This window comes from Drosophila santomea, chromosome 2R (assembly GCF_016746245.2).
Source record: "Drosophila santomea strain STO CAGO 1482 chromosome 2R, Prin_Dsan_1.1, whole genome shotgun sequence".
Lineage (NCBI taxonomy): Eukaryota > Metazoa > Arthropoda > Insecta > Diptera > Drosophilidae > Drosophila > Drosophila santomea.
Window position 1 is genome coordinate 11,779,795 of NC_053017.2, and position 103,802 is coordinate 11,883,596.

At 45.4% G+C, this 103,802-nt stretch overlaps 20 protein-coding genes across 39 annotated transcripts in view; 9 read left to right on the plus strand and 11 right to left on the minus strand.

The window, feature by feature from the left end:
* Positions 1-6,381: 6,381 nt before the first annotated feature.
* On the minus strand, positions 6,382-7,470 carry LOC120445066 (NADH dehydrogenase [ubiquinone] 1 alpha subcomplex subunit 11). The gene is made up of 4 exons (XM_039625192.1): positions 7,325-7,470; positions 6,878-7,140; positions 6,726-6,820; positions 6,382-6,665 (listed from the first exon to the last, which is right to left on the minus strand). The coding sequence occupies exons 2-4, from the start codon at positions 7,132-7,134 to the stop codon at positions 6,505-6,507; spliced, it is 513 nt and encodes a 170-aa protein (XP_039481126.1). The 5' UTR covers positions 7,135-7,140; positions 7,325-7,470; the 3' UTR covers positions 6,382-6,504.
* Positions 7,471-7,586: 116 nt separating this feature from the next.
* LOC120445041 (resistance to inhibitors of cholinesterase protein 3) lies at positions 7,587-15,114 on the minus strand. 18 transcript variants are annotated; one of them, XM_039625135.1, is made up of 12 exons: positions 14,962-15,113; positions 13,137-13,571; positions 12,870-12,989; positions 12,245-12,399; positions 11,434-11,574; positions 11,253-11,379; positions 11,041-11,061; positions 10,437-10,672; positions 8,999-9,151; positions 8,820-8,925; positions 8,389-8,538; positions 7,587-8,325 (listed from the first exon to the last, which is right to left on the minus strand). In XM_039625135.1, the coding sequence occupies exons 2-12, from the start codon at positions 13,330-13,332 to the stop codon at positions 8,288-8,290; spliced, it is 1,443 nt and encodes a 480-aa protein (XP_039481069.1). In that variant the 5' UTR covers positions 13,333-13,571; positions 14,962-15,113; the 3' UTR covers positions 7,587-8,287. The 18 variants fall into 18 exon arrangements, 16 of the variants coding, with proteins under 16 accessions (XP_039481069.1, XP_039481065.1, XP_039481066.1 ...); XM_039625131.1 differs by having other exon boundaries at positions 8,820-8,912; positions 14,962-15,112; XM_039625132.1 differs by lacking the exon at positions 14,962-15,113 and adding an exon at positions 13,985-14,111 and having other exon boundaries at positions 8,820-8,912.
* Positions 15,115-15,481: 367 nt separating this feature from the next.
* On the plus strand, positions 15,482-17,318 carry LOC120445049 (E3 ubiquitin-protein ligase RMND5A). The gene has a single exon (XM_039625165.2). The coding sequence runs from the start codon at positions 15,704-15,706 to the stop codon at positions 17,000-17,002; it is 1,299 nt and encodes a 432-aa protein (XP_039481099.1). The 5' UTR covers positions 15,482-15,703; the 3' UTR covers positions 17,003-17,318.
* Position 17,319: 1 nt separating this feature from the next.
* Positions 17,320-20,963, minus strand: LOC120445021 (U2 snRNP-associated SURP motif-containing protein). Its single transcript, XM_039625092.2, has 12 exons — positions 20,808-20,963; positions 20,632-20,748; positions 20,289-20,575; positions 19,813-20,231; positions 19,565-19,749; positions 19,454-19,497; positions 19,059-19,391; positions 18,758-19,000; positions 18,513-18,696; positions 18,201-18,453; positions 17,779-18,140; positions 17,320-17,721 (listed from the first exon to the last, which is right to left on the minus strand). Exons 1-12 carry the CDS (start codon positions 20,862-20,864, stop codon positions 17,323-17,325), a joined length of 2,883 nt encoding a protein of 960 aa, XP_039481026.1. The 5' UTR covers positions 20,865-20,963; the 3' UTR covers positions 17,320-17,322.
* Positions 20,964-20,984: 21 nt separating this feature from the next.
* On the plus strand, positions 20,985-23,140 carry LOC120445032 (transcription factor grauzone). The gene is made up of 5 exons (XM_039625117.1): positions 20,985-21,192; positions 21,270-22,036; positions 22,099-22,308; positions 22,371-22,746; positions 22,802-23,140. Exons 1-5 carry the CDS (start codon positions 21,070-21,072, stop codon positions 23,036-23,038), a joined length of 1,713 nt encoding a protein of 570 aa, XP_039481051.1. The 5' UTR covers positions 20,985-21,069; the 3' UTR covers positions 23,039-23,140.
* Positions 23,141-23,338: 198 nt separating this feature from the next.
* LOC120445040 (CDK5RAP3-like protein) lies at positions 23,339-25,254 on the plus strand. Its single transcript, XM_039625129.2, has 4 exons — positions 23,339-23,427; positions 23,499-23,673; positions 23,729-24,571; positions 24,625-25,254. Exons 1-4 carry the CDS (start codon positions 23,422-23,424, stop codon positions 25,128-25,130), a joined length of 1,530 nt encoding a protein of 509 aa, XP_039481063.1. The 5' UTR covers positions 23,339-23,421; the 3' UTR covers positions 25,131-25,254.
* On the minus strand, positions 25,254-36,705 carry LOC120445011. Of its 2 annotated transcripts, none has more exons than XM_039625076.2 (7): positions 36,000-36,705; positions 30,438-31,846; positions 29,518-30,364; positions 29,319-29,451; positions 28,750-29,204; positions 28,581-28,689; positions 25,254-28,516 (listed from the first exon to the last, which is right to left on the minus strand). In XM_039625076.2, the coding sequence occupies exons 1-7, from the start codon at positions 36,036-36,038 to the stop codon at positions 26,625-26,627; spliced, it is 4,884 nt and encodes a 1,627-aa protein (XP_039481010.1). In that variant the 5' UTR covers positions 36,039-36,705; the 3' UTR covers positions 25,254-26,624. The 2 variants fall into 2 exon arrangements, with proteins under 2 accessions (XP_039481010.1, XP_039481009.1); XM_039625075.2 differs by having other exon boundaries at positions 25,254-28,519.
* Positions 36,706-36,808: 103 nt separating this feature from the next.
* On the minus strand, positions 36,809-38,106 carry LOC120445060 (proteasome subunit alpha type-4). Its single transcript, XM_039625185.2, has 3 exons — positions 37,953-38,106; positions 37,638-37,843; positions 36,809-37,484 (listed from the first exon to the last, which is right to left on the minus strand). The coding sequence occupies exons 1-3, from the start codon at positions 37,953-37,955 to the stop codon at positions 36,899-36,901; spliced, it is 795 nt and encodes a 264-aa protein (XP_039481119.1). The 5' UTR covers positions 37,956-38,106; the 3' UTR covers positions 36,809-36,898.
* Positions 38,107-38,485: 379 nt separating this feature from the next.
* On the plus strand, positions 38,486-40,645 carry LOC120445033 (augmin complex subunit dgt3). Its single transcript, XM_039625119.1, has 6 exons — positions 38,486-38,565; positions 38,617-38,945; positions 39,027-39,389; positions 39,444-40,109; positions 40,168-40,345; positions 40,416-40,645. The coding sequence occupies exons 1-6, from the start codon at positions 38,548-38,550 to the stop codon at positions 40,557-40,559; spliced, it is 1,698 nt and encodes a 565-aa protein (XP_039481053.1). The 5' UTR covers positions 38,486-38,547; the 3' UTR covers positions 40,560-40,645.
* A 962-nt stretch (positions 40,646-41,607) lies between these two features.
* LOC120446797 (atrial natriuretic peptide receptor 1) lies at positions 41,608-46,228 on the plus strand. The gene is made up of 10 exons (XM_039627953.1): positions 41,608-42,083; positions 42,152-42,317; positions 42,623-42,700; positions 42,844-43,120; positions 43,178-43,733; positions 43,797-43,912; positions 43,972-44,050; positions 44,107-44,750; positions 44,810-45,134; positions 45,196-46,228. Exons 1-10 carry the CDS (start codon positions 41,608-41,610, stop codon positions 46,028-46,030), a joined length of 3,552 nt encoding a protein of 1,183 aa, XP_039483887.1. The 3' UTR covers positions 46,031-46,228.
* Positions 46,229-46,428: 200 nt separating this feature from the next.
* On the plus strand, positions 46,429-48,708 carry LOC120446084 (fukutin-related protein). The gene is made up of 3 exons (XM_039626872.1): positions 46,429-47,434; positions 47,499-47,615; positions 47,673-48,708. The coding sequence occupies exons 1-3, from the start codon at positions 46,697-46,699 to the stop codon at positions 48,534-48,536; spliced, it is 1,719 nt and encodes a 572-aa protein (XP_039482806.1). The 5' UTR covers positions 46,429-46,696; the 3' UTR covers positions 48,537-48,708.
* A 142-nt stretch (positions 48,709-48,850) lies between these two features.
* On the minus strand, positions 48,851-53,579 carry LOC120446083 (dynein intermediate chain 2, ciliary). Of its 2 annotated transcripts, none has more exons than XM_039626869.1 (8): positions 53,394-53,579; positions 51,223-51,656; positions 50,925-51,159; positions 50,437-50,863; positions 50,293-50,370; positions 49,839-50,230; positions 49,366-49,787; positions 48,851-49,302 (listed from the first exon to the last, which is right to left on the minus strand). In XM_039626869.1, exons 1-8 carry the CDS (start codon positions 53,439-53,441, stop codon positions 49,116-49,118), a joined length of 2,223 nt encoding a protein of 740 aa, XP_039482803.1. In that variant the 5' UTR covers positions 53,442-53,579; the 3' UTR covers positions 48,851-49,115. The 2 variants fall into 2 exon arrangements, with proteins under 2 accessions (XP_039482803.1, XP_039482805.1); XM_039626871.2 differs by having other exon boundaries at positions 51,223-51,653; positions 53,394-53,578.
* Positions 53,580-54,125: 546 nt separating this feature from the next.
* Positions 54,126-55,207, plus strand: LOC120446649. Its single transcript, XM_039627720.2, has 2 exons — positions 54,126-54,711; positions 54,785-55,207. Exons 1-2 carry the CDS (start codon positions 54,673-54,675, stop codon positions 55,181-55,183), a joined length of 438 nt encoding a protein of 145 aa, XP_039483654.1. The 5' UTR covers positions 54,126-54,672; the 3' UTR covers positions 55,184-55,207.
* Positions 55,208-55,284: 77 nt separating this feature from the next.
* On the minus strand, positions 55,285-55,870 carry LOC120446650 (U6 snRNA-associated Sm-like protein LSm6). Its single transcript, XM_039627721.2, has 2 exons — positions 55,708-55,870; positions 55,285-55,633 (listed from the first exon to the last, which is right to left on the minus strand). The coding sequence occupies exons 1-2, from the start codon at positions 55,796-55,798 to the stop codon at positions 55,485-55,487; spliced, it is 240 nt and encodes a 79-aa protein (XP_039483655.1). The 5' UTR covers positions 55,799-55,870; the 3' UTR covers positions 55,285-55,484.
* Positions 55,871-56,009: 139 nt separating this feature from the next.
* LOC120445985 lies at positions 56,010-57,436 on the minus strand. The gene is made up of 3 exons (XM_039626718.1): positions 57,307-57,436; positions 56,276-56,361; positions 56,010-56,219 (listed from the first exon to the last, which is right to left on the minus strand). The coding sequence occupies exons 1-3, from the start codon at positions 57,334-57,336 to the stop codon at positions 56,102-56,104; spliced, it is 234 nt and encodes a 77-aa protein (XP_039482652.1). The 5' UTR covers positions 57,337-57,436; the 3' UTR covers positions 56,010-56,101.
* A 1,551-nt stretch (positions 57,437-58,987) lies between these two features.
* Positions 58,988-59,853, plus strand: LOC120445811. Its single transcript, XM_039626425.1, has 3 exons — positions 58,988-59,143; positions 59,444-59,620; positions 59,677-59,853. Exons 1-3 carry the CDS (start codon positions 59,027-59,029, stop codon positions 59,824-59,826), a joined length of 444 nt encoding a protein of 147 aa, XP_039482359.1. The 5' UTR covers positions 58,988-59,026; the 3' UTR covers positions 59,827-59,853.
* Positions 59,854-72,455: 12,602 nt separating this feature from the next.
* On the plus strand, positions 72,456-78,764 carry LOC120446739 (aristaless-related homeobox protein). Its single transcript, XM_039627863.1, has 5 exons — positions 72,456-72,907; positions 74,552-74,879; positions 75,027-75,156; positions 77,658-77,745; positions 77,990-78,764. Exons 1-5 carry the CDS (start codon positions 72,751-72,753, stop codon positions 78,535-78,537), a joined length of 1,251 nt encoding a protein of 416 aa, XP_039483797.1. The 5' UTR covers positions 72,456-72,750; the 3' UTR covers positions 78,538-78,764.
* A 3,904-nt stretch (positions 78,765-82,668) lies between these two features.
* LOC120445508 lies at positions 82,669-83,650 on the minus strand. The gene is made up of 2 exons (XM_039625966.2): positions 83,471-83,650; positions 82,669-83,183 (listed from the first exon to the last, which is right to left on the minus strand). The coding sequence occupies exons 1-2, from the start codon at positions 83,532-83,534 to the stop codon at positions 83,056-83,058; spliced, it is 192 nt and encodes a 63-aa protein (XP_039481900.1). The 5' UTR covers positions 83,535-83,650; the 3' UTR covers positions 82,669-83,055.
* A 3,912-nt stretch (positions 83,651-87,562) lies between these two features.
* Positions 87,563-89,716, minus strand: LOC120444605 (actin-57B). Its single transcript, XM_039624380.2, has 2 exons — positions 89,563-89,716; positions 87,563-88,878 (listed from the first exon to the last, which is right to left on the minus strand). Exons 1-2 carry the CDS (start codon positions 89,600-89,602, stop codon positions 87,788-87,790), a joined length of 1,131 nt encoding a protein of 376 aa, XP_039480314.1. The 5' UTR covers positions 89,603-89,716; the 3' UTR covers positions 87,563-87,787.
* Positions 89,717-96,895: 7,179 nt separating this feature from the next.
* LOC120446790 (retinal homeobox protein Rx) overlaps positions 96,896-103,802 on the minus strand; it is a 22,716-nt gene continuing 15,809 nt past the window's right edge. Inside the window, exons 6-7 of the mRNA XM_039627946.1 lie at positions 98,153-98,318; positions 96,896-97,852 (exon numbers count right to left, since the gene is read on the minus strand). Coding sequence (XP_039483880.1) covers positions 97,116-97,852; positions 98,153-98,318 — 903 coding nt within the window. The 3' untranslated portion in view covers positions 96,896-97,115. The remainder of the gene's footprint in view (positions 97,853-98,152; positions 98,319-103,802) is intronic.

The window sequence follows — 103,802 nt, forward strand, 5'->3', positions numbered from 1 at the left end:
TGGAAACTGCAACACATTTGGTGTACTATACATTAGTGGAAAAGGTTTTGATTTGTTTCCAATCCTAATCACACTCACCGACGTGACGCAGGGTGATGATTTATGGAGATCCATTGATAGGGGGCTGTACTGCACCGCACTGTGTGGATAATTCTGACCCAAATGGATGAAATGAAGACTCCCTCCTTGCGATTCATAGTACTCCCACCTCGAAGCACACATTTTATGTGAGTTGTGCGTGATCTTGGCAATTATTACTTCTCCAACTTTCAGATGCGGATCGTGTCGTCAGCGACAAATCTCCTCGGTTAGCCGTAAAATCGAGAGGCATGTGGAAAAGTGATAATCGACAAGGTGGGGAATGAGCGCTGACACTCAGATGATTCTGTTTATTAATTCTAATGGCCCGGACCCAACTCTCAACAATGGAAATTCCGCTGGAAATAGAAAATAAATAGTGTGTGTGCGTACACAGTCAAAATATGACTTTAAATTGAACGACACGCACTTAAGTAACCTTAATCTAGGTAATTACTTTTGGAGTTCACAAGCACTCAGTACTTCACCAATAGATAGCCCATAGATACTCAGATATAAAGGCAATTGGGAATGGAACCGCAATTTTGGGGTTGCCAGTGGAACGGAAACTTTCGTATCTAAGCGAATCGAAACGATGGCAAGCCAATAGTTATCAACGAGTCGCAAACGATGAAAAGTACAAAAGTCGCAATTAAATCTTGCGGGAGCAGTGGGAGCAAAGGGCGGACAAGAGCCGAAACAGTCGAAAAAAAAAACACATTCAATAGACAGATAGCTATAGTATTGTGGCATAGACAAGCCGAAAGAAAAACACAATGTCAATTGTCTTGGGTGGGCGTTTCTTCAAGAGCGAAAGAACTGGGTAGCAAGTAGCTACAGAAAAGAAACCCCGAAACGGAAGACAAATCAATCGAATGGCGCTGATGAAATCGCCCAGATACGAGATACAAGATACTCGTTCCATAGAGCAGGGAAAATTGCTTTCACATGGAATGCAAGAAAACTCCGCACTTGGCTATGAATTAACTTCCTGAATGTTGGGGTAACTGACAATTTGGCAGGCCATAAAGTATTTCCTATCAACTACAAGTATCCAATGGTTATCACGGAAACCAAATTGGCAACTATTCGAGTTCCATCAGATATGCTTTTAGTTGTGTTCTTTTCTTTTTTATTTCTACACTTTCTTTAACATTTTTTCAAGTGCCTTTTTTATTTTTAATCCATTTCATAGCTCTATCGCTACGTAGCTCATTAATCAATTTCATGAGCAACATATTTGATTTTCCTCTAATCAACATGAGAGCACAAATCGGGGTCATTTCTTTCTGAGTCGGCATGGCGCAATTGAAAATGCCATATTTCCACGGTTGGATCAGCGAGTGAATTGAAAAACTGTGATTTGCTCTGCATAATTGAATCAATTGAGTGAGTAGGGGCCCGAACAGAAGCCGCTTCGAAAAGAACATTTTCATAATTAGAGCAACCGAAAGAGATTCGGGGAAAAATTAATGGAATTATTAATAATGCGCCGCACAGATTTCCCAGTGGCCCAGCACAAAGCGCCATATGAAAAATCTCGGGAGGCACAACTGAAGTCGAACAATTGAAAACTCCCGAAATTGTTCCGCCCTCTTTTTCTTCTTTTGCGCCGGCGCGGCCAATGCACTTTTGGTAAATTTATATATATGAATACACTCGAGGAAAAATTAATGTTAATAGCACTTTTAAAAGCAAATGTTTAAGCATGATAAACGAAAGTAAATTGTACTGCAAATATTAAAAGTTAACTTATCTTTATTCTAACTAAAGGTAGCAGACCGTTGTACATGGGAGGAGTCCGGAGTTCCGGCTGCAAAGATGCCTTTTCAAAAACTCATTAGTGACTCAAAATGATATTTTTTAATACCGAGCTTATATGGCCTTGCGCCCAGATGTTTCCAAGTGCGTAATGGATCCAATTTGGAAGCTGCCATCAACAGCACTTAAGCCCCCAAACTCGAGCTCGAAAATCAAATTTAAATGCCGCTCAGACTCAAATTTATTCGGTGTGCTCAACTTTTATGGTTTATCAATTGAGAGAGTTTCTGCAGCGAGGCAGTGGGGAAATTATCGACTGGTAGTGATTGGAAATATGGGAAGCAAAGTTCAAATGCGTCACGATCGCAGTACTGCGGTCGGATGGCCCCGCCCGCCCAGAAGATTTATTATGCTGGAGAGCCAAACGGAAGCCTCTTCAGAAGGCGGAGAAGACGGAGAAGAGGGAGCCGCAGCACTGGGAGAATCCGGGCAGAAGAATGGCAGTTGAAGAATGCCACTTGAAGAGCCAGCGACGCCGTCGAGCACTTCAAGTCCAAGTCCAAGTTCTTCGTTCTTCTCGTATGATGCATGTGAGAGAATGAATAAAGCAATGCGATCGAGGTGGAGCTGAAAGCTACAGTGGGTCCTCAATATGTCGAACAGACGAGGAACAGAACATTTCTGAAATAGCATGTAACAAGATATTTCTATATTATTTGATGGAGTGAAGGAAAACACTATACAGTATGTATTTTATTGGAGATCGTATTATCTACTTATCTATATTTTATCTAGTTTCAACTTTGCATTATGAAAACACGGATCTCGAGGCTTCACTGCCAACTTTGTTATGCCAAAGACACCCAACAAACTGAGTGAAGAGAATCCACAGGAAAGAGGAGCTTCGCTCCAGTTGAACAAAAGGAGCAGTAACCCTTCTACAGCCAGCCCACTTGGAATGGAAAATAATTGCGATTCCAGCTGGAAAGCGAAGGCATTGGAGTCGCACTGCCCCAGGCGCATGTGCCTCACTTCATTTGCAGCAAATGTTGCATGTCCCTGCCCCTGCCAGCAAATGCTTACTATATACCAAAGTATCTGAAGGATCGCGAGGGGTTGCAGTTGCAGGGAAATGTCGCTTGTGACGAATTTCTATTTGATTTATGCACTCCCTTCTCAGCATATTTGCATGCTTTTCGTTCACGCCCTTCGACATTCGATGTAGTTTTATTACCAAATCCAATGAGATTCACCACAAAGTAAATACTTCTGACGGAAATCTGTTTCCCATCAGCAATGATCATGGAATGGGATTCGAAATTTATTCAATTCTGGCCAAGCAGTTCTTTAATGCTACATAGACTCGATTCTTGGGATATAATATTTTCAGCTTATAATACATATTTTCATATTTAAACAGAGTAAAAACTATTTAAACATAAAAACTCTTATTTAACATGGCAATAGATCTTGGTGCTCGAAAGCTGAAGCGAGGAAGATCTTCTTCCCAGAGCAGCCATTTGATTGATTAGGAACCCATTCCCTCAGTCTCCGATTACTGGAACATGCGATTGGTGGAGTGTTAAATTGACGTAGGATCAGCACCGAAAAACCATTTTTTTGAGTATTTCCATTTAGATTGTCTGAATTGATGAACTCGGAAGGGAAACAAAAATCCAATCAATCTTTCGCTTCGCGGCAACCCAACGCGTGCCTCTGTCATTTTGGGGCTTCCCATTCCCGTTCGCTCTTCCTATGACCACTTATATGTACATATATTTACATAACATATAGTATGTATGTATACCTCCCACCCAACTGCGTCTGCGCAACGCATTCAATCACTTCATTTGTTTCCATCCGCAGTCTTCTTCGGATGCGGCTCCATCTCTGGGTCTTCTCGGTCTCCTGGGTCTTCTGGGCGGCACGTTCGCCGCGGCAGTAAAATGTTTTATTTACCCTGCACTTATGACCCCGTTGCGGATCGGGTTAAGTGAATCTGATACCCATATACCCATATACATATACGTATATAAGTATGTACATGCCCATCGCCGGCTGTTGCATTTGCATCTTATGAGACGGTTGTCTGTTTTCTAGGGGCCACGAGGAGATGGGGATGGTGGTGGAGGTGTCATTGCAACCAAACACAGACAAATGCTGTGGCAGCCACTCCAGCTCGCCATGTTTTGCGTTCAATGATGAATTGTGTCCCTGATTCCGTAAACAACCATGATCGTCGGATGATACTGTGGCGTCAATTGTGTTGCTAGCGGCCAAAAAAAGCGCTGATAAAAGAAAGTTTTTAAGATACTATTAAGAGTTCTCAATCTACATTAATATCAAAATTTGACAATTAAAATAATTAAAAGCATACCATGTTGCAAACCTTCTTTACTGATCAATCTCAAGCGAATGCACCAAGTCTTGTGTGTTTGACACCAATTGACGTCGTACTATACACTCATACGTACATATGTGCTTATGATTCAAAGATACCGAGATACAAAAGCATTCACAAATGTATCTTTTGTGTGTCGCGCCGATCTTTAATTGCTGAATTGTGAGGGGCTCCGGCACTGGATAACCTTCGATGCAGTTGCAGTTGCTGAAGCTGATGCTGATGCTGTTGCAGATGCAGCACTTAGCTGCGGCGATGTGATGGTGATTAATTTGACGTGGTGTCGCCCGATCTGCGCTGAGCGGACTTTATGAAAAGGATTACACGCCGCACAGTTCCATGAAAACGCATCTCCATCGGAGCGAGTTGAGCACTCGCCCTGCGCCGCGAAAAGATTAATTACGAGCGTCTTGCCACGACGGCAGCTCCTTCTCCTTGCCACCACAACCACCACCAACTCCATTTCAGCTCCGTGACCACTTCATGTTCATGCCAGCCACAGTTGCGGGCAAAATGCTAGGAGTGATGCCAGATAAACCAAACGAATAATAAAACGAGGTGCATTTAAGGGTTAATTCCTTTATAAGTCTACTCTGAGTTTACTATGTGTATCTTATAAGATCTATAAGCAACTGCAATACTAATGATGTACCACACATTGTACGTTTCAATGGCATTCTGTGCGTGGACAACTCCTCGACTCAATATTTTGACATTTCGAATATCTGTCTCATTCACCGCCTAGTTTTATTAATTTGAAAGCATTTCAAGTACTTTGAGTGCCTTTTCTTCTCCTCTCATTGCCAGGGGGTTGAATTAATCCCGTCCAGAAATTAGCATACTCCTAAGTGTTAGATCCTGCCGGCACGCGAGGATATGGGTGTTTTGGGAACGATAACAGGCGGCACTAATTGGAATTGAATAAGGGCTACCGATTCGTTGTGCCTCCTGGGCAAATCATTTCCCCTGGTTATTTATGGCGAGGGCAGGAAATGAAAGTAAAAACAATTATTTTATTTTTAATTAACTGTAGGCTTCCCCAAGGAAGAAGAGATCGCGCATATAGCAAACTCCATCGCATCCCCCAAGGCGAATTACCAATGATGATGTCATTCCCGCAGCATTCATCTCCCATAAATCACGCGGCGATCGCGAAAATACCCCAGTATACGTATGCTCCAGCATCCCTGCCAGATTCGCCCGCTTGCAGCCAAGTAATGTGGAGTGGTGGAGTCGAACGGAGTGGAGCCAGCTGCCACAGATTAGTCAGAGTCAGCCAGAGATTCGGATACACTGGCGCACTCGCTGCTAAGCTGCTCGACTGGTTTTCAGATCATTGGATAGGTAGGGTGGGCATACATAGGTACCAGAGATCAAGGTGACTGGCTAAATTAATGGCGAATATGTTGGAGGATTGCAACTCCCTCTGTTCGCCATTTAATTCGGAGCGTCAATAGAATGATAACATTACCTTCGCTTCTATAAGCCCGGACTTAACGGTCTCCAGCTTGAGGGTCACTCCACCAACTTTCATTCCCCATGGCAATAAATCTGGCCAAAAGTAATCAGAAAGAGAAACAGCAAGAACAAACCATCAGAAAACCAAAAGAAAACATTCTGAGGTTGGCAAAGGTTAAGGTAGATATTGGTTGCGATGTTTCCCGAGAATTCCTGTGGGCTGGTCAGATTCGATCGATGGATTCCAATTCGAGGGCCCAATAAAAGAGCCTAAGAGCCAACATTAGTATGCGTACAATGGCATCTTTTACCAATGGCCAAGATATGGCCATACATACATATGTATGCTTGCGGCATGACTCACCTCGGCCAAGTGAAAAGAGCCAAACATGAGTAAATGCACATTCATGGATTTTAAATGGGCCGATGAAAATAAAGAAATAAACTGTTGGCAGCACATAAGACTCCGAGCTGCGAGCGTGACTTGTTTCCCCCATGTTTTGGTTAGTTGCTTTTGCGCTGGCCCCTTTGGCTTCCCCGACTTCTGGCTTGTCATTCATTCACGCCAACTGTTGATAAGTCTCTGTGACACATTCAACTCGTTTGCATATCGAAGCGGCTAACGAAGCCCAGCCTGTGGCACCATTAGATAGAGTTAATGGACAGCCGTGGATTGGCGACAGTTGGGGTGGCATTATCACTTCTGACTTGGCTTTTATTCGGTTGCAAGGCAAGCGGTAATTGCCAAATCGTTCTCTCATCGAATCACCATTAAACTAAACATAGGAAACTAGACTTTACGCCATCTACTCCTGTGGCTTTTCCGTGGTCCAGTTCTTGGGACGGTCGGCCATGATGGTCCAGTTGTTTTCGGCAATATTCAGACCACCGTATTGCTTTAGCGGCGTGTCGGGGAAGAACTCCCAGCCCTGTTCAATGGACAGCTTCTTGATGACTCCGGCGATGCCTGGAAAGAGGAATGGCTTAGCTGTAGAGTTTCAGATGAATGGGAGGCGGGTAAACTAACCCAGGAAGAGGCCGGCGCACAGACCAGCTACATGGTTGTGTTTCCAAGCTCCAAAGACGCCACCAGCCGCGAAACCACCGATCAAGTAGTTGATTCTGCAAATCGAATATGATTAGACCCAATAACCATCAACAGGTGGGCTTCTTACTCACTTATCGTCCTTGCCGCGGGCATTTGTGGCCGCCAGGGTGGTCAGGGTAAATGCCGTGGCCATGCCCATCAGTGGACCCGTATTGTAGGCGAAACGGCCCAGAGTGGGCAGGTATCCTTGCGGCTTGGAGAGCGTCAGGACGTCGAACATGGACCAGGCCAAGCCGGCGGATACCGCGTACTTGTTGGTGGCCACTATCTTGCCAAAGGCATCCTCGCCATCGGGATGGTCGTAGTATTTCGAACGGAGCAGCGACATGGTTTGCTATGGAAGGTATGGAGGTCCAAAAACATTAGCCACAATCAAACGTATGGAACATGGAACACCCATGGTCTCTGCAGCCACAGGAACATTTGGAATTGTTTCTTGAATTTTTCGTTATCCCTTAAGGGCATGGCTAGTAGTATGATGTGTATAATTACTGGGGAATATACAAAAAATTGCTAACCTGCCGAAATTTACGTAATTATTGTGGCGGAGATTGACAAAAAACAGCTGTTGGCCAATGTGTACACACAACCAGAAGCAAATGCACACTTGGTGCTGTTATGCGCGTTCTGTTAATCTTAATGTTACGGCACTGTTAATTTGAAAAGTTTTGAATATTTTGAAAAACAAATAAAACGCAGATAAGTTGGAAAATAAATTATACATTATATAGAATTTTGATACCTATAAATTACGTTAAAATTCAAAACACATGTGGGATGTCAAGTTCGGTTTTCAATTTATTCATTATACTAGGTTCACAAACGCTGTGGCACTAACTTTATTTGTTTAAACATACAATCGATTGGATTTGTTTTTAGGTAATTTCATTGCCAAGTAGCTACGGATTTTGATGCGAAGAGGGCCGATTAATAGACGATGCGGCTTGAAATACATATGCGCTTATCTTAATGGTAGACTAGTTTTGCATTGATTTCCAACTAAGAGTATTCACAAAAAATCATGCAGTTCACAAAGACGCGGTTTTCTAAACGAGCTAAAGAGTTTTCGAGACATGCAAGTGGGATTACGTTTGACCGAAATTGAGCAAAGTTTTCAAGAGCAGGTAGTGTTTTAGGGGGAGACATAACGTTGGCGTTTTTTAAATCAAAACGAAGATATCAAAACATACAATATGTATATATACAAATCAGATATCAAATTATTGGCAAATCTGTTTCGTGGTAATCAGTCATAATGTTCGTCGTTCAACGAAATTAGCAACGAAATTTCACTCGGCCCTTGCAATTATAGTTTCGTGTAAATCATCAAGTCGTTATCATTGCCAAAATATATATATAAAAATCGATCAGTGTACATCTTCGTCTACTGCTCGTCGTGTCCAATTATTTCGATGTCATCAGCCAGAGGACTTTCCACTGGGGATTTGCCTGCATTCCCATTTTGTTGATTTGCATCCAAATTAATCAATGACAATGTCATTCTGCTGCTGAGAATGATCTGCAAGTAAAACACTCCAAATTAGTTAATCAATAATTATGGCTTAGAAAGGTTTATCCATACGGCTGGTTCCTCGGCTGAGCCATTGAGCTCCGAGTCGTAGACTTCTTCGCGTTTGATCTGGGAGTCGGCCACCAAAATCTGAGACTCGTGTGCCAGGGCGCCTTCCAAGTAAATGGACTGCGGCTCCGGCAGATTGTCTTCCAATTTGGACTGAAATCGAAAGTGGATTCTATTTAGTAGTTGAGCTATGTATATAGTTTTAAAATTTCAACACATATGCGCAGAGGTGGGTTAAAAAGGAAATATTCAATAGAATCACTTGAATTTACTGGGTCACTTGGAACCGTTTTGATAGGAATTAGTACGTAGGAAACATCCTGATTTGAACAGGGTTGTTTGGAAAAATTTTCGAAGCGTTAGGGAGGCAGTTAGTCGTAGAGGATCAGTGGGACCCGGTTAGGTCAAGTTGGGAACTTGAAAGTGCTGCTTACATGTTCGCTTGGCGCTCGGAAAACAGGCGTTGGAGGGCGTCCAGTCCACTTGTGGCCGCCCTCGCAACTGGCTGTTAACTCCATGCCGAGTACCTGCACCAATATTCTATTATTTACGGCAAAGATCTACGTATTTCAAGGTGCTATATGGCATATGGCCTATGGGGTATATGGCCTACCGTCAGTTCCCGTTCAGCGCTCAGATCCCGGCGTTTCCTGGCTCCCAGCGCCGCTGTCTCCTGCTCCGGATTTTGGTCGTCCGTGGGCTTTGCATGTCCGTTGGAAAGGTTCTGCTTGTCTGCTTGCACTCTCGTTTTTTCGTTGTCGTTTTTCTGCGGGTGTCGTTAAAAATCATTATCAGAACAGGTTGATGAATCTGCGGGCTAAGCAGTTGTACAGCCTCAAAACGTAAGAAATAAGAAATCGAACGCAGTAATTACTTCAATTCGATGTGGTTAGGTGAAACGCAACAAAACGCAATTAGTCGAAGGATCTTGGTTAATAAATAAAAAGAGTAAATAGTCGGTCGCATGGCCGAGAGTTACAAATTATGTTCAAGGATTGCCGTGCCGGACCCCTTGACGATCTCTAACCTTATTCGAATCAGTTTCAGTATCGCTCGTCGCCCTCTGCTTGTCTGGGCCATTCAATTGCTCGTCGGCCGCGTCTATCAGACCTTGTATGGCCGTTACAACTAGCCCCATGAAAATACAGGGTATCAATTTTGGATTTACATTGGTTTTTGTGTTTTGTGTTTTAAACACATTCGTGAGAAACATGAAAAACGTAGAAACGACAGAGAGTGAATATTTATATAGTAGTTTCCTTGTTGCTCTGAGAATGGAATGATGTTTGCGATTATCTTCATTGGCAATGTGATGTATCCGTTTAAAGAGAGTGTTCGAATAGATTTCGAAAAGGACTGCATTGAATCGTAAAATATGTCCCCATCATAAGATAAGAGTTTAGTTCAGATTGAGAGTACTCAGTGAGATGCAAACACATTTAGACTGGGTTCGTTAGTAGATATAGCACATATGTGAATAGATATGGTAATATATCGCATGCCGACAGCAGACAAGCAGGTTAAATTAGAAACAGAGTCGGGAGAATTCCGTTCCATGCACTTGCACTTCTTGTTAGACTTGAAGATTATAGACAGAGTGACAAAGTTTTAGAACTGTGGGCATTTCGGGAGGTGTGGCGGGGTAAAAGAAACCATTCCGAGGATTCAGCTATTCACTAGAAACCAATAGAGAACAGAAACGATCTATTTGACGGTTCGTTGTACTTAGTTGTGATCTGATTTGTTGTTGGTCTGATTTTGGTCTGTTTACTGACTGATTCTATGTGAACTGAATGATGGTTATTTTGGTCTTAGAAGTTTGGCTGCCGCTTCAGAAACTTGAGGGCAATCATCTTGAAAATGAGAACACAAAAAGAACAAATATTAATAAATGACAGCGAGATGGGCCAACTGAAATCACTACGATATGATGTATCTACTGGATGTATCTGAATCAATAATAGCTTTATCTGTATCTGTATCTCGTTTCCAATTCGATGGCGATGGAAAGCTGGATGCTGGATGCTGGATGCAGGATGCGGGATGCTAACCTTTGCCTCATACTGATCGGTGTTCATTTCGGCCACCAACTGGGCCATCGCCCGCTCCGTGCTCTCGAGTTTCTGGCGCAGCTTCTCGATCTCCATCAGCTGCTCGGCCTCCTTCAGCTGCTGGTGGCTCTTCAGCGAGGCGGACAAACTGGTGGCCACCTCGGTGGCCGACACACTGGCGTTGTACAGCTCCTTTTCGGTGTCCTTGGCGGCCGGCTTCTTTGCGGCGGCAGCTCCTATAAAATTGTCGTACGGTTTGGTAATCAGGGCCGGAAATCGAATCAATCGAAGGGACTAACGAAACTAAGTATTTACACGGGTGGAGGAGTGGCAACAAAATATATATGTATATATATATCCATGGAGGCGTGATCGATTCGGGGTTAGTAAATATAGATAGTATAGGCACACAACATCTAGAATGAGTACATCTAGGTAAATGAAGATAACAAATACGCTACGATACTAAAATACTAAAACTACGATACTAAACCAAATGAGGAGGACATATTTCAAAAATCAAAAGGCCTTCGTCGAGGTCTAGAAACTCAAGATACGAACGGAACTCTATGGTCATCTATGCAACCATCTCTAACTGGCTTACTTGTCTGATGCTCTCGCCAGCCTTATACCGTGGGATGATTTTCGGTGTGCATGGGTTTATCGGAAGCAGAAGAGTACAAAATGCATATTTTTTTTCGGTTAGGATTGACTCGTGAGTGCGGTGGCTAGAGCGATTGTGTGTGTGTTTGTTTGTGTGTCCAACTACGAGAGTACTAATCCGGAAGATGGCATCCGAATCGGCCTGGCACTCACCCAGTTTGCTGCCGCCCAAGTCCTCCACCTGACTGTGGTTCTGTTGTCCGAAGACCTCCTGCCGGAAAGCAGGATTGGCTGGTGCCGCTCCGTACGGTTCATTGGGCACTTGCTTCTTGAACATAATCTGCAAGGAGGAGGATTATGCAGGGCTTGTTTACGATCAACGAGTTGGAGTCACCTTCATTAGGGTGTAGCCGAAGAAGACCACGATTCCGATGGTGTAGAGTGGCATTAGGAATCCCATGCTGCTGCCCCGCTGTTGTGGCTGATGCAGTGCACCGGCGCCCATGGGCGGACGCATTCCAGGAATGGGTCCGGGCTAGAAAGTTAGCAATAGTACATGCTTATGTCAAAGGTTATTCCAATTTAACACTACCCATCAAGGCCACATTAAATGTATCCCCAGTAAACAAAAATCACGTATACGCGCCGATGTATATTGACATAAAGATTTCGTAAGGCAGTTGTCTGCAGAAACCATTGAATTGCTGCCTATATAATAGGAGCATAGCAAACACATTCGATATTTTATTGACAACCCATGTAATCATAAAAATTACGTATCCGCCCCGATGTATTGTGACATGAGGCGAGGACAGCTGATTTGTTCTCCTTGGCCATTCTACCAGAAACGCAGAGACGAGAGCAAAATGGAACTGGCGCACTGAATTTGGCACAAGTTCAATACGTGGCAGCACATTCTGCCGATCTCCCACTCATCCTTTACAGATTCTTTTTGTGTTTTCTTTAGCGCTGCCTCTCTTGCCTTCGAATTTGCGTGCAGTGTCATAAAAACAAAACCCGAATCCGAATGAAATAAACGTTTGGCTATTTATAAAACGACTTCCAACGCGAGCGCGGATATGTCTCATCCCGCCGTCATTATAATCAGTGTGGTCGCACAGTCCGCCGACCAGTATAAATATATAATTAGGGATTTATTGTCCGGAGAATAATGCAGACATGCACATGGTTGTGGAGGAACTCACCCGTCCGTCGACGATCCGCGGCGGCGGATTACTGGGCGAAGTCTTCCGCTCCAGAATCGGAACGGTGGGCGTGGCGGGAATGGCGCGACCCCGCTCCCTCATGGCCTGGTATATGGATTCCGGATGCAGGTGGGCTGGACGCTCCTGGCGCAGACCTGCGTCGACAGTGGATTCGTTAGTGGCACAAATTATAAGTTATTTGGGTAGCACTTAAAAGGTGCGGTGTTATAAGAATGTATTTAACCAAAAAGCATAAACACAACTTCTTGATTTAAGCACTCAATATTGAGTTAGGAAATAAAATGTAATATATAGCTAATTGCGATAAACTAATTAATAACATTAATGACATTTAAGGCATTATAAGCAGTTCCAGTTTTACAATGATAAATAACGTATTCCAAACTCTGAAATGTTAATACTTTATAGAGCCATAAACAGCAGTTAATGGTAAAAAATCCTATAGACCTAAATGTATCTTAATCGATTGCACCTAGTAGATCGTTAGTAGGCCCAAAACACCTGTAGACCTAAATGTATCTCAAGCAATTGTATCTTGCAGATCGTTAGTAGGGCCACAAACCGTTAGTAACGCAAATAAGCAAACCATTAATGAGCCACATACTGATTTCGCCCGTGTAAACATTGATTTGCTTGCGATACAAATGCGGACCGAAGGGCTCGACAGTTTCCTTCTTGGAGGCGTTCAGGAACTGCTCCCTGTCCAGCACGACATCACAACATCCTACAACATCGACGCCACAGCCCACACAACAACACCGCCCACATATGGAAATCAAAGGAAATAATAAGTAATACATGAAATTAAATGTGGTAAAACGTGTAGAAGCCCCAGCTTTGCAACTTTAGTGGGGGAAATCTGAGGACTCACCGCCTGGAGCTGCGCGCGGATCCTTCAAGTTTGGCTGGGTCGGCGGAACGCCGCCGAACATCATGGGATGGAAGACCTTTGGCCACAGGATGGCAATGCATCCGATCACGGTGACAATGATCAAAGCGGTTTTCTTGGGCGTCATGCCCTCCTCGACGAGCGGAGCTCTCTGCTTGGATGTGGCTGTAGCGGGCATTTTGGCTTAGATCCGGATTCCGTGGGCTATCCGGGGATTCGTATGGCTATGGTTGGTGGTGGTGGTTAAAGCTAGTCCCTAAGGCAACTTCTTCTATGTGTGTTCCTGATCGATTTTGGTTCGTTGATGGCTCACTGCGAGCTGTTGACTATGCGATGTGTTTCTAGTTGTTGGTTAACTTTGACATTGGCTCATTTTGGCTGGCTGATGGTTGGTTTGCTGTACGTTTAAAGCATTATCTGAAAGATAGATAGATGCATAATGGGTTACATGCTACAGTTCGCTGATCCGGCTTTCGTTTGAGTTGTATTCACATCACTGAACGGTCACGAATCACAGCGCAAAATGCTGTATACGCTTGCATATTGTTGCGGGAAAACAAAAAAGTTTATTACATAAATAGCGGTCCCGATCTTTTTTATTTTTAGCTCGCGCAATTCGCTCTTTTCGGCCCGTCTAATAATTCTTTATTATTTTCACTTTTCCCCGCACACAAATCACAGGCGCTCTTCACAATTAACGACCGCATAAATAATATTAAATGCTTCTCCACAAGTAAACGTTTCGATTTCGCTTTTGGAAAACGTTTTTTTAAAACACCCAAGGGTTCAAAAACACAATAACCAAAAAACTGGACAGAGCGACTGCTTACGCAAAGTTCGAATGTTGTTCCCGAACTGGCCAGGCAAATTTTTGAAACTATTAGCGAATTTTCGGCAGATCAGATCTGAGGACCCGACACACCATTCGGGCGCGCTTTTCCCCATAATCGTCGTCGGCCATTATTTTCCTTTATTTTTGATGAGACAAGTGATTTGCAGCTTGGGCCTGCACCGGGAATGCTACTATGCTACAGCAGCCGACACAACTTTATAGCTGTCTTATTTCTTTTTTAACTCTAATGGTGTAAATATTAAAATTATTACTGCTCGGAAAATGGGATTTATTGTAAAATATTTTAAACGAATTTCAATCAAATTATATGTTTGGGCAAAATAAACTTTGACATGATATATTTTTTTATAAGTCAAATGTTTATAAATAAAAAACACTTTTTTCATAATTTTAAGAGGTCACTGCTAGATTTTATTATTATTATTATTATTAAGAAATTACGCATAATTAAAATTATGCGGAATTTTGGATTAGCTATAGCAGCTAAGCTAACACTGCTAGATTGTTGACCACCACTGTGTGCGAAATTTCGTGTTTTCATATTTTTCATTTCGCAGCTTCTTCGCTCTTGTTATCACACACGCACACACACACACACACTAGCAAGCACTATGAGTTTTCCGAGCGTTTTCCATTTCGCTATCAAGCGCACTGACTGAAAATTGGGGAAAGTAAACTTGTCTAACTGTGCACTGCTGTTATTTGCACAGCATCTTTTTATTTCAACCACCTGAATTTATAATTTTCAGTTTCTTGTCACTGTCTACATAACTTTGGAAAACGTTTTTCTAGCTCTCGGTGCTTTTATTTTTGGAGACACAGCATTGTAATTTGGGTTCAATGCCGTTCGGCTTAAGACTCATCACTTATTTTTAAAAATTATGAATTCAAAGTGTGAAGATTTTGTCCTTGGAATTCCTCTCTTTTCCTAAGGCACCTTTTTTTTTTAATTACCAGTTTCGTTTTTTAAGACTAAAACGTTTTGTTTCAAAGTTCGTTTTCTTATCTAATTACGCTAATTTCAAACTGTTTGTTTGTCGTTATAAATTTCTCTGCCAGAAAGCAGCAGCAATAATAATTGATTTTTCAGTCGACCGAACGGAGATGGGCAGCACTGTCTGCCATTCGATATATGCTAGTGGTATCGATTCATTGTTATCGTTTAAAGTTAAAGAACCTTTTCACTGCTTAAAAGCTTAAATAAGGGATATGCTATTCTGGAATATTTTTAATAGTCGTATTTTTAAAAACTTAATTGGCACTGTCAGGTAACATACAGATTGGGTTCGTTGATTGATTATTTTGCAGTATGATTATGATGTTGAAGGGCTACTCCATTGTCAATTATTATTAGGAATCATTGCTGATATTTTCCATATAACGGTAATACAACCAGTGCGGGGATGTACCAATTTAAATTCGCTCAGCACTGTGGCCCATTATCGAAATCCAAATTATTCGATATATCGATAGCATCGCGAGTGGTCCACCCAGCTCCAATGTTTTCGTCTTCTTTGTGTTACAAAATTAACAATTTATAAATACGCATATTCCGCTGGACCACCGATTATCGCCGTGACTTTAAAGAATCGCAGTGCAAGGAATCCTTAAAGGCGAAGAGCTGCAAAATCGCAAGTGAACGCGCGCCTGGCGTGAGTGGATTCAAGGCTTTCACACCACGAAACTGGAGCTAACAATGGACAACGAGTCGTGGGCCTGTTCGTCGGTGGAGAAGGACCTGACCCGAGTGGTCAGCAAGCTGGAGCAGCTGCATGAGAACGCGGCAGCGGACATCGGAGACATTGCCACGCAGATGTCGGAGTTGGTGGAGGTTCTCAGCAGGGCGGAGCAGCTGGTGACCACTCTGAATTCGAGCACCCAGGTGTCCCAGGACGATCCCATGGGCGATGGGGTAAGCATGCAGGTGGAGACGGAACCGACGGCCCCCCAACGCCTCACCGAGCGCCAAGTGGAGAGCGTCCGAAATGCAATTGCCCGGTGCAACGAGCGCGTGCAGAAACTCTCCACGGAGCATCGCGATCTGCACGGCTCCATTTCGAAGATCGGCAAAGCCATTGACCGGAACTTCAGCGCCGACTTCTCGTCCACCATGCGAGTGGACGTGCTACAGGACGAGGAGAACCTGATGCTGCTGAATAAGGCCATTGCCAAGCACTATTGTCGCCAGGGCATGGACGATGTTGCTCGCACCCTAATCCGCGAGAGCAAGATGTCGCCGGAGCATGCCCAGGATGTGTTCGACTCGGAGCGCGAGTTTGCCGATATCTACGGCATTTGGGTGAAGATCCAGAAGCGGGATCTTACCGACGCCCTCAAGTGGGCGAAGATGTACTCCCAGCAGCTGAGTGATCGCCACTCGCTAATAGAGTTCCGGCTGCACCGGATGCGTTTCATGCAGCTGGTCTCCTACGGATTGGACTCGCAGCGCGAGGCCATTTCCTACGCTCGACTGAACTTCAAGAAGTTTGCTGTGCGCTACGAGCACGAAATAGCCAACTTGATGGCCAGCTTCATATATCTGCCAAGTGGTCTGGAGAACTCGCCGTACAAGCACTTCATGGGCCAGGAGATGTGGACGGAGCTGTCGTTCATATTCCTCAAAGACGCATGCCAATTGCTAGGCATCAGCAAGAACTCTGCCCTGTCTGTCGTGGTTAATGCCGGATGCACTGCCCTGCCCGCCCTGCTCAATATCAAGCAGGTGATGCAGTCTCGCCAGGTCCTGGGTATGTGGAACGGCTGCGACGAGCTGCCCATTGAGATCGATTTGCAGCCGGAATTCCGCTTCCACTCGATCTTTGCCTGCCCCATCTTGCGCCAGCAGACTTCCGAGGATAACCCGCCGAAGAAGTTGACCTGCGGTCATGTCATTTCCAACGACGCCCTGCACAAACTGAGTGTTGGGCACATACTGAAGTGCCCCTACTGCCCCGTGGAGCAGAATGCCGAGGAGGCTGTTCGCATCTACTTTTAAGCCACATCTATGTATTCACCTTATGATAATCACCACTGCTTATATGACTAGGCTCAGGCGGTTCGAGGATAGGTGTTGGTTGGCCGGCTTTCCTTAACAAATCGTAAACATTTTAAGATAGCTTGCTTAGATTCATGTTTTTAGACAAATTCGCAGAGCGCAATCGAACTGCCTGGGCCGTGTGTTGTGCGTGTGTCCCACTTCCTAACAAACAATTTAGATTTAAAATTATATTATACTGTGTATTTAAAGCAAACGACGAAAGTGTTTTTATGTAGAATCCATGTTTAATTAAATACAAATCGTCCGAAGAGCACACTCTAGTGCCTATGTTTATGCTTGTGCTTGTCGCTGCGATGTCTCGGTGGAGATGCCTCTTCTCTGCGAGAAGAGCGCGAGGAGAATGTGGTTGGAGAAGTGCGTGATCGTGACGATCCAGAGGCGGGACTTTCGTAGCGGGAGCTACGAGACGACCGCTCTGCATACCGCTTTGGTGAACTGGACGGACTGCGCGTACGGTTACGTTTCGAGGATTTGGATGAGCGCGAGACTTCCGGTGAATAGTCCCGTCGTTTGGTTTCCCCACCGGAGAACGGGGAGTGCGATCGTTTGTGTGAACCGCTGCTGAAATGCGCTGGACTCTCACTGACCTTGGAGCTCTTCGGTTTGATATGCATGTAGCTGAGCGGCGAGTCCACAGTTGCGTCTGTTCGCGAGTCCTGTTTGCAAAGGAATTCAGTTGTAAAATCCGGCTTATGGTGTGTAATAGATCTAACCTGTTTGAGCAATCGCTTCCGGAAGTATTCCACTTGTTCGCCAACAGTCCAACCGGGCTCCAGGCGCCGCTTTCCGGACTCCAGTTCGTCCTGGTACTGCACTGCTTTCAACTCAATGTCTCTTAACTTCTGTCGCATCTCGTCGGTATACTTTTGCGCATTGTCATCTTCACTGTCGTCGTCCGAGCTAAAGAACTTGGGAGGATCTGGCGGATCCAGAGTGTCCCATTTGCTGGTAGTAATCGCCTGCGCTTCGACTTGCTGGGGGTCAACTGTCTCCCACTTTGAGGGTATGAAGCCAGGCATTTTGGCCGCAGATTTTGATTCTTTTTCCAACGGTACACCGTCGAGATCCTCATCCACTGCAATTTGGGAATATTTCGGTAATAGAAAGAAGGTTTATATCACGTCCTTATGCTTACAGGGTATGCCATCGATTTCATCTAGGTATTCATCTTTCTTAGGTGTGTCACGCTTCGGAGTGCCAACATCTGCATCAGGCATGGCTCGCTTCAAGGCGCTCTTAAGCAAAGCAGCTCCATCCAGTGGCACACCGTCTAGGTCCTCGTCGTCCTTTTCCTCTCCGGAAAGAGGGGCCCCGTCGATATCTTCGTCCAGAGCCTCATCAGATCGAGTTTCCTCGGCTTGAGGCGATGTATTGACTGGCTTGACGTACTAAACACAAGACTCCATTACACTATATGCATAATCAATAATAAATTTCAATAACTAACAGGTTTGCCTAAGAATTTGGCCGTCAGCTCTGCCATAAAATCCTTGGGATATATTGTCCATTCCTCCCATGTGCGAATTACATTGCAGACTCTGGATTTAAAGCCCTCAGCTTTTAATCTACTTTCGATGTTCACGTAGAAGTTATGCAGGTTATCAAAGATGTCCAAGAGTTGTTTTTCCACACTAAATAATAAATAATAGTTTTCACATAAATGTTTATACTTTGATATACTTATATACGTACGATTTACGGAAGAACGAAGCATTGGCCACTTTAACAGTGCAGTTGTGCAGTATATCAGAGATCAGATAAAGTCGAGCAATCTTCTTTGAGGCCAATGTATTTATATTAGACAGGGACTCGGCGATGCACTCGCAAATTTCATCTGCCGCATCTGCGTGCTCAATGCAAAAGATCATGGCATCCCCAATGCGGGCGCGTTCTGGAGTTAATTGCCTAATCAAATCCTCGAGTCGATTGCGTTGCCTGTTTCGGTATAGACAATTAATATTTATGTTCACAAGGAATAACTTACTGAACGTACGCATTGGATAACGCTCCCTTGTGCACCACAGGAGCATCAGGATCAACAACTAGCTCATCTGGCATGCCTTGAGTATAGAAGTTGGCGATCGGGGGCTTCCAAACCGGTCCGTTTTTGAACATACGGAATTCATCCTCCCGCCATTCATTGGGCGTATCGCCCTGTAGCAAAGAGAAAAGCTTCCAGCGGTAGTAGATGTGGGCAGGACTCTCGTTGTCGAAGAGGAACGAGAAGAGCGGATTCTCCATTTCCCGAATCATGATCAGCGCCTCAAACATCGGCCCCTCGCGTATGACAAACTCGATCATCCGATGGATAACGTTAAGAACAGCCCTATAAAAAGCGAAAAGCCACGTAAGTTCTCTTAAATTTAATATTCTTGGTGCACTTCATACTTCTCTGTGGGTATATGGACTTTAACGACGCATTTGGCAAGTATCTGTAAGTTAAACATATTTATTTGTATTTCTTTAAGAAATACCAAATCCAAATGGATTTTGACTTACCCGCTCTAAATTCTCTTTGTCCTCTTCCTGGTTGAACTCCTTGTAGTTTTTTTTGGGCAAAACATCAGCTTCACTGGGTGGAGGTTGCGAATTAAAGGGCAATCCTGATGGTGGCGGAGGCAGAGTCATCTCCAGCAAGGCTTGTGGTGCAAAAATGGGCGTATTCATTATGGGCACAGTCTTTCCTATAATAATTATGAAATGGTAATAGTACATATACAGAATGAGAAATAAGATCTTCAGAATACCCCATCCTAGACGCATCTCGTAGCCCATAATGTAGCGCCCGTTTAGTGTCCTCAGAGCTCTTTCTGCATCCTTGCGGCTCATGTAGGCCACAAAGCCGCAGTTGCGGCCTCTTTGCTTCTCTTCCTCGGAGCGGGGCCACATAATCTTGATACTGGCCAAGGGACCGTAGCGGCCAAAGATTTCCATGAGCTGCTGCTCGGATATCTTGGGGTTCAGGTTGCCCAGGTAAAGGTTTGTGGTATTGGGGTCGCCCGTGTCAAACGATCCAGACTCCTTTGAGCTGTTTGAAGCCTGTGAGGTGGTGGATGCACTACTGCTGGGCACAGTGGCATCTGATGCAGCCGGTTTCTGTGCTGGTGCGGAATGGCTTGCGGCCATGTGCTTGTACTTGTGGCGCTCCTCGCGCTCCTCTTGAATCCTGTAATCATGAATCAATCAGTATGGAATGTACACATGCACTACCACTTGCGCCTACTGTCTCAACTCCTCCTTGAACAGCTCCAAGTTGCTCTTTTTCTTCTCCTGGTTTTTCTTTTTCAATGGGCCTGAGTCCTTTTTGAGATCCGAGGCCAGTGTCTTGGCGTAATCCTCGACCTTCTCCGAGGAGCTCTTGTCCAGCAGCTTCGAGACCGGCTTGTATAGCTTGCCCTTCTCCGACTTATCCTCCCGCCGAGATCCTGCATCATAAGTGCCGGCTTTGACCCAAACTTTGGACGAAGGGGTGGGTGCTTCTTGGAAGGTCTCTACGAACTCTTTGAAGGCCTAAAAAACGCATTATGTTATAGTAGGAGGTAGAAGATATAGCTGGAGTCGTCTACGTGTGCCGCAGCAGCTGCATCCTCCTTTTTCTTCTGGTCCTCGAGCTCTTTTTTGGACAGTTGTCGTTTGGAGAAGGTGCCCACCGTAAAGGCCTCCAACTTCTTTTCGCTTATCCGCTGGAAACAAGACCAATAAATGTTAAGCTCGTTGTTCCAGCTACTCAGGACACTTTTACTTTTAAAGTGGCGGATGCGGCAGCCGCATCCTTGGCTTTATTCCCCTGTTTACTCATTTTTTCCAGACAATATCCACATTTTTAGCAAATACGAAAATATGAAAATCTGCAATTGTCAGTGTGACCAGCGTCGAACAAGAAGTCAGCAGTATGGCCGTTTGCCGGGAATAAATCACGATGCAGCCGATAGTTGCGATGGGAGTTATCGACAGAGCTATGTAAATTACTACTTTTTATTATAGTTTTATCAAATAAATGCAAAATGGATATCTGCCGCCTCTGTTTGCGCGGAGTGAGCGGCGCCCAGATGTGTCTACAGATCTTCGATGTGGACTCGGGCGAAAGCAAGGTGGCGGAGGTGCTGCGCCAACATTTCTGGTTCGAGGTAAGCTGCTGCCCTCCACCCACTTTTGTGCCTGGGAATCTTTTTTTACCACCATCTCATCTCCGGCACGCATCCAGGTACTGCCCAACGACGAGATATCCAAGGTTATCTGCAACGTCTGCTGGACGCAGGTGTCCGAGTTCCATCAGTTCTACGTGTCCATACAGGAGGCCCAGGTGATATACGCCACCACCTCAAAGTTCAAGCAGGATCCAGAAATGGTTAACACCTCCTGGCCGGAGGAGGTGCTCATGCCGGCCGACGTTCTCGCCGTGGACAACGATGTCAGTGCCCAGCTGAATGTGAATCCCCTCGACGAGTTGGACCTGAGCCAGCCCATGTCACCGGAAGACAGCAAGGTGGGCATCAAAACCGAGCGACAGTCACCCGACATGGAATTCCAATTTGAGGATGCGAACAATGAACAGGATGAGGACTACGAGGAGGAAGAGGATGAGGACCCCGACGACCTGATCGTGACCCGGAGTGGACGCAAACGTAAACGGGAGGGGGCCAAGACGGCAAAAACGAAAAGAGGAACGGTTGCGGTGGGCAGAAAAGGCAAGGATAAGATGGTGGCCAAGCGGGGACCGCAAAAGAGAATATTCAAAATGGAACGTCTGCCTCCATTCTGCAAAGAAGACGAGGAACTCATCAAGCGCTACATAGTCATGGGCTGCGAGCTGTGCATATTCCTGGCCGAGGACTTCGACGGCATCCGCGAGCATTTCAAGGAGAAGCATCCGGACGAGAGGCCCTACATCAAGTGCTGCGGCCGCAAGCTCAACAAACGCTGCCTCATCCAGGAGCATGCGCGAAGGCATGAGAATCCGGAATACATCAAGTGGGTCTCTCTTACCAAACACAGTCTAAAGTGGTTTATTAATCAGCTTTCTTTTCCAACAGATGCAAGGACTGCGGAAAAGTGTTCGCCAATTCGAGCGTACTGCGTGCCCACTGGCTGGTCCACCATGTTCCAGATGAGGAGTGCGACTTCCAGTGCGAGGACTGCGGCAAACGCTTCTCGCGGCGCAACCTGCTAGAGCTGCACAAGGGCTCCCATGTGCCCGTCAACGAGCGCAAGTTCATCTGTCCGCAGTGCCCCAAACACAATGCGTGAGTGTCGCTAGCTAAATCGCAGTGTGTCCAATGCTAACCGATCTTCTTTCGTACCACAGTTTTGCCACGGAGTACCACATGCAGGTCCACATCAGCATGCAGCATCGCAAGGCGGCTAATATCTGTCATGTGTGCGGCAAGAAGATCAAGGACAAGGCGGTCTTCGAGAAGCACGTTCGCCTGCATTTCGAGGAGAGTGGACCACGCATCAAGTGCCCGCGTCCGGACTGCGAAAGCTGGTTGAAGGACGAGGACAATCTCAAGCAGCATTTGAGGCGGCACAACGACGAGGGCAAACTATTTATATGCTCAGAGTGTGGCAAGAGCTGCAAGAACTCCCGTGCACTGATCGGTCACAAGCGTTATTCCCACTCGAATGTGATCTACACCTGCGAGCAGTGTGGCAAAACCTTCAAGAAGGACATCAGCCTTAAGGTTAGATATTAACCTCAAAATATTTGTATTATATTAATATGATTGGTGCTTTCAGGAGCATATGGCACAGCACACCGGCGAGCCACTCTACAAGTGTCCCTTCTGTCCCCGCACCTTCAACTCGAACGCCAACATGCACTCCCACAAGAAGAAAATGCATCCGGTGGAGTGGGACATATGGCGAAAGACCAAGACGGGGAGCTCCCAGAAGGTCCTGCCCAGTGCCCAAGTGGCGCAGATGTTCAGGGACGATGCCGATGCCGCAGCTATTGCCAATGACTACTCGGGTTAGGCCCGGGAACGCTTAAGGAAATCGATTTGCGGAAGCATTGCTTAGTTTTTGATTGACCTTTGTTTGAAAACAAAATATATATATAATAGGAATTATTTGAAAGTCTGCGCTTTTCCTTGTCATATTGCTGGGTTCTTTACTTATTACCTTTTGCCAACTTTTTGAAATTGAAATGTTCCATTTAGCTGCATTCAGTTATTCAAAATTAGTTTTGAAAAAAGCGCGATTAAAATTCACAGCTGTCGCAGTGAGAATGCTTTGAATTTCCCAATAGGAACTATTTGGGCAGGTTGTGGTACCTGCTAAGTGTGTAACGATAGCCTGGTCACACTGCCAGCAGCAACAATAATAGAAAACAGTCTGCGTGGACAAACATATTAAAAATGAATGTAAGCATATTATTAACAAAATCCTGGCGAAACTTACGCTCACCAGCACATTATTTGTTGGCGCCCTGCAGGAGTCCGAGATCCCCATCGACATACACACGCTGAAGCTGCAGGACTGGCTGATCAGCCGAAGGATTGTGCCCAAGAATGTCCAGCAGGAGATAAGGGAGATCCACAAGAAGATCAGCAGCGCCTTGCAGGACATGCCCTCCAATGAGCAGCTCATTAAGCTGTTGGCCCGGACAAGTAGGTGCCCAGTGCCACAAAAGGCAGTCCCACTAATGTGTCCCACTCCTTGCAGACATCAACTACTACCACGTGAAGGAGATCATTGAGATCCTCAAGCAGACTGAAAAGGATACGAAAAGCGTGTTTGGCACCTACGGAAGCCAGCGCATGAAGGACTGGCAGGAGATTAGCCGCCTGTACGAAAAGAGTGCCACCTACCTGGCCGAAACGGCTCAGATCTTTGTGCGGAATGTGAACTACGAGATACCCGGAGTGCGCAAGCAGATGGCCAAGCTGGAGCAGCAGGCGGACGAGAGCCAGAAGCGGGCCCACGATCTGAACAAGCCGGAGACCCAACTGCTGGCCGAGCACTCGGCTCTCCTGGAGCAACTGGGCGTCAAGGGCGACAACCTGCATGCGGAGTTCGTCCAGGTTCTAGCTGGACTGCCGGAGCTGTACGCCAAATCCCTAGTGGACATTGCCAAGATTCAGCCGGGCATCGATCTGTACGCCGAGATCAGCGGTAACAAGCAGGCGCTGCCCATTCTGAACCACCTGGTGGAGTTCGGCAACACCACCGTGTACCAGTACATCCACAAGGAAGCTCCCTTGGCCGTCGAGGAGCCGGCCATTCGGCTAAACCTCAGCGAAGGCATCGCCAGCAAGGATGATAATGTTGTTGCTGAGATTGACTTCGGAACGGACGACAACGGCGGAACTTCGTCGACCGTTTCGGCTGAGATTATCGACTACGGGGACTTTGGCAGCGGAGACTTGCCGGAAACCGACGGCGGCAACATCGACTGGGGCATAGAAAGTGCTCCCACCGATGCGGTGGAAATCAACTTTGACATTCCCGTCGAGGAGTACGGAATCGTTGTGGAAGGCACTGGCATGGATGGTGGCACTGCCAAGGGTAAGTACTCTCCTATATTACATTTTGTAGTGGTTAATGGTTTCTTCTTGCAGGTGAGCAGGCCTACACTTTGCTGGACTCGCCCAACTATCGCGATCGCTTCCTGGACGAAATCTACGAACTGGAGTCCTTCCTGCGCATACGTATCTATGAACTCAAGCAGCTGGAATCCTCCAGCGATATCATGTTCTCGCTCATGGACAACATTGCCACCCACGATGTGGAGAGCATCAGAAAGATACTCGGATCCGTGGAGAAAATAATCCAGCAGACTGCCGACGAGCAGACGCGGCACCTCTTCCAACTGAAGCATTCCCCCAAGTATGCCAATCTGCTGGCCACCAAGCTGCAGCAGATGACAAAGGCCGTGGAGAAGTTGCGAGCCACGCGGGAGACGCTCAAGACGCGGACCATTGAGCTGCGGGAACAGCGACAGGAGCTGAATCCCGTCCTTGAGGAGCTGATTGCCCAGACGCGCACTTTGCAGTCGCACATCGAGAAGGATATATCCAAGCGCTATAAGAACCGGGTGGTTAATTTGATGGGTGGTGTTAACTAATGTGACGTGTTGGATGTTTGTTAAATAAACTGAAAAATGGGCAGGACAAAGATGGTTTTGTAAATTTTTTAAAAGAAGTTTATTTTTATTTTGCTATTTTTATTAAATATACAAATTTTATTTATATTGTGTTCTTTCTTTTAATTGCCATTTTGCTTCTTTTTTTGTATCCAGAATACAAACCTAATCATAGTGAAGTTTGTTGATTTAATTTTTTTGTTTTTGTTTTCTGTTTCTTTTTTTTTTTTGTTGCTTTTGTTTTGTTCATAAAAGTATGCTTACACAGTTAACGTTTTAAACTTTCACTTAAATATACAATTCTTATGTTGCTGAATTTTAATAATGTGTAAAACAAGAACAACGCTGTGATTAACTTAAATGTTTTCGGGGGCCTGTCATGAATATAAGGAAATTCATCGAAGAGAAATATTGAATAAACCGAATGCAGTTTTAGAATAAGGGAGCTTTAAAAAAAATCGGAAATGCTATTAGAGTAGCTATACAAGGTTTGGGTGTAAAAAGCCACAAAATGTCGGGGTATACATTGGGATATCAACTAGACTTAGGCACTAATCTAACAAAAGTGTGGCTGGCGGTAATCAGCAGAAAGGCTTCGTAAGTATAATCAATTCGTTAACTAAATAGAAAATAACAAGCACTATCGAAAATACAATTACATAATTATACGGGGAAGATGCCTCATGATATGGTTACAACTTTGTGTGGTCAAAGCGTTGTGTACTTTTTGTTTTTTGTATCATCTCCGTTTGTGATGCATGACCCGAATAAAATCAATCATCTACAACTTAGGGGTCTCCCGAGGTTTACATAGATATCATGTGTACGGATATAATGTTGGATTGTTTTGATTTGATTATACATAAACGCACGCGTATTTGTGGGGCGTTGCATTCATAACTCGTATGGTAAGTGGTAAATGGTAAATAAGCATAAGATTTGTTCGAAAGTTGCTTGTGGTTGTGGTCTGCCATTATTGTAGTTGCTTAGCCTAATATATATGCTTCATATAATTTATATATATATTTATTATTTATAGGTTTTAATTTAATTCTTGCTCTCGCCTCGCTTAGTTGCTACTATGTATATGTCTGAATTTAATTATGTATACATGCTTCTGTTTATTTGATGTATTTTGTAAATGATTACTTTTATACACGTATCATAGCGCCGGTCGGATTAGATATTCTGAGCTCGTTCCGCTCTAATCTTTATATTATTGCTCTTAATTTCAAAAACAAAATCTGTGTGGACTGCCCTATCTACAACGTCTCGCGTTCCCCACTTCCACACATCCACCGTCCCGTCCCGTCTCCCCTTAACTTACAATCTAAACGAACTTGTTCCGTATTCCGTTTCCTGTTTTCGGTTGTTTCTTCAATGAAAAACATCGCCTCTCTTGGCTGGCTCCGTCCACCAGCGGTGGTGGTGAAGGTGATTCGGCGGCTGGGCTTGCTGCTGATGTTGCTTCGACTGTCAATCGTTCTTCACTGGGTGGTAGTAGATTAGATCCGGTTGTTGGCCATGCGGAGGCATTTGCTGCATCATGCCACCCATCATGGGCGGCAGCACACCCTTGCTATCGTCTCCCAGCATCGGATAGCCCACTCCCACTCCCACGCCCACGCCCACTCCGACACCGACTCCAACTCCCGTGCGATCGTACACATTGCTATGGGGCGCTGGCGGGGGTAAGAGGTGCGGATGCAGTGGCTGCTGCTGTTGCGCCTGCAGGCCGTGTGGGTGGTAGGGTTGAAAGCTGTTTTGTTTCTGCTGCTCGCTGACCAGTTGGTCACTCAAGTGCTGGTCGTAGGCGCCTCCGTAAACGCCGCCTCCACTGCGCATCAAACCGCTGCCATATCCTCCGGCACTGTGATGTTGCTGCTGCGCCGCCTGCTGCTGCTGCTGCTGGGCTGACGGCGTTTGTTGCTGCTGCATCAAGTCGAAGTTGTACTCCATTGGCGCGGGATTTGTGTCAATGAGATTCGTTAGAATGCTGCCGATGTTGTTGTAGTTGTGGGGATCACTTGAGTTTGCCTGGCCTTGGGCCTGTTGCTGCTGTTGTTGTTGTTGCTGCTGCGCCGCTTGCTGCTGCTGTTGTTGTTGTGGTTGTTGCTGCTGTGAAGACTGGCTAAAAGCAGGCGCCGGCCACATATGCTGGAAGCTCATCAGATCGCCGGCAAGGGTTGGATCTGGTTGCTGCGGTTGTGGGTGTTGCTGCTGCTGCTGCTGGGGTTTGCTTACTGCTTGCTGCTGCTGCTGCTGTTGCGGAGATGGCGGCACATTCATTGGAAGACCTAGGAACTCGGCCGATTCCACAATATAAAATTTGTTATCCTTGAGCTCAACCTGTTGATTGTTCGGCGGATTTCCAAAGTTCATGTTACCCCAGGAGTCGGTGGCCTGTTGCTGCAGGAACTGCTGCTGATGTTGTTGTGGTTGCTGCTGCTGTTGTTGTTGTTGTTGTTGTTGTACTGGAGCTGGTTGGGGCGACTGCAGTCTCGCATGCTGATGTTGTGGGGAATGCGATGGTTGCTGGTGCTGCTGCTGAAGTTGCTGGGCTGCAGGATGATGGTGAAGCGGCGAGCGCTGGTTGTGGCGATGTTGCTGTTGCATCATCAGCTGGTGTTGATGGTGCATTGGCGGCATGTGGTGAGGAGAGCTAAAGTGCTGTTGGGGCTGCTGTTGCTGCAGCTGCGAAGGATGCGGCGGATGTGGACTCTGGGGCGTGTGACTTCTCATGTGCTGCTGTTGTTGGGCGAGATGATGTTGTTGCTGCTGGGGCTGCTGCTGTTGCTGCTGCTGCTGTTGTTGCTGATACTGGCTGATCAGTTGATGCTGCTGATAGGCACCAGCTGCTGGATTGGACTCAAAGTGAAATTGTCCATCCTGCCCGAAACTATTCATCCGTTGCAGATGCAGTTCTCCGGGTGCAACTCGTGACTGTGGCGGCGCCTGCTGCTGCTGTTGTTGTTGCTGCGGCGGTGGCGGCGTTGGATGTTGCTGATGCAAGGCATTTTGGGGCTGCTGCTGTCCTGGCTGCTGTTTCTCCGCATTAAAGCTCTGATTGTATATGGAATTCTGCTGAGATTCGCTCGTCGACACTGAGTGCTGCGACGTGGACGCCGTGGAGGACTGCGAGCTGTTGCTGCTAACCATGGCCGCATTGAATTGATCTTGTTGCAGGCATCCCGGAGTAGTAGATACCGGCGGTGGCGGCGTCGGCGTTGCTGCGGAACCCTTCTGTTGCTGGGAGGATGCTGCTGCTGCTGCGGCGGCTGCCGCCTGCGCTTTTGCCTTGCTGGTTACTGCCTTTTTGCTTGCTTTCACAGGCGGTGGACCCGGCATGTCCGGTAAGCTAGCCATATCTGCTGAACAGGAGAAAAGTTAAACATAGTTGTAAATTATATGTTTGGTCCTGCACAAGCTTACCTTCTTCGCTTGCTTTGGGAAAGCGCTGCTTTCCCTTCTTAGGAGGAGGTGGCTCGTTTCCGTGCATTGTCTGCTTGTGGCGCACCAGGTGCGTTTTCCATTTGAAGGTCTGCAAAGGCATCACGATAAATTAAATTGGTCGAGCTAAGAGGTTACCTTATAAACTTACCTGATCGCAATAGTTGCAGCAGTGCGGCCTTTCCTCTGAGTGCGACGGCAGGTGCCGCTGCAGCGACTTGGCCGATCCGAAGCGCTTGCCGCACAGCGTGCATTTGCACTCGGACACGTCAACGTGGGCGTTGCTGTAGTGCTCCTTGAGCGCGGGATATGTGAAGTAGGACGAGCCGCACAGATCGCACACGTAGGGTCGTTTGATCTCAGTGTGCAACTGGACGTGCCGCTCCAGGTTGGCTTTCAGCGTGAAGCGGTTATGGCAAATGTGGCACTCAAAGAAGTTGTCGCGCTTGTGAACACGAATAATGTGCTGGTACAGGGCATTTTTCGACTGAAACTCCTCGCCGCACACCTCGCAGATAGCCCCGTCCGCTTTGTGGCCCGTCTCCTCGAAGTGTTGCTGCAGTTTCTTTTGCGGAAACTTAAGACCGCACTCTCCGCAGGGAAAAGCTGCAAATAAAACAAACGTTAGATCACGAATAAACGGACTATAGGCTGAGCTGATGCTCATTCCGTGGAACTCCAGCCAAGAACTTGGTGAAATTTACATTCACGTCGACTCACTTTTGATTTCCTTCTTATTGTGCGACTCCACGTGGGCGTGGAACTGCTGTTTGCGTGAGTACGACTCTCCGCACGTCTCGCACACAAACGGAAACTCCTTTACATGCATGGTCCGGTTGTGGTGGATTATTTCCTAGAAATAAATTGAAGAATCTTAGTTGTCATTCACCAATCTTTGGCTTGTAATATGGCACGTTACCTCCAGCGTGTTCCCGTTGCGCTGACCGCAGTCGTGGCAGTAGCCCGGATGCATTTTGTAGTGGTCCAGGAGGGACTTGCGCTTGCGGTAGGACTTTGGGCAGAGCAGGCAGTTGTAGCTGGGTTTGTCCTTTTTGCTACCGGGAGTCTGCCCACCGCTGCCTCCACTTCCGCTGCCGTGCTGCGATGGTGGTGCCTGAAGGGATGTGCTGCTACTGCTGCCTCCATCTATTAGTTGTTGCTTGGCCGCGTCCAATTCGTCCAGGTCGTGGTCCAGATCGTCGTCGTCCTCATCCGCCGACAGGTCATTGTCGTCCAGCTCGAGGGAGGAGTTAAGCTGGCCACTCACAGCAGGTGTGTCTCCCAGATTCGACAAGGCGGCCAGGGCCGGCATTTGACGACTGTTCATCATAGAGGCTCCGTGTTGCGGAAAATCCTCCGGCATCATCATCATCTGGCGCGGCTGGTGCGGCATACCCACATGCTGCTGCTGCTGCTGCTGCTGCTGCTGGTGCATCATGCCACCCATCATAGACAGCGGATTATTGCTCGAGTTGTAGTGCTTTTGTTGCTGATGAAGCTGGCTGGCGAGGCTCGAGCTACCGCCCTGCATGATGGCGTTGGCTGTCCCATGAGCCGCCTGCCCGCTCTTTATATCCCTGTTCTCCATGGGCATGGACATGGGCATATGGTCTGATGGTTTCATCGACGCTGCCAACTGATTCTGTGCCTGTGGCGTCATTTGTGGGCGGTGTAGACTGACATTGTTGTTGTTATTATTATTGTTGCTGATGCTATTGCTTGACGTAAGGCCGTTGATCACAAGATTTGCGCTGCTGCTGCTACTTCTGCAAGCAAAGAAAACCATAGATCCATTAGTATAAATATTTATAGATATGATAACATTAAATCTGTACTTACAGGTGATGCGAATGATGACTATTGTTCTCCAGGATCACCCCGCCGATGCCATTCCCATTACCGGCGCTCCCACTTCCACTGCTGCTACTGTTGCTGCTATGTCCACTGGCACTGTTCATACTGCCCGCGCCAGCTAGCATGTCATCGATCTCGGGTTCCATCTCCAGACCATCGATCAGACGCCCAGCGCCTACACCCTCGTCAATGAACTCCTCAAACTTCATAATCTCTTGGGCAGCCGACGACAGCTGCGATTCCGTTTCCGACTCCAATTCGGAGTCACCAAACGAAATGGCCGGCAGTTGCTCATGCCGCTGAATCTCCTCCATGTGCTGCTGCTGAATATCCTCCAGCTGCTGCTGCTGTTCTTGCTCCTGCTGGATCTCTTCCTGATTCTGCAGCTCCTCCTGCTGGTGCTGACACTCCTCTTCACTTTGAATCTCGCTCTGCTCCATTAGGATTACAAGCTGGCGTCGTTCCCGCTGTCGGCGCCACTCCTCCAGCCGCTGTTCCCGCAGCTCCTTGAGGACCCGAGTCGAGGGCGTGGATCCCAGCAAGCGTCCATTCACAACAAAATTCTCGTAGAACTGCCGAAGAAACGGCTTGTGGTGCTGACTGAGCGCCAGGCGGAGGAGAGCCCGGAACTGGGCCTTAAAGGCCCGCTCGCTGAACTCGCCGGTGCTGTGGTGATACCGCATCGTATACTGGCTGTCCTCGTGGAAGACGTAGCCATCGCCCAACTGGCCGTGCTCCTCTTTCCGTCGCACACTGGACACGGTCAGGTGCATGTTGTTGGTGCGCTTTCGCTTGACCAGCTTGCCGTCACTGCTGTTGCTGTTGGCCTCCTCATCCCCGTCCAGCTGGTCCTCGTCCTCGAAGGTGGCAGCATACTTCCGCTTGACCAGCAGCGAAACTCCGGACTGGATCAGCTCCAGCGGATCGCCAGGGCCCAGGGCCAGGGCGTCCACATTGTTGCCGGTGTGGAACTGCAGGGATGACGAGTTCTGCGTGTCTGCATCGTCGAGAAAGTCCTCCTCCTCCTCCTCGAGGCACAGGAACTCCTCTTTGCAGGGGATCTTCTCGAAATTCTGGTTCAGATCCGTCGAACCCGCCTCCTCCTCATCGTTCTCTCGTTTGATCTCCGCCTCGCAACCGATGCCCGGTTCCTTCTTCTCCTTCTTGGCGGTCAGCAGCAGCTGGAGCTGCTTCGTCCTCGCTAGCTCGTGTTGCTGCGTCTTGCAACCTGCCCCCCCATTGTCATTGGCCCCAGCTATGTGACTGAACAGATTCCTGACGACTTGGTCGCAGGCCTCCGGGTACTTGCACTTAAGCGTCTGCAGCAAGAATTGAATAGCATCGCACCGCAATGCCGTGTTGAGGCTGTCCAGTAGATTTAGTGATTGATCCACCTGGAAAATAATAGTTGTGAGAAATGCGATATTTAAGAACTTTTATATATGGTGGTGGTGGTGAGTAATGTTAAACATGCATCTTTGATTTAACATTAGGATTTTTTGCTTGCTTCTTGTAATTTATAAATCCCAAATGGCCGCTTTAAGCCCACGGTGCCTAAATTATTGCGCTAGAGGAAAATAAATTACCAACTTCCGCTTCAAGCCGCCCATTTCCATTTCCACGGAGAAAACAACAAGAACCGGAATGTGGTGGGTGGGAGGTACTGGGTTGCGGCAGGGTTGCCACCTTAGTACGGGAGATTTGTTAGTTCCGCTAAAGACCCAATTAGAATCTTCATTTGTTTCAATTAAATGGCAAAACTCTCTCGCAGAGCGCACGCTGATGGAAATAACTGTCGTCAAACGCAATTACTGATTATTATTTTCCAAACAATTTAATGCAATTAGAGTGGAAGAGAGGATGCGGCAGGGAGGGGAAGTAAGAGAGAGCGCGCGCGCTTCAATGAAACGTAGACAGCACGGCGACAGCGACGTCGACTGCGCTGCCCGCGCAAGCGATTAGCACTAACACAGCGACACACAGTGAAACAAGAGCGAGCGAAGATGGCGAAAAATAGTGAAGAAAAACAAAAACAGCAAAAGCAACAGCACCAGCGGAGGCCGAAGAAGAAGCAGAGAAATTAAAACAGCGCACAATTTGTGCTACTTTTCCCCATTCCACAATGTTGCTATTATGTATGTATGTACGCCGTTTGTGTGCCTGTGTATTTGCAGCGATTTGTAGTTGTTACAAACACAATGTGGGGCTGCTCTCCGCCCGCTCTCCTCTCGCAACCCATCCACCCACTGTGCGAGATTGAGAGGACAACAGTGGAGAGGAGACGAGGTGAGTGGGCGGCCAGAGGGGGTGTAGTGGGAGGGGACTAAAAGTAAACGAAGACGCAACCCTTCAAATACCCTACCCATAGTACTGAGTTATTTTGGCTGGGCAGTACCCTTGAACCTTAATTCCAAAAGTCCATAAATTATACGACCTTAACATAAAATAAATCAATAAATATATACATACATAAATTCATTTGTTATAGAACCATATCCTACTACTATAATCTTCCAATGTGGATAACTTAATTAATGGAAGTGTATTTGAGCTTCGGCTGGCCAAACCATAAATATTTTGTTGTTTTTTATTTGTCTCATATCATGTATGTATATCAAATAGTTGGTACACAAACACTTTTGACAGAACTTCATAAGTTGTTTTCGCAAGATAATAAACGCTGATAGATTTTTTGTTTCACTTAACAGTTGTGTATGACATTGTTTTATAATATTTATCGTGTATTAAAATAAATTATGAAATATTGTAGTGGCTTGGTAGTCTACATGGCCTTTATAGCAGTGTATATGATACGTTACTTTCTCTCAGTCAAACCGCTTTTAATCAATCAAGTTTTAATGGAAACAAAACGGTAGTTCTTGGACAAAAGATTTCTTAGTCTGCTAAACGATGGTAACAATTTATTTTCCCCATTCTATCTGTGTGGCAACGCTGCGCTGTGCGTTTTAGTTGTCAATAAAGTTGCTGTAAATTTAGATTGCAGATAACACAAACTAACAAACACAACCACGCGCACATGTGCATGTAAGCATGTCTAAACTTTTATTATAAACTTAATTCGTTTGTCTTCTTAGTGGGGCAAGCGGAGCGCGGGAGAGAGCCCGAAAGTTGGGCTGAAAGAGAAAGAGAGCTTGGGTACGAGCAATGCAAGAGTAAAGCAAATGCCATATTTAATTAGAATTTTTTTGTGTTCTAATTAAATGTTAGTTGGTGTACGAGTATGTGCGGGTGTATTTATGTGCTCTATGCTCGCATCTGTGTACATGTGTTTATGAGAACTAAAAATAACCGAGTGGTAGATATTTTGTTTGGATCGCTTTTTTTTTTGGAGATATCCCTTGCAGGGTGTGGGCTATTCGATAAACGAACATGCCTCCTTCTCGATTTATTCAGGCTTTGTTGCTGCCCAGAAATATTTAGTTCGTTTGCAATTGTTATGTACCTGTTCATTTCTCACATAAAGACCCAAAGAGCTATCTTCGAAATACTTACATATGTACGTACGTACACGTGAGCACATCTACACTAACACGTACTTACGGTGCTGGGATGGGTGAACCGTTATGGGGGGCAGGTGGGCGAGGGAATGACGTTGGCTGCATTTTTAGCAAAATTTATGTTATACATTTAGTGCTTGCCATCTCCCTCTCGCCCACACACACATATTCACACCGAAGCTCTCAAAGTGGAACTCATGCACACGTACATATGTATGTGTCTACATACATACATACGTCCAAATAGTTGTACTAATCAAATAAAAATAGCATTTACATCGCCCTCTCTTTCCATTCCTTTTTTCAGAGTTTTATTAATGAAATTGGCACAGCAAAACACACTGCAATCAATTCGAGTCCATGAGGAAGGGATGGGAAAACAAAAGGCACTCAATCCATGTCGTAAACTCAATTAAGAGCGATAAAAACTTTAATTGTATTACTGCACAACGAAATTAATTAAGGAGTACAAAGAGTGATTTAAGTGCAGACCAAATGACTATTTTAAATAGCCTCAATTAAGTTCAGTGAAATGTTCAGTTTTAGCTATTCTCTACGAATGAGCGAATTTAAATCGGTAAATTTGAATGCCATTGACCACTTTCTTCCCGCTTAATTGCAATAAAATACTTGCTCCACTGTGCAGTGCTGTTTACTATTCTTCTTCTTCCACTTGTGCTTTGCTTCGTACGTTCGTACTCGATTCGCCGTCTTGCTCGCGCCTGCATGTAAAATGCCTCGAATTTATATGCATGCAAGAGGGAAAGAGAACTCCCCATTCACTACCCCTCCTCCCGACCAACCAACTACCACTCTCTCCACTTCGCCCCACAAACAACAACACACAACACACATAGAAAGCGGGAGGGAGAGCGAGAAACACAATCAAATTTTGGATTTTATAGTATTTGTAGTATTAGTATTTATGTAAATGTGCTTTGCTTGTGTGGCCAAAGTAAATGTAAATGTTGTTATAAACTAATAAAAGTAAAAATAAATATTTTCTCGAATATAACGAAGGAAAACAAAACAAAAGTGAATAATAGCAGTGATGAAATGGGTCGAAGAGTGGGGAGTAGCAAAGAGAAGGAAAAGAAAGAGGCAGGGGGTGGGGGGACTACAATTCATTTTAGAGGCAAATAGAAAAAACAAAAATAACATTATGTGGCACTCAACGAAAGGGGAAAGGAAAGGGGGTGGAAGAAAACGAGGAGAAGGAGGAGGCAAATGGAAATGGGAGTGGTATGGGTTTGCCTTTGAATAGGGATAGTGGGAGTGGGCGACGGGAGAGGAGGTGGGGGCGGGATGGAGCAAAAGACTCGGCGGAAGTTCACACAAACACACAGTATTTATGTGTGTGTGTGTTATTATGGGTGGGTGGAAATTGTGCAAGAAGCGATTGTGGGGGCTCTAAATCAACGGAGCTTTTAAAATAATAAAGCAAACAGAAATAGGGGGATTTTTGTGAACCACCCTTCTTCTAAAGCTGGCTACACTGGTCGAAAAAGTATCACAGCTTTGATTTAGACAGTTAGGCCGCCAATTCCCGCTCAAACTCATTAGCTGCGTCTCTTTGTTTACTTCAGGTGCTTCGCTTTTCCAATTGGAGAGCTGAGCGCGATTTGAATGGCGAAAGCAAGAGCAAAACTAAATTCGGATTAATTTTAATCGCAACGACCTTTTCACATTACAGCAACAATAACCACAACCCCAACAACAACAGCAGCTAAATATACAACGAAAACAACAATAATAAATGCGACCAGTGCACACTGTACTTCATTTGTTATCTGTCCTCCACCTCCTCCTCTTCTATCAAGCTCTCTCTCTCTTACTCTTTCTCTCTGCCGCTCTCTTCCTTCCCTACGCATTACACGTTGTTTTGCTGCTCTCTCAATTAGACAGTCGCAGTCACACGGAATGTAGACTGCACACACACTTACAAACAGCAGCTGCTGTATGTGTATGTGAGTTGGAATGGTGGAAAAAGTGGGACGGGATGGGGTAATGGTAAACATTATTTAATTACCAGTAATTTAAAATCCAACTGTGTAGTTTTGTTATCCATTTTGTTGTTGGCTTCTGCATTTGGCTGAATTTTATTTATACGTTTCACTCTCTCACACACACATTTGCACTTACACGCGCACAGAATCTCACTCGCTCACACACACCAACACATGCGTGCGTGTTTTTTTTTTTATTATTTCGATTTTTCTTTTAGAGCCTGCTTCGCGTTTCTTCTTGCTTCTTTGCTGTGGCTCAGCTCTTTTTTTGTGTTATTTCATTCTCCTCTCCTTTGCTTTTGACTTTTCGTACGTCGCTCTCACTGTATTGACACAACATTGAGAAATTCCCATTGGTTTTTTGCCCCCCTTTTTTTCACATTTTTGCGCCTAATGGGGGGAATTTGCAGATTTTGTTATTGCATAAAGCGAGAGAGCACGGTGAATATTTAACAACCGTGCGCCTATTTAGCTCTAGGCTGCTTGCAACTTTCTGTGGCACACACACACACTCACACGCGCGCTCATTGCCTGTTTGCTGCGTATGAAAAATGGTTTTCCAATCCGTTTTCACCACGCGTTTTGCGCGCACTCTCCAATTACGCATAAGCCCCTTCGTAGAAACCGATTAACCGTTAGTTTAGCAAGTATAATTGAATTTTCTATAACAGCAACAGCAAATAAAAAGCGACGGAATTTTTCTCAAAATGTTTTGTACGGTATTTTTTTAGTGACTGCCAATCGTTGGCCATTTTTAGCAGCTCTTCGGTGCGAATGGCAATGGCCCTGTTATCGATTAATCGACCATCCCTATTGGCACAATGATAGTGGGTTTTCTTTTTGAAATTTTATTTCACACACTTCGTTCATCGGTTACAAAAATCAGGATACCCCCTTAATCAATAATTATGCATCCTTGGGATTACTTGGTCGGCTGCTTCGCTTGCTTCTCCTTCTTGGCAGCTTCGGCCTCCGCCTGTACCTTATTGTACTTCTCGATCAGCTTCTCCACATCGGGTTTCTCCAGGACACTGTACACGGTCTTGTTGTCCACGCGCTGCAGCGTGGCCATTTCGACCTTTTCCGGGGTCAGCTTGGTGGTGTCCAGGGTCATGCTGAGCACCTTGATGGCCAGATCCTTGGCGTCTGCCAGCGTCAGTTTAACGTTCTCCTTATCGGCCAGCTCCTGCTTCAGCATGGAGATAGCCGCACCGAAGTTGTTGCCAATGCAGGTGGCCTTCCAACCGCCGTAGTTGCCGCTGGGATCCGACTGGTACAACTGGTAGCCGTACTTGTTGTCCCATCCCATGTAGAGCAGCGAGACGCCGAAGGGACGCTTTCCGCCGTACTGGGTGTACGCCTGTTTGATGTCGCATAGGTGCGACACCAGCTGCTCGCAGGGAATCACCTCGCCGTAGCTAAATTGGTAACGCTGGGCAATCAGACGCAGTTCTGAGGTCAGCACGTTGGCATCGGAGGTGATGCCCGCCACAGAGCAGACCATATTGCTGTGGGACAACAAAGAGGCTTCGTTAGTAATAGATTCATTAAAAAGGTAGTGGGTAATCAAGTGATTTGTCACCGTATGGCAAATTCAACATGTACCCTGTGACCCTTGGATTCGTCATCTTTAGTATCCAACAGGATATATTTGTACTCACTCGTTCAGGCGATAGATCTTCTCTGAAGGAATTGCGCTATCGAGCAATTTGTTTGTGCTGCGGCACTCGGCGGCCAACAGGATACCGTCTTCGGCGAGGATTCCCAGGCAGGTTCCGGCGTGCGAGATGGCCTCCATGGCGTACTCCACCTGGTACAAGCGGCCCTCCGGAGAGAAGATCGTGGTGCGGGAATCATAGCGGCGCGCCTGGAAAAATGCACGAAAGGCAATTACTACCACGGTTGCTATCCTTCCATGGTTATTGGCCCAAATGTGGCTTTCAGACCAAGACCGGCCTTTCGGGTGCGGTACTTACCATTGCTAACGAATATACTAATTTACAAGTTTATTTTGCAAAACGAACAGAATTTACTTGTCATTCAGTGTAGGGTTGCCAGATTGCCAGACGAAGTGCGTCCAAAAGCGGTACCAGGGCTGCGCGATAGAGTTTCAGCTGGCCCTAGGGTGTTTCTTTGTAGTAGGGGTGGAGTGCTCGATTATCCAAATATCGATACAAGTTATTAAAACAGATTTTAATTAAAATTAACTTATGAATTCTTTCAAAGAAGTGATCATTAAATAAAGTTTTTAATTTGATAATATTGTGTCATAGATAACTAAATTTAAGAGTTTTTTTTTAAATTGAAACTTCTCAAAATATATATATATTGAATTTTGGTTTTCATTGCAGATATAATTTTAAATTAACAGAAAAAGAGCAGAGTAAATATTTTATAAAGTTGTGTGGTTTACAAAGCCAAAGATTTCGGAACATTGACGATTTATAATAAATTACGTTTTAAAGCCGCAATCGCCTTTTAATTTTTAAAAGGTACCACCTCTAGTAACGTCTATGGAACCCATCGATATTAGCGATAAGTAATCAGCTTGTGTTGTCATTTTTTTAAAAGATGGGCGATCTGCTGAGCGTATGTAAAATGACTTAAGCTAAGCTCTAATTAATGGCGCCATAATTGCAGAACTCCGAACTTTTTAAGAAGCTGGGAGTGGACAGATCAAACCAGTGGATACTCTACGATGAGCAGATGGAGAAGTTCTTCAAGTTCCTGTCCGGGAACATCACGGATGCGAATATCCTCACAGAGCGACAGGTTCTGGAGCGGGAGGAGATGCAGCGGCGGGACGAGTGGCTCGGTGCTTCGGATCGGGAGCTCCAGCTTCTGCAGATCGAGGCCGAGAGTCCGGGTCTTCTCAATTACAAGCAGCAGGATGTGGACGCCTTGACCATGAGCATAGAGGCAATCGAAGATGCCTCGAGGGATTATGCTACGCTCCTGGAGGACATGATGTAAGGGAAAAGCCTCTGAACACCGGTTTTATAGTCCTCATAAGGGTTATATGCTCAGTTAATATCAATCCACTTTTGCAGGACCACAAAACACTCGATAAATAACCATCTATGCGAGGTGGAATGCGCCACCGCCGAGCTGCAACTGAAGATGACGGATGTGATAGCCGAGTGCCAGTCCAAAGCTAAACAACTGGAAGATCTGCAGCAGGAGAATTGCCGGCTGAGCGCCGAAGCCAAAAAGGCATTTACCGCGCAACAGTTGCCGCCTCTCTTCATGCATCAACTGCCACTGGAGCAGTACTTCCACAAGTGTGACTCATTCATGCAATACGTTACGCTGTATGTGAAGGAAAACTTCAAAATCCAAGACTATGATGAGTTCCAGAGCGTAGAGGCTGATCTTGGGCGTGAGAAGGCCACGCTGGAGGACTTGGAACGCGGGTAAGTACAAGGATCCAATAGTAATGCACCTTAATTGATATGACCGTTTTACAGCATCCAGTTTTATGCACTATCCTATATACGAACAAAGGCCAAGGTTAAGGCCACGCAGTCTCTTATTGACCAGTTGGATCTTGGCAAGATTCACTGCCTCAGTTTGGCGGACATGGCGCGTGAAATGCACGATCTGCAGCTGCTCAACGATTATCAGCTAAGCAACACGCACGATACGCTTTTAAATGATTTGACAATTCACATTCAGCAGCATACTCAGCGCCGTATTGAGCTGGTTCTCTACGAGAACACTAAACTGAAGTTGGAAAGAGCCGTTCAGCGTCACGACAGCGACAAGAAACTGACCAAAATCATCTCAGATGCTCTGTCCAATGCGGAGTTGCTGTGGATTGCGATACAGCTGGACTGCGACAAGAAGCGCAACTGCCTGGACACTTCCGAGGACTTGCGTGACCAAGCGCAGGCCACCTGGCAGAGAATCCAGACCATGCGCTCCATTAATGCCAGCCACCAGGGAATTTGCGCACAGTTTGTGCAAGAGATTGCCAATCTGTTGTCAGCCCACTTGGGACAAAACATTAAGGCTACTGAGGCCAAGGCGTGTCTCTTCGAATACGAAAAGTTCGGTCGTCTGATGTCTTACTCCTTTCAGAGCATGCTGAACAGAAAATCAAGTGCTGCTGTCCAGGATCAGTTAGCGGAGCTGTGAGTTAGAATATATGTAATTTTATTAAATATTTATTAAGTTATTAATATCTTTCAGCAAGCGTTTGGAGCAGACTTTGCGACCGTTTGTCTATGATTCCCCTTTGGAGCAGCCCATGTTTGAGAACGTTCGCTACTTGAGCACCATATACAATGTCACCCAGCAACACAATCGCCTGGATGAGTCGGTGCGATCTCTGCGAAAAGATTTCCGGGAAAATGTCGTGGGGCGCATTGTAAGATTCCCAATGCATTTAGCTATAAAATCTGGACATGTAACATTTTTATTTTTTTTCGAATTTTTAGGAGAGGGATAAGTTGTATCGCTATAGCGTAGACCTTTGGATTTGGTTTCTCACAGAGCCGCAGCGCATGATGCATGCAATTGATGAGGTTAAAAAGGCAGCCGCTGGTGTAATGCGTCCTGTTGGTGGTCTTCATCGCAAATAAACTTAGTTGATTTAGAGCCTGGTTAGTAAATGTTAAAGTATTCAAAAATAAACTGTCCCTAATCAAATGGCAAGATATTAATTTAAGGAATTCTGTATATTCCATTGTAGTTATAATAGCTATAGATTTCTTCGCATAAAAATGATTTACTTCTGGTTACGTACAAATGACATTGGTAATTGCTTTTCCCTCTTTGAAATGCCATTCCCTTGGACTATCAGATTTGGGTTCACTAAACACCAGGCGAATTAAGTCAGCATCGTCTTAAAGCAGTCTACACGAGTGCCACCAAAGAGACACATTAATTGCTGGAGGCACGCGACGGCGTTTCCAAGCGATTACCATTCAAATTTGGCCAAGGAGCAACAAGTGAGGCCATAAAGCCTTGCTCGCCTAACCTAGAGATTCACTTTCCGTCCAGACGAAGCACTTTGCCCGTCGATTTGCAGGCCTCCCATTGGCTGCCAGGACTCGTGCCTGCAGTACGAGTTTTGCCGAGCGGAGGTCCTTGCGGATATAAAAGGACCAACAGTTGTGGCTACTGGCTCACTCGATTATCGCGCTTCGGGCCATCTTTCCATTCTCGACTTCCGGTTTTACAATTGGATAAAGTGAAGTGTTTTGTGTAAAGTATTTGCTTTCTAAAAACTTTAAAAAGTGCTCTTTAAAAACACTAATTGTTTGGACTGCTTTAAGAACTTTAAATTTGAAGGAGCACTGCAAAAGAGTGGAGCATTTTAAAGCTTTAAATGGATAATTACTCGCACCTCATTACCCTTTATTGACATTTGAATTAATTTCAAATTTATATGTGACCCTTAAAACTGAAGTGTTGCTTGGAAAATTTGAGGATCTGGACGGATTTTTGGGTTAAAAAGGCTATTAAGTCTGTAAATGTGATTTAATATTCATAATGAATGGACTATAAGAACATTAATGTCGTAAAGAAAAAGCTTTAGGCTTTGAATGCTAGTTGAATTTTAAGCAGCAAATTAAATCTATCCAGTTACATAATACAATTTTGTACTAAATAGTTGCACTCCACGAAATGCACCTGCTTCGGATCAGCATCCTTGTTTTCTTCCTGATGCTCCCCAACTGCTTCAGTGCCCATCCCAATCCCAGACGCAATGAGATTACCTGGGAGGATCTGAACAAGGACATTAGTCTGGACTCCACTACTTCCCTGTGGAGATTCAATGCCAGTGATGCGAGCTTAGAGCAGAGAATGTACGAGAGGAGCAGGGACTCCAAGTCTCCTCAGCTTTCCAGATACACTGAGGTGGGGGAAATGGGGTCCACAATGCGTGTCTACAATGTTGGGGTTCTAATGGCTTCTCATTTGGGTAAGTGTTTGGGCATCATCATTCAAGATTTCATGGCTCATCAGTTGGACCGTTGGACCTCACCAGATTCCCCATTCGATCTGGAGCGTTGCGGACCGGCCGTGGACTTGGCCTTGGATCAGATCAACAAGGTGTTCCTCAAGCCTCACAACATAACACTACTGAAAAAGAAGGGAAGGTTTGTATATAATCCATCATAAATTGTATTCCACTAGCTCTGATACAACTATTTACCATTTATGTTAGCTACCCATCCTGTTCGGGTGCTCGAGCTCCTGGACTGGCTGCGGACATGCATTTCCAGGACGACGTTATCGCGTTCATTGGGCCAGCCTGCGCCTTTGCCCTTGAGCCGGTGGCCCGGTTGGCCGCCTATTGGAACACGCCCATCATCACCGGCATGGGAGATCAGGTGAGAGCAGTGGGACAGGATTCAGGGACAGGATACCCAAGTCGCGTGTCAGCGAACGCAGCACGCCGCTTTCAATAATGTGACCTCCGACCGGAATGGAATACTCAGCCCTGGGCTCCAGTCTAATCCACATCCCCTTGTGCCACATCCAGAAGTAATCACATTTAGCCAGCTTAATTGTGCTGGTCGTACTCTTGACATTGGCAATTAAATGCCTTTTCGGCTCGCTCTTTAATTTGCATTTAAGTTTGCCCGTATTATTGACAAAAGGCAATCTGCCTCCTATTTCGCCCACCTGCTGCTAGCCGCCTTCTTCGGAAGGTGAGCTTACGGTCACTTCCGGAATCCTGGGTAGGATACACAAGTGGAAGAATGAGAACACGGTAAGTTCTGCCAAAGAGAGAAGTTCATGGATTGCCAATGGTAAAACAATGGTAGTTTCAATTAAATGACATTTAATCTCTGGCCTGGTTTTCCGGCTTGAGCAACGGGCTACTAGCCCCTACGATACTTTTACTACTTGCAGGGCATGTTCAAGGACAAATCCAAGTACCCGACGCTCACCCGGATGTCCTACTGCCAGTGCCGACTCATCCTGGTCTTCGCCAGCGTCATTCGGCAGTTCAACTGGAATCACGTGGCCCTGCTGGTGGACAGATCGGAGCTCTTCTCGTGGACGGTGGGCAAGAATCTGGAGTACGGTCTGCGGCAGGAAGGACTCCTGAGCTTCGTCAAGGAGCTCAACGGTAACGAGGAGGAGGTGTACGAAAACTATCTCAAGGATGCCAGCATGTATGCAAGAGGTGAGTGGCCCATAAAAGGATATAGCAGGTATTTAAGATTACCTGGATCCTGATCAGTTGTCATCCTGTCGGTTCGCGGAGTTCTGGTGCGCAAATTCATGCTGGCAGCCCACAGCTTGGGCATGACCAATGGCGAGTGGGTGTTCCTGGACGTGGAGATCTTTCAGAGCGAGTACTGGGGCGACAAGGGGTGGGAGATGAAGGATGAGCACGACGCCAAGGCGCGCAAGGCATATGAAGCCCTGCTGAGGGTGAGTCTCCTGCAGCCGACGAGTCCCACGTTCCAGGATTTTGCCGACAATGTGAGGGAGAATGCGCTCTACGATTACAACTACACGTTTGTCGAGGGCGAGGAGGTGAACTTCTTCATTGGGGCATTTTACGATGGCGTCTACCTGCTGGGCATGGCCTTGAACGAGACCCTCACCGAGGGTGGTGACATCCGGGATGGGGTCAATATCACCAGGCGGATGTGGAATCGCACCTTCGAAGGCATCACCGGGCACGTCCGCATCGACGACAATGGTGACCGGGATGCGGATTACTCCATTCTGGATCTGGACCCCATCAATGGAAAGTTCTCGGTTGTGGCCCATTACTCCGGCGTACACAAGTGAGGGTGTTTCATTTAAGTTTCAAGTTTAATTTGCTTAATTATATCATTGTTTTTTTAAAGATTATATTCAGCTGTTGAAGGCAAGAAGATACATTGGCCTGGTGGACGGGAGGAGCCACCGCCGGATGTGCCTCCCTGTGGGTTCCTGGGAAACTCCACCGACTGCCTCGGGAACTGTAAGATACATTGAATAGTATAGCACATCTGTATAATATATTATAAATCCTTATTACAGTTTCTACCATTATGTACTCCGTGTTTGGACTGGTCCTTTTCCTGGGTCTCGTCTTTCTGGTCATCTGCCTTCTACAAAAGTAAGTTAATTTACTTACCTAAATATTTCGTGTATTTATTCAGACACCGATTTCAGGCAGATGAAGCTCAGCAAGGAGCTGAACAACATGTCCTGGCGTGTGCGACCCGATGATGTGCTCATCGAGATGGGCGGCATGTTTGGTTCGAAGGGAGGCTTGCAGCGCCTGGACGTTGAGAACATCTCGTTGCAGCAGTTCGGCATCCACTCTGGTCGAGCCTCGATAGCCAGCTTCACGTCTCTGCCGCCGCAAGTGTACACCACCATTGGTCAGTTCAAGGGTGAGCGGGTGGCCATCAAGAAGGTGAACGTAAAGAAGGTGGACCTAACGCCGCAGCTCCTCTGGGAGATCAAGCAGGCACGGGATGTGAGCCACGAGAATACGGTGCGTTTCGTGGGCGCCTGCATCGATCTGCCGCGACCCACCGTGCTCATCCTCACCGAATACTGCTCGAGGGGCAGTCTGAAGGATGTGCTGGAGAACGAGGCCATCGAGCTGGACTGGAACTTCCGCATGTCCCTCATCCATGACATCGTCAAGGGCATGAACTATCTGCACAACAGCGATGTGGCTGCCCACGGAAAGCTGAGGTCCTGCAATTGCCTCATAGACGGACGATTCGTACTCAAGATCTCCGACTTTGGACTGAGAACGTTGACTACGCCCTCTGACTTTGTGCGGGATCAGAACTACTATCTGAGTGAGTTTCAGAGCCATAAAACCAGTTTTTTAATTACTGAGCATACAAAATTATTTCAGAACTTTTGTGGATTGCTCCGGAACTCCTGCCACTGACCTCCATACCTGGTTGCTGTCCAGCCACGCAGCGCGGCGATGTGTACTCCTTTGGCATAATTCTGGAGGAGATCGTCAATCGTGGTGGACCCTACCAGGAGGCGCGCCAGCAAATGGACGTTCACACGATCCTGCACAAGGTGCGCCAGTGCAATGGTTTCCGTCCGCTCATCAGAGAGCGCGAGTGTCCTCCGGATCTGCTGGAGCTGATGGAGAAGTGCTGGGCAGACAACCAGGAGGAGCGGCCCACTTTCTCCACCATACGCAGCAATATTCGCACTATAATGAAGTAAGTGTCCCTCTATAAGTAATGGCCACTTAGTTATTAGTTAATATAAAACCAAACATAGAGGCTTCTGTGAAAATCTGATGGATGATCTACTAAATCGCATGGAGCAGTATGCCAACAATCTCGAGAGTCTCGTCGAGGAGAAAACGCGTCAATTGAGCCTGGAAAAGCAGCGCACGGAGGAGCTGCTCTACCAAATCCTGCCGCGTCCAGTGGCCCAGCAATTGATGGCCGGCGATCTCGTGGAGCCGGAGGAGTTCAGCAGCGTGACCATATACTTCAGTGACATCGTCGGCTTCACCGAACTGTGCGCCCGCAGCAGTCCCATGGACGTGGTCAACTTTCTTAACGACTTGTACAGCACCTTTGACCGGATCATTGGCTTCTATGACGTTTACAAGGTGGAAACAATTGGTGATGCCTATCTGGTGGTTTCTGGACTGCCGGAGCCCAATGGTGACAAGCATGCTCGCGAGATTGCTCTCATGGCCCTGGACATCCTTCGAGCAGTCAGCTCCTTCAATCTCCGCCACAAGCCGGAGTACAACATCCAGATACGCATTGGGATGCATTCGGGATCAGTGTGCGCCGGCGTCGTTGGCAAGAAGATGCCACACTATTGTCTGTTTGGAGACACGGTCAACACGGCGTCCAGAATGGAGAGCACTGGCCAGCCGGGCAAGATTCATGTATCCTCCGCGACCAAGGCCATTCTGGACAAGTTCGGCACCTTCCAAATGGAGCAGCGCGGCGATGTCGAGCTGAAGGGCAAGGGCACGGTCACCACCTACTGGCTGAATAGCACCTCCGAGGGCGAGGCACGTCCTCCCACTCCGCAGATCCTGACCACCGACGAGGTGCCCTTCCCGCTGCTCTTCGCCGGCATGGGAAAGTAGTCGTCTTAGCATCGATTTCGTACAAATCAGTATTATTTTGGGGTCTCCCGAAAGTCCCATTCAAAATTCTATATAACTATAACTTCATTAAACTTTTCAAGGGATGCGGGAACACTCACCTGATAAACATGTCCTCAGAAACTTATTTTATACTGTATTGAAATAAAAAGAAAACTCGCTTTTAATGTTTTAATAATACCTGGTTTTCATAATTTTATTATTTGTATTTCAATTTAAGTTTGTGCTTTATAGGCGCGAAAAGCGCAGTGGAAAGCTTTTGAAAATGTCATGATATACGGTCACTTATCCTGGGAGCAAGCTTTTCATCCTTTTTTCCAGCTCCGGCGCCATCAGCTGTTCGAGCTGAAAGCGCTTTTCCGCGGGGGAGGAAATCGGTGTTTGCGCATAGCCGACGAAAAAGGAATTGGCACAAAAACAAAGTTCTCGAAAAGCGGAAAATAAAATAGTAAATGAGTGAATTAGCCAAGCCAAGTGCACATTGAGTATGAGCAACCACCATCCTTGGAAGGATCTGCTGATGAAGCCAGTGTCCAGAGATATGCCCGCCAGTCATGTAGATGCAGTGTAGATACCCCGGTGGACAAACAGATACACACACCACTAGAATCTAGCGAATCACATCGAGCACATCCTGCATCCCTCGGAATGAAGGTGTTCCGGTTGCGTCTGGTCAAGCTGCTGCTGCTTGGATTCCTGCTGGCCAACCTGGTGTTCCTCTATTACACGTGGAACACGCTGCTCTGGCGTCGGATAAGTAGAGCTCTATCCGGAGAATCCATGCCGGCAGAGGAACCGCCAAAGGCGGCTAAACTGTCGCCCAAGGACAAGCTGCGCAATGCCAACAAACACATTCGCAAGTCCATCACCATCGTGTTCTATGGCCACTACAACTTCGAGCAGGATCTGAAGGCATCGATCGACAGTATCCTGGACGTGATACCCAACATGCCCATCCTGGTGCTCCAGGATGGCGGTGCTGAGTACGCCTATCCGCCGGTCATCTATGAGCGCAATCTAACCGCCGGAGAGGAGCGCACCGTGTTATTCCAGAGCCTGTCCTTTGATGTGCGCCGCACGCGGCAGGAGCTGAATCCCTTGGCATCCATTCGCACCAAGTACGCACTCATCATGCCGGACGGTGTGCGGCTGAGCAGCAAGAACATCCTGCAGAAGATTCTGCGCGAGATCAACTCAATGGGCTTGCCGGGGCAGCCCAAGGAGCAGCGTCCTGCGGTGCCGCCGGAGCAGCTGGTGCGCCGCATGGTGCTGGTACCCTTTGCCGGCAATCTCAAGTCCTTCAGCAGCTGCGTCAGGATGAACCTGGATCTGCCCGACTGGACACTGGAGCTGGTGGCCACCAACGATACCAGACGATGTGATTTGGTGGGTAAAACTATTATGGGTAACTATTAAGTTTATTTGGTTAAAATAATATCTTTCTAAGCAGTTCCTGCAGAAGCACGCGATCCTTTTGGATGCAGCTGCTCTGGGCGCCATGCCCGAGCCCTTCTCCCTGCCCTTTCCGGAAATGCTCTACATGCAGGCCAAGATAGCCAATCTCTCGGTGAGTAGTTTCCTCTCACTGCTTCGTAGCAGTAGTAACACTGGAAATCCTGTCTAGACCACGGTGTTCCCGCAAGCCTTTCAGGAGGGACGGCGTCTGTTTGCCTCCTTCCACACCAAACAGCGGAGGATGGACCTGCGTCGTCGGCAATTCCGTGAGATGTACAAGAAGCTGCAGATCAAGCGGATCGTGCGAAGGGCATACCGAGTGCCAGGAAAGGCTCAGGCCCGGGAGGTGTGGGGCCAGGGTCACGGCCTGGTCCTGGACGGCCAGTTCTCGTCGTCGAACACCTCGCTGCCCCTGATCACCGACATCGATCTGTTCGGCTGCGAGCGGACCACCAAGTCCTGCATAGGTAGTGTGTATAACGAGAGACCCTACTACGCCTACCTGGGCAAGCACACGCCACCCTGCTGCCTGGACAAGCTGAGGACGACCTTTAACCATGTGCTGGAGGAGTTCGAGAACGTGGGCATCCGCTACTGGCTGGACAATCGAGCCCTGCAGAGCGCCATCGAAACGAACCACCTGTCTCCGGATGCCTACGACATTGACATTAGCTTCAATGTCCAGGACCTGGAGCGATCCAATGCGATGAAGAAGTCGCAGAGCAAGCCGTATGTGGACAACGAGGGATTCTACTGGATAAAGGCCACCGATGGCCATCATTTCCGCGTCCAGTTCTCCAAGCCCAACCAGGTGGGCGTCAACCTGCTGCCCTATGCCATCAGTGGAACGGAGGCGAAGGCAAGTGGCTTCTTTGGCTGGAAGGCCAGGAGCTTCTCGGCGGACTACCTGCATCCGATGTCCACGGTGCTCTTCCTGGGCAAGAGTGTTATGTGTCCAAACAATGTGCTGGAGTATCTGGAGGAGAAGCGCATCAGGGTGAAGTCCGCCGACTTGGATGCGGATGAGGAGTGAGACCACTTCAATTATACGAGTATCCGGTTTTAAAAACACAAAATGTCGTTTACTCACTGAAGTGTCTGTGAAAAGAATATTTTCTTTTTTTTTGCTGAACACTAAGATTATTAACGAAAACGTGATTATTAAGGAATTATAGAATGAAGCCAACTAAAGTAAGTAATTAGTTCAGGTTCTTCATATTAATGTGGTATTAAAATCAATGTACTAATCATCCGACTGAACAATCCCTAAAATTTCATTTCTATGAAATCTCATTTAAAGATCACTCACTTAAGATCTAACTGAAGCTACCTTAAAACGGATTTGACTACGGTTTTATTGTATAATTTATTTCGTTTCTAAGCATATATACAATTTGGTGACTATATACATTGCTTCTAAGTTCCTTATGTTGGTTGACCTCAACGTTGATAGCAAATTTTTGTTAGATGGATAGGAACATAGAGTAACACAAGACGGATGAATCGAGATTCCTTCAGAACCAGCAGATAATCTATATGTGTAAAATATAATACATCAACTCGGAATAAAGTGTTTTTCTGGGCTGGATTCATGATCTCGGGATCTAGGGATTTAGCTGCGCACGGTTGTGGCTGCATCGGGCACCACAGTTCCGCCCTCTGGAAGTTCCCGCACCAGGGAGAGCAGCTTCTCCAGCTTGCCAGTCTGCAGGGTGTGCTGGTCGAGATACAGCTGCTTCTTCGGCGGCTTGACCATCATCCGAAGATTGGGCGATAGCTTCAGCGATGTGGTGACGCCCCTAATGGTACAATTTATAATATAAACATTCAAATATAAAGTTAATACAATCTACGCTACTGACTTCTCATCGCCCACCACAATGAAGGCGAGCTTCTCGTTGAAGGACAACCTGGTGAGCTTGTTCTTCCGCTTCGGCACCACAGCCTGGACGCAGATGGGCTTGTATTTGTTCACATTTAGATCGAAAACGTGCACCTTGCCCTCGGTGGTCACGGCTGCGAATACGGTGCTCGAGTACGGAGCCCACTTGACATCGCCCACGGCGGCGCCCAGATCGAAGATGAACAGTGGATCGGGACGCATATCCTCCCACACCTTAACCCTCCAATCGGCGCCGCAGGACACGAAGATGTTGCTGTTGAAGCGATTGAAGTCAATGCGATAGACGGACATGTTGTGGGCATAGTAGGTCATCAGGTACTTGGAGCTGAACGCCGTGCTGCACTTGTAGATATAGCCACACTCGGTGCCCACTAGAAACACCTACGAATTTGCGTAAAATCAATAAAATCAAAACACATCGATTATCTGTACCTTGTTATCCACTGGATGGAAGACCATGCAGGATCCTCCGCTTTTCAGGGTGACCTTCGTGCCATCTGGACCGTCCACCAGTCCGTTTTCGCGGTACAATGTGATAATGGTGGTGACCCACAGTTTGTTCTGCATGAGGATCCAGTTGAAGACTCGCCCATCGGAGGACACCGAAAAGAAGTTGACCTCGCCATCGGCCATGTCCAGTCCCCACTTGATCTGCCACACGCACTCGCCGTGCTTGCAGTTGACCCCTTTGGACACATAAAGTGGCTCCTTGCAGTCCTCGCGAAGATTGTAGACCGCGACATTGCCGTCATAGAGACCGATCACCGCCAGAAAAGGATACGTTGGATGGATGTCGCAGCACATAACCCCACAGTCGGTTTGAACTGAAATCGAAGAAAGGACCTTCAATGAGTTCTGAAAAAGGAATGGGTGAACTAGAACTTACTTATGTAGTCCGGGAATGAGGGATTCTTCACAGTGAACAGACACAAGTAACCCTCGTTGGTCTGCTTCATGAAGTCATCTGAAAAGGATAATGGTAACCATTATATATATAGGTAACCAAAGGTGTACATTATTTTTATATTACGAGATCCGAAGCAGACGGCAAAGAGATCGTAGTAGCTCGGATTGAACAGGATGTCGGTGACGTTCATCTTCTTGGTCCTGTCGTACTGGAACTTCCAGAGTGGCAGCAGGTTGCCCTCACCCTCGCGAAACTCGTCCGCCGGATCCTCCCAGTAGCGATAGTCGTGGGCGATGTCATCGTAGATATTCTGATTGATCATCCGCTCGAGAATCTGCCAGCACTTTAGATACTTCTTGTTCAGCTGCTCGGCAATGGCCGACTTGTCCCGGAACTTCTTCTCCCTCCTGCCGCGCTTGCGATCCTCCTTCTTGCTGCCGTCCTTCTGGGACTCCGCAAAGTTTTCCATATACGAATCATAGATGACCCACTGCAGCACATTGGCCCCGAACTGGGAACGGGGCGGTGGTATGGTCTGGGTGTCTACATTCTAGAAGGATAAAATGACAGATATATATATAAGATCTTTTCACTACACTGGTGTCATTTACCCTTTTGGGATTCGTATAGGTGAGGGCACCTCGTTCGCAGTAGTTGAACTGGTTGATTAGCTTGCGTTTCTTGGATGAAACGGCCGCCGCCTGCTGGGCGGGCTCATCGTCCTCTTGGCGGGCAACGGCGCCCTCACCCTCGCCCTCGCCTTCGCCCTCATCACCCTCGGTGCCCTTGGCCTCCTCGTCGTCCTCCTCCTCGACATCCTCGTCTTCTCCGCCGCCGTCCTTTGCGCTTTTGCATCGAAAAGGATTCACATGAGTAGCAAGTTATGAGCGAACTGGTGGAACTACTCACTTGCCCCCATCATCGTCCTCCTCACCCTCTCCCTCCTCACCATCGACGTTGTCGGTCTCGCGCTGCTCCACCACCGTGTAATTGGGCATGGGCAGTGGGTAGCCAATCTCGTCCGACTCCTCGATCTGGCGGCGACCCTCTTCGGAGTCCACGTGCAATGAGTTTCCGGGGAAGGCGATCAGGGTGACCGTGTTGCCGGGCACCGGAGCCAGAACGAACTCGCCCTCCTTGAAGCTGTAGACGACGAGATTGCGGATGATGTTGGTGTTGGTGGGGGTCAGCACCTTGGTGATCTCCTCGCCCAGTTCCGCCTCGGTGAGATCGAGCTGGTCGTCGGGCTTGAGCAGCTGGCGCGACTTCATCCAGGCCTCGAAGTCATCGGCATCGCCGCCACCACCCCCAGCGCCTTCTGTCTTGTTCTTGGAGGTCCTCAGCTGGGGAAATTGGATCAACAGTATGACTAACTCAGTGAACCGATGGAGTAGGTGGTTTTCCAAAGTGTGTGGTGCATGCAACATTCCACTGAAGGTGCCACGAAAGAAACGAAGCTAGGAGGGGAATCCTTGGGAATGGACACTTACCTGACATTACAGCGAACATGGAATACCTGACGATGTGGGTGCAAACTAGTTATTGGGGCAGGTGAGAGGAGGAATCATGAGACAGAGAGAGGAGAACCAAGCAGTATGCGGCATGCGACTTGAAAGTAGATATATACATAGTAGATATATCCAAATATCGGTTGATAGGCACAATGGACAGGCAGGCGTTACCTCGTCGCCATCACAATCGCTCTGGCTGGCGATCTCAGAATCCTCCACAGGATCGCCGGTTCCCGTGGCACTCGCAACCTCTGACATTGCGGTGAGATATATATGATCTATATGTGATCTGAGATGGAGAGCTACGACTACGAGTTCAGATTTAGTTTCGAGAAAACGACTACGGGTTGTATTTACAAGTCGTACATATATGGAAAGATATCGGTTATATACGTTAGACACAGACAGGCACTTGTGGTATTTACAGATCCCTACATTGCCATGCGTTTCAGAATCTGATTATTTCGCAAATATACAATATCACACCGATAGAAATTAGAATAGATATATCCTTAAGATTCTGAAACGCACTGCAGCCACACTCACAGGCACACAGATCTACTCGGTTAGCTAAGAGTTGCTAGTGGGGATGCAATCTAGTGGTCATATACCGCCATGGCCTTGTTGGCTAGCTTCCACATCCTGGCAGAGGTAATTCAAGTACTTTGGGTGGGGCAAGATTTAAACTGAGTACGGAAATGTATCCGGATTGTGGTAATCCGGGAAATCTGCGCGGCGAGAACGGCGGCCCAAGACTGAGACCCAAAAAAGGAGCCACAGCTTTTTGGAGCCAAGACATTCGTGATGACGTCCGCCACGTCAGCGGCCTCTTCACCGGCGAAGGCGAACAACTTTCGTTGTTCCGTTGTGCCTGACATCACAACGGGATGAGGTGGAATAAACAAGTTGCACACACAACTCGATTAGCAGCAGGTCCCGGGAATGAGGATGTGGGGATAACAGCGAAGCAGATTGGCTCTTACATAAAAACATATTTATTTTGATGTGCATCCAAATGAATAAGGTGAGCCTAGGGTCGTATACGTGAGTGATTTATCGACTCTTTTATTGCGTTGCGCCTGATGAGCCTTCGACACTCACATCCTGCACAGGACAGGCCAGTCCCCATGGTCCCAAATAAATTGGTAGCTGTAACTAAATTGCAAGGACCCGAGCCCTCTCTCTCCGCATTTTCCAGCTTGGCACGCACATGGTGGTCGCTACTCCTCCGTCACTCCGCCACTACGGCACTCCGACGTTACTCCTCCGCCCCGGAGCCGAGCCGGATGGGTCCGGAAATTGCAAATTATGTTCCGTGACAAAGTTCCATCAAGGCGGGCTGCCTGACGGAGCCAAGCTTTCAGCCAAACTTATTAAAAAGTAAGCGCAAATAGGCGCAAACAATTTTTAAACACAAAAATAGACGTTGTGCCGCAGCAAGGACCTCGATTTTGCCACTACGCCGCCAGCTTTCGTGGCGAAAGGATGTGTGCTTGGCCGGAGTGTAAGTGGCACAAAGTGCAGTGTATATAAGGGTATCTGAGTCGGTGTCACTCCTTCTATACTTACCTTCCCCTTCGTCTGCTTGCCGTCGCCTTTTCCCGCTTTTGTGGCCATTTTACTGGCGATTGCTTCGTTTTTTTTTTCACTGGAAATCCTCAAGTTTTAGAACGAAATTTATGTCTAAAATTTAAACAACTGGAAATAATTGTGTTTGTTATTTAAGTTTGCTCTGCTGACAGCGACCTCAAAAGTGTTTTGATGCGTGCGTGTTTCACAACATCGAAGCTAACTGAGCCCTAACTTTACGTAATCCTGTGGCCAAGGACCCGTCTGCCAATCCTTTGGCATAATGGCTTTGTTTGTTTCAGTTTCTATAGAAATTTGGCCTGCGACCTACGCACTCGGTTACCGTCGCTATTTGCATATCGATTGGATGTAGGAAATGTCCTTTAACAAAGTTAGGTTTGCCATTTTTGGAAACCATCCTCCCAGAGTTGGATATAATAATAAAAACTATAGAATAACTTTATTCAATCAGTTTACTGGTTTTCTTATGGCATTTGTGTATTATAAATGTACTGCCAAGTTAATAAATATTTCCAGTTTTGATCCAGCTGGATGTATGTAAGTATCCTCACAGGTAAAGTTTAAAAACCATCTAAAAGATACATATGATAAAAATGTAAATGTGTAACTTCCGCCACAAATTTAATTTAATAAAGCAAAATGTTTTATAATAATTATACAATAAATTCAATTTAATTATCAAACAAAAATGATAAATTCAAACTTTTCCATTTCTATCTCCATTTGTTAAGTAATCTTGTAGATTAAGAGCAGTGCTTAACTAAATGTTTCCCTAATTTATCAGCTAATGACCACACGTCTTTCGATCAAGATGCATAAATTATGGAAACAGGTGCTCCATATGCAGCTAGATGCACCGATCTTGGGTCGCCCAAACAAAGCAGCCTCATTAAGATCCAGAGATTGTAATCAATCCAGTGGCCATGCCAGCGGAGTGGATCCGCTGTGGTGACGAGCGCTTTGATTGGAACGCCTCTGGATGCGACATGCATATTAATTAATGGTGACCGGTGACTGTTACATTTGGCTGGGCTCTGGTGGACACCGCGTCGGGCGGAATTGGGCAATGCGAATCGGTAGTGGGATATTGCAACAGAATACAAGACCTGAGAGCGATTGCAAATCGCTGGGCAGTCGGACATGGGAGGCGGACTCAATCGATGGCCCTGCAGTTGGCCGAATTTATTCAAATCAGTTGAATTCGGCGTGGAGAAGCGTATAGGTGTCGTCGTCTGCTCGGATCTTCGTGTCAATTGCAATGTGCAAATACGTCTTAATTGCTGCACTGGCCGTAATGGTAAGTGGTCAATTAAAGCAGCCACCCAGCCACCATAATCACCAGCCCATTAACATTGCCCTTGGCTGCACAGTGCTCCCTGGTGCGAGTTCAAGCCACGCTGCACGATCTGCCCCGGGTCTTTGACTTCTCCAACGTGGATCTGGTGAACTTCCAGTACTTCAAGAACCTGGCATCGCAGGATCCGCGCACCGCCGCCACCGCCAATCCGTTTCTGGAGCACTTTCAGAAGAAGAAGGCGGTGCTGGACTATCTGGACCGCCTGTTCTTCGGCAACTCCCCGTTCCAGCAGCCCAGCGAGATACCCTTCGATCCGCACTTCGGTCGCTCCTGGCGTCCGGTCTACGAGCGGAAGTTCGGATATCGCGGGGAGCGCCTGATCGCTGCTTTGGGTTCTGGTTATTCGGTGCCACAGCTGCGCCACTTTGGAGCCATTCCCCGCGAGTATGGCACTCCGCACTATCCCAGTTGAGTGCGGATTGCACATGAGCTGCTCTAGATAGTGTATTTATGGAATAAACTTAAGAAACGAATCAAGCATGGTGATGGTAAGGGTATTAAAAGTCTGTTGGATTTGGTTTGTATACAGGACGATGAGAAGTTGGTTCAGCTTTAATATTGAAGTATGAAACACTTGTGGTGTCGCAGAAGCTCTCTGCAGGAACCAGCGGAATCAAATAGCTTCCTGACTACGAACTTAAGGTAGCCATGTCAGTTGACTATATTTTTGTGGACCATGTTGTATTTGGGGAATAGACTTAGGCGCTACGATTTCAGACCCTCCGCTTCTGCGTGGAAATGTAGAGGACGTTGTTGCCGCGGATGAAGGCGTCGCCGTACTTGTTCTTCAGCTGCCCATTCACGTACTCCTCCGTCTGCTCCAGGCAGATGTTCATGTAGCCATCCAGACAGGCCAGCACACCTGGAATTTGGTCAGTAAATGCGGAAAATTGGTAAACGTGATGAACTCATTGTGTGGGAACTCATTGAACGCACCTCGGTAGTCCACGCCGTTGTTCAGTTTGACGGCGACGGGGCGACCGTGTATCTGGTTGATGAACTGCGACAGCGCCTCTTTGCGGGACATTTTTAATAGATTATTTCAAAATAAATGCAAATTTACAAAACCTTTCGGCAACAATAATAATAATTAATGAAGCCGTTGGTATTTTATGCCGGCAGTGCTGCGGTCACACTGCGTGTTTGGTTAGGTAGCAACACAACTTGGCAGTGTGACCAGCGCTAGCCGCCCCAATAAGAGCGCCCTCTGTTGTTCACGTTTTTGAATTTAAAAATTGTTTTTTGGGTTAAGAAAAAAAGTTTAATTTAAATAAAGCAGCAAATAGAATACATCGATTACAAACTACATTGCATTTAATCGTAGTTAAGCCTAGTGTATGCCCTCTAAAGGCGTGTAGGTCTTGTATTGATACAATTCCGGTCCGCCGTAGCCGTAGAGAAGTTTTCCGCGCCCGTGCTCATCGTAGTAGGGATAACGGTACTTGGGCCTGAAATATATTGTTTAAAAATAAGTTAAAAATAGTTCTAATTTACAAATGCATACCTTTCGAAGTACTGGAAGTTCGGTGCCTTCGGCTGCACTGTGGCAAAAGATGTGTGCGCCACAAAGGCGACAATAAACAAAATGAGCTGCAAGTTAAAGAAAGTCGTTGAGGAACATTTAATATTTGTTTAAATGTTTAGTCAATTGATACACGATGCTTCTCAACCTGCAACTCGTGAGTTAATTATGGGGTAAACTTTAAATTGCTATTTATATCTGAATTATAGGAGCTCCATTTGGACTCAAAATTTCGAAATAGAAGACCAAAAATGCTTATGATTTCCAAATATTTATTTAAATCATTGTGAACAAAGCAGTCAGATAATTATTTAAGTGTTTTAGATTTACAATCTAATTTAAATGCGATGGCGGCAATTAAAAGCAGTGGCATGCTGTAAGTAAAAGTGCGACTTCAATTGAATTTCTTAAAGAAAACCTATCTTTGTGAAAGCAGATTAATTTGGCCCAATGCGGAATGGCTCACTGTGTCAGCTGCACGAAAGTGGTAATAAATGTGAGTGCGACGACAGTCAAGAAATCGCTTTCAGGCATTTGAGCCAACTTGTAAGCAACGGTTTGTTGACGCCGGTTATGCAATTACACCAACAATAATAACCGCGATGCGCAACTTGGCCACAACTTGTTGCCCGGAGATTATGACACATTTCGCTTGGCTTTCAACTTGGCCAAAAGAGAGCGCCCAAGAGAGCCAGATCGTGTCTTTCAAGGTCTTCCCATCGCAAGAGAGAGCCTTCGAATTTGGCCCACATATGGTTCGAAAATGTGTCAATTGTCTGGCCGCCAAAAAAAAAAGAAAATAAAAAGCGAAAAACAAATGGATTTTGAACGAAGAACCGACACGGACTCATTGGAAATTCAAGTCACTATTTTCAACCGACGCAGACGGTTTTCTTTTGGGTGCGACTTTCGCGCAGAAAAGGCGGAAATTGTGTCAGTGGACCTGGGCTCCACAAGGTGTTAATTCGGCAGGTACACCCTAGAAATTCTGTATCTTACTATCTCAAACTTACGGGCAGCAGCAGGGCACTCAACCTAGCCATGGTTTTTCAAATATGGATGTACGAGTATAGTATCAATCACTGGCGTAACGGTAAAGCTAAAGCTAGGACCGAGCGGTACGTGGATGTTAGCCGATCGCGTTTTGTTTGGCAACTGAATTGCCAGTGCATTGCCAGTCGGGCAACCAAAAGACGCGCTCCACGAAGAGCGGGAAAAAAGCTTGGAAGAGAGCGAAGTTTGAAGCTTCGAAGTTTGGCTTAAAAAGTTGGGCTTAGACTTAATGGCCATCTCTTAAGACATTGGCAGTGCAAGATAAAGTAGTGCTATTCCCAAAAGTGCGCAAAACTCTTTCAAATTGAAAGATTTCCAATATGAACTAAAGTATTTAGTCTAATTTCAATGCAGAAGGCTTTTCATTAATATAGTGAGCATAATATAATATAATTTAACATTTTATTATTAAATTTTATTGTCAATTATATTCTATATTGATTGGTTTTAATAATAGCTTGATTATTGAAAGAACAACATCTTGAATCAATATTAGATCAATAGATAGATTTCATAGCTGCGATTGCAGTCACCTGTTTACTTAGTCTAATGAGCCTCAAGATTTGGCAATTCATGGGAAAGTGAAAGTCCTGAGGAAACTAAGACTTAGTGCTAGATTTGCATGCATTAAGACTGCCGGAAATATGTGTTTACAAACAAAAACGCTGGCTCCAAAGACTCCTGAGCCGACTCACGTAGGCTCTTTACTTCGACTTGGTTCCAAAGAGTCTTGCGATCTTTCAAAGAGCGGGGCAAAGAGTTGGAAAACAGCTGTTCAAGTGGGCAAAAATGGAATTGGGGCCAGATTACCAAAGCTACCAAAGCGGCCCGACTGGATGACCACCTCCGCTGGAGATGACGATGGACCCATTATGTAACTTCTGCAGCCATAAACAGTCATGCTCCGCCGGAGAAACAAAAAAAAAAAAACAAATGGTTGACAACCTGTTTTTGCTTTCTTCATTTCGCGACTCTGTGCCATTTCTTCGCTACTCCGGCGCACTTTCTTTGAATGCATTTGTATTTTCATTTGTATTCGCATTTACATTCGCAGTTTTTCCTCGGGTTTCTATTTCAGTTGAAGTTTACTTGCCACCTTTTCATTTTTTTTCAGAGCAAACTCTGCGGCAAAAATGGCAGTAACCTTTGGCTAACATATACCCATGCGTACTTAGTTCCGTCTGCCATGAAAACCAATTTGGGTTGTCATTAAACTAAGCTACAAAAAATAAAACAGTTCAGAGCTGGGCATTCAAGTACTGGCTCGAAGGTTGGCAGCAAAGTCACAGATCGGAGATCGTATTCCATTAATAGGCTTCGTACACCTATTAACTTTTTTATACACTATTGTTATTTATTAAAAATATATTTTTGTTTACATTTTAAGATTGTATATGAATTTTATGAGTTAAACCAAGGGTTCGCTGCAGAATAAAATATTTGTATGCTTCTAAGGTGATTACTTTTCCACTGTATAAGCGTGTTTTTCCAACTTCATTAATGACTTGTTAGCCGATTTGTAACTTGGCTATAATCTCTCAATCCCTCTCTTTCCGGCCAACTCTCCGTTTCGACTGTGTAGCTTCTCAAAGTGTGTTTGGTTTGCCATATTTTTTGTTGCCGCTCGCGAGCTTGGATTTTATTTTCAATATTTTTCGAGTTGGCGCTTGGCTGCCTTTTATGCAACTAAGCGATTTCTGCGATTCGTGGTCTTCAGTGATCAATGGGCCAGTGACTCGCACGGGCGGCTCTCCAACGTCGAAAATGTTACACCTGAGATTTGTCTTTATGGTCGCTGTAAGTGCTCCGAAATGTGTAAAAAGCGAAGTAAATAAGCCATGAATAAAACCGTTTAGAGCAGTGTTAAGGAAGTCTTTTACAAAGTGATTGTTTTGGCTGTGTAATGCGGGGCGTATGAGTAATGAACGCGGATGGATTTATTTATTGTGCAATCTCATTGGTCGCTAACTTTTGTTTACCATTACATTAAAATGAGAAAATACTTGAGGAACTTAAAAAAAAAAATTTATTATATTTATATAAAAAAGTTCGAGTCATATGGGAAATATTTCACAAAAATGTATACGATTTTCCCAGTTACCTCTGCTGCTGATGCTTCTACTTCAAGCCAGTCAACCTGCAGATGGCTTCATCATTCGGCTGATCACGGAGACACTGCAAAATAATGTGGCTGGTGAACCCATTCTTCACGAGCGGACTTCTTGGGACTTTGATCCGGAGGCGGCCAAGAAAGCCAGGTCGCTGTACTACGAGGTAGGCGAGTACCCTGTAATCAATTGAAACTAACGACTAATCCACGATCCTTGCAGAAGAACGGATACCGCTCATCCAAGTTCATCGAGCGATTGGGCGTGGGTCTGGATGGGCGGCACGAGGAGCGGAGGGAGGAACAAGGACATCGCGATGTGGGACGTCTGAATGGGGAACACAATGTGAACTATCCGCCGCCACCGGCTTAGCCATAAATAATTATGATTTAAATTTAACTCTCGTTTCGCCGTTTGCCAGGCTTAATCCTTTCTGGGTGGGGGGTAGGGAAATGGTTGGGTAGGGAAAATCCAGCACATTGTCATCATTTTAATTTGCAGCGATTAATTGTCATTGTGCGCATTAATGTGCTTCACAAGGATTTGCGTAATTTGCACAACGTTGCAGCATGGGATTGTACTGCCATATTTCCCCCTTCTGTTGGGCTTATTGCCAAGGGGGAGGGGTAGGGGGAGTGGTAAGTCCCTGGATCCTGCGGCTGCCAGCGATGTTGTTGTGGTTTTAATAAACGTTATTAGCCGACTGGCTGCAACTGCAAATTGCCGCAATTACATTTGGCTCAAGCGAAAAGCAGCGGCAGCTACTTACTTTCGCAATTTTTGTAATTTCATAATTCAGTCGCATAATTGAAGCCAATTTCGCTTCGAGCTGAATCAGGACAACGCCCATGAAGGTAAAAGGATACAGGTGGGCGGGTTTTTCCACAGCAATTTGAAAAAATGATAACGAGAAACGAGAGGGAGAAATTATGGGAAAGCGTTTCACTTTGCGGTTTGTTTTGCAAATGTGTCGCATACTTTTAGGCCGAGCATGCTGAAATATAATTTAAAATATATAAAAATAAAATGATTGATTTGTTATAGAAGTTGTGGTTCTTTCTGTGGTATGCTGTATAGTACTTATAAAATGAAGAACGTGCATGCCACACAGATAATTCTCATTATTTAATCTTCATAATATAAGTGTTTATTAGCGAATTACCAATGAACTCAATGGCCAGAATCGAGGGCCGCCAATCACGGGGATTACGCGAACAATGGCAACCGCAGCAGCAGCAGCAGCAACTGGCGCAACAGTGGCAAGTGCAACTGCAACTGCAGATGCGTGTGTGCTGCGGAAATGAAGTGCCGGCCAAATGATGCAGCGAGTGCACGCAGCAAACTGCTGCGTTAAATAAATAAAATTACGCGCAATTTGCGGCTTTTTTCGGTTCGGCGGCGAGCGGAAATGCAGAACGGAAATTACATTACAGCTGCTGAGTGCGCACAAAGCCGCCAGTGCGTATACGTAATGCGAGGCCAACCAGCGATAACACCATAAAATTGTTTAATAAATTGTTAATACAGCATTGTAAATACGCCATTGATAAATCGAGCCTGCCGCCTCCCTCCCCTTTCCCCACACACCATTCCCCACATAATCCCCACTATCTAAATGCCAACCGTGCGAACCGCAGCAGTTGTTCCTGTTTATGACACTAATTTAATACGAAATCAAACAGTCATCGCCATCTCGATAAGACAGCCGGGCTGGCATTTATTAAAGGCAAATGTAAATAAAATCATAATGACATTTCGCCAGTTTCGCAGGCACCAGTGCTCTGCAGAGCAGCGATCCCGATTTCATGTGCTGGATGAGGTGCATGCATTCATTAGCCTTATCAGCTCACTCAACATCAAATAAAATGTTCAATAATAGATGGGGGCGGCATAGGCGGTGTGGGCGGGGTCGCGGAGTGGCAAACTGGATGATAATGACGGGATATCACATCAGGTTGAATCAATTGTCGCGTTGTTGGGTATTAACTTTCATTTTGTGACGATTTTCCCCTGACATCAATTGCTGTGAAAGCGGATTACTTGTCATAAAAATGTGCGCACCACAAAAAAAGGGAAATTTATGTAAGCGCTGGAAAAACGCTGGTAAAAAGGGGGTGGGCGAGGGGGCTTTTCCTCTTTCAATGGGTGCTAAATGCTTTTTGATACTATTATTATTGGACAGGTAGGACCATCAATGGTTGTCAAGTCGGGTGCGATGGAAATACTCTGCTCCAAACAGGTTAACTGCTCAAATTGGACACCAAATGCCGGAACAACTTTACGAAGAAAAGATTGAAGTTGAAGGTTATCCATAAGTTATGAAAAACAAGTAAAAAGCATTAGCAAAGCAGTATAAGTATATGTATTTATGCAGGATTGCTTTTTTGAGTTGGAGAGTATTAACAAGTTCTAATTGATTCAAATCAGAGCCACATCTTCTAGTTTGTCACATTTAGTTGCCCTTTTGTTGGCGAATCAGCATTGAATATAGAATTACGTGTTGGCTAGACATTGCATTAGCTTTTGAAAATTCAGGGGGCTCATGCGAAAAGCATTTCCCCATTTGGTTCGAGGGTCCCCAGAACCCACAGGTCGCCGCTTATTGGTTCAATGTACCTGAAGGACACTTTTCTACATGCAAAAGAAAATGAGAGGGCACCGGGTGGTGGTATGAATTCCTTAATGCATTTCCGTTGCGCAATTGAAGTCGGGCCCAAAAGGCGGGGCAAGGACTCGGTCGGTGGCTAATGCACAGCCCACAGCCACAATAAATGTCAACTTGTCCTGCATGCAAGTGAAGTGTATCCTGCAAAGGGGGACCAGTGGGGGAAGGTCCTTGCAGTAGAAAAAGTCAAGAGGGGGGCTGGGGGTAAATCAACTTTGCTTGCGCATAAAATGTAATTTATAAAATGTAATATAATATCAACAGCACACAGAGAGCGCAGATTGCGGAGTGGGTGGCGGTGGGTCCTGTGGGTCATCCCACAACAATGCCATAATGTCAACTGCCTTTTGTCCTTGCGGCTCATTCTGCTGGCGACCGCCTGCTGCCGAGTGGCCCATCCTTCTTTCCTCCTTTCGCAGCCCAGGAGCATTTATTTTATTTCATTAAACGCAAGGACACTGAGCAAAACTGAGCAGTCATTAGAAAGTGTATCACGCAAAGCTGAAAAACTTCCAAATATATTTTCTGATTTAATCTGATTTTCTTATATATTTTCAATATATAAAAATAATAAATAAATATAAAAAATAATAAGAAAGTACTATTGTTACATTTTACATTGTTTTGTTTAGTGCAGAGTCACTTTTGGTCTCGTTCTCCCTGCGCCTGAGTATCTTGTTCTCTCGCTTTCGCTGCAGGAGGTCCTTCGGCGCATCCTTGTGCCTTTTTATTTGAGGGTAATTGCAATGCTAGCTGGGCAATTTTAAATTTTATCATTGCGCCCGCATCTGTCGCTGACAGATTAGTTAGTTGCTCCTCTTATCCTTCTGCTCTGCCTTCGCATAGGTCCTTGCTTCCATTGTGTGGCTGCCATAATTTTGTCAAGCAATTACTCATTTATGGGGTTGGAAAACATCAGATCAAATAACTCTTTAAGACCAAGTTCGCTTTTCTTACAATATTATATCGTAACGTATATACTCGTACTCGTATAAGTGCGTGTTTGCCTGTATTCACGAGCATGTGCAAGTAATATTTCCAATATGTTTGCCAAAGGATTGCTTTTCTGAGCTGAAAATGCAAATCCATTATGCCACAACGTCCTCGAGTAATGCATTGGGCAAACTTTGATCCAGGCTTTTTGAATTGTTTGCGCTGATTTCTAGCCATTGTTAAACGTATTAGGTATGTGTGTATAGGCTCAATATAATAATGGACTCCGTCTGGCGGTCTAAAAGCATCTTGAGGTAGAAAATTGACTGAGACAACAATATAATGGACCAATTTGGCCGATCCTGCTGACCTTTCAACTGTTTATACATTATTTAATAACGAAAACGTAGTTGTTACGGTGGCAATCACATGAATACAAATGTACACCAAACAGCGATGGGGTAGATGCGCTTTTATTAAAAATCTTGAGTAAATTACAGTCATCATTGGGTAAGCCAAATCAAACATTTCCTGCACAGTCATTTGATAGACCAGCAACTTCCATTTAGTTAGCCTTTTTTCCTTTTTGCTGCTCTTGGTCCTTTGCCACTCGAATTCACTTGATTACAAAGTAATTTATTGGCAAAACGAAAAGTCACAGAAGCGGCAGCAGCAACAAGGACCTGGATAAACAAGGATTTGTCTCAATGACAGACCACCAACCTCCCCAACGCCCCCTTTAACCTATCCGCTGTGCATACGAAATGCGGCAAATCCCAAAAATCAACAAACAAATGAAAAGAAAATTCAATAAAATCTGAACCGAATCGCAGAGGGAACTTTTTCGCTTTTCTCTTTTTTCGCCCTGGTTTGGAGGGGAAAAACTAATTACATAGAAAAGCTGGAAAAGCGTCTGCCGGTGGGCGTGTTGGGTTAGAAGGGCCACGCCCACTCCATACCAGCAGCTCGTCGTCTCCTTTAACTTTTCATTTCTTTCCCTTGGCATTTTTCCGTCTTCACTTTTCGCACATTGCGTAAGGCGCATTTAATTACGTATGCCAGTCAGGAGTTAGGATCCTTACCCACTTGCACACTTCACCTGCTACGTACAGTGATACCCCTAGATAAATTATCTAAAGGTATAATTTCAAAGATACGAATTGTGATACACTGTAGGGCTTACTAAGTAGGTAAGGTAAGGTAATGCTTTCATTATTGTGACACAGAATATAAAGTGGATTTATATTAAAAAGATTGATTTTGATAGAAGATAAATTTAATTGTGTTAATTACAGTTAGAAGTGCAATTCAAGTGGGCACACTACTGAAGTATCCACAAATTCTATGAATAACACCTAGCATGCTGAGCAGCAATGTAGCTAACCGAGCTCAAACAAAAATGCGAATAAAATTAATTAAATTTTGTCAGTTGATATGGCGAGTCAAACTGCTGTTAGCCCCTCCCCAAAAGAGCATCCTCCCCAACTCTCTCTCTCTCTCTGTATTTCTCACATCCTTGCAGGTCCTTTCGGTGGCTGCTGGTCTAGTGACACCAGCAAAGCCGCAGGACACGACGCGTCGGCCGCCCGCCACCTGCCGCACACAAAATTGGCATGTTGTGTCAATATAGATGGCAGACTCCGTGGCCTTTGGGGTTCAACTTAGCGACCAGCTGAGTTCGCCAGTTGAAAGCCCAACAAAAAAAAAGGAAAAAGGATGATAAATCCTGGTTGTCCTTTTTTTGGCTGCATGCCCGCGGTCATGTTATTTTTTGCAATTTGAACGTTGTTTGCGAATGCCAGCCAAGCTGTGTTAAGATTTTGGGAGTGAGCTGAGCATTCGCACAGAATCCTTGGACAAAATGCTAAATCATCGAGGGCATTTTTATTACTATTGCAATTGCACTTAAACTGTGTTGATCTTTGGGCCTTTGATAGGTAATAAATTCTTGTCTCTTGTCTCAGCAGGTTAGCATTTTGATTTTAGCTAGAATATTTAGCTTATTTAGCTTTAAAAGTGTCAATCAAGTCCTTGCACTCAACAAGCTGCCGGCAAACGCATAAATGCTTGCATTAAAATATTTCAATAGGCCAATCGCATATTCAGTACATAGTTATTGCCAATTTTTATTTACTCATCCTTTGAGCCCCGAACTGTTGGCATTTTGCGTTTTTTGTTAGCAGCTTAATGAACCTGTCCATGGCCGCCAAACGGCAAATAACAAAGTTAAAACAAACAGCATTCACCACCCCCCTCCCTGTCTATCCCCCCCAAACACACTCTCCCCACCAAATGCAACAAAGAGGAAAAAAAGAAATTGGGGAGATGGTCCAATCCAACCAACCACAGGTTTCCAAACAATTACAGGCAAATTGCGTTGAAATGAAATTTTCAACGTTTCGATTTTTGATTCTCGTTCTGGTGTCCCTTCCCTTTTATTAACGGCTACACTTTTTTTGCGGCTCAGACTCTCTGGGTGAGTGGCCAAAAAACGTTGCAAAAAGAATGTTCATTACAATTTCGTCATAAGGCAAAGGCCAAAAAATGGGCAAAAAAAAAAACACAAAATGGGCAAAAGACAACGCACAAAAGTGTGCAACGCTAAATTGCGGCCCAGCTAAATGCAGAACAAAGAAAAAACAGCAACAACTGCAGTCAGACAAAGATTAAATGAACGCTAAACTGGCAACAGCAAAAAAAGAAAGCCCAAAGGATGGGCTTTTTCCATATGTGGGGGGTGTGTGAATGGAGACGAGGTCTCTGCCGACAGCGGTGTGTACACACTCTCACACATGAGGCAGCCAGTGCTGCCAAAGCCAGATTTTATTCATTTTCGGGAGACTTCGAGATGCAGATGTTTTAGGGATTAACCTAAAGCTGCAGATTTAGCTGCAGATTCTGACCCATTTTAAGCAAAGGTTTTCCTTGTATCAAATATCCTCGTTTATAGTCATCGTAACAAAAATGTTGTATGGTGAAAAATTCACAAGTAATGTTGCAGTTTTACCTTAATCAACTCTGCTTCTTTGTAATGAGAAACTCATAGATAATAATTAGATACTGATAATGAGTCCTGAAAGTGTATTCAAAGTATATCATAATATAGCTAGAGCATGGATATAGCCAACTGATCAGTGCCATCTGCACATGGGCTAATCTCTGGGCGTTGATTTTTTGTTGCAGCTTTTAGACGCAAACGTTTATTGCATTTAGTTTTCATTTTGCTCGCTGCCGCCGAAGCCCAAAAAGGGAACTCAAACACAAAAACAGACACCCCCACCCACCCCCAAAACCAAATCCAAATCCCCCAAAATGATACCAAAAAGCTAAAAAAAAAAGAAGAAAAAATTCAGCTAACGAGAAATTGCACTTGCCTGTTGGCCTTATAGGGGTTAAAGGGGGCGTGGGAGTGGGCGGGACTTATTTGCACATGCTGGGCGAAATTTAAGCGCTTTTAAACACAATTGTTATAAATAAACAAAACAAAACAAAAAATGTAACAAATTTCATTTCTGCAACGTTTTTGTTTGAGTTAAAATTGTATGCAAGTTTTTGTACACACACACACACATATGGAGTCCTGCGTTTTTGGACGTGTGTGTGTGTGTGTATGTGCGGTTGGGCAAATAAGGAAATTTACAGCACTTATGCAAACTCACACAGACGCAGCTGCGCCCTCACACAGACACATGGCAATTGAATGCAATTTTGCATGAGATATTAAAAAATATTTTTTCGTCGCTTTTTGGGCTGCCAATTGTGTGTTACATTTCCGTGGGGCCGGGCGCATAGGCAAGGGGGCGTGGCAGGGGGCGGTAAGAGGAGCCATTGGCTGCACTTTTTATTTTATTACGCCTCCATTTGCGGCTGGGCCGAGCAACAATAACAAATGAAAACCGTTTTTAATGAAATTTTTGAACAAGTTTCCACCCACACTCCTCTCCCCTTGGCACTCATAACGCGAGTGGCGGAAAAGTGGGGGGTAAGAGAGGGGTGCACTGAAAGAAAATGCAATGCAATGTCGATATTGCAACGTCAGTTTGCTGATCGTAGGAAATGTATAACAAGTTAAGAGAGATTTTGTTTTATTGCCAAGTAAATAAATTTAAATATCTCCTGGTAACACAACTCGAAAATTACAGAACTAAATCCCACAAAAAGGCTATATTTTTAGCGAAAGCATATGGTAAGTGGTCATAATTTGGCCATGTGTATGGGCGGGGGTCGTGAAGAGATTGCAATATGCAGATGCTCTGATGAGCCTTCATCAGCCTTTCATTTCCGACCATTCGAGGCTCAATTGTTCCTCATTTGCCAATCTAGCCATAAAACTGCTAAAAACTTCTTTTTCTTCTTTTTCACACTCGAATGGAGGGAATGCTTTCAAGGGTTTTTCTTGGGCACACGTTGGCACAAAAGGTGTGTGATTACAATTGTTGTTTGCCCGACCGCCGCCCCCGGGCCACGCCCATGCGTCCACATATCAAGCGCCTTATTGTTGTCGCCCGAGATTCGAATTCGCATACGGATTGAGATTCAGGTTCAGATACCCAGTTACAGATACAGATACAAATACAGAGATTTCCATCCAGAGCCACTTGGCAGTTGTCAGACTTTTGTCAGTCTATTTGTTTGTTTGGCTACAGTTTTGCATAGTGGCAAACACCCTCGCATATTCATATAGGGATATGTGAGCATTATCCATTGTGTGTCCTCGGTGTCCTCAGTGTCCTGGCCAAAACGGTAGCCACTCGCCCATTGTTCGCCCGACCAATTTTTATGTAATTCAAGTGCCCAACAATGCGACAGGTAATTTCCAATGAATTCCCCCTGGTCCTCTGCTCCTTTGGCCACATGTGATTGCCCATCTCCTAAAGAATGCATGTGAGTGTAAAGGGAGGTGGCCAGATCTGCACCACAGAATAGAACAGAAGCCGAGCCGCATAATTATTGGGAAGCCCTTTGGTCGGTTCCCAGTCGTTTGAAGTGAGCAGCGCAGCTCCTTAGCCGCTTATCTTGGCCAGAAATTTGCCAGAATCCTGTGTGCGTGCATACGTCCTTTTCATATGTGCTTTAATTTGGCCCAGAAAGAGTGTCAATTTACCACTAATATGGCATATGTAGACCAAATAGAATGCCTTACTCGGAATACTTAGGGGTTATCAGAACAGGGGATCTGGAAAAGTGTGCCAGGCATACTCGTAGATGGGAAGTCTTCCGGTTTCGCTGAAAATACGACTCAAATCGCATCTATAGCCTCGGGGCCTAATAAACGTGGCCAATAATGTCGAGCGCAAAAATGCTGGCACATAAAACTTAGCTGCAGATATTTATATATGCGGTTTGAGTTGCCCCAAGTGCCTCAATTCAACCGCTCCTGCAATATTAGATTATGAAACCAAATGTCAAACAAGCCTTGGCCCGTCTCCTTTCGCAGTTGTTTGATTACGTCCACAAACAGTCAAGGATATTGGATAATTCAAGCCACTACGTTGGATGGGGCGCTGTCTGTTCTGTGTCCAAATGTATCCGTATCCGTGCCGCCTTGTATCTGTATCTGAGCTTGTGTGTGTGTGTTGGCTGAATTGCGGTTGCTAGCCAACCTCAGCAGTTGCTCATTTGCCGCCGCATATTACATTTTGCCAGGCAGCCACGGCGCGCTTCAAACTATTGCAATCTATCTGCAGCCGAAGGAGTTGGGAGAATTGACAGCCCCGGATGGAAATATATCAAATTGATTAAGGATTGATTTAGGTAATGCACAGTTGCTTAATGCTCACTTTAGTTTTTTGAGAATATTGTGGTTCTGGAACATGAATGCTTATAAAATGATCATAGCCATAATCTTACAATCAAAATTCGTGCTTTAATATATTAGAACTACTCACCCAAACGGACTTATAGCCTATAATTTGCTCAATAAATTCATAATAAAGCTAATTAAAATTCGGAAATCCTTTGTGCCACTATCCCATCGAGTACCGACCCCATGCCCCTGCTAATTGCAAAAGTCAATCGTTTTTTCGCCCCTTGAAGCCGCTTCAAATGTTGTCAGTGGCAGGTATGAACTGCGCCCCATTCCACGGTGGCAAGTTAGAACTCAAAATTAAATATCCCAGCTGAAAGAAAAGCTATCAGCTCACCACTAACCCCATGTTCATCCTTAACCCCAACCGCTCTACCACCCAACTGCCCAAGCCTGTAACCTGCAACCTACAACCTCCAGGACATCTTCCATTTTCGCGTTGCCCCCGAGGAATGGAAAGAATATCCGGTAGACAATGGCAGGCAGACTGTAAGTAGACGAAAACTTTTTAGTTGGATTATGTGGAGGGTAAGAATGAACGCACACACACACACACACACACACACACACACACACAGATACTCGCATTTGCCACCCATTCAGCTACTTTGCACCCACACAACGAGCGAAATTCATTTTATTACTTTGATATATTAGATTTAATGGTTAAGAAAAATGTTGCCAACAGCATCCATCCCCCGCCCCCGCTCAGCTTGTGCCCCCACACCCACCCCCTTAGGTCTATTGTGAAAAGTGGGTGTTTGTGGGTTGTTGTCGTCGACGCAGTTAACCTTATTAAAAGGTGAACACAGTCATGGCACCAGAGAGAATTGCCACAATGTGTTTACACGCAGCTGCTGCCGAGGGGGGCGAAGTGGGTGGCATGATGGGCGGAGTGGGTGGCATCGGTGTGGTGGGGATGGTTGGTTGGATGGGCTGCTGGTGGAGGGGGTAACACGATAATGACCTCGTTGGCTTCAGTCCTCTGAGTGTGAGTGAAACGACGGGACATCCAATGAGCTTTCACCAGCGATGCGCATGTCCCGAGAGAATCTCTCGGTTCGAGAGAATTCTGCGAGAGAACTCGCAGCTGGAGGATATCTTCTGCCGCCCACAAACCCCCCCCCCCATCCACTCACCGGCCCCAATTGATGTGCTAATTTAGAAATTACAATGAAGTGCAGTCTTCAATGAGTTTGAGTTTGAGTTTGGCTTTGATTCAATTTGTCATTTCACACTTGGCCTAAATGGCTTTCGGTTACAAGAGGTGGGGTTGTAAGAATGGCTCCTACAGCAAAGTTAATTGAAAGTGTCGAAGAGCACAGACAAGTTGGACTTGGCTGGGAAAAGGGGTTCGGAAATGCGACAATATTGATTCTCAATTATTTACACTTAGGTGCAAGCAATTTAAAATGTTCGGTAAGGCAAGTTACAAGCATTCTAATTTTATAAAAATATTTTACGGGTGATTTCTCAAGAATACTGTTTAGCATGACTTATTATTACTATTTTCCTTTCTCTCAATCAATCATCGAATGTTCCATAATTCTTGTAAATTGAAGCGTCTTGATAGCAAATTACATAACGAGTTACAGCTACTTAAGAACTAATTCCCCCTTATCTTCATCGCTCACATCTCGATCCCGATGCCAAATGGGCAATCAGATTGCCCTTGGATAAAAAAGGGCATGTCCTGGGCTGGATTGAGGATAGAGGATCGGCAATTAGTGAGGAAGCAGCCTTTTTTGGCTGGTTAGCAGTCCTAATGAGCCGGCGATTACGACTAAGTGCGCTGATGATGCTGCATAAAATGTTCTGGCCGTCGTGCATTATGCATTCCACATTAGATTACAGATAGATTCGGGGCTGAAGATCTGGGCAGGTAGGCAATCCTTAGTTCAGAGTGATGCCCTCGCCAGCTCTAAATTAAACGAACATGCAATCGGATTTCTGAATGAAATCTGCATAGGGAATGCGTCCTATGAAAATATGATTAAGCGCCTCGGCAGACTAACCATAATCCCGTGTCCTGCGTCCTGTTGAGTCCAGTGTCCTGTGGCGTCATACATCTGGCACATTAATGAGTCCGGTCAACGCTTTGTCCCGCTTACTTGTTCACAGTTTTCGCGGAAATTACGTGTGCGTGCACTTTTCCCGATTTTCCCGGCTGAAGGTGCCGCGATCCTTGGCTTTGTTTGGGTTCGGGGCACAAAGGAATTGTGTAAGTTTCGACAAATTAGAGAAGATAAATCCCCTGTCCCCTGCTTTGTTATCATTATAGCCGGCGTTTCAGCTCACCACGCATCCGTCGGGCATTAGATGGTTTTTTCGGGAACCACTTTTGGCCACTTTTGGCATCCTTTTGTTATGCAACCAGTGGGTGGACCAGGGTTCTGGGCTAAGTCTTGGACAGTGAGCCCTGTCTAAACTGAAGCTCAACGCAAATCCCAGATCTAAGTGGGTGATTTAAACAAGGCTGAGCAATTTTCGCTTATTTAATCGTAGCAAACCCGGACTATACATATTATAGATCCTTTTTGGGTAGTATTATTTACAACATAACATTTTCATCATTGAAAGGGAGCATACAGAAATTGGGACAGAGCTTCAACTACTAGTTGATTGAATAGTTTTAATTATATATGTTTTAAATAAATTCTTTGTAATAATAATAGAGATTCCAATACTCATTAGTGAAATCAGTTTCGTACTGTACCTGTTATTTGAAATTTAATACTGCCGAGATCCTATGAGCTGAGATCAGTTTAATCAATGAACTTAGGGTTCGATCCTGCCACAACTCCCTGCTAAGTAAAGGGATTCATTGATCGTTTGGCTTGTTCAATGAAACCACGAGCTCATTCTCAAGATCGCGGGAATCCTAGCCATAAATCTATCGCCGAAATGGAAGCGGAACTAATAAAAGAGGTCCTGGCAAATGGCCGACTTGATTCAGGTACCAGATTGGCAATACCGTGAGTGGTTCAACCTGTTTTGTGATTTGTGGATGAGCCGGGCAACGGGAGGGAGAGGAATATACTAAGAGAGAGAAAGAGATATATAGGAAAAGGGGGAGAGGGTGAAATAGTTTTTAACAAGCGAAATTTGTGAAATAAACACAATTAATGAGCAAACCATGTTAGTTACAACTACCGAAGGAGATTGCACGAAAGAAGGGGTATGAACGAGCAAGGTGTCAAGGGAAAGAACTGGAGAGATTTGATAAAAGAGAGACAGAGAGAAAGAGAGAGAGAGAGAGAGAGGAGGCCAACACCCCTAAGCCAAAACCAAAAGCTACCTGCAACCCAAACTCACGCACACCGAACGAGCCAACCCAACACACAGATACACGGCACTGAGATACTGAGATACTGGGGGAAACTACCCCGACAGCAGGCGAGCGAGGGAGAGAGAGCGTGCGAGTGGGAAAGAGACGGCTGGCTTGGCAGGACATGGGCGAAAGCGAAGGATTGGAACTGGGAATCGGATTCGGAATCGGAATCGAGAGCGAGCCTCGCCCATTTCACTTGCAAGCGGAAAACAGGCAACGTATTTAAACCTATGGGCCACAGGAATCGCACTCAGTCGGTGGTTGTTGATCGTCACGAGCACTACTCGCACTTAGTTCACTCGATTCAGCTCATTGTAGTTCGTCGCAGTGGCTGTGCGTTCCGTATCAAAATCAATTCGTCTAATCGACTAAATTACGCGATAATAGCAATTAATTAAACAATTTTCAAATCGTGCTCTTTAAATACTGTGACAATAAACAAAAGTTGCCAAAACCGAAAATCCTGAAAATCGTTGACAAAATAAGAAAAACCAACGCTGAGCAAGTGAAGTAAACCATCTGAAATCCGCACGGTTCGCGAGCAGCTCTCCCGGTGGAGCTATGATGACCACGACGACCTCGCAGCACCACCAGCACCACCCAATCATGCCGCCAGCCATGCGCCCCGCCCCCGTTCAGGAGAGTCCTGTCTCACGCCCCCGCGCCGTCTACAGCATCGATCAGATCCTGGGAAATCAGCACCAGATCAAGCGCAGTGGTGAGTTGAAAAGTACAAAATGTAAATTGGAGATAAACCACTAGATTGTAAAATAATGGGGGGTATCTTTTTACGAAAGTCATCGATTGCCGTCGGCGATCTGCAGTAGTTTTCTAAATTTTTCTCATTGAAAGCTTGATGCTTAGAAGCTTACTTCTGAAGCTTTAAGAACACGCAAGGATTTCATTTTCGTAGAGAATCTTAATAAACTGTTTAGAATCACTTTTTAAAAAAGTATAGCATTTTGTTCTTAAATGTGTGTATAGATACATCCTGGGCTAAGCTGGGATATTTCTTAGTTATTCATTTAAATGGTTGCATCTGTATTACTTGAATGGATGAAGAGTTATTTAGTCAGCATAGTTATTTAATTATGACTTTAAACATTCATCCCGCACATCTTAAACATAATGAAAACATCCTGCAAACGATACAACTTACCACCAGCTGGGCAAAATATCACGTTAGACTTTATGCAAAGCCAATGAGCTCCCCCCAATTTGGTTCTCCAAAAGCCGACCCCGCCTGCTCCACTGACCACATCAAATAGATGCCTTCGCAAAGGAGCCGGAGCAGTGGAGAGGCAGAATGACATTGCCATCCATATCATATGCAAATTGCTCGCAAGGGACATTTTATCATAGTTGGCATGTGAGGGCAGGGCAAAACTTTCCGGCAAACACCGAACTCGGGGACTCCACCCAGAGAGCAAAAAGAAAACATATCATGACAATGGGAGGTGTTCGGCATGTCGGAACTCTTGTTGTGGGCGTGGCCAAGCAGCGGGAGACAGTTCGCCCAAGGATCTGCTCGAGAATAAAAAGCAAGGAAAAAAAAAAGGAAAAAACACTGTATCAAAACATATCTGGCCGGATATATCGCATGGAAAGCGGGGAAGAGCAATTGCGTCATTAGACCCGTAATTAGATTGAAGTCCTCTGAAGAGGAGAGGAGGAGGGAGAGGAGTGGTGGATGCTCGAAATTGCCTGGCAGGATTCAGAGGAATCACGGCACCCATTGGTCCATTGGTCCAGGTTGCAATTTGGCGACAACGAGCGGCGTGCGCACCGCAGGACACTGCATCCTGTGAGCCTCGTAATTTGATGCTCGCTGGAAATTACCTTCTTGCCACAAGGGGCTGCGTAAATGTTACGAAATACGATAAGGATACAACCAGGACACGGGCGTCCTGCTGAGCGGGGACGTGTCCTGGTGCCATTGTGAATCCGATTAATTTGAGGTTCATTAAAGTTTGATTACACGTTTTGGCTTGGCTCGAAAAGAAACCGTTTTGTGTACTCACAAAATCGTTTGCCTTCATGTTTCGTGTGAAAGGATACTTATAGGGGGAAGGGAGGTAAAACTTATTCTGCCTTTATATTTATTTGTTATTGATTGCCAAATCAATTTGCGTAGCTTTCGAGCACTTGAAGGATTTGAATTTTGTTCGAGACTGCCATGGAATAAAAAGGGGGTTAAAATTCAGGATATAACTACTTCAGCCACAATTGAATGAACTTCAATTTCTGCAGCTGCCGTTTGCCATTCGATTCTCGAAGTCAAATGCGAAACTTTTTTGTTTCCCCACACTCGAGTTCAATGCGAAATTGTTTAACTTTATTTCCCTGCCACTTTTTTCCGCAGATACTCCCAGCGAAGTGCTGATTACGCATCCCCACCACGGCCATCCGCATCACATCCATCATTTGCACAGCAGCAACAGCAACAGCAACGGCAGCAATCACTTGTCGCATCAGCAGCAGCAGCAGCATCAGCATCAGCAGCAGCAACACCACTCGCAACAGCAACACCATTCGCAGCAGCAGCAACAATTGCAGGTTCAGGCGAAGCGAGAGGACTCCCCAACGAACACGGACGGCGGCCTGGATGTGGATAACGATGACGAGCTGTCCTCCAGTCTGAACAATGGCCATGATCTCAGCGATATGGAGAGGCCGCGAAAAGTTCGAAGGTGAGTGCAGCAGCGACAATCCGCTTAGCAGATCAAATCGTATTTACCCATTGTCGGGCTATTAAAAAACATGCCAACAAAAGGGGGAAAACTCCTATACCATCCATCTAACATGCCGCCCTTTGCCTTTGCACTGATTTTTCACAGATCTCGCACAACATTCACAACATTTCAATTGCATCAGCTGGAGCGAGCCTTCGAGAAGACCCAGTATCCCGATGTTTTCACAAGGGAGGATCTGGCCATGCGATTGGATTTGAGCGAAGCACGCGTGCAGGTAATTGAAAATGCTCTTCGATTCACGCAATTATTTTCGAATTAAGTTCAACTCCGTTGCGCCAATGTATCTGTATCTGTAGCTGTATCTATATCTGTATCTGCCATCTAACGAGTTCAGGCTCTACTTTTAAATATCGCAACGTTCGCTAATAAGCGAATAAACCACTTTCAGAGTATGGGAACTTGAATGGCTAGATAAGAGCTGGCGAAACAATCGCCGAACCCAATTTGTAAATGGTCTTTGAAACACTTAAGCCCCACTTTGTATACAAACACGGTTAGTTCTAGTCGGAGGAGGGTTGAATCAAGGGTGACGAGTCCTGTTTTCCATAGGGGTTGGCCCAAGGACATTAGATATTGTGATTTTCCAAATGATTAAATTGGCCGCGCTCACATGGTGTTGGTATTTTTATTAACTCTACTTTCGGGTAAACAATTAAAGTGGCTTTGGGTGCTGGCTGTCGGCAGGACACGCGGCTAAATACACCCGACTACTCATGTAATTAGGGTGTCCTTTCGCTTCGAATCGCATACGATTTGATTTCAGTTGTGAAACGCTTTCAAACACTTCACATCTGATTGAGCGATTCGCTCAATTTCGATGTTGTTTGTTGACAGGGACAAAAAAAAAGAGGGAAAGTCGCCTGCTGCAGAGAATATAAAAAAAGTGAAGAGAACGTGAATGTGAAACAACTTGACCTAAGCACTCACATGGGGATTACCCGCTTCGAATACAAATTGTCCGTTTCACGGTCGTCATCCGCATCCTCACATCCGCATATCCGCATATCCGCATCCGCATCCTGCGCGTCCTTGCACTTATTCGTATCTGTTAGCAGATTAACTGTAATTGGTCATTGATTCGCATATGCAGAGCGTTTCGGGTACTTGAATAGTAACCGACTTAGAGCTGCCCGATTCAATAGGTTATTTTTTGTTTTTTTTTCCTGCTGAGTTACTGATAGATACAAAGTATCCAAAGCGTAATCCCCGCTTGTTTTGGGGTTGGTAAGTGGGCAATTATTTTCGGATTTGCATGCTCGTTGTGTGGGGCATTTGGAAAAAAAAGGAGTAACCAGCGACTTAGCTCCCGGGTTAAGTCAAATTTTTATTGTCGAGTTGGGGTATCAAACGCGAATATTGAAAGTGAATTTGTATCAATTTGGAAAGGTTTGAAACAAAGCGTTTTAAAGCCTTAATAATCTGAAGGAACTGCAGCAATATCCATTTCTAATATGCCAAAATAATAAAGCGGAATCTTCTAACACAATTTTTTAAAGCACATCATTTTTGAGTTTAGAAACCACCTCTTACAGTTTTTGCGACAGTTTCTCCACTCGTTTTGATCGCACATGTGTGATAAATGCTGAACGGATATCCGCAATTCAACTTTTACTGCCTGGCTGCTCTGGCACAGTGGTTTAAGTTGTTGCCATTATAATTGCTGCCAACTGACAATTAAAAAGCCCACAAAATCGCACACTCACACACACACACACAGCACTTAAAGGGGAATGGGAGTGATGGGCGGCGGGTGGCGTTTTCCCAGCAGACACACACAGGACACAGGACACAGGACAATAATTGGCAGCAATTATAGCAAGGAAATCGTTGCTAATTTACTACTCGCTCAACTGCACACATTGTTGCAGATTCTGGGCGGCTGAAGAAGGGGGTTTCAACTAAATACAGGGTGTCTATAATTGCAGAGCCTCCTCTATTGTCTCGAATTCATCTGTGCTCGGTACAGACAGTTGTCAAGTGATTTCAATTTACAAACAATTAATTTTGCCATCAAAAACGAGAGCCTCGGAGCTCGGACTGAAAATTCGTCGCCCCCCAAAAGGCGGAAATGTATGTGCAGCCAACGCCTATTTTGTGGATGCCCTAGGGGGCAAAATTTGCATAGGGGTGACATTTGGGTGGCTGGCAGTGTTTGGTCCACCCCAAAACCCAAGCAAGTGTCGAAAAATGCATAAGACACCCTTTTGCCCGAAGAGTGAGACAGGCAGACAGAGAGACGGAGAGACAGAGAGCGTTGCAAATCAGAGCAGAACACTTCCGATTGGATGCCATTGTATTTGACCTCCCCCGTCCCCCTCCACGACGCCCAAGTCCTTTGGCTCAGACACTCGAGGCTGGAGAAGGCAAAAGGACCTGTTCAAGGACCAAGTGCTTCCAACTTTCCGAACTCACCGATTGATAGATTAGGAAATTGTTCGGTTTCTGGTCAAAGTCAAGGCAATTACAAGTCGCTTGCCAAGGCGCTAGTTTTGTAGAACTAATCAAGTTGAGATGGCATGTTACCCTTTCGACAAGTAATTTTCAAAAAGCAAGTTTAATAAGCAAATTCCTCTCTTAGATAGCTCCTTTTTTTGCTCCATCTATATCTTCTATCTTTTTATTAGCTCTTAGCTTATAATACCTCAATTTCGAGGGCACCACATTTGCATACTTACAACTCCATCTCTAAACTCCCTTCTTCTCGTGCTCTTGCAGGTGTGGTTCCAGAACCGTCGGGCTAAATGGCGCAAACGTGAGAAGTTTATGAATCAGGACAAGGCCGGTTACCTGCTGCCCGAACAAGGTGAGTTAACCACCCCCTCATCTCCTCACCTCCTTACCATCTCACGAATCCACCCCATCAAATCCCAGCCATCATCCACCACCCACAGCCCACCCAGCGATACGCATTTGATTTGTCCGCAAATTGCCAAATTACGTGTGCAACATAATTAGGAATTATGTCGCTTGTGTCACCACCACCACCACCACCCTCTCTCAATCAGACTTTCAACTAACGAAATCGCCCTTTTGCCTTCCGCTTTCAGGTCTGCCGGAGTTTCCGCTGGGCATTCCCCTGCCGCCACACGGACTTCCGGGTCATCCGGGCTCGATGCAGTCGGAGTTCTGGCCCCCGCACTTTGCCCTCCATCAGCACTTCAATCCCGCTGCAGCCGCCGCCGCCGGCCTGCTGCCCCAGCACCTGATGGCGCCCCACTACAAGCTGCCCAACTTCCACACCCTGCTCTCCCAGTACATGGGCTTGAGCAATCTGAATGGCATCTTTGGAGCGGGTGCAGCTGCAGCGGCGGCAGCCGCCTCCGCCGGCTATCCGCAGAACCTGTCGCTGCACGCCGGTCTCTCGGCGATGAGCCAGGTGAGCCCGCCCTGCAGCAACAGCAGTCCGCGAGAGAGTCCCAAGCTAGTGCCTCATCCCACGCCGCCCCATGCCACGCCCCCAGCGGGCGGCAGCGGGGGCGGCGGTCTGCTCACGGGCGGACTGATCTCGACGGCCGCCCAATCGCCCAGCAGCGCGGCAGGAGCCAGCAGCAACGCCTCCACTCCCGTTTCCGTGGTCACCAAGGGCGAGGACTGAACGGTGTTCCGTGATATTTGGATTCGTTATGTACATATATAGATACACACACACACACATATACTTGTAGATATCTGGTTTTATTCATGGTCACATAGCCCACGCACTGTAAGATATTTGCAGCATTGTCTATTGCCAAAGTTAACGTAGTCCTAACACCTAAGGAATTATCTATCTGTAAGCGATCTTCGGGCGTACTTAATGGTAGTCTATCCACTAAGGAAAAGTGTCGAGAAATAAACGATATGAAAAGAAACTTTTTGCATTTTATGGGTGAACAAATTATGGGTTATGAAATTTATGGGTTATGAACACTTACTAGTGATTCATCAATGATTCGATAAGCAGGATGGAACATGACTAAATATATCAGAACTTTTCAAATTTAATGGAATATAGCTGGATTTATCAGAACATATTCGAAATGGAAGAATATGGTGTTTATATAGATATATATATAACATGTCGCCATGTTTTGACGGATTCGCTATTAAACAAATGAAGAATTTCATAATAAAGTTATCATTCCAAGTGGGCTCCTTATTGACAGGTCTTTAAAATGTTCGCTACTTGTTTGCCATATTTGGATTTTCAATGCCAAAATTAATCTCCCGGTCAACTTCCGTTAACCGAAGCACTTTTATAATTTTCCGCAACATACTCCGCTCTCCCCGCCGCGCGGCAAATTAATCGCAAAAAGTTGTGTACCTTAAGTAGGGCTTATGAGCCTACAAAGTCCCATTATAAATCGCTCAAATGCTACAATTGATTGTGTACAAACTCGACTCGACCTTTCCTTTTTGCCAGAGTCAAATGAAAGCGATCTTGGGCCGAATATCGGGGATATACGACGACCTACCCCGACAATGGGAAGGGCCAGAGTTCAAATCGTATAATAATCTCGATATTATGTCAAAATTGCCGAGCGCAGGAAATGTTGCATAACATGTGAAGAGCAGGAGCCCAAGGAGCCCAAGGAGCCGGAGAACGGAGAACAATGGGAATCCAGAAGGAATCTATCGCATTGTGCCAGACAGCCGTGAGCCGTGGAGGAAATGCAGCTCTATGGGCTGGATGTGTGAGCCGAAGGATTTGCAGGCGAATTCAAGTGGTGGTGGCTGCACAGGAACCAGACCAAGTCCTTTCATTCGAGGCCGCATGCAGAGCTAAATGCTATATTGATATCTCGTAATTTGTGCCATAATTACTTTTTAATAATTTCGCACAGCGCTCGTCCTCGCTGCAGGATATCGCATTGTGTGCGCGATGGCCTCAAATTTAATAATAAAACGCCGTCAAGTTCCTGTTCCAGTTCGATTCTCTCTGAGATTCGCACTGAGATTCGGATTCGTATTCGCATTCGGGTTGCAATTTGATTACACTTACCACTCTCGGTGTTTTGGGCATGGGCGAGGTCAGAGCCAAATTCCCTGCACAAATAATGATGAGCGAAATGCGCGACTTAACGGATTTGTCGCAGTCAAAAGGATATGCCCGAAAGGACGAAGCATCAGCAGGAGCAGTCAGCACGACGACGTCAAAAGAAGCTCTCATAAAACTCATATGCAATTGCCTTTTGTGGCCGTCCTTTGTGTACAAGGTAGCAGAAGACATCCGGCGAATGGAAGGTCCTGCCGGGAGAATCATACCCTTTCCTATCTGAGTCGCTTAAAATATAAATTATTTAATATAGGAATGAGTTCAAATCCACATGGTTAATAAGTAAATCACAACGAATATGTATGGAAAATAAAGGTTCTTTAAGTAAATATATAATGTCGTTATTTTATACAGCACATAATATTTTGCTGCAAGGACTTTAGATATTTTTCAATAGCCTTTGAACTGTTAACTTTAATCATCAACAGCAAAGCTCTTAAATAACATGTAAATACTTAGAAATAAATACGCAGAAGAGTATTCATTTGGCACAGTACTTCCAGTCGCCTTTCATCTTGTTTCTATCAACGAAAATTCAATAAGTTGAAGTAGATCTTTTATTTGTGCAAGTGTTTGGCCAAGAAGCAGTGGTGGGTGGCCAAAGGGTGGGCGGGGTAAGCCACCCATCGACGTTTCGGGCCACCCAAAATGTCCTTGTGTGTGCGCATGTGTGTGTGTATGTGTGTGCGCATGTGTGTGTGCCCATGGAATTTCATTCAGTGTGCAAATGCAGCGCATCACTCTGCGGGCTATAAATATATGAAATTTATCAAGTGGTCCTTCGAGTTTCGCATTTGTGGCTCTACGAAATTGAGTGTCGAGGACCCGGGCTTCCTCCAATCCCTCCATTTTATTTGCGCTCGGCTCAGTGCAATTTCACCTTGTGTTGGCACAAATTTTTTACGAGCGCCCAAATGCTCTTCAAAATGTCCAACACAATGGTAAACGAAAATCAATTTCGTCCTCGACACTCGAGCGCATTAAAATGGTAACAGTTACGCAAAACAAAAAGCAAGCAAGTGGACGCGATATGAGATGCTGACGGTGGGCGGTGCACTTGAAAAACTGCCAGTATTTTCGACTTGTGCTTACATATAAGTAAATATATATAGGGGGATATACATATACATATGTATATATACGTGAGTATATATTTACATAAGTATGAAATCCCGGCGTAATGAGCGACAGTTGATGATGCAGTGAATACAGCGGTAATTAAACAAGTTAAATCCGCTCAACAGACGCTTAAGAAAGATTTCACCTCGCTGCGGAGAATCGCCTTTCGTCCTGCTCGTCCTGTTCGTTCTGTTTGCCGCCGTATTTTCATTTCATTTGGCACAGCTCGTTCGGAATGCTCGTTACGCGCACTTAAAAAATTTATTTCGCATTTAATTCATCAAAAGTTGTCAGCGAAGTAATTACGCAGATTGTCTGACTTTCTGTGGGTGGGAAGATTGCACAAGGAATCTGCCTAATGAGCGCCATTTTCATGGCATTTACTGCCAATGCCGCACAAAAAAGGACATAAGAAGGACACAAGGGCGCTGCATAATTGCTGTAATTTGTGACCACTTAAGAGGACATACTATATGCCGACAACTTGTCTGAGAAGTATCAAGTGTCCGTCGATCGGCGATCTTCCTTTCTTTTAAACATCGAAGGGAAAATAAACTATGTATAAATTGCCAACACACCGCAACATGCAATTGCGAACGAAAACATTTCCGACAGGATATTAAGGATGCTAAGTACGCTGGCGACAACTGGGAAACCAGATACTTTTGTGTCAACTGCTCCCGCTCCAGATAAGTATTTCAAAGCGAGCCGACCCAAGAGATCCTTTCCAGCTGAGACTCCTCAGAAAGGTGAACACACACACATTCTGCTGAGGATTCCGGCCTGCTGACTTCCAAATGTGGCTAAGCTGTGCCTAATTTTATCGACTGCCAATCGCTGGCCAAAGGACTCGTCGTCTCCTTTGGCCGCGATTAAAGAAAGAGCAGTGCCCCGTGGTTTTTGTTTGCCGATTCTAGCCATAATGGTTTCACGGTCGATTTGTCTGATGCAAACTCTGGGCAGTTCAGGTAGAACTCGCCATATGGAGGCAGCTGGCTTGGGATCCTGCAGCCAATTGTGTCCTCATTAGCCAATGGTCTACCTCGGCCAATTGTTGTGACTGTTCTATGCCTAGTCACCATTTTATTTCAATCATTATATTTATAGCAAGTTATTTAGCAAAGCAAAATGGAGAGGTCATCATACATATACATATACTAGTTTCATGTGGTAAATATAATCGAAAACTAACAACAAAACATATAAAGGAAAAAGAAAGAACCGAACGAGCTGCAATGATCGATAGCTATATAATCGCCTTTATAGCTGTTAACCAGAGCGCATAGTCGTAACTATAATAATAAATTAAATAAACAAACAAATATATCAAAACGAGCTCAGAGCACGGATAACGTAGCTAGAAAGAAATACTATTAAATTAAGTTAATCAAATGTGTGCGCTGTGAAATTAGCCAGCTGCTGGCATTCGGATTGCTTGCATTTCCACCTTGCCACTGGCATTTCCCGCTCACGACCACAGGCTCATAAATTATATTAATAAAAAGCCAATGGAAAAGGGAACGAGTACCAGGGGGGTGTGGTGGGGGACCCATGTGTGTCATTGCTGTTAAACATTGTTTACATTTTGTTTATTAAGCGACGCAGAAAACTAGCGACATTCGAAGCAAGTTGGAAGCGTGTTACCAACTATATCGGGTCACACCTGACTGCCAATTCGCTACCCCTTTTGCTTAGCCGCCTCTATTTGATTTTAATTAAATTTCCGCAACTTTGTCACAATTTGTTTGTGTGCTTTTCAGCCCGAGTCCTTTTTCGGCTTGCGTGCTCCTGTTGTTGTCGCCCCTCAGCTTTGTTTGCCCAGCTCGAGCATGTGAATGTGAAAAGTTCAGCCAGTCATTAATTGCCAGGCCAACACCTTCGCTCCTTCGCTCCTTGGCTCCTTGGCACCTCGGGCAGGTGTCACTCGTTACGTTTGTGACGTGAAAATTTCGACAATTCCTAGTAGTCCTCCCAAATGAGTTTCTTACTCAGTCGACTACCTTCAGCCAGCAGCATTTCGTCCTCCGGCTCGCGGATGTCCTCCAATCGCTGCAGGACTTGCGGCACGCGGGCCAGATGTGTTCTTTCTGAAATAGAATATTGCTTTAGAATATGAAAACTCAAGTCAAGGAAAGAAAAAACAATAACAAAATTTTAATAATAGTTTATAATTTACTATGTGTGCATTAAACCCTATCTCTTGATACATCTTTAAATCCCTTGGACTATTTGTATTACAGCAACGCAGGAAACATAAACTAAAACTTTTGCTTAACCTTTTTTAAACTATGCTAACATAGCCCCTATTTTCCATTACAAAGCCCTATATAAAAAGGGTTGCTTTCAAATATTATACAAATTTTAGAGTCCTTACCCAGTTCCTCGGATATAGAGGTTATTTTTGCCAATGGATGGTTGTATTCCTCCATGTCTGCCATGCTGAAGGTGCCTGAAATTTAGTCCGTTTTGAATTTGCTTTCCTATTGAAACGAAAAGTATTTTTTTGTGCGACTGGAAACGCGATCTGATGGGGAAGGCAGTGCCTGCCTGGGAATCGATATAGATGTTCGATACTTTGATTCCGCCATTCGACTGTCTATTCTACTCGATGTCCCTTTTCGCCTGGCGCGCAGTTCATTGAAATACATTGTGTGTGTGTGTGTGCCAATTATTACGCCTGATTTAATAAACTCAATGAGACTCTTAACTGCTCTAAGTGGCTGCTAATCGTTTTGGGCAACGAAAAAAGGCCAGTGGATGGCGAAATGGAAATGAAATTGTGCGACACTTTAAACGGAATGGATGACAATTGGAGCTCCCAGCTCCAGCACCAGCAACAGCGCCAGCTTTAGATCCAGCTCCACCTCACCAAATCGAGGAGGAGACAGTCATTCAGTCTTCACTGCCATCCGGCATCTTCTGTCTTGTCTCGTCTCGTCTGCCGAAGGAGCCTGATTCTCGCTAAAACCCACCGGAAACGGAAACGCGCCGCAAATTGCAAAGTTTGAGCAGCAGCACTCGGCTGTGCTGTGTGCTCGGGAAAATTAATTTCATCTTCGATTCTAGCATTTTGCGGCGGGAAATTGGCAGCAATTTTCTTTGCACTCTTCGCATTTCCTTGCGATTATAATAAATGCGAATTTCCTCGGCCATTTCCTCAGCTGCGCAACGGCTGCAAATATAATTTTTTATATAAAAAATTTTGAGGCGTGGCTTTACGCGAAAGTCCTTTGTTTGAATAGCCGTCCGCATTCATGAACTCATATTTCGATGAGCGGAGCCATTTTTTTTCCAGCTTCGTCCTGCCGAGGATTTTGGTTTTATTTTTTTGCCGCTTTCTGCATGAGCAGTTTCAAGGACATGACCGAGAATTCAAGTGCGCGGCACTTGAAATAACAGAGAAGTATCTAGGAGAGAAAGGCCCAGTCGAACAATAAGGCAGTGTGAAACTGTCATTTGTGCAGTGGAAAATAGAGTTAAATCAGGCGCATAATTACCAGGACTCACGTGTGAGCATGTGTGTGTGAGCGGGCTTAGGACATGTGAAAAGGTGAAAGGTCGAGGGGATAAGCACTGCGAATGTGTGTGGGATTCGAGGGGTTTTCGAATGCGGCAGCTTATTCAAATTGCTAAATGCTCGCCTTATTTGTGCTAATTTGTGGGCAATTTTCTAATGGCTACTTTTCACACATAATACGCACTGCGTGCTAAAGTGTTTCTTAAGCCAAAGATCTCGCTGAGCTGTAGCCAACGCTTCAGAAACGCTTCAGCAACTGGCAAAGTACTTGAGATAATGCTACTTCGTTTCGTTGCCAATCCAAAAAGGTAATCCTCCTGCACGGCGGTCGTATGCTCTTGGGTTTTCTTCTTTTGGGGAGGTCAGCAGGATAACCAGCATACCCCAGATGGAACCAGGTCTATTAGAGTCAATTAGCGAGCGATTATATTCACTGGCCGGTCGGGCCATCCCCCATTTCAATCAGCCCTCCTGCATCGCTTTAAAGTCATTCAAAAAATTTGCACATAAATTGCGTAAAGTGCACATTTTTATTTTGCGTTTTTGTTCTGCCCTAACACGTTTACACGGCCTCGTCGAGGTCCTGGCTTCCTCGGCCAGAGGTCCTGTTTCTGTTTCTGTTGCTCTTGCTCTTGGTGTTGCCGTGTTCCTGCGTTCCAATGGGCTGCACCCTTTTGCCTGTTCGTAAACGGCAATCACCCTCAAATAAATGTCCTTGCATATATGTGTGTGTGTGTGAATGCATCACCATCACCCCTTTATGTCTGTGTGAGTGGGCTGTGAGCCGGCTTTCCTCCGCTCCTTTATCGTTTATTTTTTATTTGGTCAGCAAAAGCGAACATTGTCAGCCCAATTTCACACAAAAAATGCAATCAAATGTGACGCATTTTCATTATCCTCGCGATTTATATATTTCCAGCCAGTCAAGCGGGGCTTTGCAAATGGCAGAGGGATTGGCACAAATTTAAATCAATCAAATAAAATCGACTTGCTTGATTTTAAATCATTTCCGCTGTCCTTTGAAAGCTAAATTAGTTGGGATTAAGCTAAGAATTGTAACCTGTTCACTATGTATGACTTCACTATGGTGATGCTTTTTGAAAGTCTGATAAAATATTGAATACTTTTAGGTAAGCAGAATGCAACTTTTTTGACTTATATTTTTATGTAGTCGTGCTGAATTTCTCACCGTGCACTTAGTGTTTCAGGACTCGCTTTTACAAGAAACGCTTCTCGAGTCTCGGAGCTTCCAACACTTTCCGCTTCGCTGAGCACAAGTTTGGATTGTATTATATATGGATTTTGGTCGCTTTGCAGCTTCATCGATAGTAATTGAAGTGAAAACAATGTGTGTGCTCTGGGGTGTGTGCGATGTCTCCATATACTCCATACATACTATGGATAAGGATTCGAGTGCGATTCGGAGTTCGGGCACATGGAAGCGCCTTGAAGAACTGGATGCCCTCATTGTTGGTTGGCAGTCGGAGCAGCAATACTAATTGACCATATGGGTCGTTTTGTGCGGCATACTTCAAGTCGCAATCGTACATGGGCGGAGGTACTTATGTGCCTTACTCGAATTCGGAATATTTGCGCTCTTTATTATGAATTTTAAATCGAATTTGTATGGAAATTAAGAACTGAATATTGCATTATGACGACGACGTCGACGTCGACGATATTGTGTACGTGTTTATTTTTGTTTTTGTGCAAATTGATTAGTGGGTTAAGCCCGGTTAAGTCGGGGGTTGGTAAATTCTCATTCCGGCATTTGTTTCCCGATTCCTGATTTCTGATTCCTGATTTCTGTTTCCGAATCGCGTTTATTGTTGTGCAGCGCGGCGTAAAGTGATTCGCTTGAGAAAGTGAATTCCGGACGGGCAAGTTGCGCCCATTTTTGCCCATCTCATCGCCATCGTCATCGTGCAACTCATTAGCGGCATCTGTCGCCCCTTTTTTGGCCAAGAGCCAGCGATTTGGGCCCATTAATTACCCATTTGTATGTGGCTGCAATTGAAATTGCAACAGGCGACACAACGCGACGCGACCGCGAATACAAATTTCATTCATAACGCACATCGAGTTCTAATTAAACGGCCCAACGCCATCTTGACTAATTGTCTTGGCAATCTTGGCGAGAACATTTGTCTCTGGCATGGCCAGCACATATGTATATATATTTTCCATCCATTATTCCTCGAAGTGAAATGCATTTCTGGTTAATCAGTTCGGTGAGAGCGGCAACAAATTGACATTGGCAATTTGTTTTAGCCGCCGCCTTTGATCATCCGACTTGCGTCATCTCCTATCGTATTTCCCCATGGCATAAACAAACATTCGCCTCTACGCCTCACCCACTTTGGAATGCGTCTAAAAATATCCGAAAATCGTTTCGAAATCCCCGCGGCTACCAGAAATATTTTTGGGAATAGAAAGCTTTCGGTTTGGTATGCGGGAAATTCGAAACGCCCCATCTGGAGGTGAAAAAAGCTCACACATCGCAACGATCCATAAATGTACGAGTGAATCTCTTGTACTACTTGATCGATGGAAAGCTTCGGAGAGGATTGACTTTTCCGACTAGATACTGGGTACTGTGTAGCTAGATACTGCATACCCCCCCCCCGAAATTTTTTCCAAAATCATTATGTTTTTAGAAAAAATTAAATCTAAAAAATCGTTTTTATTTATAAATAATTATAAATTGTTTTAATTAATATTACAATCATGAGATTATTTTACATTTCGTAGTCAATAGACCCCATCCGCTCCATCGGGGAAGTTGTTAGGTTCTGTACAAAATACATGAGGGTGTCGGTTCATTCGTAAAACAATCAAATGGCGATCAACATTTTATGGGAGCCGCGAGCGATTAACAAGTGGATGGGGATCGCGGTCCGTGGCATTAGATTGACAATTCATTTTGATTGATGGTGTTGCGTTCAGTCAGTACAAAAGAGTATTCTCGAACCAAGGATGACACGTTGGTAGATAATGACATTCAAAAACAAATGGTTGTATGGTGGTGGTGGTGTTTTGTTTTCTTTTTGTTTGCCGGTGGAGCCACCAGCCACCCACACACCCAGAACCACCACGAGTAGCAGGACCAGATGAGCAGGAGACAGGTGACTAGACCGGTTGGTGCTAGTGGTGGTGCTAGGCAACAGCAACTGCTTAGAAGCACTTGCGGTGGACGATGCCAGGGCCGGACTCGTCGTACTCCTCCTTGGAGATCCACATCTGCTGGAAGGTGGACAGGGAAGCCAGGATGGAACCACCGATCCAGACGGAGTATTTGCGCTCTGGGGGAGCAATGATCTTGATCTTGATGGTGGATGGGGCCAGGGAGGTGATCTCCTTCTGCATGCGATCGGCAATACCGGGGTACATGGTGGTACCACCAGACATGACAATGTTGGCGTACAGGTCCTTACGGATATCCACATCGCACTTCATGATGGAGTTGTAGACGGTCTCGTGGATGCCGCAGGATTCCATTCCCAGGAAGGAAGGCTGGAACAGGGACTCGGGGCAACGGAAACGCTCGTTGCCGATGGTGATCACCTGTCCGTCGGGAAGCTCGTACGACTTCTCCAGGGAGGTGGAGGCGGCGGCGGTGGCCATCTCCTGCTCGAAGTCCAGGGCAACATAGCACAACTTCTCCTTGATGTCACGGACAATTTCACGCTCAGCGGTGGTGGTGAAAGAGTAGCCGCGCTCGGTCAGGATCTTCATCAGGTAGTCGGTCAAATCGCGACCAGCCAGATCCAGACGGAGGATGGCATGGGGCAGAGCATAACCCTCATAGATGGGGACGGTGTGGGAGACACCATCACCGGAGTCCAGAACGATACCGGTGGTACGACCGGAAGCGTACAGGGAGAGCACGGCCTGGATGGCGACGTACATGGCGGGCGAGTTGAAGGTCTCAAACATGATCTGGGTCATCTTCTCGCGGTTAGCCTTGGGGTTCAGGGGGGCCTCAGTCAGCAGGACGGGGTGCTCCTCGGGGGCAACACGCAGCTCGTTGTAGAAGGTGTGGTGCCAGATCTTCTCCATATCATCCCAGTTGGTGATGATACCGTGCTCGATGGGGTACTTCAGGGTGAGGATACCACGCTTGGACTGGGCCTCATCACCGACGTACGAGTCCTTCTGGCCCATACCGACCATCACACCCTGGTGGCGTGGACGACCGACGATGGAGGGGAAGACGGCACGGGGAGCGTCATCACCGGCGAAACCGGCCTTGCACATGCCGGAGCCTGCAGGATAACACAATCGAACAGGGGTCCATTAGTGGGCGCTCAAGTGACAAGGGTTTTCCCACACACTGGGTGTCTGGCAATTGCTCTAACGGACAGCGTGAAAAGTCTGTCCGAAAAACTGGAAAAGTCTGGGCCGGAGAGGGAAATTCTCTCAAGAAAAAAGGTGTCGCTGCTGAGTGATCTGTTTGGCTCTCTGTATAGAGAAATGTCTGTAGAAATTCTACTTCTGAAATGTTCCTCTTCTCTAATATCATGATCTCTTGAAAAGCTTTCAGAAATCAAAACTAATGAAGCAGATTCTGGCATAAATTTCTGTATGAAATTTATGCAAATTGGTTTTTTTTTCTGGCTAAAGTTAATTTTTTAGCTTTTCGCCTAATGACTTGACTGAATGTTTAAGATTCTTTGATTTAATTTGAAAATATTGCTCAATAACTAGTATTTAAAATATTTATCTTGAAATCATCCAAGGTATTGGAATAATTGTTTAAATATTCAAATTGCTAATTGATTGTGTCCCGAAGGATACGTGAGTTTATCACAACTCGAAAATCGTTCACTTTGCGATCACTTTAGCACTAGATGCGGGAATATCCTTTCGCTGTTGGGTCCTTTGTCTATTTCTCTTATAGCAAATGCCAAACGCCAAGATGATAATCCGTTCGATGGGGAAATACGCACCATTGTCAACGACCAGAGCAGCAACTTCATCGTCACACATTTTGTTTTAGTTTGTTTTGTTTTACGGCACCACGGGTGAATTAAATCAAGAGTTACGGTGTGTACGGCTTGGAACACAACTGACTGACTAAAGTATCGCCGCGTTGGTACTCGGATTTTATACCGCCGCCGAAATGCCATCTCGTCCAAGAAGCGCCGTCGCCATGCCCCCCCGCCGCCAACGCCACCGCCCCCGCCCCTGCCGCGATCCAAAAAATAAAATACTCAAACGAATATACACAGCGAGGAAATATGCTCATGGATGCGATAATGCTGCCCACCGGCCGATCCGCCTAAAAATAGATCCTTCAGCATAGGGGGCTCTTTGGAAAACATAAGGCGCGCGAGCGAGAGGCACAGCATGGATGGTATGGTATGGTATGGTATGGTATGGTATGGTATGGTATACGTATTCCTATTCGTATTCGTATTCGTATAGCTATACGTATAGCACCATATAGTATGGGATAGTTCGGCGTGATCGAGCGTGGAGATCGTATCGGTTGGGATCGGGATCGTGGGGATCGTGTACGGCTACGGCTACGATCGGCTGCTCACGATCGTTCGCAGTCAAAAAGTGCCGTATAAGGCAAGGAGGCGCCTCCAGCACACTCACTCTCTCTCTCGCTCTCAGCGACAGCGACTCTCGCTCTCTCCTGTGCTCCCACTATATCGGCCATATCGGCTATATCTGCCATATCTGCTATAGCTACTATATCTGCCGTAGCGGTTCGGTTCGGTTTAGATACTTTTTGGGTCGCTTCGGTTTGGTTCGGTTTGGTGGAGAGGGAGGGGGAGGGGGGTTGGGTTGGATATTCGCTTTGTTGCTGGCTTCTATTTTCTCGTACTGCTCGTTGTTTTCATAACTTTCGTGTTTTTCTCATGTCGTAATAAATTCATTTTCTATTTTCGATATGTACACACATATACACACAGTCGTAGTCAAATCGCATCTCTATCATTTCCCAGCCTTTGCACCTTCACTGCCTTTCGTTTCTATTTTTGGTCATATTTCTCATTGCGCTCTCGCCCAAGATCCACGCCCACGTCCACGCCCACGCCCCTCTTGTAATGAGCATTAATTCAAATAATTGTTTATTTACCAATCGGGCTGAAAGAGGGACGTGGGGCATGGGGGGGGTTAAGAAGGTATAGCAAGGGACTTAGCTTGGCCGTTACATGCCGGCTCTGCAGGGTACCCATTTAAATTGGGTTCGCTGCAATCTATTTTTGGGCTGCAACTAAGTGGGGCATGTTTACGTTTTATGGCACAATCCGGTGAGGCCAATCGTTTCTGTGGATCCTCCTCACACTCCTCTCCACACAGTTTACCCAATTCTTGGTGTATTCAAATATTCAAGTATTCAGATACAGAGGTATATGTAGCGCGGTTCGGTTGCTATACTACATGGAAAAACAAATGGATGTCGCTAAATTAGATTTGGGGCCCCATGCATATTCATTCCCATGCTCTTCACTATCAGAACGTGTATTTTCGCACGTATATGTATCTTTAGATACAAGATACTTAATACCAATAAGGTTGAGTTCCAGGTTCCCGAGAAGAATGACTAATCCCTTAACCTAAATTGCCAAAATTAATTTATCAAAAGAATCGGTCTAGTTCGAATAGGATTATTTTCGAATTATTTTTAGACGATTCTAAATATAGACCGAATGACAACAAGCTAGGTATTCTTCCAGAGTTGTCAGAGAAACAATTAGGGCACATATTCGTATTATGATTGCCGCTTTAATGATTAATTTATTATTTATTACAAATTATAATATATGTATAAAGTCTAAGAACTAGTTTTTCTATTTACAAATTTACAATTTGAATTTGTATATTTTGCATATTTTCTTTTCCGGAAAAACCTTTTATACTAGTAACTTAAAAAGTTAACTTAAAAAGTTATACTTTTTAAATTTTTTTAGAACATGTTTTCTTATTCTAAAAAAATACATTTAATCTAAAATATTTTGTGTGCGTAAAAAAAAACAGTTATTTAAATTATAATTGCTTTGAATTCAACACAACAGCCTGTTTTAATATAAAAACGTAAGACCTTTTATAATCCCCCTTTTTTTTTAAATTTTTTAAACTAAATCCAAACCAAGAACTTGTAAATTTATCTTTCCGAAAAGAGAAAAATGATTTTTTGTGTAATTTTAAGTACATTTAAAAATTACAATTAAACCTTAAATCATTACTTTTTTTGATGACTTAAAAGCAGCTGACATTTTCCTCGGCGGCTGTGTTTAATCACCATCCACACTGGCCTTTTTTTAATTTAAGCGCGTGAAATAGCTCGACTGTTAATGCAGAGTTAATTAAAAGTATGCGAAAAGTAATTCACTATGTGGCAATTCAGCCCAGCAACCGCCACACCACCAAAAGGACCCTCAAGGCATCGGCAGTCAAATGGCAAAGCCAAACTTTGGTCGTTGGCCGTTGGTGTAACGAAAATAAAGCCAATTGCAAATAGATTATATAAATGGCCAAATCAAAATTTAATAAAGCCAAGCGAGAGGTGAAGTCGCTGGAGCGAGGGATAAATGGGAGGGCCGGATGTCACCAGTAGTGGGCAGGTCCAAGGAATTTTAATAATGATCACGTATCCTGGCAGCGATTTCACCTTGTTGTTTTAGCGCACGTGCGTCAATTGCCGACACTAAAGGGATTCATTTGTGAATTATCCATGGCCAAAACTGTAGTTCCCCCACCAGGACATTCACATCCACATTCACATCCGTATCCACACCCCCATCCTCATCCTAAACAAACAGCGAGCTGAGGTCGAAGGCTGGGAATCAACGAAAACAAATTGCAATTGAGCCGTCAAAGGATGGGTGACAAAAAGTGGCCACCACGACGCGGAATGAGGATTGGGAACTCGACTTGCTACTAGTACTGAGATTCGTATACGAATTGGGATTTGGATTCGGGAGGGATACAGTCGCGATGCGCATTTGACGGCTCAAGCGGAATGCACACAGACGATGACGACGAGGATAAAAGGGGGTTTCGCCCAAAGCCAAGGTAACAAGGGGCCACATGGCTACGGAGCTGAGGATAAAGGATATACTGCTGGTTGGCTGTGCGGCTGGGAAAAGTCGCCGGAGCACCATGGACCACCCCCATTTTGGCTTGCTAAAAATGCTTGGGTTTCTCATGAATTTCGATGGAATTTTTATTAAGTTGCCAATTTGGCAATTGACAGTGTTGATCAAAGTGGCTGGGCAATTGCGGGAGCGGCTGAATATTTCCCTTGATTTCTGTGTGAATTAATTTCAAATTAGTTTGCCACATGCATTTCGGGATTTATTGGATTTTCGCAGGCGCACACACACACACGGCGAAGGGGCCTTCGAAAGGGGTTCAAAATGCTGAATGAAAAGGGTTAGCCACAATCCCTTAATAGGCCTAATCAACACAATCGATGACGGTCGGTGATTTGTTTAGCACATTAGCAGTAGTAGTGTCCAGTACTGACCACTGTCCAGCTGCCACAAACTCATCTGCCACTTGGCTGTGCCCCCAACCCTCGGCGCATTTCAATGGTTTGAGTTTGAAATCGGGTCAGGCGAACGCATATAAACACACCATTTCGATTCAGATTGTGATTTCTGGTATGCATTAATTTGTGTTAATGGGGAAACGAAAAGATTTTCCCGTTTGTTAGGGTTCGGAGTGCAGGCGAGATTTATTTTTAGGGGCCCACAATGGATACACACACATGGGGAGCTGCAGATTGCCTGGAGATGGAATTTTCCGTCGGCAAACAATGGGCAAATCCTATCGTATTTCAGCCCAAAACATTTCCCCATACCCATTCCAGCCATAACTTAATATTTAGTCATTCACGTGCTGCTGCATGCAATCGGCGGTCAGACAAGTGGCAATTCATATATGGCAGACTCAAATATTCTGTGCAAAATCCGCATATATATACGCATATGTCTCTGTCCACTGGCCAGACCGAAATAATTTCGGATATGCGCTTCATCGAGTATTGTTTCTCGATTCTATAGGTCGGTTATATATCTGCCTAGTCTCTGTCTGCCGCACTGTACGCCTCCAGGGCGAACAGAAATATTCAAGAACAGAGCGTAGTGGCCAAGATAATGCGGATTCGACGGCAATCCGCATATATGTTCTCCTTTCGAATGTCTAAAGTAGATTGGGGTGGACCAAACCAATCTGTAACCAAACCAAAAACTCTGATAATAGGACATTATCTATGCAGGACATTATGCGATAGCTCGTGTATCTAAACGATGATATGTTATATGGAATATATTCATGGAACATTGGGATGCTGCTTCCCTATGCGGTTTCTTCAAGGATATTTCCCAGGTGACCTTCGGCCTTTAATGGATGCCTAGGATGTCTTGGGTTCACCCAAATGATAAGGGAGGAGAGCAACAACAACCAAAAGTGACGCGGACATTTATGGTGTGCTCTCGAAGTGAAAAACTGATTTCTGTTCGGTTTGCAGCACACCAACACACTGAAATCGGCACACTCGCACACACACTGGCACACTCCGTGCAGCAACAACAATCATAATCGGGGGAAAATGTTGTTCAATAATTTCGGTTCTGGCCACTGGTTTCATTTCGTGTGGATGGACTTATTTTTAACGTTGTTATTTTATATATACACGAAATAGAAGCAGCAGCAAGCGCATAGGAAAAACAAAAATATATATAACATATATTGAAAAAAAAATGTAGAAAACTAGAGGAGGAAAAAGAGCAACCAGCAAAATAGCGCCAACGCTTTCATCATCGACCAAACGGGCACGATCAGCTGTATGTCGTCAATATGCGATATATCTCTGGGCGGATCGAACATATTCCTGGGTCTGTGTGGTGTGTGAGTGTGTGTGTGGGATGTGTTTTTAATTAAAGTACAATAGAGATAGAGAGAAATTGGAAGAAAGATCTTTGCGCTGCCCCATGGCCATTCAGCTTCCGCTCGGACCACTCATGGCCATGGGAATATCATGGCATCTTCATTAGCAGCACCCATCTCATCATGATCGGTGCGATCTCAGCTATGTGGTATCCACTCGGACTTGGACTCGGTGGTTTTTGACAAATACTATTTATAGAGCATGCCCCTCCGTTTTGGGAGGGGTGGCCGTGGAACACTTGTCGCTTGTCTGCTCCAAAAAAAAAAACAGCAGCGAACCCTCGGCAATTCATGTAGGAATTTTAATTCGACTTCTTCAGTCGTCACGAGCAGAGTGCCTGTGTACATGCACTCTATATTCAAGTTCAATTCGGTTGGACTTTGTCTTGCACTTGGCGTGCATCACAGTTTTATTTCATTTGTAATGTATTTTTGGTTCGTCACCGCCCCAGCACTTCGTGGGCACCCATTCCGCAGTCCCATTTGTGAGGAGGGCGGCGCACACATGTGATTCCTCTCGCCTGGCATTTATTCCATATATGGCGCGTACTTGGCACCTACTCGCCCCAACATTGGGGTATTTTCGGTATTTCCTCGCCCATCCAGATGATTCATTCGCCTTCCGATCTCTATCTTTCGCATTTATTCCCCCACGGAAAGTGCTCGGCCATCTCTCAATGTGGCTATCACTCAATCAGTGAGTGATCTATAAATGTATATTAGTTATGCGCTGCAGTGCATGTGCAAGTGGAAGTGCAATATCCCGGATGCAGTCGAATTACGATGTGCGAGATGAGTTCTCTCTGCTTTTTAATATATAATTTCCATTTATCCCAGCATTAAACATGTAATACATTTCCAAGGACCTCATAGTTTAGATTTTCTAGGTAAATGTCCTTGATAAGTTGTGTGGCGCCACCTTTACGGCTGTTTTCATGTCAAGAAAAGTTTTTAAATGTAAAATTATTGAACTTTTCAGCTCAATGGCTTAATTTAAAAATAAGTTGTACAGAAGTGTAATATTTACGATATACTTATAAGTATGAATATAATACAAACTATATTAAAATATGTTCTTCAATTTGTAATGCAATGGTTTTTAGATCTGTAGCGAAGATGCACACGATAACAGCTAGTGCTTCAACTGGCTGTCCAGGTGGTGTTCTGTGTAAGCGAGGACGCAACCCGATTTATGTGTACTAAATTTATCGATATAGCAAACATGTTTGTAATAAGTACTAATTTTAGCACATATATTAAATATATATATTTAAACTTAAAATTTTTTTGAAATTTTTTTGTTTTATAAACAGTCAATTTGAACAATTTTTGATAAATAATTTAAGTTAGAAAAGTATTATATATTTCAATTATATCTATCTATCTTATCTAAACATTATTTATTTTCTATACCCACCGGACTTTTCCGAAAAAGTTCTCAATTGATTTTGATTTTTGTAAAATCATTTTTATTTAATGGCATGACATGCTTGCTCCCAACTGAAAAACCTTGTATCGGCGATTGTCAACTAGTCCTGGCCCTAAACGCTCACCCACTGCTAAGTGGCCACCAATTCCCTTTCCCTCGGCAATTTTCCCGCAAGCGCAGTGTTGTGTTCCCATGTTTTGCGCTTCATATGCATATTGGGTGAGATTTTCCGGCTAGATGTTGTGCGTGTGATAAGCGCCCTGATGTAATTGCGGGCAATTATCATTGCGCGGAGGTCCTTTGAGCAAATTGTGACTCTCATGTGGGATATGCTTTTCATTTCATGAAGCCTATAGCTTGATGGTAGCTGCAAGTTCTGAAAAACATTCATATTTGCTACCCCCTGGAGTCGGCAACATGCTTGCATTTTAATTGCCCGCGGCGTTAATCAATTATAATTTTATTCGTTACTTTATTAGATTCAACAGCGACTACTGCACCTGTTTCAGCCCATTCCCTCGTGAGTCCTTTGTTTGCAGTGCATTTAGTCCATTTTAATTGCATTTAATTACTGCCTGTCAGCATTTTCTGCTCAATGTCTCCCGATTTTCTTATTAATCAAGTCATTAAGTAGCCTTGCACAGCCGATTAGAGGGGCAGATAAGCATTCATAATTGGCCAGAAAAGTTGTATTATTGATGACTGATTACCTTGCTGATTAGCTCCCCTGCTAATTAAACCCCTGAACAGAAATCTACATAAATCCTTAAATAAGAACGTATTCAAATTGAATTAATATATTTTCTTTAATGAGGTATTAATTGACAATGTTTCGATAATATAAGAATGTAATTATCCTGTGTCACAAATTATACCCAACCCCGCCAAGAAAAACACATATGTATTGAGCTAAAACTTGTCATATTTATTTTGTGCTAATATGCATTAGGAATAGACTTCTTCATCAGCCGTTTTTCATTGGAGTAATTAAAATTTTACAAATACACTTTGCACATGTTGAGTTAACCATATAAGAAACTGCCTCAGAAATAAGTACTTACAACACGAAATTCACTAAACTTAGAACACACCTAAATGTTGAGACGGGTGAGTGGGAACTGTTTTCGATTGGAGGAGGTGCACTTAGCTAGGAACCGACTGGGGCTAGACAATGGAGACCATTCCCTTGTTCAGGTTATCCAGGTGCTCCTTGGCCTTGATCCTTAGCGTGGCAATCGAGTTGCTCCGCATGTCCGTCGGCGGCGTGCTCGAACCCTTGCCAGTCGGAGTGGGCGGAGGTGGCGGACTATCCCGACCCACATCGAGCAGCTCTATGTTGGCGCTGGCCGCGCACTTGTCCAGGCTGCTGCCGGGATTGCTGCTGGTGCTGCCGGCATCCAGGTCGCTGCTCAGATCGCGTCCATCCCCATTGGAATCGGCATTGCCGATGCTGAGGTTCTGCGGCGACATGCAGACATCCGGACCGCTGCACTCCAGCGAGGCGGAGGAGGAGGACGACTGCGAGGATGAGACGGCCACGGTCGTGGCTGTCGAACTGGGCGGCAGGCTGCTGTGCAGCGGCGTGCCGAGGGGGTTCACTCCGTGGTGGGGCGAGCCCAAGGACGTCGCATGCGGCGACATACGTGACAGGTGCGGCGAGAGGTGAGAAAGGGGTACCACATGGTGGCTGCCGTGTGGGTGTGGCACTCCGTGGGGCGGCGGCGGCGGCGGTGGCTGCGGCTGACCATGTCCGCCGTGACCCACGTGCGGGGGCGGCGGTCCATTGTGGGCGTGGTGATGGCCCATGGCCGCCAGACTGCTCATGGTCAGGTTACCGGGCGCCAGGCTCAGCGGCGGCGTCAGATAGCTTGGATACACCGTCTGCGGATGCGAGAGAAAGCCTGCGGGTAAATAAAATCAAAGGGTCAGAAAAAAATGCTTCTTTTAGTTTGATATTAAATCTAAAACCGCATTACAGTAAATAAATTATGTTTCTCTTTCAGGTGGGAAAGTAAATCAAGAAAGTATGTGATGAAATATTATCTGGTTAAGAATTTTGATATATGTATGTATACTTGTGTCCTGTACAGGTAACCAGTTAAACTCTAGAAACCTTTGGCAATTTAGTTCCATTTACATCCAAGTATATAAATCTTTTTTAAAATAATATTTCTCCGAGCAGATCATGTGAAGTCTCCTACCTGGCAGGGCACTCAGCAGCGGTGGCGATAGCCAGGGATCCACGGGCAGTCCGGAGGCACCGCAACCCAGGCGATGGGGCAGCTGGGTGAAGTGGGTCAGGCCCAAACGAAGGCTCTCCGATTTCTCCTGGCGACGCCACTTGGCGCGACGATTCTGGAACCACACCTGGAAATGGGAACAAGCGGAAGAGAATGGATTAGCTAATTGGGTTGCTGGCTGGAGCAATTAAATTAATCGCATGACAAGAAACGCGCCAAGTTAGTCAGGCGTTAAGCGGCATTAACCAAGCGAAAGGTATTTTCATTTCGTATGGAAGAGAATACCTAGTAATTAGAAAACGGAAATGAAAAGCGGCAGCGAAAGAGCTCCACAAAGAGAGCTGCAGCTCCAAAAGAGAGAACGAGTCTCACAAGACAAAAAGCAAAATGGCGGCCAACACAAAATTGTTAATGAAAGCACACACACACACACACAGATGCCAGCAGAGATATATCCAGTCATACACAGACACACTCACAGTCATAAAGCGACCAAACAAAATGGCTGAGCAGCACCCACAAACACAAATACACGCACACGCACACCTAGACGCACACACGCAAAGTAGCGAAGGAAATAAAATAAAATTCAATTAGTTGCCTTGGCTCTAATTAGAATTATCGCAACAATGAGCGTGTATTAGTGTGGCTGTCTAATTAGTGGCAGAGAGCAAAGGAGACAGCGACAGCGGGTAAGAGTGAAACAGAGAAAGAGAAGGCGAGAGAGTGAGAGAGGGGGATAAAAGCCATCTAGGGAAAGTTTTCATTGCCCCCCGGCTGGTTATTACCACCCCCTTTGGCACCTCCTGCGCCCACTTTCTGCTCCTGGCCCCGCTCAAAGTAATTAAATGCAATTTGCGCAAATTAATAAGAAATTATTTCTGATGAAAATTTCATTACCATGAAATAATGTTGTTGTTGCTGTAGTCGTTGCTGTTTTTGGTTGCCGCTCCTGCCACAAGGACATACATACATAAACAAGCATCTATAGGTGTTTTTGTATATGTACCAGTACGTATGTATGTATGTGTGTGCTTGTGCGCTCGGGTTTCAGTCGCTTTGCGGCTATTTAATTAAGGATAATGGTGCGTAAAATTATTTTCGTTGCCCCGAAAGTGATTTGCAAAACAAATTTGCCAGTCGGAAAATGCAATTTGAAATGGGTTAATTAAAAATACACTATGCAGCGAGAGGAGAAAAATTGAAAACGAGATTAATGGCAAGTTATCTAGGGAGTTTGATGTAAAAAATTATTGAGTTAAAAAATTCAATCTAAGCTGATAATTACCTCTGCAAGTTAAATAAGAAAATATTTACTTTTTTCTTTGGATATTGAAAATAAATTTTACTTAATATCATTTAGACATATTATTATAAGCATTTATAAGCTGTGTGTGCAAAATATTCTTTCGAAAATATTTGAAAATAGTGTATGTCACTTTGAAAGCACCAGTTTATTTGTAACTATCGAAAACTCATTTCATGCTAATCAAAAGCCAATCAAATCCGTTCCAATTAGAGTTGTGCCTTGATTATCTTTGAATATCTGTCGGATATCAATTAGCAGAGCAGACAGGCAACAATAACAAAATGGCTAATGCCGTTGGCTCCGCTTTCCCTCCTCATCTCTCCCTCCATTCCCCTCCGCCATTTCCATTCCCTACTCAAGCAAATTGAAATCCCATTTAGAAAGTCTAATTTCCTGTCTCTCAAATCTGTACGAGGAAAATAAATTAAAGTTAGCAGCTTTAGGCCACATTCAGCTTCCCACACTTAAGCAAACACACACACCAACCCACACACACTCACCCACCAACACACACACACGCGCAATCGGAGAGGGGGAGAGAGGTCTGGAAGCTGAAAGAAAGAGAGGGCCTCGCGCTGGCTGTTATAATTTGAGTTTGTGCTTCTTCATTTTAATTAAATCATCAAAATCAATTTTGTAATTTCCATTCATGGCGCGCCATAATGAAAATCCCCCATACAGAACTCCAAACGAGCAAGCGAGATGGAGACAGGAGAAAGCTCTCTCTCTCTCTCTCTCGCAGTCAGCAGGCGGGTGGTGGCACGCCCACAAACATCATAATGACCTTTAGCCATCACTACGCTCATCCACCCGAAAGCTGGCAAAATTGTCTGCTTTCATCTTTGGCCGTTGATGCTGAACCACCACCCACCGCCCACCGCCCACAGCCCATAGCCCGCTGCCCACCGCGCCCCCTTTTTGCCATGACATGGACCAAACTCAATTTTCCACCCCATAGACACAAATACAAACAGGCAGGCAGGCGGGCTCACACACACACACACACACACATTCGCAGGCATTCCCATTTTCAGCCATTTTCAATTTTGCTACATTTAGACGGTTGTGTCCTCAAAAGCACCCAACACCCACCATCCGCCACCCACTCAACCAACCACCCACCCATCTATCGAGCAGGCCTGCAGCAATTTGGCATTCATGTGGAGCACGCGACTCACCACAAGAACGCCCCCTGTCGCCTCCTCCCCACAGTACCCACCCAACCCCCCTCTGCCAGCCATCAGGCAACCACTTTTCAACTTTAATCTTTTTCATAAACTTCACATTGGCAGCAAACAATTTGCGACCACCCAAAACCCAAAGCCCAACCCCCGTACACACCAACTCCCCCTCTTAACATCATCATCTTGCTCTTCCTCTGGCAATGTCATTCTACCATTTTCCTTGTCGTCTTCTTTAATTTTGTTCGCAGCAAAGTTTTGCCGTTTTATTGGAAAACTTGTGCCGCAAAGTGTCGTTCCACCCAAAAAAGGAGAAAAAAACCGAAAGAAACAAAAATGGGCAAAAGCCCCACATAGATGTTGAAGTAACTCACACAGCATACCAGGCGTATACGCAATGTGCGCTCTCTCTATGTCTCTCTCTCTCTCTTGCTAACGGGGAAGTGGTGCCCTCTCTTTCACTCGCTGTGTGGCAGAAATTGCTTTTCGAATGTTTCTGACAGTTTGCAAATTGGAAAATTGACTTTTAACACACAAGAGCTTCAGCAGCTTAATAAAACTGTTTGCAACTTGTAGAGAACGAGGGGATTGGGTGGCGCAGGAGGTGGAGGGGGTTGGGGTGGTCGGGAGTGGTGGTTCAATTGTTGCAGTTCGACTAGATATTACACAGAAAGGACTTGTTGTTGGAATATTCATACTTCCGTTTTCGGTAGGCTGTTCCGTAGTGCGGCAAAGGATACTCGGGTAACTTATATCTCAAAACCATTGAATGGGTTTGATGAAGAGTATAATGGGGAATTTTGGATTGACCACATGCCAGCCAATTTGGGGGCTTATAAATATGAAGAAAAAATCAAATTTAAAATTTTTCGTTAAAGTTAGTAATACTCCTGCCTGTACACCAAGTAAATCTGTTAGAAATGAACAAGCAAAATCAATTTCAATAACTGCTGACTTTCCCAGAAACAAGCTGGTTAAAGGTTCGTTTGGGAAGAGTGAAACCTTTTATCTCTGCCCATGGGGGGCACTGGGTATCAGTTGGTGCGATCTACTTACAACGCAGTGCTCTCAACCTATATGGCATAAGCATTATGCCGTCAACAGGACTATAATTATCCCAGTGCCGCCCGTTTGTCATGCAATTCAATCAAATTGATTGAAAACTCGATGCCATCGAATGCACTTTGTTTGAGCTCGTTCCCGTACGGCGATAGGCGATAGGCGAACTAATTGCATGGCAGCAAAATAATTTTGCCCCAGCTTGTACTGCAATTAGAGAGTCGACCCCAGGGGCAATGGTTCGAAAGTCGGGACAGTAGGGGTAATCTCGGGGTAGTCGGGGCAGGACAACCCGTTGCGTTCAAGGATATTGATAGCGGCGCCTAAGGTAATAACCCCGAATGCGAATTGCATGGGAACTCTGGCCGCTCCTCGCGCAAGCTTTAATTCAATTAAAAAATCCACAAATCCTCAAATCCTGCCAGGGGGAGCCTAATTATAGGGCTGTCCCGTTTCCAGACAGCGACAGACACGAAGCATTCAGCAGTCCTGCAGTCCAGCACTCCGATTCAATTCTTTCAGTGGCCTGTCATAATTTTCAGTCCGAATTCGTTGGGACAATGCCGCAGCGTGGAGTCCTTGCCCTGCTAGTTTATGACATGTTTTTTTTTTTTTTTTTTGATGCCATTGTTGGCTTTTAGTTCCGGCCCAGGACCCTCGCAATCGAAGCTCTCAGTCTGCCCAAGAAGCCGAAGCTCGTCGAGCATCCTGTTTCGGTTTCGCTTTGTGCGATGCAGGACACATTAGAGCCAAAAAGGAGAGACAAAAGCTTTGACGACGGCCACAATCCGCAAGATGTTTTAATTAGTTTGGGAGCCGACAAGCGTATTGATTTACACTCGGTGCCGCCGTTTGAAAATGCCGGGAAACGGTTGTATTTCATTCGAAAGTTCTACTGCTTCTCCAGACTAGAGTTTGTCCAGAATAGACTTTGGATAAGAAATCGCAACTATTCTTGATTTCTAGGTAGTAGAGCAAACCGTAACCCACGCACTTTAAGCTGCGCCTTTTCAGCTTTTCACACCACCCCTCAACTTGGCTAATTGTAGGCTAACTTTTCCGTCGTGAGCCCTGTAATCGAAGGCCAAACACGCGACAAATCTTGATTTTCTGACAGCCGCAGACTCGGCCAGCGACTCCGCCTCGAATTTCGCCATGAGAAAAGTCGAGGAAAGCGCCAATCCGACACCCACTCGATCAGGACTCGGGTTTCCTTGCCATTTCAATTGTTAGCCGTCGAACTGACTTTGGTCGTGGCGCAGCAAAAGGATCAAGGAAGCAGGAGCAGAAACAGGAGGAGGAGCAGGAACGGGGAAGCAGGGGAGGATTGTTTGCAGGGGCGTGTTTGCTCGCCGCCACGTGGCACCCTGTATTTAATTAGCTATTTATTTACTCGCTGACATGCCGAGCAGCATTCCGAGCGAAAGAAACGGGCGCACACGCACAGTTAATAAGCAGTTAAATCGGCTACAAAGGACTACAAATACCAGGCTCCTTTCGGGGTTGCTTAGTCCAACTGTCAGTGGGAAACGTGGCCCGAGTCCTTGCCACTTCCCAGGCACCAGGACTCAGTTATAGGACACAGTCACAGGGACAAATTTCTGTTGACGCACTTTTAATTTGCAACATTCGAGGGCCCCGAGGAAAAGACCGCCCATCAGATTCAGACCGATTCTAAGCAGTTGCCACGCTCAATTTGAATAATTTTTGGGGCACATACATAGATTGAGTTGCACTGTAAACAGAAAATCTGTAAAAAATTAGAAAACACATAGAGCAAGTTTACTTGCTACCATTTCCATGTATTCTTACTTAGTTAAAAGGCAAAGATTAAGAGAAGTGGTTTTTGTAGCTTCTCTCGATTTATGATAATAAATATCTAATTTAAAATATTAAATCTGTTTACCCAGGCTCAACTAGAGCAATAAGCTAGTTATTTTGCTCAGTGCAGCGCGCCATAGTTTTTGGGCGCTGTCGTTTCCAGAGTTTGTCCCCTGATAACTTAATTATAATTTGCGTGCTCTCGAAAATAATAATATCGTTATTATAGTTATTCCACCTG

Coding starts and splice junctions, on each gene's coding strand:
- LOC120446083 (XM_039626869.1), bottom strand. CDS start 53,441: ATGGCCACAAAAGCGGGAAAAGGCGACGGCAAGCAGACGAAGGGGAAG. Junction 51,657..53,393: donor GCAAGCAGACGAAGGGGAAG/GTAAGTATAGAA, acceptor CAATTTCCCCAG/CTGAGGACCTCCAAGAACAA. Junction 50,231..50,292: donor CTCATTCCCGGACTACATAA/GTAAGTTCTAGT, acceptor CTTCGATTTCAG/TTCAAACCGACTGTGGGGTT.
- LOC120445021 (XM_039625092.2), bottom strand. CDS start 20,864: ATGAGTAAACAGGGGAATAAAGCCAAGGATGCGGCTGCCGCATCCGCC. Junction 19,498..19,564: donor ACAAAGAGAATTTAGAGCGG/GTAAGTCAAAAT, acceptor TTTAACTTACAG/ATACTTGCCAAATGCGTCGT. Junction 17,722..17,778: donor GGAAGCGATTGCTCAAACAG/GTTAGATCTATT, acceptor CTTTGCAAACAG/GACTCGCGAACAGACGCAAC.
- LOC120445049 (XM_039625165.2), top strand. CDS start 15,704: ATGGACAACGAGTCGTGGGCCTGTTCGTCGGTGGAGAAGGACCTGACC.
- LOC120445811 (XM_039626425.1), top strand. CDS start 59,027: ATGCAACTAAGCGATTTCTGCGATTCGTGGTCTTCAGTGATCAATGGG. Junction 59,144..59,443: donor GATTTGTCTTTATGGTCGCT/GTAAGTGCTCCG, acceptor CGATTTTCCCAG/TTACCTCTGCTGCTGATGCT. Junction 59,621..59,676: donor CCAGGTCGCTGTACTACGAG/GTAGGCGAGTAC, acceptor CGATCCTTGCAG/AAGAACGGATACCGCTCATC.
- LOC120446797 (XM_039627953.1), top strand. CDS start 41,608: ATGCACCTGCTTCGGATCAGCATCCTTGTTTTCTTCCTGATGCTCCCC. Junction 44,051..44,106: donor GTCATCTGCCTTCTACAAAA/GTAAGTTAATTT, acceptor CACCGATTTCAG/GCAGATGAAGCTCAGCAAGG. Junction 44,751..44,809: donor GGATCAGAACTACTATCTGA/GTGAGTTTCAGA, acceptor AAATTATTTCAG/AACTTTTGTGGATTGCTCCG.
- LOC120445011 (XM_039625075.2), bottom strand. CDS start 36,038: ATGGATAACAAAACTACACAGTTGGATTTTAAATTACTG. Junction 30,365..30,437: donor AGTCATCATTCGCATCACCT/GTAAGTACAGAT, acceptor CTTTGCTTGCAG/AAGTAGCAGCAGCAGCGCAA. Junction 29,452..29,517: donor GCAACGGGAACACGCTGGAG/GTAACGTGCCAT, acceptor ATTTATTTCTAG/GAAATAATCCACCACAACCG.
- LOC120445033 (XM_039625119.1), top strand. Junction 38,946..39,026: donor ACGCTCCTGGAGGACATGAT/GTAAGGGAAAAG, acceptor CCACTTTTGCAG/GACCACAAAACACTCGATAA. Junction 40,346..40,415: donor AAAATGTCGTGGGGCGCATT/GTAAGATTCCCA, acceptor TCGAATTTTTAG/GAGAGGGATAAGTTGTATCG.
- LOC120445041 (XM_039625131.1), bottom strand. CDS start 13,332: ATGCCCGCTACAGCCACATCCAAGCAGAGAGCTCCGCTCGTCGAGGAG. Junction 12,400..12,869: donor TGTTTACACGGGCGAAATCA/GTATGTGGCTCA, acceptor CTGTCGACGCAG/GTCTGCGCCAGGAGCGTCCA. Junction 11,062..11,252: donor CTTGGGCGGCAGCAAACTGG/GTGAGTGCCAGG, acceptor CCACGGTATAAG/GCTGGCGAGAGCATCAGACA.
- LOC120446084 (XM_039626872.1), top strand. CDS start 46,697: ATGAAGGTGTTCCGGTTGCGTCTGGTCAAGCTGCTGCTGCTTGGATTC. Junction 47,435..47,498: donor ATACCAGACGATGTGATTTG/GTGGGTAAAACT, acceptor CTTTCTAAGCAG/TTCCTGCAGAAGCACGCGAT. Junction 47,616..47,672: donor CCAAGATAGCCAATCTCTCG/GTGAGTAGTTTC, acceptor AATCCTGTCTAG/ACCACGGTGTTCCCGCAAGC.
- LOC120445066 (XM_039625192.1), bottom strand. CDS start 7,134: ATGTCGCTGCTCCGTTCGAAATACTACGACCATCCCGATGGCGAGGAT. Junction 6,821..6,877: donor GCCCGCGGCAAGGACGATAA/GTGAGTAAGAAG, acceptor TTCGATTTGCAG/AATCAACTACTTGATCGGTG. Junction 6,666..6,725: donor GTGCGCCGGCCTCTTCCTGG/GTTAGTTTACCC, acceptor TCCTCTTTCCAG/GCATCGCCGGAGTCATCAAG.
- LOC120445040 (XM_039625129.2), top strand. Junction 23,674..23,728: donor TAAGCTGTTGGCCCGGACAA/GTAGGTGCCCAG, acceptor CACTCCTTGCAG/ACATCAACTACTACCACGTG. Junction 24,572..24,624: donor GGATGGTGGCACTGCCAAGG/GTAAGTACTCTC, acceptor TTCTTCTTGCAG/GTGAGCAGGCCTACACTTTG.
- LOC120444605 (XM_039624380.2), bottom strand. CDS start 89,602: ATGTGTGACGATGAAGTTGCTGCTCTGGTCGTTGACAATG. Junction 88,879..89,562: donor TGCTCTGGTCGTTGACAATG/GTGCGTATTTCC, acceptor GTTATCCTGCAG/GCTCCGGCATGTGCAAGGCC.
- LOC120445508 (XM_039625966.2), bottom strand. CDS start 83,534: ATGGCAGACATGGAGGAATACAACCATCCATTGGCAAAAATAACCTCT. Junction 83,184..83,470: donor CTCTATATCCGAGGAACTGG/GTAAGGACTCTA, acceptor ATTCTATTTCAG/AAAGAACACATCTGGCCCGC.
- LOC120446739 (XM_039627863.1), top strand. CDS start 72,751: ATGATGACCACGACGACCTCGCAGCACCACCAGCACCACCCAATCATG. Junction 74,880..75,026: donor AGGCCGCGAAAAGTTCGAAG/GTGAGTGCAGCA, acceptor GATTTTTCACAG/ATCTCGCACAACATTCACAA. Junction 75,157..77,657: donor TGAGCGAAGCACGCGTGCAG/GTAATTGAAAAT, acceptor GTGCTCTTGCAG/GTGTGGTTCCAGAACCGTCG.
- LOC120446649 (XM_039627720.2), top strand. CDS start 54,673: ATGTGCAAATACGTCTTAATTGCTGCACTGGCCGTAATG. Junction 54,712..54,784: donor TTGCTGCACTGGCCGTAATG/GTAAGTGGTCAA, acceptor TTGGCTGCACAG/TGCTCCCTGGTGCGAGTTCA.
- LOC120445032 (XM_039625117.1), top strand. CDS start 21,070: ATGGATATCTGCCGCCTCTGTTTGCGCGGAGTGAGCGGCGCCCAGATG. Junction 21,193..21,269: donor GCCAACATTTCTGGTTCGAG/GTAAGCTGCTGC, acceptor GCACGCATCCAG/GTACTGCCCAACGACGAGAT. Junction 22,309..22,370: donor CAGTGCCCCAAACACAATGC/GTGAGTGTCGCT, acceptor TTCGTACCACAG/TTTTGCCACGGAGTACCACA.
- LOC120445985 (XM_039626718.1), bottom strand. CDS start 57,336: ATGGCTAGGTTGAGTGCCCTGCTGCTGCCC. Junction 56,362..57,306: donor TGAGTGCCCTGCTGCTGCCC/GTAAGTTTGAGA, acceptor TTTAACTTGCAG/CTCATTTTGTTTATTGTCGC. Junction 56,220..56,275: donor AACTTCCAGTACTTCGAAAG/GTATGCATTTGT, acceptor AATATATTTCAG/GCCCAAGTACCGTTATCCCT.
- LOC120446650 (XM_039627721.2), bottom strand. CDS start 55,798: ATGTCCCGCAAAGAGGCGCTGTCGCAGTTCATCAACCAGATACACGGT. Junction 55,634..55,707: donor CAACGGCGTGGACTACCGAG/GTGCGTTCAATG, acceptor ACCAAATTCCAG/GTGTGCTGGCCTGTCTGGAT.
- LOC120445060 (XM_039625185.2), bottom strand. Junction 37,485..37,637: donor AAGATCTATCGCCTGAACGA/GTGAGTACAAAT, acceptor GTTGTCCCACAG/CAATATGGTCTGCTCTGTGG.